Source organism: Hyperoodon ampullatus (assembly GCF_949752795.1).
Source record: "Hyperoodon ampullatus genome assembly, chromosome: 3".
Lineage (NCBI taxonomy): Eukaryota > Metazoa > Chordata > Mammalia > Artiodactyla > Ziphiidae > Hyperoodon > Hyperoodon ampullatus.
The window spans coordinates 48,494,587-48,638,765 of record NC_136916.1 but is presented as its reverse complement, the minus strand read 5'-3'; the positions used below and the strand labels follow the sequence as shown (position 1 = coordinate 48,638,765).

Sequence of the window (144,179 nt, the reverse complement as noted above, 5' to 3'; positions counted from 1 at the left end):
GCTTTTCCTCTTGTCTTATTCTGCTCCAGCCCATCCTCCACATTGCTGCAAGAATGGCTTTCGAAAATGCAGACTGGGTCATATAATTCTCCTATTGTCAGCCTTCCACTGGTTGAATCAGGCTGTGTCTCAGTTGAGGGATCAGGCCAAGTAGGTTGGAATGGAATCTCTGGGTGACTTTTCTAGGAAATGTTTTCCAGCCCTTTCCAGGTGGAATGTATCACTTCCTCCACTATATGTCTTCTCACATATACCCTGTGTATTTTTGTGCCATAGCACCCATAACGCTGGCACATACAGTTTGTTCACATGCCTAGCTCTTCCTACGCAAAGAAACCCTCTTGAAAGCCAGGACTACAGAGCAGATGATGTTAATGCCTTGCTGCATGTCCCCTTTGCTGACTTTGAGCTCCCCTGCAGCTGCAGCTGGCAGCTCTTGTGCATACTCCTACCTTCTTAGCTCACATGTTACGTCGATCTACTTTGCTACCTGAGAGCTTTCTTCTATGCCACAGGAATTTGCTCTGCATGGCTGCAAAGCAGCTCAAAAATGCCAAAGATGTAATGCTTCTGGGGCAAACTTCAACCAGTGAGGGACAGAAATCTGTGGATGAATGACCAAGCTTTGTGGCCCTTGATAGAACAGTTCTGACAAATGTTCTACAGGGTTCCAAAGAGAATCCCCAGAAGGATTGGGCCCCAATTGTCCAGAGTTATGACTCACTCATTAATGCACACTTTACTGGCTTTTATCCCTTCCCTGTCATGCTTTTCCCATTCCTCCCCTTTAATTTCCTGGGATCACCCCCCAAGTTAACCAACTGCACCCTAATCCTTGTCTCAGCATGTACGTTAGGAGAGGATTTCAAACTAAGAATTTCTTATTCATCTTTTGGGCACACTTTAAGTGCTTAACAATTTTAATATATGAACAAAGGAATAAATTAATAAGGGCTGTAATGATTCCAGTGGCCAGGTGGGAAGTTGTCCTAGAGTCAGGGCTGATGAGCAGGGATGGGACAGTGGGAAGTGAGCAAAGTTGTCCCATATGGAATCAGTGATCAATAAAAAGGCTGGGGTCAGAGGGTGTGCAGAAGTCAGGGCAAAATCTGAAAAATGAACCCATAAACAAACTAGTTTGCTAGCCCATGACTGAGAGGGACCACAGGGGCTTATTTATTTAGACCTGGAAGTGGTGGGTAAGAGTCAGGGGTGGGGATCAGAGTTGGAGTGATTTCTCTGAGCAACAAGGCAGAGCTGGGCATGCTATGAAACAATTACACACAGCTTAATCCTCTCCCACAGCTTACAACTTCAGCCTTCATAAACTAGCCCCATTTACTGTTCTAGGCTCAGATCTCATTATTTCCCCTGAGAACCATGCTCTCTATTTCTACACATCTGTAATTTAATATGTGGTACCCAACTATACCGTGTCACCACCAGCTTCCACACCTTTGCATGTACAATTTCCTTGATGTAGAACAGGTTCTCTGACTCCATCATCCTAGTTAACTTCCATTTGTCCTTCAAAGCTCAGTTCTAATGTTACCTCTTCAGAAGATTGTCCTTGATCTACTTCCCACTACTCCACAAAGCTAGGTGATTCTTCTTGCACACATGATACGTGTGCACAGAGCCATTAGCACCACACATACTGGTTGTGTTGGCTCCTTTGTCTACTTCATTGAACTGTGAGCTCTTTGATAGTAGAAGCTGCAACTTACTCCTCTCGATTCCCACCCCTCTCTTGGGACCCTGGCACAAAATCTAGCATATTTAAAGTAGCTCTGGCAGCATAGCTTTTATCTCCCCAATTCACCCCATAAAAACAGAGTGACTAGATAGCAAAACCAAAAATCCATGATCAACGATTATAACAGAAGTGACACAGTCTCACCATGACTTCCAAAACACAAACAGCTGAGAACAAACCACTGACAGCTGTAAAACCTGAGTTTTATAGGCTTCTGCAAAGGGAGAAGCAGAAAGAAGCAAGGAGATGTCTAACAGATCTGAGAACAGGAAAACCCTGAAACAGCCAATAAGTATTCAGTCACTGGAAAGCACGGGACAGGGGGAGGGGTAGGCAATGTGAAAACAGCTGCTAACACTAGGAGAGCTCTGGCTATCTCTAATAGCAAGTGAGTGCAAGGGGGGAGTGGTCCAGCCCAAAGGGACTAGAGGAGTGTAGCCCCTCATAAACTCTCCAAACCGACCCACCAGAGCTCCCTTTCTGTTCAAGGTCAGACTCCCAGGAGTGAAATCAAAATGGAGATGAAGGGAAGAGAAGGTACAGCTAAAAATGGGGGAGGGGGAAAGCAAATCTCCTTATCTTTTAACACCAACTGAAAACAACAGAAGAGGGAGCTCTGTGGAGTTTGAAGAGCTACTTGAACATCTGAATCAAGGTTCCTTCTAAAAATTCAGGAAAACAAAATTGGAAAACTGTATTCTCATATGAGAATTAGTAACAGAAAACTATCAAGGTCAAATTTTACACAAAATTACTATAAGAAAAAGAGATGCCTGTTTATTACAAAAGAGAAGACAGTAGCTCTGCAGTGGAGAAATCAACTTTGAATCAAGTGATTAAAGTTAACATAACCAGTAATAAGACATATCAACAGCACATATTCCCTGATATGCACTAAGAAGGACACAACATCACTTCTCTGATATTCTTACCAAAAATGCATAATCTTAGTTTAAGTTGAGAGAACATCAGGCTAACCCAAACTGAGGGAAAATACAAAATAGCTATCTCTTCAGAAGTGTCAAGGTCATGAAAAACGTGAAAGAGTGAAAGAGGAGACAAAGGAGAGAAGACAACTAAATGCAATGTGGGATCATGAACTGGATCTTGGACCAGAAAAAGGCATTAGAGAGAAAGCTAGCAGAATTTGAATAAGGTCTGTATTACTGGTTAATAATATTGCACTAGTGTCAATTTCCTGGTTTCTATAGTAATACTATGGTTTGTAAGATGTTAGCATCAGAGAAAGCTGAGTGAAGTGTATACGGGAACTCTCTGTACTACTCTTGTAACTTTTCTGCAAGTCTAAAATTGTTTCCCAAAAAAAGTTTTTAAAAATTGTATGTTATACCAGTGGAGAGAGGGAAAGGGGAAGGGGCAACACGGGTAGGGGATTAAAAGGTACAAACTATTATGTGTAAAATAAACTACAAGGATATATTGTACAACAGAGGGAATATAGCCAATATTTTATAATAACTATAAATGGCATATAACCTTTAAAATTGCGAATCACTATATTGTATACCTGTAACTTATATAATATTGTACATCAGCTATCCTTCAATTAAAAAATTGCATGTTACTTATAAGGGAAATAAAATGCAATTATTGCAGACTTTTTCAACAATGATGCTTAATGCCAGGAAGAAATGGAGTAACGTTTAAGATACTGAAGGAAAGCAAATATGAACCAAGGATTTTATATCCTTAGTAAAACTCACCTTAAAATATAAAGAACACATGATAATATGCAAGAACTCAGGAAATATTGTTCCCATGAGCCCTTCTTAAGGAATGTACTCAAGAACAAACTTCAGACAACCAGAGTAATTATGGAGACTTCAGCATAAGGACTGGTGGTAAGCATTAAATATATAGTTCTTATAGAACTAAGATTAAGAGGAAGAGATGATGGTGTATAACAGATATGTATTTCAGTGTACAACATATGTATATATATATAGATATATATAGTTATATAGAACCATAAACATGGGGAAAGAATGGTGATAGCATATGCCCACCATTTTTTTGGTAACTATTTTCAGTAATCATAATTAGTAGTGGTAGTATCGGACTATAGAGTTGTAAATCAGGATAAAGCAAATGAGTGGTTATAGGATATTGTAATTTTAATTCTATCATCGCCTGTGTCCTTGAAAACCAAAATTCTCAGTGTGAAAGAAAGGGGATACAGATTAAATAGAAAGGAGTTAAGTAAAAATTCTGTAGTCCTGAATCTGAATTGGAAACACCAGTATGAATGTGTGTATGTGCATGTGTATATATATGTATACTCTCTACTCACTGAAAAGGCCTAGAAATAATGACCACTTCTTGGAGAAGTGGCTGATTCCAGATCTGGAACAGGAACTGTACCAGAGAAGCGTAGAACATCTTGACACACCAAATAGCAAGGATGCTATCAAAGAGTTCTAGAATTTATCGGAAGGACTTAGGCCTAAACTTGAAAAGGTTCCCACCAGCAAAGATCGGAAAAGTTGAGCCTCAGCGAAGCTAAGAATTGTAATGGATTGAACTCTATCAAATATGTTTAAATCCATGCATGCAAAACAACTTAAAAAAAAACTAATTTACCATCCTCTGAATTTGTTCATTATCTTGAAACCTGGTTAAATAAAAGAAAAAAATTCAAGAATTTATCCTTCTCACCAATATGAACTACACCACAGGGTAGATAATATATGAGGTGAGTGTCTCCCTATAAGTTTAATCCAGTTAGTACATGAAAACAAAGTGATAGAATTAGACTATCACCACTCTGCAACCCCCAGTGAATTAGTGGATCTAGGCATAGAGGAACAATGGCTGCTAACATGAAAAAAAAAAAAAGAAAGAGTAAAAACTAGACATTATGTGCCTCTTAATGAAGGAACACAATGTCACATGTAACTTTGCCAAAGAGATTCAACTTGGATCTGGTCCAGTTTCTGGATCCAGCAATTTGCAGAAAACACAGAGGCAGCAATTTGCAGAAAACACAGAGTACAGAAACAAGCTGAACTGCACTGTGAGGATGAGGTTAGCAAAACCCAGACTTTGCGAAACTGCGGGTTGAATGACCCAGGTTCTTTAAAAGATAAATTATAAGGAAAAGAAAGGCGTTAAGGGAGAAGTTGTAGGTTAAAAGAGACCTAAAGTACATATCAAGTTTTAAAAATGAGCAAGATTACATGGTACTATCTAGGAACACACACTCAAGTCACAAAAGCAACCACAAGGAAGAGATTACTTGTAAAAGTCAAGATAGAGAGAGGGACAGGTTGTCATCAGGATGGGCACCTGGAGGGGCTTCTAGGGTAGCTACAAAGGTTCTCTTTCTTGATCTGGGTAATGGTTTAAGAAGTGTTCCGCACTTTGTGTGGTTTTGTGTTTTGTATCTGTGTGGGTTTTTTTAAATTGTTAAAAAAATAAATGTTTAACGTGTTCATTTCAGTGAGTAAGTGTAAGAATGCCTGCATGAATGAACAGATGAGAAGTCTAACAAGCTATGAGGCCTCAAGAATAGCTTTCATTTCTTTGAGCTTTGGTTCCCAGATTTGTGAAATGAACTGCTTAGACAATAAACTTGAGGCCCTTCCAGTTCTGTCACTCTAATAACTAATGCTTCTAATAGCAGACATCTGTTGATTACTTGCCAAGTGCTAACTGCCTTATATATGTTGTCACTGAATCTTCATAAGAGCCAAGGCTTAGAGAGTATGTAACTTGCCCAAAGACGCACTGCTGGTAATTGGCTTGAATTCAGGGCCAGCAGATCCCCAAACTTACCTTGCTATGCTGAGATGCTGTGATAGTGGTAGTTGTTTCTGTAATAAGGTATTCTTCGTAGCTATCAAAGTGGAATGCTTAAGAGATCAGATTCTAGAGATTGATCTTGTGAGTTCAAATCCCATCTTCACCACTTAGCAATTGCATGACTTTGGGCAAATAATTTATACTTGCTATGCCTCAGTTTCTTTGTCTGTAAAATGGAGGTAATTATGGTATCTACCTCAGAGGGATGTTGTGATGATTAAGTAAAGTGCTTAGCATAATTCCTGGCACATAGTAAGCATTAACTGTTTACTATTTTCATTAAATAATCCATTCTTATTAACTGGGCTCATATGTAATTGCTGTTAAGTATGTCAAATTAGACCAGGGCTAAACTTTTCACTTTTAAAAATATCTAATAATTTTATTCTTTACACAGGTTCACAGATACAAAGATTTGAAGTAAGTTTTGTATTAGACAGGGTGACTTTAATAGCAACAAGATACTACTTTTGGTTCCACTAGCTGTTTCTCTATGGAAAAAGTATTCAGCTGGACAGGTAAAGGCATAAATTGTCCTTTTGCCCCTCTGTTTAATTTTGAACCTTGTATTTTGTAATGCTACTTGGATAGTAAATATTAGCATGATTTACTTAGGCTTTGATCCATTTTACCCAGCACCTAGATAAGACTTCTGATTGCTTTAGGAGTTTTTCAAAATTTTTTTAATTTTTAAATTTTAAATTTAAATTTTTAAACATTTTATTGAAGTATTGTTGATTTACAGTGTTGTGTTAATTTCTTCTATACAGCAAAGTGACTCAGTTATACATATATATATATATATATATATATATATATATTCTTTTTCGTATTCTTTTCCATTATGGTTTATTACAGGATATTGAATATAGTCCCCTGTGCTATACAGTAGGACCTTGTTGTTTATCCATCCTATATATACTAGTTTGCTTCTGCTAATCCCAAACTCCCAATCCTTCCCTCCCCTGCCCCCCTCCCCCTTTGGCAACCACAAGTCTGTTCTCTATATCTGTGAGTCTGTTTTTGTTCTGTACATACGTTGATTTGTATCATATTTTAGATTCCACATATAAGTGGTATCATATGGTATTTGTCTTTCTCTTTCTGACTTACTTAGTATGATAATATCTAGGTCCATCCATGTTGCTGCAAATGACATTATTTCATTCTTTTTGATGGCTGAGTAATATGCCATTGTATATACATACCACATCAAGATTTTTTTTAAATGGAATCTACCGACTTATTAACTGTGGACCACTAATCAGTAAAAAGCAAATGAAACCAGTTTTCTAATTCAAAGAAGGAAATACAAAGCATTTAATTAGCAACACACAAAAAATTGTTCAACTACTAATCAAGAACCTAGTTTTATTAGCTTCTGCTTTATACTGAATATAAAAGACCTGTCTCCTTGCTGCTGCCACTGCTGTCAATATAGACACTTCATGGGGACTCTGCTTCTCTGAGCTAGAGTAGAACTGTCCCCACCAAGCGATTACAACTCTTTTGACCAATTTTAGACTGTCAAACCTTTGAATGACCAGAGAGTTCACTGCTGTTTTACATGAGGAAAGCCAGAGTTTGGCCCCTGCTTAATCCAGTACTATATAAACTATGATCAGGAGAAATTCTTCTACAATAGCTAATATCTGAACATCACCCTTTACAAGTTTCTAGTGCTGAATCCGATTTATTTATTTATTTATTTATTTATTTATTTTTTTTTTTGTGGTACGCGGGCCTCTCACTGCCGTGGCCTCTCCCATTGCAGAGCACAGGCTCTGGACGCGCAGGCCCAGCAGCCATGGCTCAGAGGCCCAGCCACTATGTGGCATGTGGGATCTTCCTGGACTGGGGCACGAACCCATGTCCCCTGCATCGGCAGGTGGACCCTCAACCACTGCGTCACCAGGGAAGCCCCAGATTTATTTTTTAATGTTTATATCCCATTGATGATCCAGTCAGCATCTTACCAGGAGTTCATTTTTCTTATCTTCGTATTACTTTTGCCCAGCATAAAGCCAGGCTCTTAGGCCTATAAATGTTGAATGAATAAATGAATGAGTGAATAAATGAATGAATGATGTCTGTAAGTAAATTTGAGGTGCTAATAGGAAAAGAAGAAATGAAAATTATTGTGGGTACTCACTTTTCATTGTTTCTCATTGCTTCATGCCTGTTTTTGTGGAAATTCCACTCAATCTTAAAGGTGCGGGGAACTTCTAAGTTTCTCAAAAGGATAAATTACTAGATTGAAAATGGCACTTTGATGGAAATCCATAAAATACTCATTCAGCAGTGAGAGCTGTAGGTGAGGGTATATTAGGGATCAGCTTGAGAAACATAAGATAGTCTACCTTCTGCTACAAGGAAACATTGGGGGGGTAGGTGTCAGCACTTTTTCTTAACTTACCCTCCAAACAGAGGCCCTGGCCTGGTTAACTCCTGGCTGCCCTAGCAAAGCTTTCTTCTGCAGTGCATCAGGCACCAGGTCTCTTCCTCTCTTCCTCAGGCTGCTGTATATTTAGAGTAATAAAGAGAAAGTATGAACATTTAAAATTCTTTATTCTTCCTTTATCTGGGCCTTGAACATTTGCTTGGAGGTCCTATACCAATCTCTGCCCAGCATATATCATCTTAATTGTTTGGACCAATATAGGTATCTTTAAAAATAAGTAAATAGAAAGCAATCAAAATAAAATCATCAGGCATATGAAAAGATTTTGCTTTTAAAAAATTAAAGGGCTTCCCTGGTGGTGCAGTGGTTGAGAGTCCGCCTGCCGATGCAGGGGACACGGGTTCATGCCCTGGTCCGGGAGGATCCCACATGCCGTGGAGCGGCTGGGCCCGTGAGCCATGGCCGCTGAACCTGCGCGTCCGGAGCCTGTGCTCCGCAACGGGAGAGGCCGCAACAGTGAGAGGCCCGCGTACCGAAAAAAAAAAAAAAAAAATTAAAAACATTTTGTATAATAGGAACACATTTTTCTTATGAAAAAAAATTCCTTCTTAAAAAGATAATTTTGGATAATTTCTTTTGTTTTTAAGCATCATGCTTTATTACCAATTCAGTTCTGCTTAAGACAGAATTTTTTTTCTCAATCAATATTTTAGAGCATATTTTTCACTGTAATGGAACATTTCCCCCCCCTTATGCCACCATAATAATGGGGATTCTAGTCTTTTTAGAAATTCAGATAAATTGTCTCACCAAAGCTCAAGCACTTTGCACAGACTCATTTACTTATGCTTGGCTTTCATAGATAATGTTTTCTCTTATGTCTGACCTCTCCTTTCTGATGGTGACTGAAAAGCCCTTCTTGTGAGTAGGCAGGTCTTTATTATAGGATTTCAGGGGTATCTAAAAGTTTTTCTATCTCAAATATATAGTTTGCCTGCTCAGTGATGCCAAAATTCTTTTAAACAAAAAGGGGAAAACATCTTCCCACAGTTGTAATTAAGATTGTGGGAGAATATAACACTGACAAGTCACAGTCACTACAGATTTCTTGGAGGAGGAGGTTTACACAAAAGCCTGAGGAGTGGGGGTGAAGAAGAAGGATTATCAGGGGAAAGGAAAGGTACAGACATCCACTCAATACTGCCCTGGTCCTTAGGAGAAGGAGAAGTGAATCACCAGGTGTGACTGAGAAGGAGAAATGGCTACCTGACTGGACCATCTGTGTTTCCATTTCCTATTTTTCCTTCATTTGCAGCTTTCTACCAAAAAAAAAAAAAATCAGGTTTGGGCCTGGAAACCATGTTGTGGAAATTGACCATATTTTGGGATTTGCGCAAAAAAAAGAAATTCTAGGAAAAAAATGTTCTGGACCTGAGACTTTTGTAATTCAACATGATATATATATATATATATACACACACACACACACACACACACACACACACACACACACACACACACACACACACACACACATCAGGTTGGCCAAAAAGTTCGTTCGTCTTTTTGTTTTTTTTTACATTAACTTTTATTGGAGTATGGTTGCTTTACAATGTTGTGTTAGTCTACACTGCACAACAAAGTGAATCAGCCATACACATACAGATATCCCCTCCATTTTGGACTTCCCTCCCAAATTTTAGGTTACCACAGTGCATTAGGTAGAGTTCCCAGTGCTATACAGTATGTTCCCATCAGTTGTGTATTTTATACATAGTATCAATAATGTATATGTGTCAATCCCCATCTCCCAATTCCTCCCACCCCACCCCTTTCCCCTTGGTATCCATACATTTGTTCTCTACATCTGTGTCTATTTCTGCTTTGCAAATAAGATCATTTATACCATTTTTCTAGTTTCCACATATATGCATTATCATAAGATACTTGCTTTTCTCTTTCTGACTTATTTCACTCCGTATGACACTCTCTAGGTCCGTCCATGTCTCTACAAATGACCCAATTTCATTGCCTTTTATGGCTGAGTAATATTCTAGTGTATATATGTACCACATCTTCTTTATCCATTCCTCTGCTGACAGACATTTAGGTTGCTTCCATGTCCTGGCTATTGTAAATAGTGAGGCTATGAACATTGGGGTGCCTGTGTTTTTTTTGAATTATGATTTACTCTGGGTTTACGCCCAGTAGTGGGATTTTTGGGTCATGTGGTAATTCTATTTTCAGTTTTTTAAGGAACGTCCATACTGTTTTCCATAGTGGCAGTATCAATTTACATTCCCACCAACAGTGCAAAAGGATTCCCTTTTCTCCACACCCTCTCCAGCATGTATTATTTGTAGATTTTTTTGATGATGGCCATTCTGACTGGTGTGAGGTGACACTTCGTTGTAGTTTTGATTTGCATTTCTCTAATAATTAGTGATGTTGAGCAGCTTTTCATGTGCCGCTTGGCCATCCGTTATGTCTTCTTTGGAGAAATGTCTATTTAGGTCTTCTGCCCATTTTTTTTTTTTGCATTGTTTATTTTTTGATATTGAGCCACATGAGCTCTTTGTCAATTTTGGAGACTAATCCCTTGTCGATTGCATCATTTGCAAATATTTTCTCCCATTCTGTGGGTTATCTTTTTGTTTTCTTTATTGTTTCCTTTGCTGTGCAAAAGCTTTTGAGTTTAATTAGGTCTCATTTGTTTATTTTTGTTTTTATTTCCATTGCTCTAGGAGGTGGGTCACAAGATATTGCTGCAATTTATGTCAATAAGTGTTCTGCCTACATTTTCCTCTAAGAGTTTTATAGTGTCTGGCCTTACATTCAGGTCTTTAATCCATTTTGAGTTTATTTTTGTGCATGGTGTTAGGGAGTGTTCTAATTTCATTCTTTTACATGTAGCTGTCTAGTTTTCCCAGCACCATTTATTGAAGAGACTGTCTTTTCTCCACTGTATATTTTTGTCTCCTTTGTCATAGATTAGGTGACCATAGGTACATGGGTTTATGTCTGGACTTTCTATCCTGTTCCATTGATCTATATTTCTGTTTTTGTGCCAGTACCATATTGTCTTTTTTTTTTTTTTTTTTTTTTTTTTTTTGCGGTACGCGGGCCTCTCACTGTTGTGGCCTCTCCCGCCGCGGAGCACAGGCTCCGGACGCACAGGCTCAGCAGCCATGGCTCACGGGCCCAGCCGCTCCGCGGCATGTGGGATCTTCCCGGACCGGGGCACGAACCCGCGTCCCCTGCATCGGCAGGCGGACTCTCAACCACTGCGCCACCAGGGAAGCCCCATATTGTCTTGATTACTGTAGCTTTGTAGTATAGTCTGAAGCCAGGGAGCCTGATTCCTCCAGCTCCATTTTTCTTTCTCAAGATTGCTTTGACTATTCGGGGTCTTTTGTGTTTCCATACAAATTTTAAGATTTTTTGCTCTAGTTCTGTGAAAAATGTCAATGGTAATGTGATAGGGATTGCATTGAACCTGTAGATTGCTTTGGGCAGTATAGTCATTTTCATAGTATCGATTCTTCCAATCCAAGAACATGGTATGTCTCTGCATCTGTTTGTGGCATCTTTGATTTCTTTCATCAGTGTCTTGTACTTTTCTGAGTACAGATCTTTTAACTCCTTAGATAGGTTTATTCCTAGGTATTTTATTCTTTTTGTTGCAATGGTGAATGGGATTGTTTCCTTAATTTCTCTTTCTGATCTTTTGTTGTTAGTGTATAGGAATGCAAGAGATTTTGGTGCATTAATTTTGTATCCTGCAAATTTACCAGATTCATTGATTAGCTCTAGTAGTTTCTTGGTGGCATCTTTAGGATTCTCTATGTACAGTGTCATGTCATCTGCAAACAGTGACAGTTTTACTTCTTCTTTTCCAATTTGTATTCCTTTTAGTTCTTTTTCTTTTCTGATTGCTGTGGCTAGGACTTCCAAAACTATGTTGAATAGTAGTGGCGAGAATGGACATCCTTGTCTTGTTCCTGATCTTAGAGGAAATACTTTCAGTTTTTCACCATTGAGTGTGATGTTTGCTGTAGGTCTGTCATATATGGCCTTTATTATTTTGAGGTAGGTTCCCTCTGTGCCCACGTATGATAATTTTTATCATAAATGGATGTTGAATTTTGTCAAAAGTGTTTTCTGCATCTATTGAGATGATCATATAGTTTTTATTCTTCAGCTTGTTAATATGGTGTATTACATTGATTGATTTGCATATATTGAAGAATCCTTGCATTCCCAGGATAAATCCCACTTGATCATGGTGTATGATCTTCTTACTGTGTTGTTGGATTCAGTTTGCTAGTGTTTTGTTGAGGATTTTTGCATCTACAGTTCATATCACTATATTGGCCTGTAATTCTTTTTGTGTGTGGTATCCTTGTCTGGTTTTGGTATGAGGGTGATGGTGGCCTCATAGAATGTGTTTGGGAGTGTTCCTTCCTCTGCAGTTTTTGTAATAGTTTCAGAAGGATAGGTGTTAACTGTTCTCTAAATGTTTGATAGAATTCACCTCTGACACCATCTGGTCTTGCACTTTTGTTTGTTGGAAGATTTAAAATTACAGTTTCAATTTTATTACTTGTGATTGATCTGTTTATATTGTCTAATACTTCCTGGTTCAGTCTTGGAAAGTTGTACCTTTCTAAGAATTTGTCCATTTCTTCCACATTGTCCATTTTATTGGCATATAGCTGCTTGTAGTAGTCTCTCATGATCTTTTGTATTTCTGTGGTGTCCCTTGTAACTTCTCCTTTTTCATTTCTAATTTTATTGATTTGAGTCCTCTCCCTCTTTTTCTTGATGAGTCAGGCTAAAGGTTTATCAATTTTGTTTATCTTCTCGAAGAACCTGCTTTTAGTTTTATTGATCTTTGCTATTGTTTTCTTTGTTTCTATTTCATTTATTTCTGTCCTGATCTTTATGATTTCTTTCCTTCTATTAACTTTAGGTTTTTTTTTTGTTGTTGTTGTTCTTCTTCTTCTTTCACTAATTCCTTTAGGTGTAAGGTTAGATTGTTTATTGGGGATTTTTCTTGTTTCTTGAGGTAGGATTGTATTGCTATAAACTTCCCTTTTAGAACTGCTTTTGCTGCATCCCATAGATTTTGGGTCATCCTGTTTTCATTGTCATTTGTTTCCATGTATTTTTTTATTTCCTGTTTGATTTCTCTGGGTTACTTAGTAGCATATTGTTTAGCCTGCATGTGTTTGTGTTTTTTACATTTTTTTTTACTGTAATTGATTCCTAATCTCATAGTGTCAGAAAAGTTGCTTGATATGATTTCAATTTTCTTGAATTTATTGAGGCTTGATTTGTGACCCAAGATATTATCTATCCTGGAGAATGTTCTGTGTGCACTTGAGAAGAAAGTGTATTCTGCTGCTTTAGGGTGGAATGTCCTATAAATACCAATTAAGTCTATCTGGTCTAATGTGTCATTTAAGGCTTGTGTTTCCTTATTAATTTTCTGTCTGGATGATCTATCCATTGGTTTAAGTGGAGTGTTAAAGTCCCCCACTATTATAGTGTTACTGTCGATTTCCTCTTTTATAGCTGTTAGCATTTGCTTTATGTACTGAGGTACTCCTATGCTGCGTTCATGAATATTTACAATTGTTATATCTTCTTCCTGGATTGATCCTTTGGTCATTATGTAGTGTCCTTCCTTGTCTCTTGTAACAGTCTTTATTTTAAAGTCTATTTTATCTGATATGAGTATTGCTACTCAAGCTTTCTTTTGACTTCCATTTTCATGGAATATCTTTTTCCAACCCCTCACTTTCAGTCTGTATGTGTCCCTAGGTCTGAAGTGGGTCTCTTGTAGACAGCATATATATGGGTCTTGTTTTTGTATCCATTCTACCAGCTTGTGTCTTTTGGTTGGAGCATTTAATCCATATTACCATTTCCTTAATTGTTTTGGGTTTGTTATTGTAGGTCTTCTCCTTCTCTTGTGTTTCCTGCCTAGAGAAGTTCCTTTAGCATTTGTCGTAAAGCTGGTTTGGTGGTGCTGAATTCTGTTAACTTTTGCTTGTCTGTAAAGCTTTTGATTTTGCTATTGAATCTGAATGAGATTCTTGCTGGGTAAGAGTAATCTTGGTTGTAGGTTTTTCCCTTCCATCATTTTAAAGGTATTCTGCCACTCCCTTCTGGCATGCAGAGTTTCTGTTGAAAAATCAAGTGACAACATTATGGAGATTCCCTTGTATGTTATTTGTTGCTTTTCTCTTGCTGCTTTTAATATTTTTTCTTTGTATTTAATTTTAGTTAGTGTGATTAATATGTGTCTCTGTGTGTGTCTACCTCGGTTTATCCGGTATGGGATTCTCTGTGCTTCCTGGACTTGATTGACTATTTCCTTTCCCATGTTAGGGAAGTTTTTGACTATAATCTCTTCAAATATTTTCTCAGACCCTTTCTCTTTCTCTTCTTCTGGGACCCCTACAAACCAGATGTTGGTGCATTTAATGTTGTCCCAGAGGTCTCTGAAACTGTCCTCAATTTTTTTCATTCTTTTTTCTTTATTCTGCTCCATGGCAGTTAGTTCCACCATTCTATCTTCCAGCTCAATTATCCATTCTTCTGCCTCAGTTATTCTGCTGTTGATTTCTTCTAGTATATTTTTAATTTCAGTTATTGTGTTGTTCATCATTCTTTGTTTGTTCTTTAGTTCTTCTAGGTCCTTGTTAAATGTTTCTTGTATAGTCTCCACTCTATTTCCAATATTTTGGATCATCTTTATTATCATTACTCTGAATTCTTTTTCAGGTAGATTGCCTATTTCCTCTTCATTTATTTGGTCTTGTGGGTTTTTACCTTGCTCCTACATCTGCAACATAGTTCTCTGTCTTCTCATTTTGTTTAACTTACTGTGTTTGGGGGTCTCCTTTCGGCAGGCTGCTGTGTCATAGTTCCTCTTGCTTCTGGTGTCTGCCCCCAGTGGGTGAGGTTGGTCCAATGGCTGTGTAACCTTCCTGGTGCGGGGGGACTAGTGCCTGCATTCTGGTGGGTAGAGCTGGATCTTGTCCCTCTGATGGGCAGGGCCACATCAGTTGGTGTGTTTTGGGATGTCTGTGAGCTTAGTATGACTTTAGGCAGCCTGTCTGCTAATGGGTGGAGTTGTGTTACTCTTGCTAGTTGTTTGGCATGAGGTATCCAGCACTGGAGCTTGCTGGCCGTTAGGTGGAGCTGGGTCTTGGTGTTGAGACGGAGACCTCTGGGAGAGCACTTGCTGATTAATATTCCCTGGAGCCAGGAGTTCTCTGCTGGTCCAGCATCCTGGACTTTGCTCTCCCACCTCAGAGTCTCAGGCCTGACCCCTGGTTAGAGAACCAAGACCACGCAAGCTGCATGGCATGGAATTTAAAAAAAAAAAAAAAAGGAAAACGAGCAGACAAACAAAACTCCCAAGACAAATGGTAACAGCAAAATCAAACAGAAAAACCCACAAAGAAACAAACACACACACACACAAACACAAAGAGAGAAAACGAAAGAGAATAGAGCAACCAAACAAATAAATGAATCCAAAAACAAAAACAAACAATAAAAACTAAACTAACAAAAACAAAAAACAAATCGAAAGCGGAAAGCAAACTACAAAAAAAGGCAAAGAAAGCATAAAACACACACACAAAAGTGATCCAAAAAAAGATAAAAACAAAAGAAAGAAAAAAGGAAAAAACACGAAACAGCAAAAAAGTAATGTAAAAATAGAAAAATAGAAAATTTAGTTTAAAAAGCGATAAAAACAAAGAAAAACAAAAGAAAAAACAAAAATAAGGAAGAAACACAACATAACAAAACAGTAAAGTAAAAATAGAAAAAGAATAAAATAAAAAATATATTAAAAATAATAGCATAAAAAAACAAAAAATAACAAAAGAATAATAAAAAAAGAACAACAATGGAACAAAATGAAACAAAAAATTATAGTAGTAATAATATTTTCCTGGGCCCTCAGGTGTCAGTGTCCTTGCCCCCACAGTGAGCCACAGCCAATCCCCGCCTCCCCAGGGAGTCCTCCAGTACCTCTAGGTAGGTCTCTGGACTTGATGTTGGCACTGTGGGCGCAGCTCAGACTCTGACCTGGCCCAGTTGCCTCATGTACTTGCCCCCAATGTCTGCAGTTGTTAAGGCTAGACCAGCCTCAATTGTGGGAACACTCATTGATTCTTCAGATATTCCACAGATGCAGGGTTTACCAAGCCAACTGCCGGGATTTAATTCTCTGCTCCTGCAGCTGCACAGAGAGATTTCCGTTCCTCTTCTTTTGTCACACCACACCTGGGGCTCAGCTTTGGTTTTGACCCCACCTCTGCATGTGGGCCACCCTCAGGCATCTGTTCCCCACCCAGGAGAGAGGGGGCAAAAGCAGTGGCTGATTAGGGCTCACTTGCTCTCTCAGGCTGGGGAGAGGGATGGATATGGCAGCCACAAATGTGATGTGCAGGGAGTGCCTGCGGTGGCAGAGCTCAGCAGGAAGTTGCAACAGCCTGGGGTGCGCCATGCACTCTCCCGGGGTAGTTGGGCCCAGATCGCGGGACCCTCGGCAGTGGCGGGTTGCGCAGACTCCCAGGAATGTGTGGGCAGTTACCTGCACTTGCTCACAGGACCCTTGGTGGTAGTGGCGGCAGTGGTAGCGGTCTGCGCCCGCCTCTGGAGCTCATGTAAACAGTGCCTGGTTGCCTATGAACACACAGAGAAAGAAGCTCTTATAGTGGGCCCGCCCCTCTCCTTGTGCACCCCCCAACAACTCTGTGGTATAAATATCTTCCATTTTGTGGGTTGCCCACCTGGTGTGTATGGGATTTGATTTTATCACAGTTGTGCCCCTCCTACCATCTTGTTGTGGCTTCTTCTTTGTCTTTGGGTGTAGGGTATCTTTTTGGTAGCTTCCAGCATTTTTTTTTGGTCGATGGTTGTTCAGCAATTAGTTATGATTTTAGTGTTTTTGTAAGAAGAAAGGAGTGAGTTCACATCCTTCTACTCTGCCATCCTGCTGGCCAATCTCCTCCCTTCTTTTCTTTCTGTTCAGGTCCTCTATTGACTTCCTGGAAAAGGCCAAGTATAGCTATTTTCAAATTTTAACTTTATTTTCAAGTTTATCAAAAACTTTTGAAGTTAACCCACAGAAAATGTTCTGATCAACATTAGCATTTTTCAGCAGATCCACTTTCTGGGTCCCACAGGGTTCTGTGTTGCAAATATGCATAGCAGCCCCAGGCAGGTTGATGACTGGTTGCACATGGGGCCCTCAGAGGTGGCTTTCGTCTCATGTATTTTTGTTTCGAACTCAGCAATCCAACTGAAAACCCAAGAGGATTTTACAGGCTACCATATTTCAACCACATGTCTATATATGTCTCCTATTACCTGGGACAATATCCTTGGGAAATTGTTGGGATTTACATAACTCTAGTGGGGGACCACAGCTCCTACCCAGTAGGCATGTAAATATAATCTAAATAATCACATTAAGGGCTGAATGGTGTCCCCCACATATTAAAGTTTTAAACCTAACCCACTTCCCTCAGACTGTTGCCAATATTTGGAGATAAGGCCTTTAAAGGAGGTTATTAAGTTAAAACTGACACCTTGATCTTGAACTTCTAGCATCCAAAAGTGTGAGAAAAATAAATTTCTGTGTGTAAGCTTCTCAGTCTGTGATATTTTGCTATAGCAGCTCTAGCAAACTAATACAAGACAGCACTTATTTTGTTAAGTTATCATTATGATCAAAGAGAGAAAGAGATTTTTCAAGTACCAGACAATGGGAACCCTTAAATCTTGGTTGGAGAATTAGAAAAAAAAAGCAGCTATACACATATCCCCACATACATATACACATAAATGTGTGTTGTTAAACTGCCATACTGATTTCATAATTATTTATCGATTGCCTTTAGGTTCCTGGAATTGTGGTAATAATAATAACGATAGTGATAAAAATAATGGCTAATGCTTACATAGCATTTAGCATGTTTCAGGTAATGTTTTAAGTACTCTGTCTATATTCACTCATTTAATCCTAACAACAAACTCACAAGATAGACACTGTTATTATCTGTATTTCAAAGGTGAAGAAACTAAGGCCCAGGGAGGAAGAATAATTGATCAAGATCACAGCACTCACAAGAGACCGAGTTAGGATCTGAATCCAAATAGTTTGCTCCAGAATCTGAGATTTTTAAGCACCATGACTGCCTGCCAGATTCTGACAATGTGATAGAGAATGATGGAGATGCTAGGGAAGATGTTCATACAAGGCTAGTGAAAACTTCTACATATGAAAAGGCTTATTAACAGCTAAGATTGGAGCATCCACCTACCCTTGTGAGTATCACCTGTCAGTTTGTCACTGTGTGGATAAAAAAAAGTTATATGGCTATAACCAACAAATGCAGTTTGCCTTCAGTTACTGCTGTTGTAAAGATATGGCCTGAGTCCTCCATACTTTCTGGCCCACAGTGAAAAGAATTCTGAATTTGAGCATCAGAATACTTAGCTTCAAGGTCCCACTTTATCACTGTGAGCTATTTAACCTTCAGCATGTCAAATCAGAAAAGTTTTCCTAACTGTAGAATAGAGGTAAAATACTACTTTGTGGATTTATATGAGGATTGAGTAAGACAATGAATATAAAAGATCCTGATAGAAACAAATGGCTCAATAAAGTAATTCTGAAAAAGCTGAGTCAAAAATCTTACCAAGGTGAATAAAAGTCCATGACAGTACATGTAAGGTATTATTGCCAACTCCTCCTAGATAAATCTAGAGATGAACCTAATATTTAGCAGGAAGAATGAAGCAGAGATGACGTGAAGGAAGAATTTTAATTCACTTTATTTTTAGCTTACATTGCTTTCCTAAATATCTCTTAGACTTTTACATTCTACTATATATGCTAGACAATGGGTAACAGTTAATGAGTCTTGCTCTAAGTGGTGAATGATATTATGCGCTTAACACTATACAATCAAACCATCTGTATTAATAAACATGTTGTTACTCCTTCAGTATTTACAATCATCTTTGGTGTCAAAATAGCATGAAGTCATATAAATCTCATGATTATTGTTATTTCACTTACGTATGTTAAAAAGGCCAGGATCTTCCTCCCCAACAGTTGAGATCATCTTTCCCTCAAACATCTCCTCCCACGCCCCCTGTAAGACCCTAAATACTGATGAGCTAGAGGCATAAGAAACTCTAGGTTATGAGACTGGCACCATGACCTTCATACTTTGAGAGAAGGCAAGGGGAAGACTCCAACTAGGAATGTACTTTTAGCCAGTGGACATCAATAGGGAAGGATGAGGGCACCATGAAAACTGACTCTAAAAGTCCAGAGTCTGGAGATAAGGGAGCAGAGGAAAAGGTTGTGGTAAGGGAGGGTGGGAAAGAATCAGCTCAAGAATTTTGCTGTTATTACTGCCTCTCTGGTTGAATTTTTATCCTCAACAGACTATCAGCAACTCAAAGAAAAGGACCAAGACTTGTTCTTTTCCTTTTGTTGTTCTTTTTTTTTTTTCACATTTCCCTTGTTCTCTCCTGAAAGCCAAATATTTAACACAGTGCTTAACACAAGGTCCTCGCTCATTAAATGTGACTTGAATGGCAGTACAAAACTTTAAGGCAAACTTTAGAAAATTGCCATTTCAAGGGCAAGGTGGCTCCCTTGAACTTCTATTGCAAATATTTTTTTCCATTTCTACTATTGCCTGAAATAGTTTACTTTTTTTTTTTCTCAATAACAAAATAGTTTATTCATGGGATCTTAAGAATTCCAATTGGGAAGACACAGATTTGGGAAACCCCAAAGGAGTGTTTGGGGGAAGAGAAAGAATTAGGGGCTTATAAGAGAAAAAGTCACAAGGTTGTTAAAAGTTGCCTAGTGATGAAATAGTTTACTTTTTTGAGCTTTACATTTATGAATGAGAGAGAGAGAGAGAGAGGAGGGGGAGAGAGAAAGCTGAGTAGAAAGTAGAGAATGCTGTTCAAGGCAAAACACTGCCTCAGTCAAAGTGTGAATGAAGACAACAAAGCCATTTCTATGCATCTAGGGAAGAAAGAGTTTAGAACAAGAACACACTGGCAGGATGAAGGAGTGAGGACACCAACAAGGAGGGCAAGAAAGCAAAAAAGAAAGGCTGTGAACACAACAGCAAATTCTGCTTCACTCACAATTTTGCCCTCAAGCAAATCTTGCTCTTCTTCAGCTGTTTCTGGAGGACTAGAAGCTTGGGGCAAAAGTACCCCATGTTCTGCCTGGTTCCTCAGCAGGAACATAGCCCAGGACTTCTCACCCTCTCTTGCCCTTCCACTGCCCCCTCCAGCCCTGCTGTTGTGCCCACAGGGCTGACGAGGGTGGGAGGGAGGCCCTCCCTGCATGATCACTTACTCCCAGGAGCCCCCAGGTGGCCCTTATATCTGGCTCTAGCATGAGACTGCCATGAGGTCTGCAGTCCCATTCACAGCTACCTTCCTTTCTGGTCCCTCCATTCTGGTCCTGGCCCTCATTTTCTGGGCTTCTGCAACCAATGTGTCTCTTTGGACTTAAGTTTCTTCATCAGGTCCCCAAACCACCTGAACACGATAATGCTCTGGGGAAGCCCAAGTTTTTAATCACACAGACTCTGGACCCTTCCTTGGGAGACAATCCAGCAAGCCTGGGAGGAAACTAGGAATCTCTTATATTTACAACTGATGAGAAGAGTTTAGGAAAGCCTGGACTAGATGACCGCCAATTCCCTTGTTGGGCTTGAATAAATGGTCTTCATCTAAATTATCTCTTCTGTAACACATGGTTATACGATTAACCCTCCGAAGTCACAGCTCTGATCAAGGAGTTTGGGCTTCATCCTGTAGGCATTGGGAAGTCACTATGAGAAGAGTAGCATGATCAGACTTAAGATGTTGAAAGGCCACTCTATGTAATGTAAAGGGTGTTACAAAAGGAGAAGCAATAAGGACAAAATTATTACAATAGTCCAGAAATCCTCTTTTCCAATTAGTGGCTTGGAGCAATCCTGCTTCCCTTATACCACAGGAACTCACCTGGTATCACTTAATTTTAACTGAAATTCTTTGTTATCATGCACAGCTACATATGCTATTCAAGAGGTGGGGAGGACCAGGACCAAAGCAGCAGCACTAGAGGTGGAGAGAAGGGGCAGGACAGGGGAATGATAGTGAGATAGAAGATATAGAACTTGGTGAAGAAAGGATTAACACAGAGACCAGTCTGTGCCTTGTAAGGTATTGTAGCCAGTGGCGTGAGAATGAGAGCTTACCTCTTTTTTAGTAGCACCTTCAGGCATCTCACCACTCTTTCTTTTTCATCATCTTGTTTCCTCCTGCAATGGCCCTAGGAATTTCTCCCATTCCTGGGAATCCTTTGATTCATGCATAGACCTTTTGGACCTTTTTCTGCTTTTTCCTGGCTATTTACAATGTTGAATAGCAATAACTTACATATCACGTTTCTCTAGGGCTTGCTACCACCTAACCCGTATAATATCCCACAGTAAAAAGGCGAGATAGAAAGCTGGTTTATTCTAGCTCCCCATTCTACTAAATCAATTTCTTAGCTTATCATCTAGGCTATGTCCTAAGCCTTCCTTTACAGGCATGTTACACTTTTCTTTTCCACGATTTATTTCATTCTTCCTGCCACCATGCTAGTCTAGGTACAGCTCAAATGCCGTCCTTCTGATTCCCATGGAGACATAACCACTGTCTCTTCTGATCTCTATAGCTCTGTACACCTGTTAGAGCATAATGCCTCAACTATGCTCCCTGCTGGCCTGAACACAGAGCTCCTTGTTGTGAGACACTGGTTTATGGACTTTTATAGTCCTCAGTTCCTAGGAGTTCTATGCTTGTTTTTGTTGGATTATGAAGGTGTAATGACCACCTTTTACTGAAACCACAGCTTGTTTAGCTCAACTGTGCCCTAGTTCTTTATTCCACAGTTGTGAGAATAGCTTTGTAACATAGATTAAAAATTGGAATTGTTTTCCTTTTGTAGTTAAAAAAATAACAATGCAGATCTCCTAATTCAAAGTTTGGCACTTTCCATGAGGATACAGTCACATTAGCATGGACATTTTCTATTGGAGGAAGTAGGGGACATTTCAGTGGCTCAACACAGTGAATAAGGGAATAATCAGGACTAGAATTTGGGTTTCCTGAATCCGGATCCAGTGCCTTTTCCATATTGAAATAAGGTAACCAAACAAAATTATTACAGGATAGAGAAAACTCCAACAACCTCGACTCAACCTGTTAACAGTACATGAAAACCACTTTACAATGAACAGCCAATTAATGTATTGAGTTCAAATTAGAACAGTGTTTCTGGAAATAATTTGCATGCCTTTTTCAGAGAAAACTTTAAAAATATGCAGGAGGATTATCATAGCACAATGAACAACAAGAGAGTAGTGCAAACCAATCAAGTGTCTCTGGAAAGTCCCATAGAATCAGAACCAAAAGAAACAGTGATCTCATAAGCCCATAGAGAAAAGCAGCTCCCTGTATCTAGACCCACCCCTAACATTTGTGGGGTCCAGATAAAGAAGAGAAATGAAGACCCAACCACCGTATATTTAAATATTTTACAATTTTTAACTAGACTTATAAATACTTAAATATAAGGTTCTCTTCTGCTTTAACCAATAGACCTTCATGATGGCAAAATGTTTAAATATGTAAAGTTATACTTTTTATTTGACTGAAAGTCAGCAAAATATCAAGACTACTGAATTTCATTACTATTGGGTATGTCTTAGTGTTCTGTTGATGTGCCAGCAGTGTTTGGGTAAGTAATACAATAAAGACATACATGACTCATAATTATATATTTATTCCACAAAAATGCACCTTTTGCCTTTATTTCATCAAAATCACTATATTGTTATAACCAAGATTTTCACGTAATTTGGTGATGTTGACAGAAATAATTTAAAAGTTTCTTTTAAAAAATAATTTGAAGTCTACACATTTGAATATATTTCATCAAAAATGTTAATTAAATGAAAGTAGAATCATTAAAGTATTTCTTATATTTTCAAAAAAGTTATTTTTCTAAAATATTTAAAAATTTTAATTAAAATTAAAAGGCAAAATAGAAATTAAAATTAATGAGTATCAAACAGTAAAATTATTGTTTTAAAATATATAATTATATCTCATAAAATATTTTTATAAAAATAAAACTATTAGAAATTCTAGAGTCTAATGTCCGTCTAGTTGCCAAGTTAAAGCAGCACTATCATACTTAATGCATGTTATGTCTAGACCTACATATTATACAAATTTTAGAGTATTATAAATTATTTAACGTTGCACAATATTCCTCAGTTCATAGAACTGTTAAGAATACCTACCGTGTTCATTTGTGACAACCTTAAAAACCATCAATTGGAACACAAAGAGAAGCAAGAAAACGGACACTTGGCACTCTTGGGAAACAATACTTCCACTTTCGAAGAATCTACTGCATTCGTGCTCTCTGAGAGAAAGGATCTGGTAAGTGAATTCATTTGTCTTTCCTCTCATCTCTGTGCTTGCATTGATCAAATCTGCCTGCACTCTAATGATGACAGCCACTTAACACACTAATCTTCCAGCATGCGAATGCTGTCTTTTGTAAGAGATGAGGAAGAACATTTCCTCGGGACCTGAATGGTGTTAGTTGTGATTGTGGGTGTTGAGGTTTATGAACACTGAGAGTCAGATCCTGAATGACAGAGGTGCTTGTGTATTCTTTATTGAATTTGTTTTTTGTGTATTTGTAACTGCGGCCCCTCTACAGCATGAGTACCAGGGCAGACATTCCTCTTACTCAGGTATTGCTAATATGGTCTCCTCTCAGTCCCCCTGAGCACATGAGGTGAACTTTTCCGCCCTTCTGTCTTTTTTTTGTGCTCCTTACATCTACTGAGAATAGCGTAGGGAAGAGTTATTCACATTGGCACTGTTTTTCAGATACTGAAAAGTGTTAACTGCCCTTGAAACACATTAAATCTTGTGGACCTAAGTACATTTGTTGTCAGTTATGAAGATTTTCCTTACAAGGATCAAGTTGTGAATTTCTTGAAGTGTGACCTTATAGTTTTCTTTTTCATACTGCCAGGGAGTCTTGCCAGTGCTAGGTATATAAGAGGCCATCAATATTAGACATGCGAATATTGCAGTGACTCATTTTTAGAATATTTGATTAGTGTGCACTTGATACTCTAACAAGGATATCGAGACTTTGCATTTGTATAATTGAAGGTAAGAAATATGGTCTTTTAATAGTCCAAGTGTCAGCTTGAATATAAGGAATAAAATGGAAGGAAAAAAAAAAGACTTTTAAGGCTCCAGTAGAGTAGCACACACATGTCTTGAAATACTCTTACCTGCAGACATAGGTCCAGAGTCACTTGTTTAATTCTTGCTTTGACATGGAAGATGTCACATGCTTTAGAAGTGATTTCTGATTATTTTCCTCACATTCTTGCTACCTCTAATTCAAGTGACTTCTAGCTCTCACCCACCTTTCCTGAAACTCACGTTTTTTTTCATAATTACTAAAAATGCCTATTCCTGCATAGCCAGAGAAATAAAAACCCAGAATTTTAATAACTGGAAATATTGTGGAAATTCATTTTAGATTTCTGAATTATCTAGAATCCAAATATAACTGACAGGGACTTCCCTTGCGGTCCAGTGGTTAAGACTTCGCTTTCCAATGCGGGGGATGTGAGTTCAATCCCTGGTCAGGGAGCTAAGATCCCACATGCCTTGCAGCAAAAAAACCAAAACATAAAAAAAAAAAAGAAGCAATATCGTAACAAATTCAATAAAGACTTAAAAAAGTCCACATCAAAAGCAACAATTACAACAACAAATATAACTGACTATTGGAACATCTAGTTCCCAAAATACTGTCTGGCCATATCTTTAAATATATGAAATCACATGAATTTGGGATGATCCTAAAGTATAGTAAATTAAAGGCTTTGTTTAATTTGCAATATTAATTTTCTCATTGAGTTCATTATCTTAGGCATTTTTAATGAAAAACTCAGGTTAGAAAAATTTAATAATTTGAGATTACAATCTAGACATGTAATTTTCGTATTGAAAAGTATCTTTGGATATGTATTTCTTTTGCAATTCTGATTTCCATATTTCTCTGGAAAGGCAGCCATCTCTGGACAACATATTGCTTTTGCTATGTTAGCAGGCCCATAAAACTCCTTAAGAGCATTATAGTATGCAGAAATGTTAAAACTGAAAGCTCAAGCTGTTTTAGTTATATAACAGACGCTTTTCTTTTTTCATAGTAGAAAAGTTTGCGTCTTTTCAACTGGCAAGCAGATGTTACCCTGGTGCTGCCTCCATATTCATTAGCCTGTAATGAATCTATTAATTGAATATGTAAGTTTGGCTAATTAGATGTAAGACATTTCTTCAGATTTAAAGGGTAGTAATAAAAAATTTAAACTGCAACACCAAATCAAGCATTTAAGGGTTGATAAATGTGAACTGGAAAGTGCACAGTTCCAATATAAATTAGTTAATTGCCTCTGTTAATTTAGGTGAATTACATTAGCAGAAAGGTCAGTCCATTTGAGGCTTGATGTGTTTTTCAAATAGTAAATTAAAAATAGCAAATCAAAGAGCACTACAAAGTAAGAAGCATGGAGTCCACTTTTCCAATCCAGGGGCTGCAGAGTGGACTCAAGTAACCCCACAGAGTTAACATTCTGTGGGTTAACCAGTGGTTCTCTAGCTGGGCTGTGTCTTATAGACACCAGAAAGCTTTGTTAAAGATATCGATGCCTTGGGCCCCACCTTAGACTAATTGAAATCTCTGGAGATTGGACTGGGCATTCATATTTTTAAAAGCTCCCTAAATTATTATAATTGGAAACTGGGCTGAAAACCATTGGACTATTCCATGAATGTAATAGTGGGAGTAAAGTGGCAGGTCGATGGCAGGTATGTAAGCATTAGTAGTGTCAAACTTAATGCTCTCTTTTGTTCTTAAGTGGGGAAAAAAATAAACTGCCCTTAGTCCCTACTGTGTTTTCTCTTCTGGCTAGGCCTGTGCCAGTCTATTACTTGAGAACATTTAACTAAGATTTGGGAAGTGGGAGGCAATCCAGGTATTTGCTTTTGGGAGTTCCAGTTCTACAAGTAGTTAACTTACTGGATAACATTAGTTATCTTTACACTAAAAAATGTCAAAGGAGTTCTTTGTTGGGCCATGTTTTGGAAAATGTTACCTTTATCACTTGTGTCTTATGTCCCTCATAGCACCTGGAAGAGTATTAGGCCTATGGAAAGCCCCAACAAAAGTATTTGTAATAGGTTGTCTCCTTTCTGATACCACTTTCTTTCACTCTCATTCTGCACTGCATATTCTCACTTCTTTCCTGTCTCATATGGCCCTTGAATTATTTCACATATGCAGTTACTGTCATTCCACACACTTCTTTTTTGTTCTTCACAGACTCTATGTCAGTGCTTGGCTCATAATGTATCATCAATGAATATTTGTTCAGTTGAAGCTATTTGATTGATAGGGGGAGAAAAAAAGTCCCGGTTTAGCAATGTAGTCAAGGAGTCACAGATGCTCTGAAAGGGGGAGTATATATATCTGAAGCAAGAGACCCTTCCTTTGTAGTCTGGGGCTCGAAGTCCAAATTGGATGTCTATATCCTGGCTCTGAATGCCTCCCATTCTTGCCCTGTGCCTTTCACAGATTGAACTGTGGGGTTGAGAAGAAAGATGCTGGCATTCCCCCTCTATTGTCAAGACATCTAAAGTGTTCCTCATTATCTTTTCAATGGCTCATTCCAGCAAGTAAAGGAGAACAATGACTGTTCATTTAGCCTCATTTTCTCATGAACATGAACATGGATCCCTGTCCCAAATATCACCAAAGTTCATATGAGGATTACTTATGCCCAAAGACCCTCTGGGTAAATGACTGTGTAAGGGCAGAAGGAGTTGGGGAAGAAGTTTATATTTAAGAACAGGAGAGTCTTAAATTGAGTAGTAGTAATGGTTAAGAGTTAGTTATGTGTAGACATGAAGAATTTTTAAAGTAAAAAGAAAAATGCAAACTAAGGAACACAAAAGAAAAACAGAAGAGCAAACTTAGTTCCATGCCAACCACTTATCTGGGTGAGGAAAAAAATAAATTCTGGGGCTTGCCTATTAGTAACTCTTCCTCACTCATGATGATAAAAATAGTTGTTTCCAATCTGAGACACACCCATGTGACTTGCTCTGGGATATTACCTTCTCTTAACTATAATGTGAACGGGACTGTAGGGTTCTAAGTACTGCACCTTTTATGGTAAATTTGGCTAATGAGCCCTATCATTCTTTTCTTAGAAGTCACAAAGTCTTTTAATGAAAGTTCCTCTCCTAAACTAACTGCAGTGTAAAATTTGTCTGGATCTTGAAGATTTTTTTTTCCTCTAAAGTAATTCAGACTAAAACTGTAACATCTAACAAAGATTTATCAGTATTAGACATGTACATTGAATCCAAGCTTGTTGCTTTTTAACAGTATTCACTTGCACATACATACCATCAACTGCAGAGGGAGCTAATGCCTTTTTCCTCAGGCTCATAAGAAAAGGCTGCAGAGCTGGGATTTTAATTTCTCCCTATTCCTGTTAAGCGTGATTATTGATAATGTACTGAGCTCATCTCTGCACCCAAAATTAAGCCTCTAAAACATATATGAGGTGGAACTGGGCTTTACAACAAAGAGGAATCTAGTTTCCACTTTTAAAATAGTCTCCTGAGGCTCTCAAAAGGTGGAGGATATATTTTAAAAGGAAAGAATCGTGTTTTGTAATAAAACATGATTTTTGGAGTCATGACCAATTAGGAATCTACTCCCTGCAACCATAAATACTCTTTTTCATAGAATATAGTGACCAGAGGCCACATTGGGCATGGGGACTTAATATGTAGAGAATTTTTATGGTTAATAAATGCCACAATCTCAGCCTCTTTTCTTCTAGATATTGGAAGGAAAAGAATAATTAAGTGAGCATTTAGATCCCAATAAAAAGTTAACATTCACATTAAATTAAAAATATGAGTGAATTTATTTTATAGACGTTTTCATAATAGGTCGAAAATACTTCGTTAAGCATTTCTGGATAAAAATATGTAAAGCTCTTATAAGCTTTTGTTAATATATTAAATACCATTTCTCTATAAATATACCTTACATTAAGCTTTCCTGTTAGAGTTTTCAGGAAACATTTCAAATAAAGTAGCCAGGCGTATCCCATTTGAGATGAATGAGATCATTAGGAAACACTTATATCCGAAATAAGCACTGAGATCATTCTGCATACAACCCAAGGGCCCTAATTTTTAAAATATTTCAAACACCATGCCTCTTTCAAATCATTAGACTTAGAGACATTTAAGGAACTGGTTCAATTAACTCAGAAGAAGGAAATGCTATAATGTGTGATTTATTTTTGCAGATAAATTAAAATGCAAGTGTATCTGTTAGAAAAGGTAGGCTGTCATCGTGGTTAGTGATGGGAACAGGAAGGCAATTAAGCAGGGCCACCTGAGGCTGAAATAGCCCCTAAACACAAAAGATTGAAGTCCAAGCTGGACATTCAGTTATTGTCAAAAACAAAAGTGTTCCTTCGTTGGAAGGAATCTTTGTGCTCTACTTAGTTTCCCTCATTGACTTCTAAAACATGTTTCTCAGTTTAACAAATACTTTTCCCCTTTAACTGTAATCTGAAGAGAAGCTTAAATTGCTATGGTTTCATACCTAAAGTCAAGCTTCACATAAAGCTGATGCCTGAAAATTACAACTTTGCAATTCAACTATTTAGGTGAGGAAATATGAAGCAAGAATTTATTTTTCTCCTTACAACCCCAAGATATTGGCTCCACCAGGCCTAATAAAATGTTTTCACAAGGAAATAAATAGAGCATGCTATAGCTTACGTTCCCTTGTGCAGGGGGTTTTAAACAAATGTATCCTAAAAAATAGATAATTACAAGTGGGGGAGGGTGGGAGAAGGAAACATTATAAGGGTGGGCAAAAAATATGTTTCTTAGCCAAATCAGGGAAAAGACTGAAATTCAAAATGTTAGAAACCTGAAGATAAAGACTGCTACTTCAACCATTGTTGAAATCTATGGAGGAAATGAGAGGACAACAAAACAAGATGATAAAAGAGAGAGAAGAGGAAAGAAGAAGAATGTGAGAAGAGATTTTAAGGCAGCTTTGAAAGTAACAGCAGAATAAATTCTACTAATAGAAACCAAGAAGACTGAAGTAGTTATAATTCACTATTCTTTTCTGCTAAATCTTGTCCTGCATCTTGAATTAGAGTTTGGACAAAAAAAATGGCCACAATCATGAGCTGAAGATAGGAGGAAAAGAGAATGATCATGCAAAGAAAAAAAATCTTAGAAATCTATGAACAGAAATGTTTATAATAAAAGATGGGGAAAAGTGAAACAAAACTTAAGATCAGGAAGAGAAAATGTCCCTCAATCAGAGAGCTTAGGAAAGTTACCTTCATTTACGGTTGAAGTAGTCAGCGGAAATGGAAATGTTTAGAAGAAATGTTTTGGAAATGTTTAGGAGAAGCCAAGAGATCCTCACTTTCTTGCCTGAACAAGAAGGGAATCTCTTATTACTCTTCCTCACTGTGTAAAAAACGCTAATAATTCTATCATCCTATTCCTTCCAGCCATGGTGATGGAACTGGAGTTAGCACACCAGAGGTGGTCAAGGGTGAACACCCCTGTCTTATACTTTGTGGAGAATATAAATCAATGGTTTCTGGTTTGTGATAGTCTTTCTTTATTTTTTTAATTTTTAAAAAAACTTCATAAATTTATTTATGGCTGCATTGGGTCTTCGTTGCTGTGCACAAGCTTTCTCTAGTTGTGGTGAATGGGGGCTACTCTTCGCTGCAGTGCATGGGCTTCTCATTGCGGTGGCTTCTCTTGCTGTGGAGCACGGGCTCTAGGCGCGTGGGCTTCAGTAGTTGTGGCACACAGGCTTAGTAGTTGTGGCACACGGGCTTAGTTGCTCCGCGGCATGTGGGATCTTCCCAGACCAGGGCTCGAACCCGTGTCCCCTGCATTGGCAGGTGGATTCTGAACCACTGCGCCACCAGAGAAGTCCCTGTGATAGTCTCTTGACAATATTCATTTATCAGTTTAATTTATACAGGTTTGCCTTTTCTCTTCCTCAGAATCTTTTGATGACTTGTCCTTCTCAGTGCCTCAAGAATAAATGCCCTTACAACCTTGAGTCAACTGCCTTGCCAGCCTCATCTGCTGCTCCCCCAGCACCACTGATGTCCCATAAAAAGCATTCTCACGTCTCTGCACCTTTGCTCTTGTGGACTCTTCTTCCTATACTGTCCTTCTCTCCCTTGTTGAAGCCTGACCTTTCTTTTAAGGCCTAGCTCAAAGGTCAGCGTCCCCAGAGAGCTGGCCTCTTCCTTGATGGGGCACCCAGATCATGTTGTTGATGCTCTTTTGTAACTTTTCCCCACAGCCTCTCATAGTCAGTGATCTCCCTCTCCATGGGGAAGGGCTTAAGCTCACTAACGTCCAGGGCTGTCCATGTTGTTTGTAAACAAGTCTCTAGCACCTTGCCTTGCATTAGAAGGTGCAAACATGTTTGTAGAATTGTTCCACAAGCATCACTGATTTCCCTTGCTATAGACTTCTCCCTCTCCTCAACTAACCTTACGTTTTATCTCTCAGTTGTATCTCTAACTCTATAAGGTTTTCATCTATTTCATGAACATATACTGTTATTATTAAGGCATAATTTTTGGCCATAGAGATCCCCTGTGAATTGAAATCTTGTAACTGCCTAAGCTAAGGTTCCTAGTTTCTCAAGAAAAACAAAAACAAAAACCCAATTCACTCTGGTAACCTTGTGTAGATACTCTGGGTTCTGAGAGGCTGGAAGTTATTTCTTTAGACTTAATACTAAAATGAAATATTTAGGTCTATTTCTACTGTTGTTTAGTATCAAGCACTGAGCATAGGGCAGTATTAGTTACTGAAAGTATCTAAGGCAGGATCTTTTCTGGCTGACACTTAACATCCAAAGAATCAATAGGCCTCTGCCAGGCTTACATGGAGAGTGAGGAAGGGAAGCGACCTATAAAGGTCTTTTTATCTGGATTCCAGATTTAGCCCATGGAGCCCAAAGCCCATTCTGACATGGGGTGTCTGTGTTCTTGACGTAGACCTATATGCTGACCTCTAGCCTCCCACAAACTAGAGGATCTATTGGAGCTACAGAAACGCTTAAATTGGGCGGGGGGGTGGGGGTGGGTATAGGTATGGGAGCTCAACCCCAAAGGGGCAATTAAGTGAGAAGCCCAGTGTCTGGCGGGATGATAGCTGTTAGCGTGAAGAACAACAGAAAAGCAAAACTGGTGTATCCTTGTGTGTTTGGGGGCGAGGAGAGTACAGGCTGGAAAGAGGCATGCGAGAAAGACCAGAGGGGTCAGTGCAACTTGCAACTCCCCGGAGCATACCAGGACCAAGGCTCCGTCCTCCCAGCGCAGCCCAGACCGCCCGGGGTGGTCCCGGCCAGCAGAGGGCAGCAGCTGGGCGGGAGAGTCCTGGCGAGGGCCGCGCGTCGTCGACAGGCTCGCGGGGATACTCATTTTGAGTGTGGGGCGAGAGACTCGCGCCCATCACTACTCGTCCCCTACCCTGTGGCCACGGCGTGCTTCGGGCCGCGTTTCGGGAAGTGCGTGTGCTCGGGGACTGGGGTCGCTGCGGAGGGCCGGGCGCACATGCCCGGGGAAGGAGAGCGGAGGGTGTCCCGCGGGTCCCCGGGAGAGAAGGGGAGACGGGCTCCCGCAGGCGCCGGGCAGTAGGGGATCTCCGCGTCCGCTGCAGCGTCGCTCGCCCCATCCTCTGCCGGGCACCCTCAGCGCCCCAGGCTTCTCCCGCCGACACCGCGCCCCGCTCTCGGGGCCGCGTCAGCACCGGGCCACTCGGGTCCGCCGCCAGCCCCCGCTCCGCTTCCGGGTCCACGACCCGCGCCCCATATCCGCCAAGGTGTGCCTTCCGCTGACACTGTCCCGGCCGGAGCGAGGCCAGTCCAGCCAGCTGAGCCCCGCGCGGCCGCGGCGCAGGTTTGCGCTCCCGCCGTCGAGGACTGCGGCGGCCGCGTGGGCGTGGGCCGGCCCCCGCGGCCAGGGGGGACAGGGGTACGGCAGGCGCACTTGACCGTGGGCCCGGAGCGTCCGAGCCGCGCTGCGCCGGCGGCGGGCTTTATGTAAATCGGGGCTGAGCCGGGGCGTCCTAGGTAGGATGGACCAGCCCCCCGCGCCTCGGCCCTCACGTCCAATAAGAAGAGCCCCAGCTTGACACCTGCCTATATACAGGCGAGCACGCCCCTGGCTCGCGGACCGAGCGCACAGCCCGCACAGCCCACGCCGCGGGCGAGCGAGACCTCGGCCCGCCTTCATGACTTCCAGTAAGATCGAGATGCCCGGTGAGGTGAAGGCCGACCCCGCCGCCCTCATGGCGTCCCTGCACCTCCTGCCGTCGCCCACGCCCAACCTCGAGATCAAGTACACCAAGGTAAGGCGCCGAGAGGGCCGGCCGTCCACGGAGACTTTCTAGAACCTTCCTTCCTCTCCATGGTCTGTTAGGGGGAGAGGGTGGCGTGACGGGGTCTGGGGCCCGGGTCTCACGGGCCAGCCTGTCGTCCCCGCGCAGCAGAGGGACAACACCCCATCCTCGGTGTTGGGGCTTCTGAATTCCTGCCGGGATCTTGGGACGCGTCGGGGACTCGCCCCAGCCTGCTGCGCGGCCGTCAACGGCTCCTTCCCAAACCGCATTTGCCGCTGCCTTCTGGTCGGATTCTCAGCGTCCGGACTGCTGAGGGGAAGGCGTCGGCACCGCTTCCACTCCTCAAAGGGGTAAGAAGCGTTCCCCGCCAGGTCGGCCACGCAGCCTGGCCGTCTCTTCTCGGCCGTCCACCTTCAGGGGCCGCAGGGCTGCTGGCCGCGCTCGGGTCCTCGGCAGTCCGCACGGTGCGCTGCGAGCGGCTTTCGCGTAGGAGCGTCCGGCACGCCGCGCTCTGGCCGCCTTTGCAGATTTCATGGAAACCTGGCTGCTGAGTACAGTAGATCCGATGTCAGCATTTCATTCGAATTCTGTAGGCAGTGGCAGTTTTCCTGGAAAACTTGAGAAGTCTTTAAATTCGTGCAGATTAACGGGTTCGCTTTTGAACTGAAAAAAAAATTACTTTTTATAATGAACTCTGACATCTCGGGTTCGCCAAGCAGGAATTTTTTTGTTGCACCACAACATAAAAAGGAAATGAGTTCGCTACCTTAATATAAATAGAATTTACTTCCCACAAATTCGACATGGAAAAAAATGCATTGATTATACACACGGTGGGGGGGCGGTTATGTTATGGCATTGGGGTGGGAGAGAGAGAGAAATAGATGCGATTTAAAATAATGTTTCTTGGAGTTCCTTTTACAGTTGTCCTGTTTGATTTTCTATTCCTTTTAGTTGATTTCTACTACAGACATCGCCCAATCAACTTAAACACATACTGCACACACACAATACGGTTAAAGTTGTTTTCCATCATGCTTACTACGAGATAAACTAAATTTTGTCCAGAAGTAAATAGTTTGGTTTTGGCTTAAGGGTTGAAAGTGAAATTTATAAAAAATCCATCAGAATATTGAAATTTTACCTACTAAGTTTTAGGATAAAAATCAGGGTGACTTGTGTTTTGAATGACAACTTAGATGGATTTAATGTACCTGTTAGCTTTTTAGATGGTGTGACAAATTTTTGAAAGCCATTTTAAGGAGAGGTCGTTAATGGTTACAACCATTTAGGCGTTGTTTGCATAACAATGGTGCCAATGTGTGGCAATTCTCTGGGTTTAGGAACAAGCAGGGAAAGCATGCAGCAAAAGAGTTTTGTTTTATGAGGGTCCCTAACCTCTTCAGGCTCTCTTTAAAGGTCTTAGGATGCAAGAGCTATGCTGGAGAGAGGACTTCAGATTTGGGAGGGTTTGATTTTAGTCTTACTTTGGATTGGATTTTCCTCACAGCCCCTGAAAGGAGTTTTAGGTATCTAGGAATTTAATTTTGAAACTCTTCCAGTTCTCTTTTTCTCTGACAACCCTCGCTCTCTTTTTTTCTCTTGTTCTCCCCCAGTAGGAAAGACAACTGATTTATAGCTAATTGAAGCCTTTAATGTGGAGTCTTTTAGCTCAGGGGAGACTTTTATCCAGTATCCACTTTCCCACTTATTACAAAGAAAAACAATCAAAAATGAAATAATGGATTGTAACTTGATTCTTTAATTTGTGGGGAGGAGGCACCTTATTTTAGGCTTGGCAAACAACCCTCATAAACACTGAGTATTACTAATCTAAAGGCAAGCTCTTTTCACAAAACCTTGTAAAATCAGGTATCTGCGAACATTCCCAGCAGCTTTCCTCCTCAGCTCTTTAGTGAGACTTCTGAATTTTCTAAGACAAGCGGCATGGGCAAGCAGCATCTTTAACATGAAGAGCAGAAGCTGCTCTTTTGGTAGCCGAGGGTAATGGGTAATGATTTTTTTTTTACTTAAAAGGAAAGTAAGATTAATGGAGAGTTTTTAAAAATTCACTTAAGATCAGGAAATTATGTTAGTGAGTTTAAGCAGAAGAATGAACAAGGTACAGTACACAGTCCTTTAGAGCAGTGATACCACATTCATTAGGAATTTTTAAAAGGGTAATAGCTAAAATATTATTATGCTAGTGTGATTGTTGAACAACATGTAGGAACGAAATACAATATTTGTGTCAGAAAATGGTACAAGGCAAATATAGATGGATCCTTAATAATTTTTGTCTTGTTAAACAAAAACTCTTTAGTGAAGGCTATATAATGACAGGACTTTAAAATATGACTTGAGGACCAGTATAAAGTCACTACTTTTATGTAAGTGGTGATATTTTGAGTATTTCAAGTAGCATGCATTCAGAAAACTTTGCACTTGTGATGTTGTACTTTTCTGTATTTTTCACCATTTTCTTTCTTCTTCTAAAAGTATTTTACATTTTTTATAAAAGAGGAATAGGGGAGATCATAAGAAATAAAAATTACTGCTATTGTCCGTCCAGTGAAAATGCTCCAAAATTAAAGTTCAATCCCCAAGAGCGCTGAAAGGGCTGAACTCGTGGTTTTGTATTGACTCTCGGGCAATTACATTTAGCTTTTCAAATAAGCCTTCCTCTCTGAAGTTCCAGCACCCATTTTGAACTGATCATCAATAGCAATACCACTTTTTGGAATATATCTATTTTTATTTTCCTAATACAGCAAGCTAGACCCCAAGTTTTAGAAGTGATAAGGAATATGTTTAAACAAAACAAAACAAAAACTGCAGACTGCGTTAGTCAAGAAAGACTGATAACTCCACCAACATCAAGTAGCGAGGGGACCACTTTGGGGCCGGGAGAATGTGCACTCTCTTCCTTGTATCCTAAGGAGACTGCTTAACAGCTAGCATAGGAGTGTTATTGTTTTTAGCTGTGCTTTTATGAATTAAAGATTTTCTGAGTTGTTCCTGTTTTATCAGTCTGGTTTTTAAATTTTTGTATATCTGAATATATTATAGGAGTACACACATTATAAAATCAAGGCTTGCTCTTTGCTGACTGCCCCTAACTGCAGGGGAGATCTCTTCCAGATTCCCAGAAGATCTTTGAAAACTTTCCTACTTTATCCCACCCCTACCTTCTCTATTGTCTCTATCATCTTTTCTGACTCTACTAGTCCCTCCTCCTCCCCCCCCAACTATACACACATGCATTGTGCTGTCTCTCTGTTGATCACTTTTCAGTGAGAGTTTATGCCCATAACTAACACTAACATAAAGGGTTTTGTTTTCCTCGAGCATTTGATACTGTGAGGAGTTAAGACATAGGGAAGAAGGGGGTTATGGAGAGCTGACCCACTAACCTAGAAGAGAAAAAAATAAAAGGCAATTAACTGAAAATTAGAGCTAATGTGCATTGGGTAACTACTATTTATTCTTTTATTTATTCATTTAACAACCTTTTATTGAACACCTACTGTTTCCTGGGATCAATTTCAACTCAGTTCAAAGGATTTTTAAGTGGCATCTTCCTAACAACAGTGCTTTTCGTTAAGCTGGTTGGGCTGAGGAAGCATGGGCCTCCTAGAAGCTTAAGGTCTTTTTAGAAAGATGGAATGCCAAATTTTGGTTACCAGTATGGCAGTAATTCAGTTGATCAATGTAATAATAACAATAATGATAATACTTATAATGCCACTTACATTGTGTATGGGACCTAATGGCTTACCTAGCACTTTCATATGTATCTTATTTGATCCTTGCAAAACCTTTTGAAGGAGACAGAGTAGGAAGAAGTAGGAATAATTGATAAGGAAGACCTTGGCCTTGACTTATAAAAAATTGATAAGAGCTTTCCTCACCATACACTTTGCTTTTCCTAACAGTCACATACTTTTTTTTTGAGAGAAAGAGTTTTAAATCTTTATTTTTGTATATTGCTTCTGTTGCAAACATGGAGAGAATATGAACTGGTCTACTTCTTTTAAGAAGGAGCTACGTTTTGTGACTTCTGATTCCCTGACTTTACATTACTATATTTGCTATTTCTATGAGTTAGTGGGGGGTCGTTTATAGGTCTGAGGCAAGATTCTTGCCTATACCAGGGATTATTTCTTAAAAGATGGTACAGGTTTGGTTACTTCCAAAGCTCTAATCAATATTGTCTGCTTGATCATGAGCTGTTAATCAAATTTCGCGTTTAATGGGGACCTCAGGTTTTCAAAACTATACTTTTTCATAATTAGACAGCTTTTTGATGTTTGTATCATCTCCATTTAACCCAGGAAAGCTAAACAACTTCATTGTAGGACTTGAATTAGATAACTTTTCGGGGGTCCTGCCTGATGCCTTCTACTATACAGGCAGGAATCATATGGAATCCTCATTTGCTGAGGTGCTTTTGTCCTTTATTTCTATAAAATGAGGAATTATAGTTTCTCTATGTAAGGGTAGAAGATTCTCTGAGGAGCGTGTTCTGTGAGGTCTGATTTCCTTGCAGCTTGGCTTAAGAGAAGCCAGGCATGCATAAGTTCTCTGTTGCATTAGACGATGATTAGCGTGATGATCAAACCATGACCAAAATAAAAACATCTCAAATATCAACATAGTTCTGTCTCAAGTCTTTCTCAGTTGGATAATAAAATACAAATACTAATGTCTATTTTTATCTTTTCAGTTATCTTAATGACAGCTTGTAGGGGTCAGCAAACTACAGACTGTTTGATTTTGTAAATAAAGCTTTATTGTAACACAGCCACACCAATTCACTTACATATTGTCTGTAGCTGTTACTACAATGGCAGAGTCAGGTATTTAAAACAGGACTGTATGACCCACATTTCAGAAAAAGTTTATAAGCCCTTGACTTACTTAGAAAAAAGAAAGGCTCTGAATAAAAATAGGCCTTTGTTCAAATCTAGGTCAGATTTGTACTTATTAGCTATGTGCGCAGATAACATTTATTCACCACACAATGCCAAGTATGGTGCCAGATTCTGGAGATGCAATAGTAAGCAAGGTATGGACAGTGTCTCCTCTCAGGGAGTTTCTTCACTGAGTATCAATTTCTACATCTGTCAAAATTAAGGTAATAGTAGTACCTACCTTACATGATGATTATTGTCAGGACTAGGTGAGCAGGTGTGTGAAAGTAAGTGGCATATAATGATAATCAGCTAACGGCTAGATCCATTTCATTTTTGAGAAGTGATGAATACATTTGTTGTTTCAAATTAATGGATGCGCATTTTAAGAAAGATCAGAAATGTATGACCAATAAAGTTTTCTGAAACAGGCCATTGTTTACAATTTTAATTAAGTATAAGAGTTTAATATTCTGGGTAGCTGTGGAATCCTTATATGTTTACACTGGATTTTCATCAAATGGGATCCCTTGGAGATTTCCCTACCAAGGACTCTCTTTACTAAAAAGTTACTAAAATAATTTCCCAGCCAGTATTTTAATAATCAAATTAGATGTCTGACACTTGTGCCAAAATTCTGCATCCATATGCCTCAGTATACCCAATTGGCTGGGCCTAAATGTCAGATGGCAGAGAGTCATTTCTGGTGTTTTAAATAGTTTGAAGAAAGATCTTGCCAAGTCATTGGTGCAAAAATCTGGGAAGTATGGCAGCACAGGAGGACATTCTCAGAAGATACCTTTTGGAAATGGGAAGGTATCTTAGTTTATTAAATTTAAAATTGAAGAGTCTTTCAGTGGTTCTGATTGCCCAATCTGGGGGCACTTCACCCTCCAAAAAGTAAAAGCACCCATGTAGTGACTATTTTGAAAGTCCTCCTAGCATTTCTTTAATTTCTTTGTTTGCTGTGACAGGTAATTTCAAAGCCAGTCATTTCCCCTCAAACACCAAACCAATGCAGAGAAATGATTGCCATAGTGTCACCTTGGTTAATTTTTAATTGCCTTTTCAGACATGTCTTTGAGCTTTATTCCATTTTACCTTTCAGATATATGAGATAACCCAAATTGGGAATTTCTTATCTCAGGCATTTCTCTATTGCTAGTCTGTCTACTTGTAAGATGATGGAGTTATGTGTATATTGTTTCCCTTCAAATCTTAATGAGTTTATTTACAGTAAATCTCTGTTTTGTCACATGATTTGAAAACACTTCCAACCTTTGAAAATTCCAACTGGAATAATAATTGAGTCCTTTCACCATCTAGACTTTTGCTGGGCTCTTAACAAAACTTCCCTGGGGCTAAACCTGGGGGTTTATTGACTTCTGTAGAATGTGGTTAAAAATTAGAATGTCTGTGAGTGAACATTCTAATTTTTATTATAGAAGGAATCTTTCCTTTTACTGCAGTTCAGCTCTGTTACCTCCAGAAGTAGATACCTGCTCTATTTCCTTTCCTTACCACAATCTGACCTTTGGAGAGCCAAAGTAGCAGTTTCTTTATCCCTAGATCTCTGGAAAGATAAAACCTATTGTCCAGTTGAAACTGGAAACACCTTATTTAGACAGAATTTAGGATATCATGGGTACCAAAACACTTTCCAATATTGATTATAAACTATAGGGGAAAAGTTCAAAATAATTAAAGATTATATTTTTATACATGTTCTTATACATAATTTTAATTTGTCTAGCCTGTTTTCAGATTTCAAGTCCAGTGACTCAGGATATTTTGCCCTAGGTCATTTCTAGGGATTTCTAAGAGATAAAGCTGAGTCAGAAAATGGTATAAGATGTATAGCTCTTCCCTCAGTAAGGATGGAGCCTACCTCCAGATAAGTGGATCTACCAAAGTAGTGTGAATTTAGTAAACCCACTAACAGGCAGAAACCACCTATTTCCCTCCTCCTCCAACCCCCACCATTGACACACACCAAATATATGGATTGAGGTGTGTGTAATGATGGAGGGTTTAGGGTGAAGGAAGAGGGGAAATAAGAAGACCTTGCCTGGGAAGACAAAACGATGAAATGTCTCTACAGGTCTGCAGAGGATAACTTCAAGTCTTATTTCCCCAGGTGTGAAAATTGGACTCTCTCACTGAATCCTTTTTGGGAGGAAATCAGGAAATAGTATGAGACTGATCGGTTGAACATGAAACCAGTGAATTCTGCCTTATCTATATTTTAGAGTCTGATAACCAGCATACCAATATAACTTGATTTTCACAGGGAAGGTTATCTAATTGTATTATCTCGGGGTTATTTTTATCTTTAACTGCAGTCAGAGCTACCCTTTTGCTTCCCTGAATTTATTTGCTTGTTTCTTCATCTGATGTTTATTAGAGCCTCTTGTGTACAAACCATTGTTAATCACTGTCTGGCACAAAAAGATACATAGATGTGTACCCTGTCCTGAAGAGGCTGGAGAGGATTCCTATTTGGGTGTGGGATGAGAACATGCACACAGATAACTATGGTGCATGATAGAAGATGCTAAATTCTTGACATGAATGCAGTTAAAGCACCAAGATGATTCAGAAGGTAGAGAGATGTTTCAGCTTCAGCACAGCAACAGCACATTGTATTGTTAGACATACTTAAGAGGAAATCAAATATTTCAATCATACAGCAGAGTATAGACAATATAACAAGCATGCATACATATACCCAGATTTGTTTGTTCTTAACTGTTTGCCCTATTTGCTTCTAATCTTTTTAAAGAAATACACTGACACTTCCCCTATGAACTTCTCCCATTCCCCTCTCTCCTCTCCTTCCTTTCTCAGAGGTATTTGGCATTTATCTTTCCCATTGGTATACATATTCATACATGTATATGCATTCATGGATGATATATGTTATTTATTTTTTTTTACTTAGTAAATATTTATTGAATTAATTCATGCTTTCTTATATTGTCCATGGAAGTTATTCTGCTGGATCCCATTAATAAATAAAATAACCATTTAAACAATTTGTACTTAATAATCACATATTTCCTGGCAAAATAATGAGTCCAGCAGCCAGGCAGTCTGGACTTCAAAACTGACTCTGTCACTTGCCTAACTGTGTAACTGTGGGCAAGCAAAAGTGTGCCTCACTTTTACTTTCTGTAAGATAAGGAAGGTGTTGTGAAGATTAAATGATTTAATACATGTAAAGCACTTAGAAAACTACCAGACGGTAATGCCTCAATAAGTTATTGTTATTATTACTACTAGTAGAACTATCAATATTATTATTCCAGAAATAAAACACTCTTTTAAAACAATACTAAATATGCTATATTACTCAGTTTTTTGTTTTTTGTTTTTTTTAGAGTTTCTCTGTGTTTTATTTTAACATCTTTATTGGAGTATAATTGCTTCACAATAGTGTGTTAGTTTCTGCTTTATAACAAAGTGAATCAGTTATACATATACATTTACATATATCCCCATATCTCTTCCCTCTTGCGTCTCCCACCCTCCCTATCCCACCCCTCTAGGTGGTCACAAAGCACCTAGCTGATCTCCCTGTGCTATGTGGCTGCTGATCTCCCTGTGCTATGCGGCTGCTTCCCACTAGCTATCTATTTTACGTTTGGTAGTGTATATATGTCCATGCCACTCTCTCACTTTGTCACAGCTTACCCTTCCCCCTCCCCATATCCTCAAGTCCATTCTCTAGTAGGTCTGTGTCTTTACTCCCGTCTTAACCCTAGGTTCTTCATGACCTTTTTTTTTTTCTTAGATTCCATGTATATGTATTAGCAATGATATATGTTATTGTCTCGCATGCTAAACCTTTTAATATAAATGGTACCATTTATATCTTGGCTAACTAATTCAGTACTATGCTTCATCCTGTTAGTTTAGAGAATTTAAATTATTCCTTAGCACCAGGCTTGAAAATAGCATTACTTTGTTTTTTGTTAGTATTTGAACTCATTGTGTTTCAAACTCAAAGCTGGTGTTATACATTCACCTTTGTATTTGGATTTCATAAGTTATTTGATATGTGCATGTGTGCCTCTAATTCTAAAGAACCTACCGAAGAATGAAATTCTCCAACCTTAAAACTGAATCTAGCCCTTCTGTGGATGTTACTTATGTAATACCTAACAGATGAACATATTCTCTGAAAGCCCTTGTTACTTGTTTGCACTACTACTAAAATGTGCAATTTTTGCCTTGTATTATATTTTTCTGCGTAATCTTCTACTCCTAAACTATACTAGTTTATAAACTTTCATTCATGTTGGTATTTTGGAAGCATCTAGTTCAGTGTCTTACAGTGTAAATGCTTAGGGCATATTTGTTGAATGAATACTTGTTATATTTTATCATTAATAGCTACTAATAGCAATGAATTATCTTTTTATTAATACTTAATTAATATATTATCCTTTCATTATATAATGCTACGGTTTCCAAAGTACTTTTCACATATGATTGCTTTTAATAATTGTGGCAGTCCTATTATGTGAATATTATATCAATATCCCCATTTTACAAGTGATACAATCAAGCATATTAAAGTTAATTAATTTTTCCAGGATCAATAGCTATAGGTGACAATTCCAAGACTCAAATAATCCTTTTCCTTCCCTCCTCATAACAATAAGAACAAGCACAAAAACCACAACAAAGACAAAAAAATTTGGATTATTAGCCTAAAGCTCTGCTAAATGTTTTACAGGATAATCCCAAACCCAGTTCTCTGACTACAAATCCCAACCTTAAGTCCAGTTGGTATTGTTATAGCTATCATTAGCAACAATTTCAACCTGACATAAAGATGAGAGTGTGTGTTCAAACAAAAAAAAAAAGTTGATATAATCAACACTTTAGGTATGAATCACCTGGGTAGGTGTGATTCTTTAGGCTATGGGAAAGAACTGTATTTTTGGATTCTCACTGGTTGGGTAGTCACACATGGCCCTTAATAACACCTGCTTGTTTGTTTTTTCAGTCAAAAAGTGCTTTTCTTTGGTATGGTTATTCAGATTCACTTGGGAGTGAGGATTAATGAGACTGTTGAAAGCGAATATATTTCATAGGCTTTCAAATCTTCTTCTCTCCCCATAGGCCATCATTTTGTGTTATTTGACTATAAATTGTGTGGAAGAGGCACTTGCCAGAAAGAGTTGGGTGGATATGTTCTATCTTGCCTTTATGAGCAACCGTTTCTCACTAAGGCTTAACTACTGTTAGATCCATCTATTACATGTAACCTCAGCAGGGATGCAGAATAGAGAAACAGTGGTCTGCAGGAATTCATGCAATAACCAAACTTTAACAGAGTTGCAGTGACAGAGGGTGGTGGTGATTGGGATGCACAATTAATGTTTCATTGTAAATGGCTCAAAAATCCTGTCTAAAGAAACTACTGTCAAGTTATTGCCTTTAAGCCAGATTTTATAATCTCCAGATTTCTGTCTTCACTTTTAGAGAGACCACATTTCTCTTTCTCCTCTACTTCCCAGTCAAACATCCCTTCTTCTCACCTTTTCCATCTCCTTTTAAATTTGTACGCACTTGTGCTTCTCTTCTACTTCCCTAAGTATTTCTCTCAGACAGGCCCTTGATGACCCTCATTCCTTGGTTAGACTCATTTACCTGTTTTCATAAAGTGGTTAGCTGTGCCTGGGAACCTTTGTAGTCAGCTCTTCCAGCTGTTGGCCCGAATGGTCCCTAGGGAGACCAGAAGCAATGAACCTGGAATAACCACATTTGACTTCTGTGAGCCCTCTTGAGAATGTAGTAATTACTTAATGGATTGAATTGGTGACATATACTATTCCAGATAACAGCCTAGGTTGCATTAAATTAACCTTCACAAATGGGTATTTATTGGGTACTCTTAAAAGACTACATGTGTTGGCTATAATTGCTCTTCCATGTTTCTCCATGCTGATAGGTATTTGTACCGAGTGAAAAATTTCTCAGATTAAAGCCTGGGTGGTAGTTGTAGCCATTTAGTGATGTGTGTCATTGTGTTCAGCACACTGAGCATAAATCCTGTCTTGTAAACAGCAGGGAGACTAATGAGGTTTGCCCACATTCTGGTGTCATTACCAGGAATTCCAACAGGGAAAAAGAGAAGAAAGAAAGAAAAGAAGTTCTTTTCGGAGTGATTTTGGGAACTCCTGATGATCCAAATTAAGGAGAGAGATGATTGCTCAACATTAAGTATAGTCACGTATGTATAAATATGAGTACGTAAACTACATTTAGCTAAAACAGAAACCAAACATTCTGCTTTTATGAACACTGGCAAAGTCAGTGACTTAGATCTACAGAGAGCTAATGAAGGGCTTATTTATGAGTGTCTTTAATTGTGAGGGTGTAGTGGGACGGCTATTGAAATAACGCAGCTGTTAACATGATAGCACACTTTTTGCTTTCTCAGAACTCCTTATCATTACAGCCAACTAAAATTTCACATTATTTTTTGTCTTACAATTTTTGGAGTGACTCTGCTGTTATTTTTAGAGTTACAAATGACTTCTGAACAAACCAACTGTCTTGTGAGAAATCTTTCAAATGTGTTTTTTTAGGTTTATCTAGTATCTTTATTATTACTGCTAAATAACTTGTGTGTTTGATAATGTCGCATCAAGTGATTCAATTAGTGCTTAATGCCTGGGCTACTTATCTTCCTGGATTCAAATTTTCATGAAAGCTGGTATCATCGCAGCTTTGGCACAAAGTGTGGTACGCACATTTTTGTGTTTGAATAAATGAGTAAGTGGATGAATACTAGAAAATAATATTGTCTGATCCATTTGCAGAGTTACTAATAGACAGAATGCTGGGACTAGAAAGTGAGTTCCAGGGTAAAGTGTTTTGAAATAAATAGCTTTCTCTCTTTAAAGAAAGCGCATGCATATTCTCTCTCTGTCTCTCTCAAGGAAAACTCCCTTCCTCCACTCCTGCTTACCCCTTCCTTTGAAATAGAAGCCCTCAAGGTACATTGTAGAGTAGTGAGCAAGGCAGTGGACTGTGCATTAGAAGACCTGTGTTCTGGTCCCAGCTCTGCCAGGGATGTATGCTCATTTAGCAGTTCCTTGTACATGTAGGCACACGATAAATAGTCACTGAATTAATGAATGAACAAATTGCTCGATCACTTATTTAGTACTTCCTCGTATGCTAGGCTCTCAGGATATGAAAATGCTTTGTGATATTGGGTGACTTACTTAAATTCCTTAGACATCACTTTTATTACTTATAAAGTGATAGGACAGAACTAGTTGCTTATTTACTAACCCACCTAGTACTTATAAAAAGGACTGGATTAGAAGAGTCATAAGATTTCTTTATCCCACCCTGACTCTGCAGAACTCTTTAATTTCCTGGGTCCCAACCTGGGATTATGAGATCAGAAGGACAATACCAAACTTGTTTGTATATCTAGTTACAGTCTTTCTGGGACCCAAAATTTTCACTCAGAACAGTGTTTTGTTTTGTTTTGTTTTTTTTGCAGTATGTGGGCCTCTCACTGTTGTGGCCTCTCCCGTTGCGGAGCACAGGCTCCGGACGCACAGGCCCAGCGGCCATGGCTCACGGGCCCAGCCGCTCTGCGGCACGTGGGATCCTCCCAGACCGGGGCGCGAACCCGCGTCCCCTGCATCGGCAGGCGCACTCTCAACCACTGCGCCACCAGGGAAGCCCCAGAACAGTGTTTTTTAAAAATATTTTCCCAAGGATGTCCTTATAATTACCAAAAAGTAGTCCACAGAAATCTCTGTTAATGATTCTCCTTATGTAAATGAGTGATTAGCAGTGTCATAAAGATCTACTGGAAATAAAAATTTTTGTGTTCACTGAACACTTAGAATACTAGAAATTAGAGCAGTGACTCCCAAGAGAATTCCTCCTTTAAGTCTTAGGGAACATTGATTTTGATACTTGGTGATAGTGGTAGAAAGAAAAGGTTTGTTGGCACTTTTCCTCCAAACCATTTTGGCAGCTTCTTTGTCAACCTAAGCTCACGAAAACCACGGTGGGTCGGGTAAACTCTGTAGAGAGGGAACTTGTCAGAAGCTACAGCTTTTCACTTGAGTCTAATAGAGACTTAGCACTTTGCAGGTCAGTGCCACTGCTATTTGTCTCTGACCCAAGAGATCTGGAGTTCTTCACATCAAAACCACATCTTGCTGAGCAGAGATCAAACGTAGGAAGGTAAGGATTCTGCCAGTGATTTATCATGCCAAGGAGAGTGATCAGGCCATATGGGGCTGCTGCAAATGAAGTTGACATTCCGGCAGTTTCTCTTATAAGTCTCACATGTAGTTATGGCTAGTTTTTCTTGTAGAGGAATTCCGGGTCAAGTGGCAGCTTTCAGTGGCATTTCTTAGCAAGCCTTACCCCCAACATGAGGTTTACTTCAAAATCACATCCTAGCAAGATTTTTTCTTATGGTTTATGTAAATAGCAAAAAAGGATTTCTTAACCAAATATTTGAAGGTTAATTTGAGCTTTTCATTTGATGTCTCCTTTTTCCCCTTTTCTGGGAAGGTAACTATTAAAAAACAAAAGAAAAAAGAAAAAGAAGAAAGAAAGAAAGAAAGGAAAAGAAAAATTAAGGTGATTTGAGGTCTACAAAAAAACACTTTCTTCCTAAATATTAGATGTGACTTTAAGGTAATGAAATTGACTCTATAAGCTATGCTTAATTAGGCTCATTAGTTCATCACATTTTATTAACTTAGGGCTTTAGGAATGAATGACTACGAATATTACAATCCAATTCCTGGGGTAAGGAAGGTATCACATAGACCTTTCTGTATATTTGTAATGGCCAAGAGCAAAGAGGAAGGATTTAATTATTTAAGTACAAAATAGGTATAATTATGTTTGAAAGTATTTGCTAACATTTAAGTCAAGGACAAAAATTTTAATTTTAATTGAAAGAAAAAATTCAATAATCCCTCTGTTCTTTTAACTATTTATATCAACAGATACATGAAAATAGTTGTGCAACATAAAATTCAGCTTGTTGTTTGTTTACTGTCACAAGGAAATGTTTAGTCTCCTGTGGAGAAATCACTCATTTATTGGTTCAAAGGCCTCTTCAACCTTAGGATATGCACTAAGGGGTGTTTCAGCCCCTCTTTGCACAGGATATTTGCTTTGTAACATCAATGAAAGATGATATTGGCCTTTAAATGTAGTAGTTCATGACATTAACTTCTAATTCAACTGAAGATATCAGTTGTCCCTTTTGTGTTTTACTTTTTCTTAATGAGAAAAATTACTATAAATGGAATGCGCTTCGGTAGTTAGAACTGGGTCTCATCCAGTAGTCAAAATTCACTTGATTTCCTGAGGTGTCAGTATATCTGTTTATTAACTGGGAATTATTATTCTGACTGATGAAGTACTTCAAATCCGCAGGAAGCGAGTTTAAATATAGTAATAAAATGGACTTTCTCCCAGTTTTCATCCTTGGCATCCTTGGAGCGTGTACAACATCCACAAAAACCTGGTAGGGTTGCCAGGTAAAATATACGGTGCCTAGTTAAATTTGAATTTTAGGTAAATAATGAATACTTTTTAAATATAAGTATGCCCCATGATTTGCCAGTGATTTAGGACATACTTATTCTGAAATTCAATTAGTTGTTTTTCTGAAATTCATATTTAATTGGGCATCCTATATTCTTACTTGCTAAAACTGGCAACCCTAAACTGTTACACACATGGTTTGTGATTTTTATCTGTGACCAGCAAACAAACATCATTTTAATGGAAAATTAATTGGCAATAAAATCAAAGACCAAAGGAATCCTTGAAAATTATTGCACTTGAATAATGAAAAGGCCTGTCGTAGAAAGATTTTTTTTTAACCCTATCAGTACTAGTAAATAAATAGGGCAACTAGGCCCATTGTAAGACAGCTTAATCTCCTAAATGAATTGCCCCAACCTTTTAATTCAAAATCATACAAACAAAAACATTGAGATAAGCTGGGTGCTTTTTCAAATGGGGACCCCTGTGGCTTTGAAAATAAACACTTCAGTCTCCTCCCCCCCACCAACACCCACACCCACACTCACTAGCCTTTCTGATGTCTTCCATTTGCAAATGAACAGGCTGAATTCTGAGAAAGAAGGCTAATTAAACCTAGGAAAGATAGGCAAAGGAACATTTGTTTCCAAGCAGAAGTCAAAAAGAAATCAAGTCACATTCTGCTTTCTTAGGACTGACAGGAGGGCCTTAAAGTCCTTCCTGAAGTTCCTTCTTCTCCAAGCATATTTCCCACACCACTGCTCAGACCCTCTCAGGGCCAGGCTACAGTAGTGTGTTTGAACTGACCCGCATTAGTCTGTCTTCATGGCCGAATCAGGCAAGGGTCACAATCAGAAATTCTGAGAGACTAGTCAGAGTGTGGGATGACCTTCACCATCTTTACCTTCTTCTCCCATCCTTTTGCCCTGTGTCTCTCGTGGTTTGGCAAAGGGGTCTTACTGGCAATAGAGAGAGTAATAAATGGAACAAATAAACACAGAACAAGGAGTGTCTAGCTTTTTAAGAGCACTAATAAATTGCCTTGAATTGATGGTTTACATTCAGAATCAGAATCAATTAAGAGTTTGAGTGCACACTATACCAGACTTTTCAGTAATCCAATACTTTAATCCTTACAACCACTGGATGAGGTGATTTTCTTATTTTAGAGTTGAGAAAATTGAGCCACAGAAAGATTAAATGACACACCTAAGTCACACCATTTAGTAATCTTTATACATGTAGAAATTTGATCCGTAAAGAAATAGTTTGAGAGCAATGGGGAGGCAGAATTTGATCTTAGGACACCTGAGAAGACCAAAAAGACCTCCATGATATTCAACATAGGTGCTAGTCAAACCTGGTGATATGACTGAGGCTGGGAAAGTCAGACAGTTTAGGTCTGTGGTAGAGATACCTGCCGTAACCCTTGGGATCCTGAATCACTAGGTCTGCTCTAATCTGTGTCACAGGTTCTTGGAATTACCCCCAGAGCCCTTTAATCTGAGTAATCCTAGCTGCCTCATTCTGGGAAAGAAGGCAGCCCCCTACCCCCCATACTTTGCCTCCTAGTTCATTTGGATGGAGCCTCGTCGTCCCCTGAAGGCTGGCCAAACTGAACTGTCCTCTGGGGGACGTGACTAATGATCTTTTGTCTCTGTACTCTCATCAGTGTCCTTTCACTTTCAGAAACAGACCTTGAGGTTAGATGGATATGTGAGAAGCTGGGTGGATCTTGGCTACCTAACTGCTAATATCCTAACTTATTTCTGTTTACAGCGTTAACACAATTTGTGTAATCATGGCATGTTAGTGTAATATGATGGGCATACAGCATTTATTTTAAAATAGTCTGGCACAATCAATTTAGATTAATATTTTAAAGCTATTTTAAAATGTCTCCTCCAGTTTCTCATTTCTTTGACTTTGTGCTATTTACATACTTTCAAAGTCTAGTTTGCAGTCTTTTCTGTTGAAGACTTTTCCTTTCTCCTGCCTTTCAGCCTAAGACTCAGGATTAGTGGGATTCAAGGCATACAATATTGAGTCTATTATTTAAAACTGTTAATTGATTAAAATTAAGATTGATAAACTAGTCCTTGTCAAAGCAGGCTTTGTAAAACCATGCTTTTTGCCAGGAAACAATTACACCTATTGAACAAAGGCCATGTCTCGATAATATCAAAACATTGACTTTAAAGTGAAAAATGCAATCAATCATCTAGGTGTTTTCCTATACAGTGCCATTTGGGTGTTTTTTCACTTTTTAGCCAGATGTTTTGGCGTGAAGCAAAGCGAAGAATGGAAGGCAACAGAACCACTTTTGCTCTCACTACCTAGATATTTCAATAGGAGGCTTCTCCTCTCACCCCATAAGTGATCTGGACATTTGCTTCTTTGTTTTATTTTATATAGGTGGCCTCTTAATTAGAAGTAAAATAAGGTGGGGATTTTTGTTCATTAAAGTTAAAAATGCCTTTATTGCCTTTGATTATAATATTTAAAGGCTACCAGCTTTGCACGGTAGCATACTGAGGTGATCATCAATATAATTTTTATAACAGTAGAAATTTAATTTTATATAGTTAAATGATAGTGCTGTCTGTACTTTGTTGTCTGTAAATCTCTTTAAAGTACATCAGCAGAAACAATGGAACGGTCATGTAAAAGGAGATAACTAACATATGACAAGTCCTCAAACTACTTCTTTCCACTCTTAATTAAAAGTAATTGAACTTTTTCCTATAAATAGATCAGTCTGGTTATTGATTTGCTGTCTGGTACTCCCCTTTGATGAACCAAAAGCAGTTTAGCAGCAAGCAGAGTAAAATTCAACTCTCCAAGGCATAATCTACTGCAGGATTTAATACAAATCATTTGAAGCATTTACTATTAAAAAAACAAAACATTTTATTACAGAAATAAAACATGGCAGCTTTATGTCAAAGATTCATTGAGGATAGGAAGTTATTTACACCTAACTCCTATTAATGCCTGCTGCTTTGAGAACTCCTCAAGGGTTTAGATTCTCCAATTAGAAAATTCATGGCAGCCTCTCTGTATTGTCACAGCCACTTTGCTGTGGGCTGGAAGTGTGGTAAGCCTGATTTGTCCTTGACTGTCTTCCTGCTGCAGAAGTGGCCAAGTGATGTGGCTTGGCTTGCATGGCTAAGCTTCACTGTTTTGAATCTTTATCCAAGTAACTGCTGAGATTTATAAAACAAATTAAAGCAATTTTTAGAAGAATCAAATTCCTGTTGACAGCCAGTCTGAATTCCTTATCCCACCTTTGCTTCTTTCCCCAGTAACATGATTTATTAAATCTTTTGAAAACTGTCTGCATGTTAAGTGCTGTGTTAGAATGTGGGGGGAATCCAAATGATGCCGGGAGACCTTTCTTCAAGGAACTTAGAAAAGGCAGAAACTTCCATTTTAGCCAGCTAAGCCTTACGCACGTTCACATTTTATCTCACCTAATTGTACAGTAGCCCCTCAAGGAACAGGCCTTATTTCTGCTTTTATAGAAAAGGAAACAAAGCTCAAAGAGTTTCAAAATCTATTTTAGATGGCTCAGAGGATTATTACACAAGTGGTAAAAGGCAGACTGATTTTAAATGGAGATCTTTCAACTCTAGTACTTCCATTCTAGTTTGTTCTATAAGGAAGATAAAGAAGTACATGCAAGATTAATCACCTCAGTGCTCAATGAATTTCCTACTTTGTTTTACATACATAGACATGACCCTCATGACATCTTACCATTACTGTTGAATAATTAAGCAACTTCAGTCTCTCTAGTTGTCTCGGGGAGAACAGACTTGCATGTTACTTTGTTATCCTGGTGGTGTGTTTTGAAAAAAATTGTATAAACCAACCTAGTCATCTTGCATTGGCTTTCAAAAAGCCTACCTTTATCATCTTTACTGTTTAATGCCAGGGACACAACCATATATTTCATTCATACTTCAGGCCACCTCTCTTGGATGCTATGAGATGTCCGTTCCTTTCAGGTTCGGGAAGGGACACTTCTGTTTGGCAGAAGGCATGTGGAGTATTGTCCTTGTTAGAGGTCTTAAAAGCATTCCACCAGGAAGGGAATAAAATTTGTGAGATGGGGAAATAGATGACATTCCTGACCAGGTTCTCCGAATTCTAGGATGCTATGAAGTAATTACAGAAGGAAATTGTACTTACGGGTTTTTTTATAAATGCCTGTGTGGTATGTCCCTAATTAAACTGTCATTATGAATTTTAATTTTAATTCCCTTAGCTGGGTGAGGTAACTGAGAGCCAGGTAGCTGTGATCGTTTCATAAAGACTGCATTTGATGCCTGTTTTGATAACTAGATTCTTCAGAGAAAGGAACATATGAAAAAGGAAGCACTTTGATGCAGTGAATTTGTAACCAGCTCCTAAATCAGGCAAGGTTGGCCATTCCCTTTTTCTTCTGCGCATCCAAAACCAACCCTTCAGTGGAAGGTCGTTAGGATAGGGATTGGTTTTGAAGTCCCCTTCCTGGACCCTCAAATATAGCCCTGTGGTTGTAAGAGCACAAAACTTCTTTTTAATAAGCCTAGGAAAATAATTTTCTCCCTGAGGATCACAATATTGTGGCTGCTGTCCTCTGGCAGAAGTTCTTGCTTCTGCATGTGAGGAGAATGCAGAAAATGTCCCAGGACCTCACCTCTGAGTGGAATCCACTAGGAATGTAAATCACCACTGTTTCCATAACACATTTTGCCTTCAAGAAAGAAAATGAAAAAGTATTTTGCTGTCACCCATGTTGATTGTGCTGAAGGAAAAAAGGACTCAAACAAAATTCCTTGTGCTGAATAATTTTAAAGAGACATTGTGAAAGAGGTGCTCGTATTTCCTGGTCGACCATCAAATCTTCTTTCTAAAGAAACATCAACAAAATTTAAATTTAGAAAAAGCCCTGGGATGGCAATCAGGATATTGGGTTGCAGTCCCTATTCAGCCACTAATGGGCTGTATGACCATGGGCAAGTCATTGGACTTCTTTTGACAAGTTTATTTATATAACACTTTCCTTCTGCATAGGTTGTATCTAAAGCCCTTTCCAGCTCTATCTCTTCTTGATTAAAGCAGCCTTTACTATATTTAGACCAAGAAAAAAGATATTCATTCATTAGCGCATTTAAAAATAGGACTTTAATAAGGCTTAGCTGTTAAAGTATGAGCTTGGCATGCTGCATAGTTTCACAATAAGAAACTAAAACCAATTTTGGGGGAGGTGAGCTGTTTCCAGTTGTTCTTGGTGATCACTTTGCCTAAGTTTAAATATGTTTGTTCTAGGACTTTTTTCCACCTAAATTTCACTTTTTTGAAATGGTATATTTCTAGCACATTAGTTGCATGTTCAAGTTTAAGACATAATTGGAAAAGGAGGTGGTAACTTTTGAACCTGGAGGATGGAGTAGGCTATGGGCATGAAGATATATGATTCAAGTAGTTACGAAACATCAACCTGCACTTAGAAAAGGAACAATACAAATCTACAGTGTCACAGAACCTCTGATAAACTCTCTTATTGAGCGCCCACTGGTGGTCACATGTGTTCTATACCCAGTACCTCAGACAGGCAGAGTATTAGAACTAGGAAGTCCTTAGAGATGGCATCTTCCATTCAATTGGTAGTAGCTTTCTAATGTGTCATGTTGAAAAGTATTCAAGAGTTTAACTGGAAAGTGTCATGATCAATTATCAATGTCTGTCAAGGGACTGGACGGAAGATTTGTATCACAGGTGCCATCGATGAGCCTGTCTTCAGTTGCCAAGTCTGGTATTGTCATAGATGAAAGAGGGACGGTGGGAGACTTGCCGAACATTTAGTGTGAAACCAAGACCGGAACACAAGCACTTCACCTCCTCCTCCTCCTTTCGCTGTGGAAGAAAATAGAACTGTTAAAGTGGTATCCTCTTATAAATAAACCCCCAGGCATAATCAGCCTAAATAATGAACTATAAAATGGCCAAACTACATAATTAATAGTGGTCAAAGGAGGACCACTGCCATGCCCCAGTTCCTTTACATAGCTGAGCTTCCACTTCCTCGCCTATGACATGGAAATGATTACGGTGCCTACCTCATGTGGTAATTTTGAGGATTAAATGAGTTAATACATGTAAAGTATCTGGAACAGTGCCTGGAACGTAGTAAGCACTCACATGTTAACTTTCATCATTATTCTCTTGATCCATTTGGTTTTCAATTCTGACTTTATAGTACATTTCTTAATTATGTTCTTTCTACTGCCTTTGGCCTAACTGAACACAGATCTTTAACTTACTGTTATAGTTCAGCAGAGAAAGGGGGGGAACCAGTAATGTTAAGAGGAATGAAAAAGCTCTATACTTAACTTCGGGAGACCTAGGTTCAAATTTTTGCCCTGTAAGTTATTTGCAGTATAAATTTGGACTTGTAACATAAATCTTAGTTTACTCATCTGGAAGGAAAATACCTACATCACAGATTTGTTATATAGATTAAGTGAAATAGTGAAAATGCTCAGTAAATGGTGGGTACCTAATAATGTTAATAATCAGAATTATTTTTTGAGTGTGTATTATCCATATACTTGGGGTTAAAACAAATTTGGTCTTCATGGTATAGTTGGGCCTGTGTAGGTGTGCTCTGTTAGCACAGCTCTTGCAGAAGGACTTATCAAACAATTGTGTTTTTTCAACTGTGGGTTCAGAGATCTGGTGCTTTCTTTGATGAAGCCCAAGTCCTCTCCTCAGAAGGATGTTCTCTTGGCTTCTATCAGGCAGGTGTGGTTCTTTGGTTGGATTTCTCTGAGGCACACAAATTACTTGTCTAGTGTTTTATAAAATTAGAATATAAAATCTATTATCCTTAAAACATATTCATAGTAGGTATTCAGTAATACTGTTGAATGTTGTCACCACATCATACCATTGGAGTTGTTCCTGTGTTGGTCTTCCCCCACTGCAGTGCTGAACAGTTATTTCAAGGGCAGGGGCTGACTCTATTTATTTCTGTATCCCCAGTGCCTAGCATAGTGCCTACCATAGAGTGATTGTGAATAACAGAAAAATTAATAACTTTAAGGGAGACAGGACAAAGACACTCCCCTTCACACATGACTGTCCTTTTTCTTCTTTTCCCTCTCTTTTCAGCTCCTCCCTTCCTCCCAATAACTAGTGTCATGAGTCATTTACTAGCCTTAATTCACCTTTTTAGAAGATAATATTTCTTTCATTTCCCCTTTTCACAAAAATGAAAGGTGACATGTCTTCATATAAAGAAATAGCCTCGGCCAATTCTGGAAAAACTATTGTGGTTAATCAGTTACTTTTAATTTAAATATATATGTTTAATGCTGTATTACATTGTAAACTCCCAGGCTGATTTATGGTCTCAGTCTGCCTTAATTAACATCGATTCTAGGGGAATAGTAAATGGGAATGGCCTTCACAATTGAGACTGAACAATGAACTCTCTGGGTGTTGTCCAATTTGTAACATGATTTACATGGAAGCCAGCCCTTCCTTTCCTGGGGTTATCCCTTTTTCATCTAGTGTTTAGGACGGGTTATATATAATCCATAGATAGGAACATTTGCTGTCAAATACTTTTGCTGATTTAGAGCTAGGCCACAAAATGGTCACTATTAATAAAGAAGGAGAAAAAAACCTAATCTGAGGCTTTGCAGGGATTCCAGGTTCTTGCTATGTGTCATCGCTTGTCCAGTCTGTGGCATTTTTATGAAGTGGCCATAATGAAAGTCAGATTAAACACACAGGATATATATATTTAATCAACAGCCATTGGAGTCTGTGGTGCTGGAACAGTTATAAGAGCCCCATGAATGCAAATTTATTGCAAAAGAATCCAAGGGGTGGGGAATGAATGTCTGCTGAATGGTACTACCTGACACGGGACACCAAAAAACTTTCCAGAGTGAGTGATTTAAGTGTAAGGTTTGGCTTGTAAAGCTGCCAGCTGCTTGGTTTCAAAACTTGAAACATTTCCAAAACATTGGATGAGGCACTTTATATGTGCACTAGAGTAAATACTCTGGTTTTACTGCCAATTTAAATGTGCTCAGTTTACAGTAATGAGCTTGTATAGGCATTACCTTGTTTATAGAAAGTGGAACAGGAAGAAATGAACATTAACCATTACCAGTAGCAATTCCCGTTGCCTTCTGCCATATCACTGATGGCAAGCAAAGTTTCTTCCAATTTGAGAATATGTCACAACTGACATTAGTGTGTACTTGGCTATAATGCCATGTTGCTTCAACATGTAACAGAGTAACAAATGCTGTAATTCACTGTGGCTCTGATAAGGCTGCTCAGACCAGTTGACTGTTGTCTTACTATTTTTCCTAAAACAGATACGAAAAGCATTCCCAGATATGGGAATCATGGGACAGTAGAGTAGGTAGGTACCCTGATTATACACAATTGAGTTTATTTTAAACAGGTCTGTTTTCTACAAGCAAATCAGTAATGTGAATCATTTATTTTCTTCTAAAAAAATTATTTGGATGTGTTTTGGTGCTCTACATGGAAACATTGGCCTTTGTCTTTTGGGATGACTGGCACAGGAACCCCTTTAGCCCTCTCGTACTCTTGAGGTCATATACTGGAGACAGACAGATATATTTAGCCTGAAAGACATAATTTGCCCAGCCTGGAAAAGAAAGAAAATATAGAAATCTAAGGAGATATTAGTGAGCACAATGCCTAGAAGGGAGTAGGCACTCAATACAAATTGTTGAAGGAGATAAGAAAAGAGGGAAGAAGGGAAGAGTGGGTGTTTAATAGGAAGAGACCATGGAAACCCATATTTTAAGAGACATATCCTCATGAGTTCAGCTGTGTTTAGAATCGACTTTTTTTTTTTTTTGCGGTATGCGGGCCTCTCACTGTTGTGGCCTCTCCCATTGTGGAGCACAGGCTCCGGACGTGCAGGCTCAGCGGCCATGGCTCACGGGCCCAGCTGCTCCGCAGCATGTGGGATCCTCCCGGACTGGGGCACGAACCCGTGTCCCCTGCATTGGCAGGCGGACTCTCAACCACTGTGCCACCAGGGAAGCCCCTAGAATTGAGTTTTTAAAACAAAAAAGTCCCTACTGATTGCCAGGGACTCCTTGTCTTTATTTCTGCATTTCTTTGCGTGGCTTCTGAGAACCTTTTGGCCCAAGTACACATACTTATGAATATCTGGATTATGCTACTGAAGGAATACCACACTTCCCCTACAGTATAATTCCTTTTCCATTGCGTGGGATACTGGCAAAATGCAGAAACTGACCAGAACCACTAGCACAGTATATGTCTGCAAATAGTAGGATTCTGATGATGCAAGTATATGGCTATAAAATTGATCTTATGACACAGACTATGCATGTTTTCTAGCTGGTCTTACTTTAAATGCTTTTTCTCACAGTATTTTCATGGTACAAAAAGAAAAGAAAGCTAGTCATTCAGCACTGAATAGTTCAAAATATTGAATACCTGAACTTTCATGACAGATGAGCTCCACCTCTATCTGTTTTCCCTGTCGTACCCTCTCCCTTTCCCTCCATCCCCACCTCCCTTCATCCTTGGTTCCCTTCTCAGTTCATTGTTTCTCAGTATGAAATCAATAAGGCTTATTTTTCTTAGTCTCTTCTATTCAAACAGAACTGTATTTTTAAAAATAAATATGTTTTCTAACACTATTTTTCAATATTCATTTCCTTATCTTTTAAAAGTCTCCTCTTCTTGTCTCCTCTACAGTAGTTTTCACTCCTTTAATTGCTGCTATTAAATGTGATTAGTTTATATTTTAAAAATTCTTCTCTCTTTTCTCGTGTCTTCCTTCTTTATATGACTCTGTTTGACTGGGTTTATGTTTTTCTGACCTATTTACTCTGACTGTGAGTTTTCATGGCTTTTTTGGCCCTGCTTGCCTGAAGGTACCCTGCTCACTCTGAAGACAGTGCTGTGGTAGAGGCCAGTACTGAGAGTGCTGGGACCCTCAGCCACTGGAGTTACTTGTAGCGTCCGGGGACTTTTAGGTGGGAAGGAGAGTAGCTACACTTGTATTTCTTTCTTCTCTGTCACACATCTTCAACCCGGGTATCAGATAATCTTTGAGAGGAGCTGAAGTCAAGGAGGAGGGACTGATGAGGCCAGCTGAATAATTTTATTAGGGATAGAGTTTCTTTCTTCTACCTTATCCGTTCCCTACCCCAGGTCATACTCCCTCATTATTTCTTGTTTCCCTGAAGTGTTCTTCTAACATGTCAGCCCACACCAATATCTCCCTTCTCTGAAGCAAACTCCTGCAGTGCTTATCTCTACCATTCATCTTGGCACTAAATCATAGAGTGTCTTAACATTATTTAACTTTACTGAAAGTAATCTTGTCTTTGAAGCATGATTATAAGCTCCAGGACAGCAGAGTACACATCTTATATAGATTTTCAGTGGTACCTATAAACAGCTCCCTGTTTAGAATAGGCCTTTAATGAACATTTTGCAGTTTTTTTCTGTGAAATCAAATTTCTGCTCAGCTATTCCTTTCCCACTTAATTTGAACTCAGGCTGTTTTTGTTCTATCAAACCTGTTTCACAGAGGAGGATTGAGAGGGTTTAGCAGCTCCCTCAATTTTATGAAGTGGTTGCATTGTAACTTAGAGCCATTAACTCCTTTTTAGACTCTTTTTTAGATTATTATTCTTTAATTTACATCATTTAAAAGATTAATAGTTGCTGCCCAGGATTTCTACTTTGGGCATTAAAGTAAACTATCATACTGTAAAGGATCCTTCAATCACAATGCAACTAGCTCTTGTATGAATTAATGTGTATGAGTAAATACATGTACTTGAATTTCAGTTTCCAATGATTTGTTGATAGTATATTGATCTTGTATCCTGGGACTTTGCTAAATTATACTTCTAGTACTTTTTTGGTAGATTTCTTAGGAATTTCTACACAATCATGTCGTCTGAAAATAAAGAAAATAAAAACTTATTTTCAGCTTTTTGGCCTCATAATATCAGATATTATTACAATATTAAATAGAAATAGTGGGAGCAGCTATCCTTGCGTATATTATTTTTAATGTATTGCTTACTTAAAAGAGCAGTGATCTGAAAACAAATCAAGGGTCTGAAGGAAAATGTAAAAGCTGAGTTTTCTCTAGAAGCAAAATGCCAATACTAGTTCTAGGAATAGTAAACTAAACCTCCATCCAGCAACAGCAGAATACACATTCTTCTCAAGTTCACATGAAGCATCCAACCAAGTTAGATCACATTCTGGGCCATAAAACACACTTTGGCGAAATCGAAAGCATAGAAATCATATAAAAAATATACTCTCAGATTACAGTGAAATTAAGCCATAAATTAACAGAAAGATAACCTGGAAAAATCCCAAAATATCTGGAGATTAAACAACACATTTCTAAATAACACATGGATCAAGGAATAAGTCTCAAGATAAATTAAAAATATTTTGAGCTAAATGAAAATACAACTTATCAAAATTGGTGAGATGCAATGAAAGAATTATTTAGAGGGGAATTTATAGCACTGAGTACATATATTAGAAAATAAATAGTCTAAGCTTCTACCTTAACAAACGAGAAAAAGAAGAGCAATATAAACCTAAGTCAAGCAGAAGAAAAATAATAATAAATTATACCAGAAATCAGTGAAATTGAAAACAGGAAAACAATAGAGAAAATTAATGAAACCATAGGCTGGTTCTTTGAAAAGATGAATAAAATTGATAAACATCTAGCCTGGCTAACAAAGAGAAAAAGAGAGAAGACACAAATACTAATATCAGAAATGAGAGAGAAGTCATCATGGACGTTAAAAGGATAACAGAGGAATATTATGAGCAACTCCATGCTCACAAATTTGATAACTAATGGGCAAATTTTTTAAAAGACATTCTACTAAAACTCACACAAGGAGAAATAGATAATTTGAATACCTCCATATTTATTAAAGAAATTGAGTTTGTTGCTAAAAAACTTTCTCACAAAGAAAACTCCAGGCCCAGATGCCTTTGCTGGTGAATTCTACCAAATATTTAAGGAAAAAATAATGCCACTACTACATAAACTCTTCCAGAAAATTAAAGAGGAGAGAATACTTCCCAGCTTATTCTTTGAGACCAGCATTACCCTGACACCAAAACCAAAGACATTACCAATATATATTTAAAATCCCAACGTCTACCAAATTGGCACCCAGTCCTGAAATAGTCATCACTTCTTGCCTGCCCCTCCATGGTTCTTTTGATCGTAAGTTATCCTGACCCAGGACTTAGAGTTTAAATGGCCTCAAACCGTACTGTATGACTTTCTGCTTTCTGGTTCCAGATGTTTGGACCCAAGGGCAGTCATTTAATTTACATCTGAAGACTGGCTTGAAAAGATGTACTGGAACCCAATCAACTGCCGTTCTCCTGAGATTGGCCTAAGAGACACAAAAGGAAGGAATAGTTGATGGTGAGAGCTGAGGATGGAGACTCATACTGGCTAAGCCTGGATAGACCTATATCTGTTTAAGAAATTGAATCAGTAATTAATAACCTCCCCCATTAAAAATGCATCAGTCCACATGGTTTCAGTGGTGACTTCTACCAAGCATACCAATCCCTATAATCTCTTTTAGAAAATAGAAGCAGAAGGAACACTTCCTAATTCATTTTATAAGGCCGCATTACTCTAATACTAAAACCAGAAAGACATTACAGGAAAGGAAAACGACAAACTGATATCTCTCATTAACATAAATACAAAATCCTCAAAAATATTAGCAAATAAAATCTAACAATGTTTAAAAAGTATTATATATCACAGCCAACTGGAATTTATTCCATGTGTACAAGACTGGTTCAGTAGTGAAAAATCAATTACTGTAATCTGTCACATCAACAGGCTAATGAAGAAAAATCATGTGATAATATCTATACATACAAAAATAGCATTTGACAAAATCCAACAACCATTCATGGTAAAAACTCTCAGTAAACCAGGAATAGAAGGGAACTTCCTTAACTCGATGAAGAACATCTATATGAAACCTATAGCTAATATCATACTTAATGGTGAGGAACTAGATGCTTTCCCTCTATGACTGGGAACAAGGCAAAATATTCTCTCTTCAATGTTGAGTTCCTATTCAACATTGTACTGGAAGTCCTAGCTAATACAGTTAAGATAAGAAAAAGAAATAAAAGGTATACAGATTGGGAAGGAAGAAATAAAACTGTCTTTGCTTATGACATGGTTTCTATGTTGAAAATCCCCAGAATTGACCAAAAAAAAAAAAAACCCAGAAAAACAAAAAAAAGCCTCTGGAATTAATAAGTGATTATAACAAGGTTGCATGACACAAAGTTAATACACAAAAGTCATTTGCTTTCCTATACACCAACAATGAATACTTGGAATTTGAAATAAGAAACACAGTGCCATTTGTATTGCCACAGAAATGAGAAATACTTAGGTACAAACCTAACAAAATATGTACAAGATCTTTATGAGGAAAAATCTAGAACTCTGATGGAATTAATTTAAGGAAATCTAGATAAATGGGGAGATATCCCATGGATAGGAAAACTCAGTATTGTCAAGATGTCAATTCTTTCCGACTTGATCTGTAGATTCAATGCAATCCCAATCACAATCCTGATAAGTTATTTTGTAGATATCAATAAACAGATTCTAAGGTTTATATGGAAAGGCAGAAGAGCCAATAATATTGAAGGAGAAGAAAAAAGTAGAATCGACAGTACCCAACTTCAAGACTTACTGTGAAGCTACAGTAATCAAGACAATGTACTATTGGTAAAAGAATAGACAAATAAGTCAATGGAATAGAATAGAGAGCCCAGAAATAAATCCACACAAATATAGTCAATGATCTTTAACAAAGGAGTAAAGGCAGTAATTGAGAAAGGATAGTCTTTTTGACGTGGTGCTGGAGCTAGACATCCACATGCAAAAATGAATCAAGACACTGACCTTGCACCTTTCACAAAAATTAAAATGGATCATAGATCTAATGTAAAATGCAAAACTATAAAAATCTTAGAAGATAGTATAGGAGAAAATATAGATGACCTTGGGTTTGGCAATGAGTTTTTAGATACAACACTAAAAGCATGATCCATGAAAGGAAAAAATATGTTGGACTTCCTTAAAATGAAAAACTTCTGATCTGCAAAACGTACTGCAAAAGAGAAAGAAAAGACAAGCCACAAGCTGACAGAAAATATTTGCAAATCACATGTTAGATGAAGGACTTGTGTCCGAATTATATCAAGAACTCTAAAATTCAGCACTAAGAAAACAACTCAATTATATAATGGGCAAAAGATCTAAGATTCCTCACCCAAGAAGATACACAGACAGCAAATAAGCATATGAAAAAATTCTTAACACCATATGTCATTGGGGAATTTCAAACTAAAATGAGGTGCCATTGAACATCTATTAAAATGGCTAAGATCCAAACAAAACGAAACAAAACAAACCTGACAACACCAAATGCTGACAAGGATGTGAAGCAACAAGAGCTCTCATTCATTGCTGTTAGGAATGCAAAATGGTACAGTCACTTGGGAAGACAGTTTGGCACTTCTAACAAAGCTAAGAATAGTCTTGCTATGTGATCCAGCACTCTCCTAGGCATTTACCCAAATGGGTTGATAATTTATGTTCACACAAAAACCTGCATATGGCTTTTGACTGGTGCTGGAACTAGACATCCAGTTAAACAACTTTAACATCCAGTTAAAGTTGTTAATAGCAACTTTATTCTTAATTCCTCCAAACTGGAAGCAACCAAGATGTCCTTTAAAAAGTGAATGGGTAAACAGACTGTGGCACATCCATAAATGGAATATTATTCAGCATTAAGAAATAATGAGCTAGTAAGCTGTGAAAAAACATGAGGGATGCAATATTTTTTATGCATTGCATCCTTAATGCAAATTGCTAAGTCAAAGAAACCAGTCTGAAAAGGCTACCTCCTATATGATTCTAGCTATATGATGTTCTGGAAAAGGCAAAATGAAGGAGACAGTAAAAAGATCAGTGTTTGTCAGGGGTTTAGGAGGAACAGGGAGGGATAAATTGGTGGAGCACAGGATATTTAGGGCAGTGAAGAAACTATTCTGTGCTAAGTGATGGTGGATACATGACATTATGCATTTTTCAAAACCCATAGAACTGTATAACACAAAGAGTGAAGCCTGGTATAATCTATGGACTTTATCAATACTGGTCCATCAGTTGTAACAAATGTACAACACTAAAGCAAGATATTAAAAACAGAAGAAACTGAGGAGAGGAATAGCAGGTATATGGGACCTCTCTGTACTGTCTGCTCAGTTTTCTGTAAACCTAAAACTTTTAAAAATTAAAGTATTAATTTTTAATACAAAAACAAAAAGACCATGCAGATTTGAAAAAGAACAAAGCAGAACTTTTAGAAATAAAAATATAAACATTGAAATTAGCAGATTAGAACCTAGTAAAGAGAACTGAATGATAGATCTGAAGAAATTGTTCAACTGCAGCACAGAGGAAAAAGGAGAAGAACAGAAACAACTTAAATGTCTTTCAGTAGAGGGCTGATTGAATACATTAAGCTACACCCATGCACACACATGCATGCGTGCACACACGCACCTATATACATACACACAGAAATACACATTGGAGTCCAAAGAAACCATTAAAAATGTCTATAGCATATTGTTAACTTTTTAAAAAGCAAATTCTAAAGCTCATGTAAAATTGATCTTGTTTCGTAAAATTGTGTGTGTGTGTATATCTGCCTAGAGACATGTCTAGAAGGATGGTCATGAATATGTGAACTTTAGTTATTTCTGGATGATGAAATTTGAGGTGATTTTTTTACCTTCTCTTTGCTTTCCTGTATAGGTTGAATTGTTTAGAAGAACATTTTTTCACACATTTACAAACATAACAAAGCTATGTTTACATAAAATATTTTTAAAAAGAGATGGAAAATATGAATGGTTAAAGACATTGAGGATGGACCAAAAAGGTATAACACTTGGAGTTCCAGAGCAGAGAATAGAAAGAGTGATATTCAAGGAAATGATGATAGTGATTAAGAATATCCAGAAATTATAAGAGACAAAAACTCAGAGATGCTGCAAGCACAATGCTTAACTATCAAAATAAAAAAGAAATTGATACATAGACATATTGTGATGAATCTTAAAACACTGAGACAAAGACAAGATCTGAAAAGCAACCAGACAGAAGAGGCAAATCATCAACAAACAAATGATAACCAGAGACTTACAGCAGAGGTTTCTTGTAAACACCATTGCAAGATAGAAAATATTGGAATAATATTCTCAAAGTATTGTGAGAAAATGATTGTCTTCCTAGAATTGAGTAACCTTCTGGGAGTATCTTTTGAGTATGAGGGTGCAATAAATATATGTTCAGAATTGAGACTTTACCCCCAACAAATATTTACTAAATGAAACTCTAAGAAATCATGAGAATAAAAATTTTTAAATCTTGTTAAATATAAGAAATCCTTCTCTGTATAAAATAATAATTTTATAACATGCCCCTGGAGAAGAGTGATTAGATTTTGTGTTCTAAGGCCCTTGTAATTCTTTGGGAGGAATGTTAAGATATATATTAACTTTATACTTAATTTTCTTAGATATGCATGATAAAATATCATGGATAATCAGTGAAAGAACATGAAAGATGTTCATGTTCTTGAAAGATGTACATGTTCATGTACATGAAGGATCATGTACAACTTCCAAACCAATAAAAGAGGGAAATTATAAAACAAACAACAAACATTAATCAAGTTAAAAAAAGAGGCAAGATGGGAGAAGACAGGAAGTAAAGTAAAGCAAGACAAATAAAAAGCATTAAGTCCAAATATCACACGATACATTATTTAACACAAAATATGATCACAATAAATACAAATGTATTAAACTTGCCAGTTAAAAGACAGAGATTTTCGTATTGAATAAAATAAAACATAGCCATACATCATTTAAAGGGACACATGAAAATAATAAAGATGTAATTGAGAGTAATATGATGGGAAAAGATCTATCAGGAAAATACTAAAGAAAAGCTTATATGGCTTTACTAATATTAAACAAAATAGTCTTTAAGACACAAAGCTTCATTAGTAATAAAGAGGGTCACTTCATATTGATAAATGGTTTTGTTTTATCAGAGAATCTAATAGTTCCACTTAAATTCACTAATAAAATAACCTAAAATTTATAAGTATAAAAATGATAGAGTTAAGGGATATATTGACAAATCTACCACCAAAGTGGGAGATTTCAACACAGCTTTCTAATTATGAGTAGGACAAGCAGATGAAATGTTAAGAAAGATCAATTTGTCGCATTACTGGTGATGTTAACTTTGATCACTTGATTAAGATGCTGTCTGCCAAGTTTCTCCAATGATGTTACTATTTTCTACTTTGTCATTAATAAGAATCTTGAGGGGAGATACTTTGAGACTACATAAACATCCAATTTTTTCGTTATACTTTTACCCACTAATTTTACCATCCATTGATGATATTTGCCTGAAGCAATTACTATTGTGGGGTTTGACACATGGTGATAATCTAATTCCATCATTCTTTGACAGCTATTAGTTTGAATTCTACTGTTAAGAACAGCTTTTCCTTATCCCCCATTTATTTATTCATAAAAAATTTATATCATTTTGGACTCTTGGATGCCTTTTTTATTCTTTGGGTAATAATCCTTTACTATCACTATTTGTTTTGTTGCTTAAATTGTCCCAGTATTGGCCATTGGGAGCCCCTTCATGTTGGCTCCTGTGTCCTTTTGATATGTCTCCATCAGTTTCTGAGCATGTACTTGATTTCTGGCACCAGAGTATTCCAGGATCATCTTGTCCTTTCCCTCTAGAGCCCTGAGATATATTGTTTCTTTAAGGAGCCCTGGTCAGAGAAGGGCACTTTAGACAGCATTCAAAACTTTTGAAATTGCTCAGAGAAGATGAAAACCTTCAAGTATTTTGGAGGAATTTGCTTTCCTTTGTTTTTTTGTCATAAGGCTAGGTCTATAAGAAATAATAGCATAGTAAAACTATCAAATATTTTAATGTTTGGCATACCAGGAAAAATAGTCATCACATTTACCATCTGGGTCCAATGGAGGCTATAAAGTTTTAAAGTTAAGTTATTTTATGAAAAATTTAGAAAAGTGAAAGAGACAGTGAAAACAACAGAACAAGAATTTAAACATAACAAACCCAATTTTTCTTCCATATTTTCCTGGTATTGGAGGTATATGTACCTGAAGTGAGCAATGGCCTTTGAATGCAACTAACTACTCATCAGCCATCATGTTTGAAACTGGAAATATTTATGCCATAAATACTGATTGCAGATTTTAAACACATCTCTTATAGGTTATATCTTACTGTTACTTCTGGTTCTTCTTGAATTTGCATTATCATAATGTAATACTGTTGAAAAGTTTGAAGGCTCATAATCTTGTAGAAAAGAGCATGGCCATTTTTGTTCCATAATTACAAAAGCATTTTCATTTTTAGTTTTATAAATGTAAATTAGATTGATCAATCCCATGAACGTTTTTATTTCTACGTAATATCTGTACTCCAGTCACCTTTGTGTATACACCTACCTTCAGCATTTGTCCATTTTTGAATCATATCAAGTAAATTTTTACCCACAAATATCATGAAAGATAAAAGAATTCTTACATGTTCTCTTATCAAAAACGGATGGTTTTAAATTATTAAGTCCTTCCTATTAATGACTAGTTGGGTTAGACTATCATATTTCCTTTTTGTGTTGATAAGTATCTTGTTTGCTCTCTGATTATTAATTTGGAGAAAATGCATTTATTTATCCTAAAGACTCAATAGTCCAAGATTTTGCTTATACAGTCAATTTCACCCTCATCAGCAGTCTCTAGTGTTTCTGTCTCTTTGCCTTCAGCTTCTGACTCATCTAACAGTTATGAAATGTCTTTTTCTATTAGTTTTCTTCTCTTTCTCATTATGGACAGAAATGAAAAATTCTGAATTCTTAACTGTTCAATGAAAGGTAAAAAGAATATGACAAAGATGGTGTCTCCACACTTCTTTATTTATACCCTTTTGAGACATAATGCATTACTTTGGATAATACAATAATAAAACCAAAGGATGATGAAATAGTAGGGATGTGTTTATTTATTCATTTCTAGACAGTTCCATAATGTTTTTGTTTCCTTTAGGGTTTTTTTAAGCATAGTTGGAAATAATTGAGTGATGAAATAATTCCAAGAATGATGAAATTAGCAATATGTTTCAAGATAAGGAAAAGCTCACTAAGATCCCATAATGTATTTTAGATTGATAAAATGATCAATGTACTTAAATGATAACAGTAACAGAATGAATTTTATTCTATTAAAAAATAAGTAGTTTTTCTCTTTGATCTTTGGAAGACCTCTAAGAAACAATAAAAGCCATGAAATATCAATCCTTACATTTAGAACTGTTCAACAAAGAAGCTTAAAACTATAATTGGATCTGATGATATTCCAAGGGTTAAGAAGTTTCAGTCAAATAGTGAATAAAAGGAATGAGGAATATTGGCAAGACCCGTTCTCCTTTAAACCTGATAATCTCTAGAAGTGAATCTTTAATGAAACTAACCTCTTAATTTTTTTCTTTTGCTACCTTTGAGATCATATTGTATTTCAAAGGAGTGTGCAGATTTGATGAGCTGTGAAATGTTAGGAAATTTGTTAAATGGAGTGAAAAGAGAACTAGATCAGGAGTCCAAGAACTATAGATCTAATTTAGGCTTGGATATAACTAGTTGTGTTTCTTTGGGCTGAGCAGTCCTGGAAACCATGGTGTAGTGGAAAGAGCAGCAGACTTTGAATCAGAGCCACAATGAGAACCTGCTTCTTCGGACTTTTAACCTCTCAATTTTTTCATCTTCAGTTAAGATAATAAAATCCTGCCATTAGGGTTGTTGTGGGTATTTAATGAACTACTAGAGACTGTTGACCCTGGAAGGCTGGAACTCTTAATCATCTTTGCCTCTCCTGTGTCTAGAAATATCTATGCATTTATTGAATACATTATATAAATGAATACAGTATGTTAAGCATGTTTAGACATTCATAGTAAAAACTTTAAAAAATTGTTACTCAATTACAAGGTCACTGTGTTTGTGCTCAATACATTTGTATTAAGTGCTTTTACAGGTTTAAGGTCTTCCTCCTCCTCCCCCACTTTATCTTAAAAAGCTTTCAGGAAAAGAAGACTCCTTCAACACAGACTCATTGTTTTATCAAATCAAGGAAAAAGCAAAGCTTTGGCATAATCTAGAACTTAATTTTTTAAATTGTAGATCTACACTCAGCCTTGTCTGTGATTATTAAAATGCCAGGCAGTAGCAAATCAGTTTATCATTGTGTTTGTCCTAAACTGACTGACTACTGAATGGTTCATAGGTTCAGAAATTTTCACTGTTGTGCCATAATTTTTTTTTTTTTTTTTTTGGCAATACGCAGGCCTCTCACTGTTGTGGCCTCTCCCATTGCGGAGCACAGGCTCTGGACGTGCAGGCTCAGCGGCCATGGCTCACGGGCCTAGCCGCTTTTCGGCATGTGGGATCTTTCCGGACCGGGGCACGAACCCGTGTCCCCTGCATCGGCAGGCGGACTCTCAACCACTGCCCCACCAGGGAAGCCCCATAAATTTTATAGAGTAAAATATCTTTGTGTATTCTTTGGACTTTCATAGTCCAAAAATATTAGTTTGGATTTCTCTCTTAATATCAATAAAAATTTTTTAATGTTTTTCCCTATATTTTCCCTCCTTTGTTAATGCATATCTTACAAATCTTCTGAGAAATTGACTTGAATAATTTCTTAAACCATTTCTTTGCCATTTTAATATAATCTTTATTTCCTATATAAAGAAACCAAGGCTCTTAAGAAATCCTAGAGAGACCCATTTGAAAGTTATAGGCCTTTTCCCTTTGCTGAGCCACATAGCCTACCCAGCAAAAGGAAAGAAATCTAACTTGGATTTATACATGTAAGTTGTTTAACTCACCAGTTGGTTTGGTCAGAGTCATTGCTCAGTTCAGGATCTGACTATAAATTAGGCAAACGCTTATTCCAGCACCCTTCAGATTTCCCTGTGAAGTCACTTATTCCTCTGACAGAGAAACTAGTAGCTAAGGCCGGATGACTGTCAGTTTGATCCACGATCTACCCTTTTGGGATATTGGCCAGAGCTTGGACTATAATGAATACTTTCTCAATCTCAGTGTATGGTTTGTGTGTATGTGAGACTGTCTATCCTTCCTTCCTTGTTTGACTCTCTGAGTAGTTGACAGGTTCACTAAAGGTAAGAATTATATTTAATCTTTGGCTGATGTTGAGTTAAAAATATCACAAAGGAAATTTCTGAATTGGGGGTGAGGCTGGACTGCATAATGATCAAGGGTTTCTTGTAACACTTCAAATTCTATACTTTAATTATATACCAGCAATCATACAGAGCAAGTATTACAACTATGGTACTTCCATATAATACGGCACCATTGACTGACTTCCTGTCACCTGTCTCATGGATCCCATTCTGTTGTCTACTCCCTTAGATTTTTATTAACAACGAGTGGCAGGACTCGGAGAGTGGGAGAGTGTTCCCTGTCTATAATCCAGCCACAGGAGAACAGGTGTGTGAAGTTCAAGAAGCAGACAAGGTATGTTTGTCGTAGAAAAAATTTCATATGAAATAACTACCTTCAGACAACAAAGCAATAAACTTATGCTCTCCAGACATCACCACTGATGTTCATTCATCACCTTTTTTGTGAAAGCAGATGGTTCTTCCTTTATTTGTAGCAATCCCTCTCTTCACTTGTGCCTCTTCCTCTCTAACAGGCAGATATAGACAAAGCAGTGCAGGCAGCACGCCTGGCTTTCTCTCTTGGCTCAGTGTGGAGAAGGATGGATGCTTCAGAAAGAGGACGTCTGTTGGATAAGCTTGCAGACTTGGTGGAACGAGACAGGGCAGTCCTTGCAGTAAGTAACCTAAGAAAGCATCACGTCTTTACCCCAAATTTACCATTCCATTGAAATTTAGATACCTCAGTCTTTCTGAAAGTACGATGTGAAGCAGACCTGGGGAACAAGCTAAGGAGTACATAATACACATGAAAAATGGGAGAGGTTTAGCTTTGGGATCAGGTGGGGAAGTGGAGGACCAGCTGAGTGTCTCTTCTTATTGCACTGTGAAGAACAAAACCATAGCTTCCCATGACTGGTAAGGAGCTTCCTGCTTTCCTCGTCCCCCTTCCTCCCACAGTCAACAAAAAGGACAAAAACCAGTCAAGCAACAGGAGAGTCACCATACTCCTTGCAGGAAACCAATACCAAATTACTGATGGCAATCAAAAGAGTTTTACCTCTCCAGAGTTAGCCCCTCTTGACTAAAGAGAATCCTTCAGAAGCAGAGAGCATGATATGGACCTCTCATATACTTCTGCTCTCTTTGTTCTTTTAGAACTAATAGGAGAGACAGAAGGAGACAGCAACTTTCTTTCACTAAAACAATCATTTTCTCACATAAGGAATGTCCCCTCTCCTAGTGGTTTATTGTTGTTATTGTTGTTGCTATTTTAAAAATAAAAGTCAGTTTCTTAGAGAATACCAACTTTTTTGGAAACTGGAACCATTTAGGAATGCCTGTGCAGTATACCTGTCTTGCAGGGATCTCCACCTGCATGACCCATAGTTGATCATTTAATATTTAGGGCATCCTCGTTGAGTCAGGGCATTAAAGCCATGCATACTATATTCTACCCTCTGCTTGAGAAATCAGATCACTATTGAGTTCGCTTTGGGAGAGGGAAGCATTAGTACCCTTCCTCAGTGTCGTTTCTACCATGGCTCTCCCTCCTACCATCCCTTTCATGGGTCTGTTCATAGTGTGGAAACAAAAATGAATCCTTTATGGAGATGGTTTAGAACTCTTGCTACATATAACATTTATCTATAAAAATATTTTCTAGTTGGGTACTTCAAGGAATACTGTTTCCAATGAGGTGTTTATATATATTGGGAAAAGGTGTTCCATGGAGATTCATAAGACACTTAGCATATTAAAGACTCTGACAAGCCCTACTCAGTGTTTCTCAAACCTGTTGGAGCCTCAACACTATTTTTCTGGCCAACCTGTCAATATCGTACAAAACAGAATTCTTTGGAGTACCTTGGGGGAATGCTGGTCTATATGCTGTCTCTTTACTGGATTATGATTTCTTTGAGAGTGAAAATTATATTTTACTCCATTTTTTGTAATCCTAGCATAGTTTGTGACACATAAACGGTGAATGGGGGCACATTGATGGTCTGTAAGTGTCTGTTTAATTGAGTTAAATCCATACAATATTTATAACATTAGATTGGCAGTACTTACTGGATGATGATATAGTTCATTTCTGCTGTTATATTTTCATGTCATAAAATTCATATGCCATCCTGTTTCTGACATATTTCTCACTGTGGTCAAGTCCTTTTCCCCATCACACTTAAATGTGATTTCTACTTTTAAACACTGCCAAGCCATGAGAGGAGTGAGTTTTGTTAAGAGGTAGCCTCTCGAATATAGGGGGAGCTCCTGACCAGAATACTGAAGTTAATACTGCACCCAGGTAAACACAATTGAAAATAAACCTAGGGCTGGCAACTCTCAGGTAAGTTTAGCTGGTGTCAACAGCTTATAGGGATGGACCATTTAGGTGGCCCAATTCTGGTTATTGACTCTACTTCAGTCTATGCTGTCAAGACCTTGGCTCTATGCCTGCTCCATGGAGAATGTAATGCTCATCTCACAGACATATAAATATTCTAAAAAGAACTGGGAAATAACTTGATTTCCTTTAATAAAGGTGAGCTAATATACAGTGAATAGGTCACATGATATTTTAAAATGAGTTCCATCTTATACACATGGTAAGTGGAAAAATTGCACTGTAAATAATATTTTCATGTCATTGAATGGAGAATATTTCAATTTTAGTTTTGTCAGCACTCAAATAATTTTTGTACCAGTATGTGTTGTAAAATATCCTTGAAGAGAAGGACATGAGATTACAAACATTTTTTAAAATTTTATTTGTTAAGTATGTAACAACTTTACTATTTCTCAAGTTGAAATACTCTTCTCATTTCATTGTGTTCATTTGTAATTCTTTATGTTACAGATTTACCGTATTTAGGAATGTGTCATTAAAATAATATTTATCATCTAAAACTGCTTAATAACTCTAACTCTATTTTTATTAAATGGACCAGATACTTCACTCTTAACAGATAATGGTTATTAACATAAATATTTATGAAAAAACAGCCCTCAAGTTGTTATAGTATGAGCTTCCCTAGAGGAGATCTTGTTTATTTGGTGGTAATAAATAAACTCGCTGTGCACCGTGCCTATTCCATTTCTCAGCAGGGGTCTTGGCAGTGTGGGGAACGTTTTATAGTCTCATCAACTGCATAAAAGCCCATGTCCCTGCCCCTCTTTTTGGATTCAGAATACTGGTGTAGACTCCGAAAAATCCCCACTCAGCTCTGATCATTAATACAACAGAAGCTGGTTTGACAGGCAGAACACTTCTTTATCACCAGTTGTGTTTATATATTGGGATAGTGGTTACTGGAAACACACAGGCACAAGAACACACACATATAAGTTCATTGTGGTTTTTACTGGAAACTAAACTAAACAGACGGTACTAAAAATCTTTTCATTTGGGAAATCAGAGTTGACCAGGTATGCATCATTGTTCAGATTCATTTGTATTCTCTCTATTCCTTTTTTCTTCTGCTGTAGAAGTTACTGAGTGTATCATTGGAAAGTTCTCTCCATTTCTTTTCCTACAGACCATGGAATCCCTAAATGGTGGCAAACCGTTCCTGCAAGCTTTTTACGTCGATTTGCAAGGAGTCATCAAAACCCTTCGGTATTACGCAGGCTGGGCTGATAAAATTCACGGGATGACCATTCCTGTAGGTATGTGTAATCTGAGTACGTTGAAAAGGGAAACATGAGGCTTCACCAGAAACACACTTTCACCACCAAACACAAACAGCAGTCACATGGAGTACAGATCTGAGCACACTTTTACAGCAGCTTGAACCAAACAAAGAACTAAACAGATTATGTCACTAATTCTGACAGTATCCTTATTTCATTATGCAGACAGTCCACACACAGGTGTAGGGGCAAGCCACATCAGTACGTCTCTCAGCTAAGGGACAGGCGTGTGTTTGTCAGCAGCAAAGTGCTTAGCACTGTGGTAGGTTAGGTGCTGGGAGTGTGGAGAGGCGCTAGGTGTGGGGAAGCCAGGGAAAATTCTGAGAAGATTAAGACTTGGCCCTTGCTCTCCTGAAACATAAGATCTTGTTTGGAAGGAAATCCTCTAAAATGTTAACAGTTGTTTTTTCTTAGTGGTGAGATTATTGTTTCTTTTTCATATTTTTCTATATTTTCTGTATTTCCTATAAATTGCTTTCACAGTCTGTAAAAACAACCACCATCCTGACACTTTTTTTTAAGATCCAGGTTTGGAGGCAAAACCAGTAACACAAAACAAAGATCTCTACAGGAGAGTTACAGTTAGGTGCTAAGTCGTGTGGCTTGGCCTGCCAGTGCTGTAGCCCTTTAAAGGAAAGGGAAAGTATCCAAACTAAGTTGGGGGAAAGGTCTCGGTCTGAGCATGAATACTAGCTGTAGCTAATATCAAATGAAATGCTTTCACAGCAGCCCCAAGGGGAAGGCACTGTTATTAACGTCTTTATTGACAGAGGAGAAAACTGAGGCCTAGAAAGGTTAGTTTTCCTGATTCACCCAGCAAATAAATTGTAGAGCTGAAACTTTGACATTAGAGCCTGGTGAATCACTTCACTAGAGGATCCATTTTAGATACTGGGTAGAAGAGATATCACGACAGGAAAGGGACCAACTGGAAGAGATATGACGATATTGGCAGTGGTGAATACACATAAAGAAAGAAAATACATGTTTTTGAGTGGCTTCTGGATGCTGCTAAGTAACATGCCAGGTACTCTTACCTGTGTTCTCTGGAAAACAGCCTGCTTTCCATGTACATACTAGGAAGAGTGGAAAGTGATGCTGGGAACTTTGGAGTGCTCAGTTTGGGCCTTCCTAGGCTGAGGATTGGTTTACCAGAAAAGGAGATGATTGGCTGATACTGTAGCTGGCTTAGAGCAGTGCTTCTCAAACTTGAATGTGCATATGTATCACCTGGAATCTTCTTCAAGTGCAGGTCTAGGATGGGGCCTGAGATTCTGTATTCGTAACAAGCTGCCAGATGATGCCTATGCTGCCGGGTTCTCTGCCTTGCCTAGTGAGGAGACGATACAGAGACCAACACCAACCACGTGGCCATTGCGATGCCTCATTTAGCAAGAAGAGAAGAAGTCACAGTGAGAAGGGAGAAGGGACAGAGATGAGGCTTCAAAGGACTATTTTTAAATTACCTCCGTGAATGATGGTGACATGTGGAATGTTAGTCTTTAGGAAATGCATTTCTGGTTATAGGGACTCTTCCCCACCATCCAGAAGTTTCCCACGTTCAGCAGACTCAGAAGGATGGAGAAGACTGTTCTTAAGGAATGTCAGAATCTTACTTCACTCCTGGCTCTGGGATATTGCAGACCACTGTTCTCTGGCCTCATTTGTAGGATCGAGGAATGGCCTAAGTGAGGCAGAGTCATTGGCATAAGCATACCTGTGGGAGGGCCTGGGAATGAAAACCTTTGTCAAGAGCAGGACATGCGCCAGCCTTTTCAGGTTGACCTCTTCTGTTTCAGTGCAGAAAGGAAATTATCAGGATCAAAGGCCCTGGTGGTTTTGCATCTCACCCCACCTGCCATTTCACTAAGACAACAAATATGTTTCATGTATTTAAACATCTTTTCAAATGATTTAGAGATATCTTAGAAATAAGGTGAAACAGAAGGCTGTACACATTTGACCTGGTATTTGACCTAACGATATCTTGGTTTTTCGCCTCCTTAGGAGAGAAGACCTTGATTGATTAGATAAAGATTTATTGGAGTTCCTGATAATGTTTGATACTTTACTGTAACTTTATCAGGCAGTAGAGGTGGTTGGTCTATAAGTCTCACTGTTTTCATCTGATGCTCTTTGGGGATTCTGAGTTAGAAATACAGGGCTTAGAAAAGTCTTTCACAGTAGTCTCTCCCACCTTTACTCATAAACTGGTGTCCAGCCTGTGAAGGACAAAAAGTGAGGAATTCCCTTAAATGCCAAGTAATTTTTGTTTCTCCAGTTTTTCCTAAAGTGCGTTTAGAAGGATACCAGGATAAGGGACTCTCCAGGGATTCAGGTCATTAAGCAGAGCTCCTAGGAAGCTGGGGGTCTGGGATGTAAGACCCTTTTGCTGTGGTGCCTCAAGCAGTTGGAAGGATGATGGCAAACGTGAACTTGGCCGTTTTCCCTTCTGTTCCAGTTTTAGATACATTTGGACATGCCTGTAGGCTCCTGAGAATTCATCTCACAACCCCTTTGGCTAGTTCAGTGCTTAGGGAATCTAGTTGGCTAAGCCAGAGGGGTGATAGTGGACGATCAGGGAAAGGGAGCGTCATTATTATTTACTTATTTATTCTCAAATTTGTTCAGTCAATCCATTTGTGCCTTATTTGTCATTTGTAACTTTATAATTTAACATCAGCTTGATTTTTGTCTCTGTGTTCTTGCCTTTTTTCAATGAAATCTGGAATATAGGAAAGCCGTTAGCCTTTAACCATGAGGTCTTTATTGTGTTACATACATTTCCCTGTGAAACACCCTAATTTTGTTTGAAATTATAATATAAAGGGATAATATACTTTATGTTTGCAAAGCACTTGAGCATGTAAAAGTTTCTTTCACATACAGGATCTATGTGATTCTGTGTATGATCCTGTGAAACAGGTCAGATTTTAAAAGGTATTGTACCCATTTTGCAGGTGAGAAAATGAGACAGTGAGGGTTTAGTGTCTTGAACAAGGTCACATGTGAGTAAGTGGCAGGCCTGAGATTTAAACCCAAGTCTCTTTCTGCCTAAGCCATTGTAGACCCTCTTGTGGAGACCTGTACAGCAGGGCGGGAAAAGGAAGAGGCCAGTCACCCTCTTCCGATTTTTAGATTAACATCCAGTTGATTCTCATTATTCAAGGTAGTTATTTTCTATAAAGTTGGTGTGGACACTGAGTTAGTAAATACTGAACCATTGCTCCTAGGAGAAATACAAGGATGGAAAGCACAGTTCTGCCTGGTCACCCATAAAAATAAACCTGAAAGTTTTTTTTTAATATAAAGCTGCTTGGTTACATTGAATCATACTCCATGGTTCATCCAGCTTAGTATCCCTGACACTAAAGGATAAGAACCAGAAAGAGTGGGAAGAATTATGCTATTGTCTCTTGGACTCCTTCCCATTTAGGAAGGCTGGGCGTTCTGTCTCGTAATGGGAAGAGCTCTTCCTTCACCTGCTCTACCAGGCTTCAGCCTCGGTCTCTCAGGCATCCTCTCATTCCTTCATACATTCATTCATTCAGCAGATTTTTCTTCTGAGCGCCTGTGTTTAAGCAGTGGAGTTGCAAAGGTGAACAAGTAAGATGTCCATAGTATAGTAAAGAAAACAAACAGGTAGACAGCCAGGTGCAAAACAGAGTGGCTTATTCACATATGGAAGTACAAAGTACAATCGTACTCCATAGAAAAGACATCTCACCCAGTATTAAGGCTTCCTGGAGAAGGAAGTGGGATGTACAAGGTGATGCCTGTACAAGGGCAGGTAAGTGAAGATGGAGATAGGACCATCACCAGCAGTGATAATAACCTGTGTGAAGTATGGAGGGAGGAGAGTACAGTGTGCTAGTGGATCTGAAAGTATAGCCAGATTTAGAAGGCAGAGGGGCTCTGGGCCTGGGGAAACCGTGCTGCAAGTTTTATTCCACAGTAATGGTGAGTCACTGAATTATTTTAAGTAAATGAATGCTTTGATCAGAATTGTGTTTTAGAAAGAGATTTTGATTACATAATGGATAATCAGTTGGAGAGAGCAAGTATGTACTTTTTCCCCTCCCCATGAAGGGTAGCCTCCCTCTAAAATATTTGGGAGGAGAAAAGGGTTATGGCATGACCACTTTTGAGCCATCCACTGGACAGCTGTTTCTCCCTCTGAATTGAAAGATTCTCCCATCCCTTTCTGTCACATCCCCCTCAAGGCCCACAGTTGGATGTTATCACAGAATCATGCAGTATTAGTTTGATTCACAAGGGTCTTGATGTTCTTCCCTTTACAACATTGTCTATTATTTCCTGCCATGGTACTCAATGGAGCCATTCTTTCTGACCATAAATCCTATGCTTTGACCCTTCTGCAATAACATCTGCTAATTATGATGATAAATAATAATCATTATTATGATTTATTGTACACCTTCTTTGTGCCCGTTACAGTATCTCTAATCTCATAGAAGCCCTCCAGGGGAAGTAGTTTTATCCCCATTTTGATTATTTTTAACCTGTATTATTTTTAACCTTTCATGGCCACAAACTCCTTGTCATGGGGGAAGGAACAAAGATTGTTTTTAGTTCACTGAAGGAAAAATAGAGGATAATTGATTTACATTACTTACGATTTTTCTCTTTAACAGTATTGATTTTATTTATTTTGTGGTACGTAAGCAGAGAAAATGTGGTTCAGCTTTAAGCTGAATTCTGACATAAAAATGACCTTATGATACATTAGCATATAGAAAAGTTTAAAAAACTACTCAGGCCATCTGTAATTATTTATCTACTTCACCTCCTTTCAGTTTTACCTGTTGCACTAAGTAGGCTAAAAATGTGCAGAAATTGACTCATATCCTAAGGTTTTGCCTTTAACAGCTCGATCTAATTTAGCGTTGTCAGCAGAGAACCCATATGGTGAGATCTTACTGTTCACTCAGAATGAGAATGAGGAGCTATTTGCTGTGCCCACCTAAGAACCCAGGGTAGGTAGTTACCTGAATTGGTGGTGACAGGAGATCGCAAAGTCTGCTTCACATGTAACCTCTTTGAGAGGTTAAGGCTGAAGAAGAACTCAGGGATCACTAAGGCCAGTCTCCTCATTTTTCAGGCAGAGGAACTGAGGTCTGGAGAAGTAAAGTAACTTTCCAAGATGATGTAATGGAGTAGTAGTAGAGCTAATATATCTTCATAACCGACTCAGGAGCATGTAGTTTAACTTTTGAGATGCTACCAGCAGCCTCTTGGGAGAAATAGTGTTAGCACCACTGTATGCTAATGTCGTCTCCAGTGTCTGTATAAGCATTTATAGAGTTTATCCTTATAGCTGTAAAATGTTCAGTGAGGTCTGTTCAGTCTCAGAATACATAGGAATCTGCTAGAGGACAAAATGAACTAGTTCAATGTAGTTGGTCTAATTGTTTAATACTGGGGTCACCAAAAGGGTTACTAGCTCCTTGAAAGGTAATTCTTATACAAATTAGAGATTAGAAGATGGCCATCCGTTCATTGAATTCTGTTACAGATTTTGATGCTGCTAAGTAAACTCATTTTTAGTGTTACCAGATATGTAAGATTTGTAGCAATTCTTGAAATACTCTTCATATTGTAGTTGGGAGCCATTTCTTCTTCTTTTTTTTTTTTAACATCTTTATTGGAGTATAATTGTTTTACAATGGTGTGTTAGTTTCTGCCGTATAACAAAGTGAATCACCTGTACATATACATATATCCCCATATCCCCTCCCTCTTGCGTCTCCCTCCTACCCTCCCTATCCCACCCCCTAGGTGGACACAAAGCACCGAGCTGATTTCCCTGTGCCATGTGGCTGCTTCCCACTAGCTATCTGTTTTACATTTGGTAGTGTGTATATGTCCATGCCACTTCCTCACTTCGTCCCAGCTTACTTTTCCCCCTCCCCATGTCCTCAAGTCCATTCTCTACACCTGTGTCTTTATTCCTGTCCTGCCCCCAGGTTCTTCAGAACCATTTTTTTTTAGATTCCATATATATGTGTTAGCATACGGTTACTTCACTCTGCATGACAGACTCCAGGTCCATTCACCTCACTACAAATAACTCAATTTCGTTTCTTTTTATGGCTGAGCAATATTCCATTGTATATATGTGCCACATCTTCTTTATCCATCTATCTGTCAATGGACACTTAGGTTGCTTCCATGTCCTGGCTATTGTAAATAGAGCTGCAATGAACATTGTGGTACATGACTCTTTTTGAATTATGGTTTTCTCAGGGTATATGCCCAGTAGTGGGATAACTGGGTCATATAGTAGTTCTATTTTTAGTTTTTTAAGGAACTTCCATACTGTTCTCCATAGTGACTGTATCAGTTTACATTCCCACCAACAGTGCAAGAAGGTTCCCTTTTCTCCACACCCTGTCCAGCATTTATTGTTTGTAGACTTGTTTGTTTGTTTGTTTGTTTTTGCAGTACACGGGCCTCTCACTGTTGTGACCTCTCCCGTTGTGGAGCACAGGCTCCGGACATGCAGGCTCAGTGGCCACGGCTCACGGGCCCAGCCACTCCGCGGCATGTGGGATCTTCCCTGACCGGGGCACGAACCCATGTCCCCTGCATCGGCAGGCGGACTCTCAACCACTGCGTCACCAGGGAAGCCCCTATTGGTTTTTTTTTGTTTTTTGTTTTTGTTTTGTGTAGACTTTTTGATGATGGCCATTCTGACCGGTGTGAGGTGATACCTCATTGTAGTTTTGATTTGCGTTTCTCTAATGATTAGTGATGTTGAGCATCCTTTCATGTGTTTGTTGGCAATCTGTATATCTTCTTTGGAGAAATGTCTATTTAGGTCTTCTGCCCATTTTTGGATTGGGTTGTTTGTTTTTTTGATACTGAGCTGCATGAGCCACTTGTATATTTTGGAGGTTAATCCTTTGTCAGTTGCTTCGTTTGCAAATATTTTCTCCCATCTGAGGCCTGTCTTCTCGTCTTGATTATGGTTTCCTTTGCTGTGCAAAAGCTTTGAAGTTTCATTAAGTCCCATTTGTTTATTTTTATTTCCATTTCTCTAGGAGATGGGTCAAAAAGGATCCTGCTGTGATTGATGTCATAGAGTGTTCTGCCTATGTTTTCCTCTAAGAGTTTTATAGTGTCTGGCCTTACATTTAGATCGTTAATCCATTTTGAGTTTATTTTTGTGTATGGTGTTAGGAAGTGTTCTAACTTCATTCTTTAACATATAGCTGTCCAGTTTTCCCAGCACCACTTATTGAAAAGGCTGTCTTTTCTCCATTGTATATTATTGCCTCCTTAATCAAAGATAAGGTGACTATAAGTGCGTGGACTTATCTCTGCACTTTCTATCCTGTTCCATTCATCTAGATTTCTGTTTTTGTGCCAGTACCATACTGTCTTGATTATTGTAGCTTTGTAGTATAGTCTGAAGTCTGGGAGCCTGATTCCTCCAACTCTGTTTTTCTTTCTCAAGATTGCTTTGGCAATTTGGGGTCTTGTGTGTTTCCATACAAATTGTGAAATTTTTTGTTCTAGTTCTGTGAAAAATGCCATTGGTAGTTTGATAGGGATTGCATTGAATCTGTAGATTGCTTTGGGTAGTTATAGTTATTTTCACAATGTTGATTTCTCCAATCCAAGAACATGGTATATCTCTCCATCTGTTTGTATCATCTTTAATTTCTTTCATCAGTGTCTTATAGTTTTCTGCATACAGGTCTTTTGTCTCCTTAGGTAGGTTTATTCCTAGGTATTTTATTCTTTTTGTTGCAATGGTAAATGGGAGTGTTTCCTTAATTTCTCTTTCAGATTTTCCATCATTAGGCCCACAAATGGCCCTAAGTGTGTTCACTTTAGATGGCCAAAGTTTTACTATATAGATCACAATACATTATCCTTAATGGAAGAACTATTTGGTAGCATTTAATAATTAATATTTACCTTTATCTTGGAGCCATTCATTTAAAAAATGAAAGATTTCACATTTAGATGGCCCAAACAAAGTCCTGAGAGCTTGCATCAGAAATCAAATGGCAATTCAGTGTAAGTGAACCCTAAACTTTGATGAGAACTTTGGCAAAATTTCATCAGTTCTATGAAATACTTCTGCATTGCTGAGTAAATGATATGAGGAAGTAAAATAGGAAGAGGACTAAGTAAGCAGCTCCAAAAGGGGAAAACTTTTTAAAATGGAAAAAAAAAAAAGTCCCTTTCTTTAATTTTTTTCCCCATTACAACCACCCCCTTTCCTTGGCCTAGCTGAAATGCACAGTAACATTGTGTATAGGAATGCAAGATTTCTGTGCATTAATTTTGTATCCTGCTACTTTACCCAATTCATTGATTAGCTCTAGTAGTTTTCTGGTAGCATCTTTAGGATTCTCTATGTATAGTATCATGTCATCTGCAAACAGTGACAGCTTTACTTCTTCTTTTCCGAGTTGGATTCCTTTTATTTCTTTTTCTTCTCTGATTGCTGTGGCTAAAACATCCAAAACTATGTTGAATAATAATGGTGAGAGTGGACAACCTTGTCTTGTTCCTGATCTTAGTGGAAATGGTTTCAGTGTTTCACCACTGCAAATGATGCTGGCTGTGGGTTTGTCATATATGGCCGTTATTATGTTGAGGTAAGTTCCCTCTATGCCTACTTTCTGGAGGGTTTCTAACATAAATGGGTGTTGAATTTTGTTGAAAGCTTTTTCTGCATCTACTGAGATGATCATATGGTATCCTTCAATTTGTTAATATGATGTATCACATTGATTGATTAGCGTATATTGAAGAATCCTTGCATTCCTGGGAGCCATTTCTTGGGGTCCATATTTGATAAATTTCTTCTCAATTTCTGGCACATTTCAGATTCTTCTGATTTCATTGACCCATAGGTATTACCTAATCATACTCTGTCTAGTTTATATGTAGATTATGTCAATGCCAGATATTCTTATGAGAATAATAATTCTGTCAAAAAATTTTTTCAAACAACTATAAAATCTGCTTTAAGAAGTAATGTTTACCCTGAAGGAATAATCCAAATATTTAAACTGTTCTAAATAACGAAGTAATTGCTATATTGCTTGTGTAATTTGATGAGCCCCCATCAAAGAACATAGAAGAGTGCCTCAACATTCACAAATGTGGAAGAGGTTTTTCTATTACTCATCTCTAGAGACAAAGACTCGTCTTAGTTTAATTCTAGAAATGGCTCAATCTATACATACTCAGTAAAATTTGATCCATAGTTCAACCAAATTCATGGTAAAATAGAGTTTTTAATTGTAAGATTTTTATATTCTTCATAAAGGTGTATAACATTCAGGTATGAAAACACGTAAGAGAAGTTGTCTCTGGGTGTGTCTTAAACTCCTTTTAAGAACAGTATTTTTTACTTGAGTGAAATGGAAAAGAGGCTGAGAGATAAAAAGTTCTAAACGTGAATTAGTATCTCTGTTTTGGTGTGTCATCACTTCTTTAGTTTTCTCCACCATAGTTATATGCTAACTTGTTGTCTCAGAATGTGATATTCAAAACATTTATTTAGTATTTACATCACATGCAGTCCTTTTTTGCTGAGTCTGAACTCTCTCTGTAATGCCTCATATTTGGTAAGAAGACCTAAGATCATCATAGCCTAAAATGGAGTATTGGAGTTTAGATGGAGATTTTTTCTGTCAGGCTGATGTGCTTTATAGCATAAAGGTAGAGAAATGATGGGAACAATCTTTTTAATCATCTTGCCATATTGAGAGAGCATTATTATTGTAAAAGATGGGAAAATGGGCTGCAATTTTTCTTCTAGGCAGAGAGCTTTACTCATTATACATCATCTTAGGTGTAGAAGAGAGAGAGGGAGAAGTAATACTCCGCACCCTCTTGGAGTCGACCCACCCCAGATGCAGAGAGGTGCTCAGCCTTGGGCTCCCCAACCTGAGGAGAGGGCTGTTGCCCTGTAGTGTTCCCTTTATAACTTTAGATACAGGAGTCTATGTGAGTTCTCTGTCCACACACCCCATCCTCAAAGAATCATCTTCACCCTTCGTAAAAGGGTTGTCTTTTTCCCCCCATTTACACTCCTTGACGTTACACTGTGATTCTATGGTTTGTGATAGCCACCTAAATCCAACACCTTTTTCACAAAAGAGCCTTTAATATGTTTCTAAGGGAAGTGAATTTGAAGTCTGATGATGCAGATTCAAGTGCAGGAGCCACAACTTAACCAGTGATATCACTTTAGACTTAACTTCTCTGTGCCATATTTTCTCTAATTGTAAATTTTTTTTTTTTTTTGCGGTATGTGGGCCTCTCATTGTTGTGGCCTCTCCCATTGCGAAGCACAGGCTCCGGACGCGCAGGCTCAGCAGCCATGGCTCACGGGCCCAGCCGCTCCGTGGCATGTGGGATCCTCCCAGACCGGGGCACGAACCCGTGTCCCCTGCATCGGCAGGCGGACTCTCAACCACTGCGCCACCAGGGAAGTCCCTAAATTTTTAATAATAATACTTGCCCTAATTTTTCCATAGTGTTGTTTTGAGCATGAAATGAGGCAAGAATGTAAACATGTTTTGTAAGGTTCTGTAGAAGTATATATGTTTTTGTTCTTATCTTCCTATTTTAAAAGTGTTAAAAACATTGTTTAGATTCTCCTACACTTCAGACTCCTTTCAGGCAAATTAGTTATCAGAGAGGCAAAAAGTAAACAGAAATGAAGTCAGCAGCTGTAGGTCATCACAATACACATGGACTACCCTTTACCTGCTTGGTTCCTCTGAACCTCACTACTTGGAGTGTGGTCTGTAGATCAGAAGCATTGGCATAATCTGGGAGTTTATAGAAATGCCGACTCTTAGGTCCCACCCTAGATTTACAGATTCATAATCTGCATTTTCACAAGAACTCTAGGTGCTTTGTGTACACATTTAAATTTGAGAAGCACAATATGGCATACCATGTGGCACTGGTAGCCTGCAAGATGATTCTATAGAAATGCAAATCAGAACCACAATGAGGTATCACCTCACCCTGGTCAGAATGGCCATCATCAAAAAGTCTACAAATAGGGCTTCCCTGGTGGCGCAGTGGTTGAGAGTCCGCCTGCTGATGCGGGGGTCACGGGTTCGTGCCCTGGTCCGGGAGGATCCCACATGCTGTGGAGCGGCTGGGCCCGTGAGCCATGGTCGCTGGGCCTGCGCGTCCGGAGCCTGTGCTCCGCAGCGGGAGAGGCCACAGCAGTGAGAGGCCTGCGTACCGCAAAAAAAACAACAACAACAACAAAAAAAAAACAAAAAAAAAAGTCTACAAATAATAAATGCTGGAGAGGGTGTGGAGAAAAGGGAATCCTCCTACACTGTTGGTGGGAATGTAAATTGGTGCAGCCACTATGGAGAACAGTATGGAGGTTCCTCAAAAAACTAAAAATAGAGCTATCATATGATCCAGCAATCTTACTCCTGGGCATAGGTCCGGAGGAAACTCTAATTCAAAAAGAATCATGCACCCGGTGTTCATAGCAGCACTGTTCACAATAGCCAAGACGTGGAAGCAATCTAAATGTCTATCGACAGATGAATGGATAAAGAAGATGTGATATTGAGATATATATATATATACACACACACACACACATATACACACACATGTGTGTGTGTATATACACGATGGAATATTACTCAGCCATATAGAGAAAGAATGCCATTTGCACCAACGTGGATGGGCCTAGAGATTATCATACTGAGTGAAGTAAATCAGAGAAAGGCAAATATCATATGATATCACTTATATGTAGAATCTTAAAAAAATGATACAAATGAACTTATTTACAAAACAGAAATAGACTCACAGACATAGAAAACATACCAAAGGGGAAAGGTGGGGGAGGGATAAATTTGGAATTTGGGATTAACAGATACAGACTACTATATATAAAATATACAAACAACAAGGATCTACTGTATAGCACAGGGAACTATATTCAATATCTTGTAATAACCTATAATGGGAAAGAATCTCAAAAAGAGTATATATGTATATTTATAACTGAATCACTTTGCTGTATACCTGAAACACAATCAACTATACTTCAATAAAAAATAAAAATTAAAGATGATTCTTGGGGCTTCCCTGGTGGCGCAGTGGTTGAGAGTCCGCCTGCCGAAGCAGGGGACACGGGTTCATGCCCCGGTCCGGGAGGATCCCACATGCCGCGGAGCGGCTGGGCCCATGAGCCATGGACACTGAGCCTGCGCGTCTGGAGCCTGTGCTCCGCAACGGGAAAGGTCACAGCGGTGAGAGGCCCGCGTACCGCAAAAAAATATATATATATATGATTCTTTACAGTAATGCAGTAAGCATGTTTTATTTTAATTAGTAGGTTTGAAGAATATTAGAAGAAAATATAGCTAGCTCATGAAATCTGTTATTTCATAGATTTTCCTTAAGGTGAGGCTAACAAATAGCTGACAAATAGCTTTTAAAAGATGAGTTAATTTAAGAAATTATAAGTAATAGGGTAAGTGATACTTGAACATGGCAAAAATTAAGAAGGTGGCTCTTGAGTGATTGGCCTTTGGGTAACCTTAGCCTAGAAGCTTGGTGAGATCCAGAGCAGGGTCATAGTAGCTGTGTGGGACCTCTGAGGTGCCTCCAGCCCTGGCCAAGGGTACACATAAGAGGTATAGTTCTCGTGTGTTCTGGGCACCCTGTTCAGACTAAGGGTGTTCAGAATCCTCTTCCACTAACCAGATGAGAATACAGACTGAGCACAAGGTCTGGGACCCTTTCTTTATCTCTTTCACTCAGCAGTGTTTTGGGAAGAGCACCAAAATACCCTTTATTTATCTACTGCTTAGAGGAACTTAGATGGAAGATTCTTTTATTTCTTTCACTGCGCCAGCCATTGTCAAATCTGTGAACAGTTTATCCAAGAAAGTTTTCATTCCCCATAACTCGTTTCTCTTGGGATCAATTGAGTCGAGTTCAATTCCTTATGAGGTCAGCTTTTTAAGATTTTCATACTTTTTTTTTTTTTTGCGGTACACGGGCCTCTCACTGTTGTGGCCTCTCCCTTTGCGGAGCACAGGCTCCGGACGCACAGGCTCAGCGTCCATGGCTCACGGGCCCAGCCGCTCCGCGGCACGTGGGATCTTCCCGTACTGGGGCACAAACCCGTGTCCCCTGCATCGACAGGCGGACTCTCAACCACTGCGCCACCAGGGAAGCCCAAGGTTTTCCTACACTTTTTCTTCTCTTTCATTTCTTCAGTAACTTTCAAAATTATATAAGTAATACAACTAAATTCTTCAGCATTTAGAATGTAGAGGGGAGAAACGCTTTATGAATTACAATGCTGTGCTTGTGCAAGTGCCCTGTGAATTCTCTCTGAACCATTCTAGTGCTGCTAAAATAAACACCTGTGTGGTTCTTCAGTTCATATTCCCATTTTTTTCTCAGGCCATTTGTACTCTATCTTGACATTACACTTTCTTTCTATGGTCTTTGATTAATACCCGAATCCATCACCTTAGCCAGATTACAGAGTTTACTTGAGAAGGACTTCCTTGCAAATGAAACTCTCTAGCCTATTGATCAGTGTTTTTGCTCCCTGTGAAAAACCTTCCCAGGAAGAGGAGCCTAATATTGCATTTATATCTTATGGGAAAAAAATGTGAAACATTAAAATGTATTAATAGAAAAAAACTTTTTCAGAGATTTATAAATTGAAGAAGGGTGGTAACTTGCACTATTGTAAAAAAAAAGATATCTATGAAAGTTCTTGAATTGTCTGCATACAAAGCTGAGATAGTTAAACTTGATTTTTAAAATATTACTCAGACTTCTTATTGTCATCCTGTGGACAGTTTCCACATTTTGGCTATTTTTTTTGTTGTAGTGGAGATACATTCTAAAATAATTTCCTTCCTACAGTTGCTGAGCTTAACTACTTCCTAAATTCTTCCATTTAAAGTAATATACATGAAACAAAATTATGAGACAAGTAGCAGACTAGGGTAAAACTTTGCATATACACATGACAAAGGCCTAATTTTCTTAATATACACAGAGTTCTCTAAATGATTAAAAAAGAATAACCTAGTAGAAAAATGAGAAAGGATATAAACCTGAAGAAAAAAAATTTAAATGACCATTAAACATGAAAAAATATTCAATCCATATATCATCAAACACAAATCAAAACAGGTTGTCATTTTCTTACCTATCAGGTTGACCAAAATTAAAATGTTTGAAAAACCCCAGTGTTAAAGGGTAGGGAAAAAAACATGTTGTTTTGGAATTATAAATTGTGTAATTTTTCTGAAGAGTGATTTGGCAATTTGATCAAAATGTGAAATGCATGTATACTCTGACCATGAAATTTCACAGATACACAGAGATATATAAAATGATAGTGTTACAGCATTATTTATAATAGCTTGAACTGAAAGCAATCTCTGTTGTCCTTCAGGACAGTTTACAGTGGTACCATTATTTATTGAGCCAGTGGAATAACATTCAGCAGCTTAAAAAATGTGTTAGATTTATATGAAAAAAGTGGGAAAAACCAAAGTATAGAAGACTGTGAATAACATGACCCCATTTGTATTTTTTTTTAAAAAAGAGAGGGGATAAAAGGATGCTAATGTATGTGGGAAGAAAAAGTTCTTTGAAAAGATGTACCAGCAACAGATAGCTGTTAATTCTAGGAAGAATTAGCATCTCCTCCTGTCCCCACTTTCATTCCCATCCCTAATAGTAATGCTCTTCCTGAGTATTAACTGAGGGTCTTCACTTTCCCTAGTGAATGGCTTTTGAGAGAGAAAACAAGTATCAGTGAAGCAGCCAAAGGGTTGGCAGCTGAGGGAGAAACAAAGACCCAATACCAGAAATGAAAAGCTTTATGCTAAGAAAAACAAGCCATTCTTTGGTTATCTCAATTAGCCACTTAAAATAATTCAGATAAACATAATGGTACTTTCCTAAAGAAGAATTTGGTTTGGATTTCCTGGGTATTTATTCCAACTTCCCATTGCTCCTATAGGGAAAACAAGGTTATTAAATTGTCCTCATTTCCATGGCTGGTTTGAGGGTGGAGGCTTTGGGTTATTGATGTAATCTTCTTTGAAGTGAACTTTTGCCTTCTTGAAATAGGCCTAGACATGCCTGGGTTCCCCCAGTGCCTGGAAGTGCATTTGGACACCAGGATTGAGTTATGAAATAGATCTTACTTTTACACCTCACCTTTTCCAGTTGCCTAGCATTTTAAATTTACCCAGTAGCGTTTTACTTAGTTTCTTTTTTTTAGTACTTTCAGAAAACTTTTTATAATTTTGAGGTACCTCAGTTTTTAACTCAACTGTTCTATATATAAATATCATTTTAATATTTAATATAATATTTAATATTTTCCAATTCCCTGGCCCGCCTGCCCCCGTCCCTGCCCCACCCTTCACCCCCAGCACTGCATCTAGTGTCATAAACTTGTCTTTTATTTTGCCTTTGAGGGCCTCTTACCAGTACTCTGTTTGGGTGTCTGGGGACCATATCTGGAGAAACCCTTTGCCAAGTGACAGCTCTTCTACCAGCTTTCATACACAGTTGAGTAGGAACCATGGAAAAAAAGTTTTCTCAACTTTATTTCTGCTTTTTGCTGCCACCCAAGTTCTCCCTCTGCAGTTTTTCTTCTAGTCTGAACTCTGTGGTAGTGACGGTGCTCGTTTCTTTCAGATGGAGACTATTTTACCTTTACAAGACACGAACCTATTGGAGTGTGTGGACAGATCATCCCAGTGAGTGTATCTCCTCACGCCTCATATTTATTTTCATTTGAACCAGTTCTCTTAAAGATACATAAAACATGGACCTCAGCAATGTGTGTTTTCCATTACTGGGGGAAAAAAAAACTGAGTTCATGTTGTTGACATATCTTTAACAGCCTCCCTGCAAATGCTTATTTGAACAGGTTAATAGGGTTTCAGCTTTGTTACCAGGAGTTGAGTTCTCAAGTCATGGAATTCTCATGATTAAAATAAGCAAAGCAAAGTCTAGTGTATTAATAACCTGCCCTTGGTTATGGATGTCTATTCTGCTTATGGAAAATTAATACTTTGTTATATTTGCTTGTTTATTTTTTAGAACTGTGACTCACCATTTTTCCAGGCATATTGTTTTATATGGTCTTTTAATCCCATTCTTTCCCACTATTTCTTTTCACAAGAATCTAGATAGAAGACTCTACAGAAGACACAGCAGTACAATTAACGTCACAGTCATAATTGAAACCATGCCGGGCTGTTGTGTGTCTTGTACAGGGAAATATATGTAGTGCTTAGTGTTTGGATTGAAACATTAAACATTTTTTTTTCTCTCTGTCTCATACACAGCCTTGGCACTATACAAAACATCATCGAATCTGCCAACAGAAGATTCTAGCTAATCGTTCTGGCAAGGATTTCAGGGAAGGCTCAATTTAAATTCTTACAGTATAGACAAGAAGTTTTCTCTTCTCAAAATATAGGAGAACAATTCAAGATAATCTTTGGCTTTGGAAACCAAAGATTTTTGAGAAGTATTAATATATTATTTTAGTGGTCCATAAGCTCTAGGTTACTGTGAGATTTATTAGAGAATGAAAAGGGAAGATGAGAGATTTGGTTTAAGTTCTTCTGCTCCTAAACCACCCAGGGAAATCCTACTCAGCTCAGAGCAGGGTTGAGGTCTGTCACCTTAATTGCAGGAACTCAAACCTGCTTTTCCTGCCCTTCCCCAGACTCTTGGAGCTGCAGCTTTCACTGACAGGACAAGAGCCGCTTGTCAGCCAGCTCGGCTCAATTACTGCACTCCAAGATTTATATACTGTAGATGGAATTAAAACATCACTGTGTACTCCCAAGTTTATAAACAACTAAGGGGAAAAGAAATTGGGTGTTTGGTGAAGGCAAGACACTTGTATATTTTTGCAAGCTTGCCAGGGCCAGTGAGAATCTTTCAAGGATGGCAGCTGAGATGCTTCAGGCAGAAACACATTGTGGTCAGGGGCTGAAGCCAGGGGACCAGGATTTTTGTTTTCTTTCTTAATGAAATTATCAACGACACCTGATAGTACTGAGGCTCATGCCTGCACTTACAACAATACAAGCTTAATATCCTTTTAAAATCAGTTTAAACTATTTTAGGCTGCAGACTCAGATACTCCCCTATATTTTTTAGTCTCCATTAGCTTTTTTTACAGTGTCAAGGAGACAAACTAAAACTTTTGCATACTCATCAGTAGATGCACTTTATTTTTTGTAATCATTTGTTTTGTGACAATACATGTAGGTAAAGAAAAAGGTGCTGCCTGGAAACATACACTGACTTCTAGTTCTTCCACACTGAAGAGCTTTCATACCAGTCTGAAATCCTGGTGTAAAAATCACAAATGCAAGAAAAAGTTTTCATACATAAGAACTTACTGGAACCAAAGGCTAATCTTAAAAACATACAAAGTAACACCAATGAAAAACCGAAACAAAACAAAGAAAAAACAAAGACTCCCTTTTTACCATGAGATTTCTTTTTGTGGGTAGCTGGAAATAGTAATTTGCTGACCAGAGAAAAGGAGAGATTTTCACAGTCAATCCTATTCTGTTCTTAATGAAGTAATTTAAAAATCCAAACATCTATACTCTGGTGGGACAAGATTTATGTTGAGGACTAGTCTGAGACATCTGAGAAGTCACAGCTTGAAAACAAAGTAATGGAGGAATATTTTTCATCTATCAACCTTGAGTTTTTGCCTTTCAGTGGAACTTCCCCCTGCTGATGTTTGCCTGGAAAATTGCTCCAGCTCTGTGCTGTGGCAATACAGTAGTTATTAAACCAGCAGAACAAACACCACTCAGCGCGCTCTACATGGGAGCCCTCATCAAGGAGGTAAGAGAAACTGACTTCAGGAGTGGCTCCCACTCTCCTTACAGTTGGGGCCTACTGGAGTATATCCGATTTAACATGCTTCATCAGCTTTCACAAGCCACGTTTCCTCTAATTCTGTTTTGTTAGGCTGGCTTTCCACCGGGAGTCATCAATATTTTGCCAGGATACGGGCCAACGGCCGGGGCAGCAATAGCTTCTCACGTTGGCATAGACAAGATTGCGTTCACAGGGTCTACTGAGGTAGGTGCCTGAGAAACCATAGCTTGAAGAACAGTTCTGCAAATGAGTAGAGGGGTTCAGAGAAAATTGAAACTGTTACCCATAGGCTGAACACCTAAAGAGCAGTGAATACCCAAGGTCTCAACGAGCAGCACTGGTATCATAGCTAGAAGACTGATGAATGTCAAAGTAAAGGTGTACATTGACTATTTGATGCCACAGATCTCTGAGGTTTTTTTGTATGCCATTTGTGTGAGACCAGTCCCAGAAAAACAAACAAAACCCGATTATATTTGGAAATAAAAGGAACACATATCAGAGGCAAAACCAAACTAACAAACTGTCCCACAAAAGTGTCCCAGAAGCTGGGATTCTCAACACTTTCTTAAATCAAGATCATAAGGTAAGAACTGGAGATCTAGGGACTTTCCTGACGGTCCAGTGGTTAAGACTTCGCCTTCCAATGCAGGGGGGTGCGGGTTTGATCCCTGGTTGGGGAGCTGAGATCCCACATGCCTCGCGGACATAAAATAGAAGCGGAATTGTAACAAATTCAATAAAGACTTTAAAAATGGTCCACATCAAAAAAATCTTAAAAAAAAATAAAAAGAACTGGAGATCTAAATTAATCTCTGGTCTTATTATATCACCAAATCCTGTAGATGCAGTTTGCAGCTTACTATGGCCATGAGCCATAAGGGGTGATATAGGGTAGAGGTCAGCAAACTGTTTCTGTAAAAGGCCAGATGGCAAATATTGTAGACTTTGCCGGCAATATGGTCTCTGCTGCAGCTATTTAACTCTGCCCCTGTAGCACGAAGTAGCCATAGGTAATGTATAAGCTGAACAAGGCTACAGGCCAACACTCCATGTCCTGTACTGGCTTTGCTCTGGGGGCAATCAGCTCTGCTTGCCTGCCTCTTGGCTCAAGCACTACCGAGCCACACAACTTTCAGGAGTTATCAGCCCTTCTAGTCACATGGGGCCGGAAGACACTCTACAGTGGGTGGTGCAGTGATTCAGCTCCTTGTCTGGGCAGGGCAAACTGGGCTCTAGGGCTAGCAAAAGTCCTTATTTGAGTAGCTGAATCAGGCAGATCTACAACTCTCTGTGTTCCCTGATCAGAGTGTGCCCCCAATTTGGTTCTGCAGATGAGCAAAGCCACTGGTTGGGATTACTGCTTGGTCACCGCAGGTAGGAATTCAGTCTGCCAAGATTTGTGTGCTGCAAGCCCCTACCCCCTTCACTGTCACAGTCATGTTCCCAGTGCTTGAGCTCTGCAGAGTCCCCTGCAATCCCTGTGGTACGAGATCAGAGTAGTGGCTCCCACAAATTAACTCACAATTCTGGCTTCTCTTTTACCACTGGAGGAACCAGAGGGTCAGGAGAGATCTCTCCACATGGTGCTGCAATGGCCTGGGCGAGAGGCAATGCGGCCACAGTCTAGGCCGCTTTTCATAACCCTTCTAATGGAGTCTGTCTGGGTCTCTATGGTGCAGGGGAGTGCTTCAGGCTTAACCTTGTGTTCTAGGATTCTCTCAGTGATGTCTTGGTTTTTTTTAATAGTTGTTTGTTATGCTTCTCGTGAAGGGAAGCAAAGTCTGGAACAACCTATGTTGCCATCTCTGTAACATCAGTCCTCAGTATTTTCACTAGTACCAGGTTGCTTTAATTATTAGGTTTTAAAAGATGTGTTGTAATATGGTAGGCAAGATGCCCTCTTATTTGGTTTTTCAGAACCTTTTGGCTATTCTTTCCCATTCTTTCAGATAAAATATCAAATTAGTTTTCCAAGTATCTTACCTTCCTCTACAAAACTCATTGGAATTTTGATTGGTGTCATATTCCCTGTCTATATTAAATTGAGGGATAAGTGCTCTCTCCAGAAGATTGACTTCTCATCTAGGAACATAATATAAATCTCTTCATTTATTTGTCCTATAATGTTCATCACTGATATCATCATTTACGTGTTAGGCTTTTCTTGATAAAGTAATTTCTGGGGATTTAACTTTTTGTTCCAAGGATATTTCAGTTTAAAAACTGAGCACTTCTTTTTTTTAAGTCACAGTACCGTGTATTGGAAAGTTATATTGAAATGATGACTTAATCTTTCAGGCCAGACAAGAAGTGACATAGTGAATCAATAAGAACATAAGTGCTTGTTTCCAGGTTGCCTGGGTTTAATCTCTGTTTTACCATTTAAAACGTTTTTTAAACTTTTAAAAAGACTTTATTGAAGTATAATTTACACACAGTAAAATGCACCCATTTAAGTACCAAATGTACACAGTCTTGTAACCATCACCCAAATTTAGATATAGAATATTTCCATACCCTAAAAAGATTTGTCATACCCTTGGCCCCAGGCAACCACTGACCCTTTTTATTAATTTTTCTTATTCTATTAGTTCATATAAATGGACTGATATAATATGTACTCTCCTGTGCCTGATTTTTTTTTTTGGTGAGGGGGTTGTTGTTCAGTATTTAACGAATTATTGATATGATTGGGTTTGAATCTCCCATTTTGATTTTATTTTCTACTTGTCCCATTTGCTTTTTGTTCTTTTTCTCCTCTTTTTCTGCCTTATTTGGATGAATTTAGTACTCCATTTTATCTTTTATTTTGGATTATTAGCTAAGCCTCTTTTTTTATATAAATTTATTTATTTTTATTTTTGTGTGTGTTGTGTCTTCATTGCTGTGTGCAGGCTTTTCTCTAGTTGCGGTGAGCGGGTGCCACTCTTTGTTGCGGTGCGCAGGCTTCTCATTGCAGTGGCTTCTCTTGTTGTGGAGCACAGGCTCTAGGCGTGTGGGCCTCAGTAGTTGTGGCATGCGGGCTCAGTAGTTGTGGCTCACGGGCTCCAGAGCACAGGCTCAGTAGTTGTGGTGCATGGGCTCAGTAGTTATGGCTCATGGGCTCTAGAGCGCAGGCTCAGTAGTTGTGGCTCACAGGCTTAGTTGTTCCGCGGCATGTGGGATCTCCCCGGACCAGGGCTCGAACCCGTGTCCCCTGCATTGGCAGGCAGATTCCCAACTGCTGCGCCACCAGGGGTGCCCCAGCTAAGCCTCTTTTTAAAGTGCTTGCTTTAGTAATTACAACATGCATCTTAATCACAGTCTATTATTTAAAAGTATTATGTTACTTCATATATAATGTAATAACAGTACAACAGAATTCTTCTATTTCTCATCCCATCCTTCATGCTACTGTTGTTCTATAATTCACTATTGATGTATGTTATATAGCCCATAGTACATTGCTACACTTTTTGTTTTAAAAATTCAACTATCTTTTCAAAAATTTTTTTAAATGAGAAAACAAAATTATTTTATATTTAGTCACATACTTGCCTTTTCTGACCCTCTTCTTTTTTTTCTGTTTTTTGGTTTTTTTTGGTCCATGTTTCTTTCTGATATCATTTTCCTTCTATATAAAGATCTTTCTTTAACGTTTCTTATAGTGCCAGTCTGTTAGTGAAAAATTCTCTCAGCTTCTGTTTGTCTGAAAATGTCTTTATTTTGTTTTCATTTTTTATGACTTTTTCCTGAATATAAAATTCTGATTCAACAGTTTTTATTTTATTTTATTTTACTTTCAACACTTGAAAGATGTCATTCTGGTTTTTTATGACTTGCTCTGTTTCTGATAAGAAGTTAGCAGTCATTCTTTGTTTTACTGTATATAATTTTTTTTTCTCTTGGAGCTTTAGAAATGTTTTCTTTTTACTGATTTTCAACAATTTGATTATGATGTGCTTCTGTGTAGTTTTCTTTGTTTTTCTTCCCATTTGAGGTTCATTTGAAATTCTTGGATCTGTGAGTTTATATTTTCATCAAATTTGGAAAACTTTGGCAGTTATTTTTCAAATATATATGCTTTTTTCATGTCTGTTAATTTTTGAAAGGATGCTGAACATTGTGACCATTACCTTATTGAACATGTGGATTTTGTTTTCTTTCTTTAAAGAGTGCTGGACTTTCTTCTGTAAAGTGGTTAAGTCACTTGAAGTACAGCTTGACCCTTTTGACACTTAATTTTAAGCTTTGTTAAGTACTAGCTTATCTTTTACTAAGATACTAAACTTTATTAAGATTACTAAGTTGGGATCCTTCTGGAGTTTCTACTGAATGTTCTCAGTGTTCAACTAGGTCTTTCCACTCTGGCTAGTCAAAACTCAAATGTCCCCAACTCTCTGTGAGCTCTGGGGATTATTCAGCATACAAATTACCTGGTCTTTGTTCTTTATCCAGTCTTGTGGAGTTTCACCATATGCATACCCAGTTTAGCCTTCAGCCAAAGACTTGATGGGACCCCCATAAGGTTTCTTGACTGTGTTGTCTCCCTCTGGTACTAAGCCCCTCACATTTTAACCACCTTATTCTCTCTAAACTCTGATCTATTTCATCAATTCAGTGAGACCACCGTGTTCTACTTTGGTCTCCCCATCCCATGCTGCAATCTAGAAAGTCTTTTGGCAGAAAGGCCTTCCCTTGTTTGTTTCTTTTATCTCTAGAATCACAGTCCCATACTGCCTGATATCTCATTTAAAGAAAGCAATTTCATGTACCTTTCTAATTTACCATGAGAGGGCAAGTCCAGTGACAGTTTTTGACAAATAGACTGCCAGTTATTCCTACAGCCAAAATGGGTTTATTCAGAATCAGCAAAGAATTGCAGTTTGGGGTCTGCAACCATGGCAAACCACATGCAAGTCCTTCCACAGCAAGGAGAGGACTCTTAAAGAAGGGAAAAGGAAATTTGAGGGCTATAGTAAACAGAGTCCTTTGGAGAATTTGACAGTTTGAAGTATAGTGGCTTTTCATTGGTTGAGATTGTGACAGTCTCCTCTAATTGGATGAGCTCTTGCCAGGCAAGAAGAGGAAGTCTTTCTTTTTCCTGTTAGGCTCTGCTCTTGTCATAGGTGTTAGAGCTCCCCTTTCTGGTCTCCCAACTCTATCTTAATTGAGGTTTCTGTTATTCATTTTTACACTTCCCCCTTTTGATCAAGAGCTTTCTCTGAAAGCATTGCTGATCAAGAGTCCAGTTTTCTGGTTTCAGCAGCTTTTTGTCTCTCAATGCCCGGAAGGACCTTGGGTGTAGTTTCCCATGTCAGAGGAAAGTACACAGATTGAAAACCTATTGAGGTCACATTCTAGTAACAAGGAGGGATAGGAGGGAGAACTCTCAGGCACTTTCTGTGTAAAATCCATGTGTTGTCAAGATCGTAGACATAGGAGATCTTCTGAAGTGTTATGTCACCATTAAAGGTCTGGCAGGCAAGCTTCCAACAGGACTGGTCCAGATTATCTTGAGAAAGCTATCTCATCAGGTGTTGTCTGCTTCAATTCTAGAAAATTTTTACTTTCAGGTCCCCAGATGATGTGCAGGTCCAGTCAGGGTTTGGTGCTTTCTTTTAGTGTATCACGTGAATCCAAAAGTCTATTCCCTGGAGTTCAGTGGCACAAGGGTTGGTTAGCAGTACCAGATAGGGGATCTTTCCAGCAAGGTTGTAGAAAGTCTTTCTGGAGGTCTTTTCCAATAGATAAAATCTCCAGGGTGTAAGGTGTGATGCTGAAAGTCTTTGTCTCCCAAGAGCACACTGTAAAAAAGATTGCTCTAACAAAACATGGTTATTTTTAATAGAAGCAATTAGGCCTTTGTAATATTGCATTATCTCTCTTATCAGTGAGTCAAAAGGGGCAGGAGCCAAGTTCATTGGGTATTCTATGACTGTTTCAAAGTATGAGAGTTTATGAGTTCCAAAAGGGATGGATCTAAGATTTAGAAGGACCTATGACAATACTTTTGGCCAAGGTGTTTTTAGGGACTCTACAAATTTTCCATTTGAGTCTTAATAATATCATTAGTGCATTTGACTAAACTAGAGGGTTAACAGTGGTACACACGGTGAAAGCATTGTAAAAGTGGCCAAACAGTGCACAGTTGTCAAAGTACTGACTAGTAAGATGAGTTCCTTGATCACTATGAAGTTCAAGAGGAGTTACCCAGGTAGGGATAATCTTTTTCAAAGGGACTTTAGCCACAGAAGAAGCAGTAGCCTGTCTGCAAGAGATGCCTTCAGCCCAGTGTGAAAACAGACAGACCAGGACTAAAACATATTTATATTCATGAGACAGAGGAAGTTGTATGAAATGCTTTTTCCAGACCTCAAATGGTTATTAGGCAGTTTGAAATGTCCGGGAGCAGTGCAAACAGGCTTCTCTGGGTTATATTTCAGATGAGTGGGATAAGTGAGGTAGGAACTTCTTGCAGTCTTAATGTTTCTTCACCAATATTGATTCATGAATGCTATCATTATGTCAGTAGACCAATGGTTTAATATATGTACAGTGGTTAGGATTGGGAATTCTAGAATCACTGCTAGGACTGAGTTGTTATTTGGTCCAAACCAGAGCTTTCTCTTTTTGTCAAACCAAGAATTGTTGAACTTCCAGTCTTGTTTTTCCTTCTCTGAGGCCAATTGTGTTCGGCTTCTCTAACCAGTTTTTCTAAGTTATAATTTGGGGAAATAGCTCTTTGGACCATGCCAGAGTTTGGCTGTTGTTGGTTCCTTTAAGGACAGCATTCCTTGTGGAAATGTCAACAAGGTGATTTCTTTTAGCTTCCAGAAAGTCAACTTTAGAATCTTAATAATAGCTAAAGCAGCAGATAAAAGTATTGCATCTAACAATTACTGAATATAAGGGCCATTTTATTTTATTTTAATTTTTTGAGTTTTTATAACAGCTTTATTCTTTTTTTTTTACAACTTTATTGGAGTATAATTGCTTCACAATGGTGTGTTAGTTTCTGCTTTATAACAAAGTGAATCAGTTATACATATACATCTGTTCTAAGGGCCATTTTAAATTTTATTTCCACTACAAGTAAGGAAGCCATATTGCTTCCACAACATTCCAAAAGTATGAGCTACTCTGAAAGCACATCTACTATCAGTGGCACTTTTGTCCTTGGCTGAAGTACAAGCCTGTGTAAGAGCACATAATTCAGCCTGTTACACCAAAGTAGCTATAAGTAAAGATGCTGCTTCAACAACATTAAAAGGAGTTGTAATAGCATGTCCAGCACAATATTTGTCATTGTCACTTTTTAAATAGAAACCATCAGTGAACCATGAGAAATCAGTGTTACCCAAAGCGTTTTCCTGCAGATCATCTCAAGGAGTCGCGAGGTGATCTATCAGTGTTAAGCAGTCATGAGGGACTTCATCAGTGACAGAGGGGAGAAGTAGCAGGGTTACCGTCACTCTGTAAAAGAGTGATGTGAGAAGCAGTTAACAAAAAGACTTCGGAGGAGGTGAGGCAGCTGACTGAGAATTGTTGAATATGATGAGAATTCATGTGAGCTTTTACTGCATGAGGTACAAAAATGGTTAAAGGGGATCCCATAATAGTTTTCTTGGTGGCCTTCACTGAAAGGGCAGTGGCAGTAATGAATTTTTCTCCTGTTTTGGGAGAAAGAAATTCTGGCATGATACTTCCCTAAGAAGTCTTAGCTAAGATGGATAGGGGTGGAGGAGCTAAGGAGAAAAGAGTATGTATTTCTCAAAGGGTCTAAACAAAAGGGTATAGGTTCAAAGACAGGAACCTCTTGTGGTTCGCTAGAGATCCCTGATGCTTGAACTGTTTAGTACTCCGAGGCAGGGGCTGCTTTATAGTAGCAGAGTTGAGCACCGGGTGTGTTGGCTTTGGTGTCAGTTAGGACTGGAGGAGATTCAGCCCCAATCTGGAGAAACATTTCCCTAAGATGATTAAGAGGGAGGATTGGAAAGATCCCCTGTAGTTCCTCAGAGCCACTTCCTTGAGGACTGGGAGAGCAATGGAAAAACTGGTTAGAGGCCTGAAGGTGCTGCCGGAAGTGCTTGAATTTATAACAATCTCTTTTCCAGTGTCCTGGCTGTTTTGTTTTTGTTTTGTTTTTTTTGAGGTACGCGAGCCTCTCACTGTTGTGGCCTCTCCCGCCGCGGAGCACAGGCTCCGGACGTGCAGGCTCAGTGGCCATGGCTCACGGGCCCAGCCGCTCCCGTCCCCTGCATCGGCAGGTGGACTCTCAACCACTGTGCCACCAGGGAAGCCCTGTCCTGGCTGTTTTGCAAAGATAGCAGAAACTAGGAGGGTTTTGGTCTCATTTAGGGACCTTCATTTGCTGGAGTTGAAGATTAAGAATTTTGTTGGTCTTCCTTTTAGGTGACTGCTCTAGAGTGTGAGAGAGCTGGTTTACCAGATTACCTAAATCTGAAGTGGACATAGTTTCCCATTCCATCCTGGTCCTTTTTACCAGAAGGGAAAGGTCCCAGTTCAGCCTATTGATAAACATAAAATTAAAGGCTCCCCAGGTGGGATCAACATTTGAAGGAAGACCAGAATTTTCCTTAACAGTCTGAAGTTAATTATAATAGTCATGAACAGATTCATCAGATTTGCATGCAAGCTTGAATTTTGTCCCAGTCAACAGGCTTTGGAAAAGTCCTAGGAATTGCTTGATGAAGTTGTCTAGCAGTTGCCTGAACCTGATCATATAACTTAGCGGGCTGGTCTCCAGCTTTAATTCTAGAGACCTTTCAGGATTTTCCCAATTAGCAGCTTTCATCCAATGCTGGGCCTAGCCTTCACCAGCAAGCATATGAACTAGCAGATATGAATCAGAGAAACGAGGTTGATAAGTTTTGTTTTGTGTATCCCTTAACTACTTACTGTGGATATAGATGATTTTACTACTTTTGTCTTTTTATTTTCCTACTAGCTTTATAAGTGGTTGATCTGCTCTCTTTATCGTATATTTGCCTTTACCAATGAGGTTTTTCCCTCTCATAATTTTCATATTTCTAATTGTGGCCTTTTCTTTTCTGCTTAGCGAAGTCCCTTTAACATTTCTTATAAAGCCTGTTTTGTGCCACTGAACACTTTTAGCTTTTACTTGTCGGTAAGACTCTTGATCTCCCCTTCAACTATGAATGATAGTCTTGCTGGGTATTCTTGGTTTTTTCCTTTCATCATTTTAAACATATCATGCCACTCCCTTCTGGCCTGCAGAGTTTGTGCTGAAAAGTCAGCTCATAGTCTTATGGGAATTCCCTTGTATATAACTAGTTGTTTTTCCTTTGCTGTTTTTAATATTCTCTCTTTATCTTCAATTTTTGTCATTTTAATTACAATGTGCCTTGGTATGTTCCTCTTTGCATTAATCCTGTATGGGACTCTCTGTGCTTCCTTTCCCAGGTTAGGGAAGTTTTCAGCTATTATGTCTTCAAATATGTTCTCTGCCCCTTTCTCTCTTTATTTTTCTGGGACCACCAGCACATTTGATGTTGTCCCAGAGGTTTCTTAAACTGTCCTTATTTTTAAAAAGTCTTTTTTCTTTTTTCTTTTTTGCTTGGGTGATATCCCCTCCTCTGTCTTCTAGTTCACTGATCTGTTCCTCTGTATCATACAATCTACTATTGATGGCTTCCAGTGTATTTTTTATTTCAGTTATTGTATTCTTCAGCTCTGTTTGGTTCTTCTTTATATTTTCCAACTCTTTGTCAAAATTCTCATTGTGTTCATCTATTCTTCTTCTAAGTCCTTTGAGCACCTTTATGATTATTACCTTGAACTCTTTAATGGGTAGATTGCTTACCTCCAGTTCACTTAGTTCTTCTGGTGTTTTATCTTGTTCTTTCATTTGGAACATATTCCTTTGTCACCTCATTTTGCCTAATTTCCTATTTTTATTTCTATGTATTTGGTATGTTGGTTATGTTTCCTGATCTTGACAAAGTGGCCTTATATAGGAGACATCCTATGGGACCCAGCAGCACATTCCCCTCTGTTCAGCAGAGCTACCTGATCTAGGGGGCCCTCTGTGTGGGCTTTGTGGGCCCTTCTGTTGTGGCGAGCTGACTACTGCTAGCCTACTTGTAGGCATGGCTGGCCCCTGGCCTGGTTGGTTGATAGACTCTGCCTAATGTGGAGGCTGCTGGCTGCTGGTGGGCAGGGTCAGGTCCTGGCACAACTGGCTACACGGGGCCTGGGAGTTCTGGTCCTGGTGCTGGCCCATTGGTGGGCAGGACTGAGTCACAGGGCACCTTGCTGCAGACCTTCAGAGGTTCTGGGGCTAATGCTGGACCACTGGTGGGCAGAGCTGGGTCCCAGGGGAGGGGATGGCAGGTTGCAGGGGCAGGAGTCTCAGAGCTAGTGTCAGCCTGCTGGTGAGTGGTCTGGGTCCTGACCAGTGCTGGGTATAGCTGGGCCCAAGGGATCCCAGGGCTGGTACCCGCCCACTGGTGAGTGAGGCTGGGTCCTGGGGCTAGTGCCAGCCCACTGGTGGATTGGGCCAGTCCCGACAGCTGGCTGCAAGGTCCTGGGGGCCTGGGGCTAGTGCTGGCCCACTGGTGGGTATAGCAGGGTCCTGGGCCCTCTGGTGGCTGGGGCCAGTTCCAGGGCATCTTGGGGCTCAGGGTGTCCTATGGCAGCAGCCCTGCTAGTAGGTGGGACTGTGTCCCTGCACCACTATGTGCTAGGACTGGGGTGTCCCAGGACTGGTGGTTACTGGTTGGTGGGCAGGGCCAGGTCTTGGTGCTAATAAGAATTTGGTGAATTCCAAAATGGCACTTGTTAATAGCAGTGCCCTCGTGGTAGAATGAGCTCCCCAAAATGGTTGCTGCCAGCCTTGGCGTCCCCAGGGTGAGCCCCAGTTGCCCCCTTCCTCTCTGGTAGGCTCTCTAAGATCAGCAGGTGGGTATGACCCAGGCTGCTTTCAAATTACTGCTGCTGCCTTTGGTCTCAGAACATATGTTGTGTGTGCCCTTTAAGAGTGGAGTCTCTATTTCCCACAGCTCTTTGGGTCTCCTGAAAGTAAGCTCTGTTAATGTTTGGAAGCATCAAATTACCAATTGAAATAGGTGTTCCATTCAGTTTGGGAAATTTTAGAGCTGTGTAAGTTTGAGGATTTCAAAAGTTTCCTATAATCACGATTGATATTCTCAATTGCCTTTGGTTAGGTAGGTTTCAGGCAGGTCACCAATTCTCATAGTTTATCATTGTCTCAAATTGAATATATTATACTCAATGAGGTTACAAATTTATATACTTCTGTTGATACAACTAAAGTCTTAAGAATACAACCCTAACGATGTTTGAATTTAAAAGTCGTAGGTTTCTTCAGTGTAGAATATTTTTAAAGTATTTTAATCCCATAAATGACTAATTTCTAATCTTTTTTAAAAATTATTTTAATTTTATTTATTATACAAATGATAACATTTCTATGCAAGATTTGCCTATAAAACACTAATTTCTAATCTTTTGCGGTGAGATAATTTGCTTATCAGTTTAGTGGTGATTTTTTAGCTTTAATTTTTGAAGATTACAGTTTCTGGTCAAACATACCGATTTTGGGGTGTTGGTGGTTTGCATTCTCTTTGGAGTCTATCCTTTAGTCATTCTTCTCACTACCCCGCGTAGCATCTGATGTGTAGTTAGCATGAATTATAAGTATTTGTTAGGTACACGAAGGAGGAAAGACTGAATTTGAGAAATAAAAGCTTAATCTCAGAGCTAGAAGGTGATATATCAGTGGAACACTTTCTTCAAAATGTCACTAATAGCTTAGGGTTTAATATTTTTTACTTTGTAGCTATATAATTATGGACCACTTAATTCTGTACAAAATTTGCTTAATAGTAAGCACACATTTCTCAGGGTTGTGAGAATTAAATGCACAATGAGTTTTATAAGTTGTAAGCAAAAAGCAAATGTTAGTTTGTAATATGTCATTAGCATTCTAAAAAATGAGAGAGCTCTGTGAGTTGGATGATCTGTCAAGGCTTCAAGAGAAAGAGGGATTTGATACAGGTTTTGTAAGATATGGGTATGTAGAATGAACGGAGAAGAAGTAGAATTATTAGTCAACAACTAGAGGCTGGAGTGTACAGAAAGTCTTAGTGGAGTAGAATAGGGATAGGGAAAGGGTTGGGCAGAAAGGTTGGGAGGCAGATGAACGAGAAAGTAATATTCTGCAAATCAAGCCATTGAAAATAATTCTCAGTTTAAAAATTGAGGCCAGAGAGTAGAAGGCCTTTCAGACAAAGACATCACATGGAAACTATACACCAGTATCCTTTATGAATATAGATGCAAGAATCCTCAACAAAATACTAGCAAACAGAAATCAGCAACTTAAAGGATTATATACCATGACCAAGTGGGATTTATCCCAGGAATGGAAGGTTAGTTTAATATCCAAAAAATCCGTCAATGTAATATTCCATATGGATAGAATAAAGGACAAAACCACACCATCATCTCCATAGACATGGAAAAAAGCATTTGACAAAATCAAACACCACACAGAAACATACAGAAATATTATTCCTAATTCCCAAAAAGTGGAAACAATCAAAATAGCCATCAAATGATGAGTTGATAAGCAAAATGTGGGTATATCCATATCCATACAGTGGAATATTACAGTCACAGAAAAGAAGGAAGTACCAATATAGGCTGACATGGGTGAACCTTAAAAACATGCTAAATGAAAGAAGCCAGTCACAAAAGGCCACATGTCATGTGATCCTATTTCTATGAAGTCTCAATAATAGGCAGATCTATAGACAGAAAGTAGATTAGTAGTTTCCAGGGGCAGCAAAAAGGGGAGAATGGGGAATGACTACTAATAGATATGAAATGTTCTGGAATTAGATACTAGTAATCACGGAGATGATTGTACAATTGTCTGAATATACTAAAATTGAATTTTAAAGTTCAAAAGGTAGATTTTATGGTATATGAATTATATCTCAATAAAGCTGTTAAAAATGGATGATTTTTAAGAAGTATTTAAGGCTTAAAATTGTGGATATTAATAGCCAACATCGAATGAGCACTTACTGTATGCCAGGTACCTGCTAAGTGCTTTGCATATATCATCTCACTACATCTTTACAGTAGCTCTAGGAGATACACAGATGAGCAAGTGTGGCTAGGAGAGGTTAAATTACCTGCCCGTAGTCACGTGCTAATAAGTTGCGGGTCTGAGAATCATACCCAGAGCTTATACTTCAAATGACAGTGCTATGCTGCTAAGGGGCTGTACTCGGTACCATAGAAGGGGGGAGCCACTAAAATCAGGAATGACATATCAAAAGGGATACTTAGGAAGGATAATATCAGTGGAACATATTCTGTTCAAAGCATGGTCAAACGTATGTAATTCTGAAAGGTCATAGACACTATTCTAACTCAACTTTTTTCCTTTTTTCTAAAATTTACTTTAAAATCGCATCTTTAGCCTCTTTAAATCTTATTCGATACATTATAGGGCTTCCAGTGGACGATCTCTGGCATAGAACTTACAGTTTTAAACCTAAGCTGTCTTGTCCGCTCCGCAAATATTTATTGAGCACTTACTAAATATCAGGTACAATGTTAGACCTTAGAGGAATTGTGCAATTCAGTCTAACCCAGTGATAGTCTGTGAATATGTAACTAGTATAGTGTGGTGTGTATGGGAGCATGGAGAAAGAGAAGAATAATTCTGCACCATTTCTCTTAATACTTCCTTATTGAAGATGCCTTCTAAGACCAAGGCTAGAATTAAAATTCTTTTGCTCAACATGGTTTTCAAATGTATCTATATCTGTGCATTAAGGAGAAATATAATTTGTTCAAGATGCTTAAATTCCAACGAAAAGCTATTTCATTCAAAGGTAACACCATTTAAGAAAAAGATAATTCTACATCTTAATTCCACAGTTGTTAATACTCACAACTGTGGAAAATATAGGTCTATCTTCCTTTTCTCTTTGGAGAAAATGAAATTATGGTGGTATGGTATGGGAGCCAAAGTACGAAAAGGACTTGTGGGAAAGGAACCCCAGCTGTGGGGACCCTTGTGAGTAATGTGTTGCTTGATATTGGCGAATAATCATCAAACACTGGTATCATTCAATTCTCAGAATCATTTCCCATGCCTGATAGTCCAGCACTTTCAAAAGGCTTGATACATGTTTTGCTGGAATGTAAAATGGGACGTTAGGTTTCACTGTTGCCTCTCAATAGCAAATGCAGTTTTTGTTTTTTGAATTTTAGTCAGCTCTTCTTTTAACAGGCATTTTAACTCCAGAGCTGTAGATTTTATACTAATTCAGTATATCCTTAAAACCTCTTCTAAAGTGAAAAGCCTAATAGAGATGGGGGGGAAAATAGCCCTATGAATCTAAATCACAACAGATGGGACTTGTTGAGGAGTTAGTGGGTGTCTGATTTCCTCGTGCCCCGAACACTTGGTAGAGTGATCTAGTGCTGGACACCAGATGTTCAGTCAGTGACTGCTAAACACATAATTCCAGTGTTCTAGTTGAAGTATTTTTATATTTAAGGGACACAAAAGTGTGCAAAAGCTAGGAAAAATATTAGGTTTTCCTGTATACCCATTTTCCATAAATCATTTTTCTAATGCTCAGATTATATTACTCTCACCTACATTCAGGCCAAGTTAATTTCCATCTACAAAACTATCCAGTGGTTTATGATAAGCAAAGGTATTAACTGAGCTGAAGGGTTAATAATCAATCTGATCAATCTCACGATCGACAAAGACCTCCTCACAGAATTTTATATTAGGGAGTTTAGAGCTTTAATGTAGTTCACCTTGAGTTTATTTCTTTCAGTCCCTTATTTAGAGTCTCTTAAAGAAAAATAAAGTACTCCTTATGGCTTTGCTAAAATGAAAGCTTGAAAGAATGCTGCATCACACTACCTCTAAAAAAACTAGAGGAAAGTATTTTTTCAGTAAGAAATGCCAAACATAGTCTTCAAATCATACTAAAAGCAATCAAGATTAAATATCAGATCTATATGAGAAAACTAGACATAATTTAAACCTCTATCATGGTAGTGTGCATTTGTTCACAGTACATGTTAATATGTAATCTTTCCCACCCTCAGATTCCATCTGTAGATAAGGGATGACTGTACTTGACTCATCCAGTGTGAGGAGGAAGTAAGCTAGTGTATCTGAAGTATTCAGCACAGGGCCTGGCCCTTAGCAAAGTGTCAATAAATAGTAGCTGTTACTGTTTTCTATTTATTGTTAAATGAATCCGTATAACAATGTAGTCTTGGGAAAATGTGGTGTAATATAGAAGGGGGCTGGGTTCAACCAAGCTTGGATCAAATCCCAGCTCTCTTTGGCATATTATTTAGTCTTTCTGATCTCTCATTTCTTCATCTATTAAGAGGGGTTATGAAGAACTGTGTACATGTTTACTTGTGGATTAATGTAGATAGTGTATTTGAAAGTTCCAGTCCTATTGCTGTCACATTGTAAGAATTCAGTGAATATTAGTTGAATCTGATTGATTCTAGTTGAATCTATTTGCAAAGGATATGTCTGTCGGAAACTTAATTCCTGCTTTTCTCTAGAAATTTTACTTTCCTTTTGTTTGTTTTATGACTTTTATAAATATTTTACAAATATTTTTGTCTTCTAATAAATGTTTATTTTTGTTTCGTTTTGCTGTTGTATTTCACTTTTTTGGAAGATTGCCTGGGTGCTTGCTTGAATAAACTGATTTTTAATTTTTTTTTTTTGGCTGCATTGGGTCTTCATTGCTGTGCATGGGCTTTCTCTAGTCGTGGCGAGTGGGGCTACTCTTCCTTGCGGTGCATGGGCTTCTCGTTGTGGTGGCCTCTCGTTGCGGAGCATGGGCTCTAGACACATGGGCTTCAGTAGTTGCGGCACGTGGGCTCAGTATTTGCGGCATGTGGGCCCTAGGGCACATGGGCTTCAGTAGTTGCGGCACACAAGCTCAGTAGTTGTGGCTTGCGGGCTCTAGAGCACAGGCTCAGTAGTTGTGGCTCATGGGCTGAGTTGCTCCGTGGCATGTGGGATCTTCCCAGACCAGGGATCGAACCCGTGTCCCCTGCATTGGCAGGTGGATTCTTAACCACTGCAATGCCAGGGATGTCCCCACAGTTCTGTGACTTTGCACATGTCATTTCTTCTGACATAAATGACCACCCTTCCCTTGTCTACCCAATGAGATCTTAGCTCAACGATTTTGTTCTACTATCTGTGCAGATAAATGAGAACTGGTCAATTTCTATAATGAGTATGATGCTTTATTCTTACTTAGATTCGTAATCTCAAAATTTACCACCCTTTTACTTCCAATAATTTCTTTTATCGGCTTCTAATCTGTTCTTTGTTTTCACCACCTTTTGCTTTCCCTTAAGTTTAGTTTTTTTCCTCTTCACTTGTTCTCTTTCCCTTTCAGGCTTTAATTATTTTAAAATTTAATTAACTTATTCTAATGCATTTAACTTTAATTAAAACCGTTAAATCATATTTTAACTAGTCATATGGATTCAATATCATTTCCCCAGCAATATTCAGAAAGGACTACAAAAAGAAGTGTGGCATAATTACTCTAATAAAGTACCATTTTTATTGCTCAGTATATCTTTATTAACAGCTTTATTGAGGTATAATTGATATACAATAAATTTCACATAAAGTGTACAGTTTGGTAAGTTTTGACATATGTATCCACCTGTGAAACCATCACCACAGTTCACGTAGTACATACATCCATCAGCCTCAACCGTTTCCTACTGCCTCTTTGTAATCTCTCTTGCATCTTTTGCTCTGCTCCTCCCCCCATTCGCATTCCCAGGCACTGAACTGCTTTATGCCACTGTAGGTCATTTGCATTTTCTAGAATTTTATGTAAATAGAAACATACAGTATGTACTCTTTTGTCTGACTATTTTTACTCAGCACAGTTATTTTCAGATCCATGCACATTTTTGCATATATATCAAAAATTAATTCCTTTTTATTGCTGAGTAGTGTTCGATTTTATGGGTACATCACAATTTGTTCATTTGCCTGTTGATGGACATTTAGGACATTTAGGTTGTTTCCAGTTTGGAACTACTATACATAAAAGCTCCTGTGAACATTTTATGTGCCAGTCCTTGTGTGTGTGTGTGTGTGTGTGTGTGTGTGTGTGTGTGCATGTAGGTGGATAGTTAGATAGATTGATTGATTCTTTTTTTCTCTTGGGTAAATGCCTAGCAATGGAATGGCTGGATCTTACTAGGTTCAGAAACTACTAAATTGTTTTCCAAGGTGGGTGTATCATCTTACCAGCAATGTATTAGGCTTCTAGCTCCTTCACATCCTCAGCAGCATTTGGTATGGTCAGTCTTTATAATTTTAGTCATTCTAATAGGGGTATAGTGCTGTCCCACTGTTGCTTTATATAACACAGGAAATTCTTTATCTTCACAGGAAGAATATTAACAACTAAATATGTTATCTTCAACAATGCAGATATCCAATGGGGGAGCTGAGAGAGAAGGGAGAGTTGGGGAAAGAGAATAAGACGGAAGGTGGCCTCATGAAGTATTTTGCTGTTAGGAATATTCACACAGTGAGATAGCTTATAGCAGTGTGCATAGAGCAAGTTTTGCCTAAAGTTTTCTGGTGGAGTCTATTGATATTTCTCTCTCTAGAGGGGTTTACATTCACTAGGAGGGAAACAAATCCTGTGGCATCTGGAGTATCTCCAAGTTTCTTCTCTAGGATGATATCATTGACAGATTAATAGAGGACCAGAGGGAGAAGTATTTGACTAGACTACAAAAGCCACCTTATAATTATATTAATGGTGGAAGGTGGAGAACTTTCACAGGCAAATCTAATGATCATGTAATCACCAAACCACTTTACAGCTTGTAGTTTTTTTACTTCTTTATTTATCTACCCTCTCAATTTTGTAGGCTACTTGGGAAACCGTATAGATTCTTTCAGAGGGTACATGTCACTTAAATATGGATTTGAATGTGGCTCCAGTAATGATTATCCTAGTAGAGGGGACCTGTTTATACATCACAAAATGTCTGGAACAGTCAGCAACAAGAAGCTTATTTGAGGTGGCTGCTTTCCATTTTACTTTAGCAAAAGGCCTTTAAAAAGAAAACAAAGTTACTCGAAGATAGGATTAATTTCTCCTTATGCAGCTAAATATATAAGCAATGAATGTAAATATTTGATAAGTGAATATAAAAGGGCTCTTATAAGCACAGAGTAAATAAACAACCTCAGTAAAGTACAGGAAAACAGTTTGCATTTTGCTTGGTATGATGTTTTCTTTATTCAGTTAAATTAACAAACCATGATTTCATCATTAGTCAACAAGATAGTAGAGAGACCATCAAAGCAAACTACAGGAGAGTCCAGATTGATCTGTGCCAAACAAATGTTTGTAGCTAACAGCTGTATTATCACTGATTCTAATTTACGCAGCCAGGGTTCTCCTTTCATTTCCTAAGTGAGATGAATGTCATCTTGCATGATACAGACACCCTCTCTGCTGCTTGAGTAATGAATCAGGTCAGCTCTCCCCTCTGGGTAGCCTCACCCCTCTTTGTAGGTGGGGAGAAGTGGCCTGCTAGAGTTTTTTTGTTATTTTTTTAAAAACAACTTATAAGCCTCTTTCTAAGGTTGTATGGGTCCATTAGTAAACTAGCCAGCATTTGAATGAAAAATACCAGTTTGTTGTGTCAAAACCTTGGATGTACAGGTTTTAAATTATGAGCTTTCTTCCTTTTCTTGTTTCATACTTAAATAAAACCTTGAGTACTGAAGAATAGGAAACAGTATGCTGTAGTCTTTGCCTGCTAGCTGAGATTCTTTGATTCATTCTGCAGTAGATTTATCTCCTCAGAGCTCAGGCTGAGAATGGACCGATCCTAAGAAGCCCATTTGTTTAGTCCACCTGGTTAGTGGGACATGTAGTACCTTTGACTTGAGGATTCCAGGCTTCTTCCTGTCAAAGCAGAGCCCTCCCCCAAAATCAAAATCTTGATTTTTTAAATTTATTTGAGATTAAAAGGGAGAGTCTTATGTAACAGAAGGAGGGCTAAGTGTACAGGGCAGTTGCTCTGGAATATCTGTTAGCTGTGGATGGTGTGTTTAGCCATCAGAATTCTGCTCATAGCAGAGGGTATATAACCCCAGGAGAACATCTGGAGAAGAGAAGCAGTCCTGGCTCTGCCACTCAGTGGGTGCCTGTCAGCAAGTCATTTCTTGACCTGAGTCATGCTTTTTTTTCAACTCTAAAATGGGGTAATAATTCTTACCTCACAGGATCACCATGAGGATTAAATAATGTTTGTGAGAACAAGCAGCACAAAATAGGTGCTCAATAAATGATAATGTTCAACAATTGGAAAACAGAACCAACAATGAAAGGTTAGAGACAGTATGAGAGAAACGCCCTTAAGGATTCTTTAATTCCATGGTTCTTAACCCTAGCAGCACATTAAACTACCCATGCCCATGGGCTCCACTGCAGACGAAGATGATCAGAATCTCTGAGGGCAGAGCCCAGACAAAGAAAACGATTTTAAGTGCTCCGGGAGCTCCAACGTGCAGTCATGTCAGAATCATGAAGCCATCCCCTTCATTAAAGATGTGGAAATTTCAGCCAAAGATAAGTAGGAAGAGGAAAGCTCAAGATCATTCTGCCAGTGGTGTCAAGGCAAAAGCCTTGGACATAGGCATTCCGTGTTCTAATCGCTCACCTCTGTTTCCTTGAAGACTTCATAGTCTCCGATTTCCAGAGACTTCAAGAGCAGCTGTCATGTTCTGGCCCATTGGCCAGATGTTGCTGACAATCTGTGTGTGTGTGCGCGCGTGCATGTGCGTGCACAGGAGTCCCTCTGCTGATGGTCAGTCTGGTAAGGAAGACAGCTATTAAGCAAGAGCAGTATGAGAGTTATGTGGGATCAGAAAAGTGGGAAAACCAAACCCTATAGCAAGGGTGGATCTAGAAAGCTAGCTTCTCAGAGGAAGTGGCAAAGGTAGGGATGGAAAAATGAGTAAGCAAGGAGAGGAAAGACGTTTCAGGCAGAGGAAACAGCTGATGCAGAGACACGGTCATATTCCAGGAAGGGCAAGTGGTTTCATGTGCTGTAGTGATGAGTGTGTGGTGGTGAGAATGGTGGTGGAGGAGAGGGGCTGGAAGCATAGTCAGAGGCTGCATTGGTTTTCACAATCTGAATTTCACAAAGTTTTGAAATTTCTATTATCCCTTAAATTAAAGGAACTGCTTAGATGCCTTGGTCCTGTGACTTTCTGGTGCAGATCTGAACAGACTGATTTGGTCTGTTATTTCTGGATATTTCAGAAAGACAAGAAATGTCCAATTACACATATTTTGGGCATTTCTATTTCTATCATAGAACCAGTAGCACAATGAAAATCAAGAAAGGAGAGGAGGAAAGAAGCACAGTCAATCTGTTTGGGGTTTAAGAAAGGAAAATATATTGGAAAAAGCAGTCATCTTCAACCTGTTTACTGAGATCTCTACTAGAGAGTTTTCCATCTTTTAAAAAAGGTGGCATATCTCTGAGAAGGAATCCACCCCAATATGTATACTTAACTCATCAAGAGAAAGAAACATCTTTGAGAAGAAACCCATCCTAGAAATATGGGTAATTAACTAATGAATAAAAAGAAAAATTTTACTGACTTTAGAAACTCTGTTCAGGGAGCAACAGCCTTGAATAAAGAGGGCACGGAAAGCCTTCCATGGCCTTTTTGTCCTGTATAACAAATTATTTTCCATGCAAAGCTCCAAATTGCATTTCCTACCCTGCTGCATTGCTGTGAGCATGATTCTGGTACATTGTGGCTCTTCCAGGGATACTCCTGATATCAATCGTGAAGACTATTCAGAATGAGGATGGGAGTCAGAGTTGATTTGTGCCAACATTCCTGCTGAGAATCAGCCCAGTTCCATTATGTGTGGGCGAGCCCCTGGTTCCTCGCCCTTGCCTGTTTGAGGTACACAGATATAGCTGAGAGACTCTGCAGGGAGTGCCAAGTTAAGACACCCCATGATAGGAACATTATCACTTACTCTTTCATAATGAGCTCTTTGTGGGAAACCGAAAAAGATCAGGTTTATCTACCATTCAGTGCAGCTGTGGTGCCTCTATGAAAAGCGAGGTCTGCTTAGTAAGACAAGAAGAATCCAGAAGAATTGGATTCTTCTGGACGGACTCTCAGAATGAGCAGGGGCCCTGAGTCTTTTTTAACTCTTCCAACTAACTGGGGTACTAAGGGCCAGAGTAACTGCTTGGTTTGTGTCTTCATTCATCAGTTGAAGAAACTGAGGCCCAAGGAGGTGAAGTGGCTTCCCCAAATCAAAGGTTAGTTAGAGGCCAAGCCAGAGCTTATAGTAACTAGGTCTTCTCACTCCTGTGGGCCAAACTGTTGTCCATAAACCTGGTTATGATTATAATTAGCTAGGCGGTCAGAGATAGGACAGGATGTATAATAAGAGTATATTGTGAAATCTTCTCTGATTTGAAAAAAAAGATAATGATGAACTTGGTCAAAATTTGTTCTCTGTGCCTTTACTCTATTTAATCTGTGTTCACATACAAGATTTAATTTCTCAAACTGTGTATTTCTCTGTTTTATCTCACAGGTTGCCTATTTATCAGAATAGGGCTTGGTGTTATGAAGTCCACCCCTGTTGACTTGACTTGAACCACTCAGAAGACCTGTGCATCCTGGCAGCCTCATTTATCTCACCTCATGCTCCCACCTTGTAGTCGTGTATAAATATGACTGGCATAGCACATACATATCCCCGCGGAACTTACTACTTTTCTATCTAAGATGGGTCACTTAATCCCAGGCCTTTGTTTGATGTCTGTACTTCATTCTTTCCTGGACTTTCCTACCCCATAGATTTTAACTTTGGAAACCTTTGCATGGGATTTGTACAAGTAATATTTTAGGTTGGTTTGCACAGGACCTGTCATATTTTGTAAGAGTTGGCTCTCACATGAACTCTTTATTTTTAAACATTACTCTTTCCTGTTAAGAATTCCTTGCTTTGGAGTTGCATCTATTCTTCCTATTGTCTCTTTCCCCCTTATGGTAATGACAGTGAGGAGTGCCTCCCTTCAGGGTCACATAACCTCATTCCACTCACAGGGAGAATTCATGAGTAGTAATATGTTCTCCAAAGAGAGTCTGACCTGCAAACTGAGAGTATTATGGGAAGGCAGATGTACCCAATCACGTAATTAATGAAGATTTTTACACCTAGCCCACTTCTGTGGGTGCGGCCCAGAGGAGCCTGACTCTGGGTTATAACAAAATGCTGCACAACCATAATTTCACTGCTCAGATCTAATATTAAATCAGGCCCAGATTTTTCTGTACTTATTGAACACCTGTTAGGTTTACATGGGAACCCTCTTAGCTGTGAGCTCCTTGTGGATAAGGAACTGTGCCTAGCATTGCACTTGGCACATAGTAGGAGAACCAGGAGTAAGTGTTGAATGAAGGGGATTGGTGAACAACTGGGGTTTTTCAGAGTATCCTGTCCTGAGGCCACTCCAGATGGAAGTGGTTCTCCTGTAGCGTAACACATCCAGTTCTTTCTTGAGGTTGGGCTGCAACTTGACCTTCTTCCAAAGATGAAAAGGAAAATCATTATTCATCTGAGATTTGCCTTTTGGTGTTTAGCACGAATTTGGTTTCTAAGGAAAAAATGGCAAAGCATTGACGCAGGAAAAATTATTCTTTAGGTATTCTTCTCTGATGACCATAGACTGAGCAAGATTTTTGTATAGTTACTGTAGCCATGAAAATACTAATCATTGGACAACATTCCTAGTGCAACAAATATCAACCCATAGAGCACTTTGATGAACGTCAGGGAGCAGAGCTAACAGAAATGTAATGCTAGTGAGTCGGCACTCTCTTTACCAACTGCACACATTTATGCAGCATTTTCCTATGTGTAAAATCGGTGATTTCTCCTTGCTTTTGTTTGTTTTTCAAATGTCAGGCTGAAGGCAGAATATACCTTTTGTAACTGATGAACTGTGATCATTATTTGTGTCTATAAAAAGTGATATTCCTCCTCACTTTTAAATTAATTTGGAGTTCAGGGATAAGGTTTTGGTGGTATGTGGCATGCATCAGGTGCTCAGTAAATATAGAAGGGAAGGCAGAGTGCTGGGAGGAGGTTACGGGAAGGAGAGGAAGTGATCCACACTTGGGCCCTGGAGTCAACCTGCACAGAGTCCAACAGACTCTGCGAGTAACTGCCGGGTAACCTGGTAACATCCATTGACTTCTAACCTGAGTTTAATATTCTTTAAAATGAGACAATACCTACTTTGTAGGGTTTTTTTTTTTTTTTTTTTTTTTTTTTTTTGCGGTATGTGGGCCTCTCACTGCTGTGGCCTCTCCCCTTGTGGAGCACAGGCTCCGGACGCGCAGGCTCAGCGGCCATGGCTCACGGGCCCAGCCGCTCCGCGGCATGTGGGATCTTCCCAGACCGGGGCATGAACCCGTGTCCCCTGCATCGGCAGGCGGACTCTCAACCACTGCGCCACCAGGGAAGCCCTGTAGGGTTTTTTTTTTTTTTTTTTTTTTTTTTTTTTTTGTGGTACGCGGGCCTCTCACTGTTGTGGCCTCTCCCGTTGCGGAGCACAGGCTCCGGATGCGCAGGCTCAGCAGCCATGGCTCACGGGCCCAGCCGCTCCGCGGCATATGGGATCCTCCCAGACCGGGGCACGAACCCGTATCCCCTGCATCGGCAGGCGGACTCTCAACCACTGCGCCACCAGGGAGGCCCCCCTGTAGGGTTTTTGAGAGGCTTAAATGCATGAATACATGTAAATGTCTGATATAACCCAACTCAATAAATGCTAGTTTTTAAAATATAATTAATAATAATGTCCATGATGTCCAGTGATTATCTTCTTTGAGAAAGCACTTGTCTCTTTATCTTCCTGGACTTTGAAATGAGTCCCCTTCAGTTGATATGGATTCCTCAGGGCAGAGAGAGACAAGCACAGTAGAATTGCTCAGAACAGGCAGTTGCAGGCGACAGCCTCCTCAGGGACGCCCCATGGTGCTACTGCCCTGCTGCCCTCGTGTGGGTTCCCCTCTGCTAGGGTCTCAGGCTTCAGTCCTAATCTCACCTGACTGCTGTTCTCTTGCCAGGATGGAGGGCCAGATTCTCCCTTCCTTTGTGCATCCATACTTTCCTCTTGCAGGAGAGCATGTTTGCCTGAGAACGGGGCCTTTATTAGCCCATCTTCCTAGGGGGTTTACCTTGAGGTCGAAGAGAGACAAGCCGGCCCGGTGGGGAAGGGCCGTCTGGCTGTGGACTGATGTCTGCCCATTAATCCTTAGGGCCAGATGGTGGTGTTTCTTAAACCTTTGATGAGTAACAGTGTTCTGCATCTAAGAGACTCTAATTTTACCTCTTTCAGAGATATCACTATTTTTTCACCAAAGTTAGATTTCCTCAGAATGAGAGTATATTTTCTAAAAATGTTTTGGCACAAGGTAGAGTAACAATAAAAACATGTAAAGCATTTAGCCCAGCTAATGAGCAATACTGGAGACTGGTGGCAAGTCAGAGGGCTTCCTCGGGGTTTTCCTGAGGTAATTGACACGCACAGAGAGTGGAGGGGCCCTGGGAGGAGACCTGCTTTGGAAGGTTCTGCCCCCTACAACCACCTCCATTTCTCTGCGCCCAGCTGGAAGAAGGGGCCCTGGCCCCTCATACCTGCACGCGGCTAACTTGTGCAGGCGCTTACTGCGTGCCAGTCTGGGTTCTGAGGGCCATCGACCCTAAATCACTTCATCCTCAGGACACCTAAGTTCTGAGGTGGATACTGTTTTTAGCTCCATTTACAGAGGAGGGGATGGAGGCTCAGAGAAGATAAAAAATTTCCCAAGGTCAAACAGTCGTTAAGTGATATAATCAGTAAAAAAAAAATCCAGGCTCCAGAGCCTTTTCTCTTAACCACTGCTCTACTACACTGCTTGAGGAGTTACCCGTCCTTCCTGAGGATCGCAGGCAGGGACCAGAGGGGTCCAGCATATATTTAGCATTTTTCTTCCCCAGCCTTTTAAAATACTTTATTTTTAGTAGGATTCCAGGCACAAGTAGCAGTCTTCATCTCAACAAGGGCAAACTGCCTATAAGAGCTATAGGGTGGCCCAGCACTTTCCGTAGAGTGACCTCTGCCCTCCAATAGGGCAGCACCCTGTCACAGGCCAGGTGCCCTGGAAGGGGTTTCTGAGATGGAGTTTGCCATGCAGGTTATATATTAGGAATCCCAGCCGAAGGGCAGTTGACACAACGGGAAGTCGAGCTGCAGTGCAGGCCTGATGGCCTCAGCCAAGCACCTGGCTGTGGTGGAGCAGACGTGGTCTCTCAGAGCTGCCTGGTGGTACCACGGCCACCATCAGGTGGTGGATGTGGGACACCTGAAGGAGGGCATCCCCTTGGGCAAGGAAGCTCTTTTCAGCTGAGGTGACTCTGAAGGAGCTGACAGCATTCCTTGTCACTGAGGCAGTGCGTTCTACCTTGAAAGGGGGCTCTAGGTGCTGCATCCGTGTTTCCATCTTGACGCTTTCAATTTTATTAGCATTGTGAGTCTACACAATGGGAAATGCTTTCTTCAAACTCAGCCTCTACTTGCTTGGATTCTAGATAAATAGGCATTGCACAAATAAAGACAGATCCTCAGCTTTCTGGAATCCTTTTACTATAGCCCTAGGCAGAAGCAAAGGTATCACATCAGTATATATATTTGGACCATGTGATTAAAGTCATACCTGGCATTTTTGGAGGCACTTAAAGAGTTTGTTTTACGCTCATCATGTCTTTCAAGTGGAGCCAGTTGGCTTTTTTCTGGAGGCCAGAGTCCAAAGCTAAAAGCCACAATGCAGTGATGGAAAATCTCTAGTTACATTTTGCTTGCCAGTTGTCTTTTAGAGAAATCTTTCAGTGATTAAGATTCCAGGTTTAACTCCCTTTTCCTTGCTCCTTCCATCATGATACTAAAGCAGTCTTCCAACTCACTTCAGAACAGACATTAAACTGCATCCCAACTGACTTATATCTTGTGCACACAAGTTGACCACAGATTCGTTCCTGTGTATCCGGTGGGTGCTTTGCCCTGCAGGATCCATTACTGCTGTGTCCCACTGTTGCCCACAGCTGGCTCTGGCCACTGACGGTCTCAACTGCAAGGTGCACAAAACCTTTCTCCATTTCCCTTCTTTCAGGTTGGAAAGCTTATCCAAGAAGCAGCTGGAAGAAGTAATTTGAAACGAGTAACTCTGGAACTTGGAGGGAAAAGTCCCAATATTATTTTTGCAGATGCTGATTGTAAGTCAACCACAGATCTCTTACATGCCCTGGCACACTGGCCTGCGGTGCTCACTTTTATTATCTCCACTTTCAACAGGACACTAAGAAAAAGGTCTTTGAAGCTAAGTGGCATTCAAGGAGAAAAATCTAGACCCTTCCTTTTAAGGAGAAAATAATATTGGTAAAGACCACTTATCAGTTGACAATCAGATAGAGTTTGTTTTCTAGACATAATAAGCCATTTTGACTCTGTGTTGTTGTAAAATAGGGTAGAGGAGGTGAAGGCCTGGTTGGTATTGTATAGTGGAAAGAGCAGTGGTCTAAGCCTCTGAACACTGGAAATGTAACCTCTGCCTAGATTCAAGAAACCTGAAACGTCTCATATATGCCTGGTGGCTTTGTAGATCATTAAAAATTTTTAGTTCACTAGCTCTGCCAACGTTGTCCCAAACCCACACCCCCTTCTCTGTGTAGCCATCCCCACCCCTTTCTGTCGCCCCCATGGCTTTTAGTCAGGCTGACAACACACTATGGTCAGTTCGGTATGAATAGACCTAAATTGGAGGTGATTACACCTTGGCAGTAGGACTATACAGAGGCCTAGAGTTATAACCTAGAAACCTCATGTCTCCAGGCAAGATGCTCTCTAGTCCACTCTGCACGGGTGTGCTCCTCATGTTTGGAAAAACTTTCCAGGGAATGAAATTACAAAACCTCTTTCAGGCATCCTTTTTCTTCTTCACATCCTGCCAGACAGCACTGCTTCCTCAATTTCACTACTAGAGAGATCAGAGAACAGAAAGCAGATTGCCTGAATTTCAGCCCCAGCTTGGAATTTGCAAGGAGTTCAGCTTCAGCTTTATACTAGTTGTCAAGAGGATCAGAATTCTGTACCTAAATTCCTATTAAGGTGTAGGCACTCCACTGACAGTACATTGATTCCTTCAGTCAGTGAGTCATTTAGCAACTAGCAGACACCAGATTTATTAATACTATATTGAGTATTATTTAGTGTCTCTTATTTTCACATGAGATGAAAACAAGTTACCATATGCTACTATACAATTCCATGTAAATATAGAGGAAATTTAGCGTCTTCAAAGACGATCATTGCTGTTACAGTTTAATTTGCCAAAATACTAATTAAAAGTATAGCTGCAAGGTCCTATAGATTAGGGATTGCAAATTGGCAGTCTATAGGCCAAGTGCAAGGTATGGCTATGTTTACTTCTAAGTATTACACAAAATACTGATTTCCCTTTTTTCTTAAAACTGGAAATCTGGCAACCCTGGGCTATGTTTATGCATAGCAACAGCCAAATTTAGTACTTTCCTTCTGAGTCTCTGTCACATTGCTTTACTATTAACTGCCCAGCCCCTTTGGTTATTGGGGTTTGAGACTCCTGTTACAGATAACGTGGTCTAATCCCTCTTATTACAGAAGAAAGGGATTCCAAGAAGTGATGACGTCCAAGTTAACACAGCCAATAACATCAGGGTCTGGTTAGAACTAGAACCAAGTTGTGTTCTCAATCCAGTGCTTTTCACTGGGCTGCTCACGGTTCTGCTCTGTGGTGAGCATGACATTACACCTGGGACTTTGGGGAGGGAAGAGGGTTGGTCCCTTAGGCCCCTCCACAGGCAAAGCAGTGTTGAGAGCATGGCTGTTTCCTCTTGTAGTGGACTATGCCGTGGAGCAGGCTCACCAGGGTGTGTTCTTCAACCAAGGCCAGTGCTGCACTGCAGGATCTCGCATCTTTGTGGAGGAGTCCATCTATGAAGAGTTTGTGAGAAGAAGCGTGGAGCGGGCTAAGAGGCGCATAGTGGGCAGCCCCTTTGACCCCACCACCGAGCAGGGACCCCAGGTAGAGAAATCATAGACATGCCCGTTCTTTTCTTTTTTTTTAACATCTTTATTGGAGTATAATTGCTTTACAATGGTGTGTTAGTTTCTGCTGTATAACAAAGTGAATCAGCTATACATATACATATATCCCCATATCCCCTCCCTCTTGTGTCTCCCTCCCACCCTTCCTATCCCACCCCTCTAGGTGGTCACAAAGCACCGAGCTGATCTCCCTATGCTATGTGGCTGCTTCCCACTAGCTATCTGTTTTACATTTGGTAGTGTATATAAGTCCATGCCACTCTCTCACTTCGTCCCAGATTACCCTTCCCCCTCCCCGTGTCCCCAAGTCCATTCTCTACGTCTGCGTCTTTATTCCTGTCCTGCCCCTGGGTTCTTCAGAACCTTTTTTTTTTTTTAGATTCCATATATATGTGTTAGCATACCGTATTTGTTTTTCTCTTTCTGACTTACTTCACTCTGTATTACAGACTCTAGGTCCATCCACCTCACTACAAATAACTCAATTTCGTTTCTTTTTATGTCTGAGTAATATTCCATTGTATATATGTGCCACATCTTCTTTATCCATTCATCTGTCGATGGACACTTAGGTTGCTTCCATGTCCTGGACATGCCCTTTCTTTACTTAATCTCTGATGAACACAGAAACCAGACACTCTGGGGCTTCCCTGGTGGCGCAGTGGTTGAGAGTCCGCCTGCCGATGCAGGGGACACGGGTTCGTGCCCTGGTCCAGGAGGATCCCGCATGCCGCAGAGCGGCTGGGCCCGTGAGCCATGGCCGCTGAGCCTGCACGTCCGGAGCCTGTGCTCCACAGCGGGAGAGGCCACAGCAGTGAGAGGCCCGCGTACCGCAACAAAAAAAGAAAAAAAAAAAAAAGAAACCAGACACTCTGGTGGAACCCGACAAAGCATCATCGTCCTTTTTCTGCTGACTCCTTACTCTTCTTCCTCATCTGTCTTCATGGCTGGAAATGTAGCCAGTGAGGCATTGCTTGCTTACGTCTTGTGCTTCTCTTTCTGTTTCTAAATTTTATCCTTGAAAAACCAAGAGATTAGGATTGCCTTAAGGACATCTTGAACTTTGGGGGTAGGTTGGAGTCTCTCAGCTCCAAAAAAGGACCCAGGCATGGCAAGATGGATCTTGACTAGAACCCAGTCCCAGTCCTTAACTGCTGGATTCAAGACATCCCCACAGGTGCCACAGTCAAGGAGGGCAGTTATCTCTCATTCCCAGAAACCCATTTATACTTTTACCAGCTGCCAAGGATTCTCTCCACCAACCTGACCTACTCTGGGATGACCACTTGCAGTTTGTAATTGTGTAGGGAATGGAGAGCTGTCTGCTCTCTTCTGCCATATGGTTCTCTCTTACTCTGAATGCTTCATGCACTGTGGTGGATGAGGAAGGCCACAAAGGTCCCTGCCGGCTGCACTCTTGAGCTCTGCAGGTTCTCCATGGTCATCAAGGTATATTTCCAGTTGGAACTCTGGTTTTGAACTGAGAATTTTTAAAGGAATATGTAGACCATATCTCATCTGGATCACTAGAGCATGGGTTTTCCTGATAAGAAGCAACATCTCCTTAGTTTTGGGGCCATTTGAGAGAAGATTGAAGTTGTAACAGCAATTCAAACTCAGGTGAATGTAGGGTTTTTTTAATTTACCATAATAATTGAGGGATAAGTCTATAACTTGGGGGCTTGCGGGGGGCGAGAATGACCTTATTTTATGGACTAGGACGCTAGCTCTCACTCTTTAAACTTAATCCTTTCCTCTGATGGTGTAACAGTAGTTCCATAAAAATATACCCCAATATTCATTTGTTTATAAGGTTAATTTTTACTTATGTAAACAGTGAATAATCAATTAGCCAGTATCTCCATCATTTAGAAATATTGCTTAAATCTTGAACTGGTACTTATGATTTGGCAGTATCATCAGAGCAGTGCATTCACTGGAATTCTTGTTGTATTAGGTTGAACCATACAAAATTACCCTTTTTCATAGGTCAAAAATGGTTAATTAACAGCAGTTCCATATGATTTGACTAGGTATAATGAAGCTTTGGCCAAAAATCACAAATCAGAGAGATTCTTGAGCACATGCTTATTTCCATTTTCATAGAAGATTTTACTTGGAGTCATCAGGCACTTTCTTCTGTAGATTGATAAGAAACAGTACAACAGGATCCTGGAACTCATCCAGAGTGGTGTGGCCGAAGGCGCCAAGCTGGAGTGTGGAGGCAAAGGGCTGGGCCGAAAGGGGTTTTTCATCGAGCCCACGGTGTTTTCCAACGTCACTGACGACATGCGGATTGCCAAGGAGGAGGTATCACATAGATTTTAACAGCTGCCACATCTTCCTTGGGATGGTTTCCAGGGCATTTCTAGTAGACAATATTAGAGGTTTAGTTCTTTGTATTTTATATACATTGTACAATAGCAATAAACATGGCTATGAAAATCCCCAGTTTCAAGAAAGAAGTTAGACAAAGAGGCAAGCAAGCTAGATGGAGGCCAGGTGATGTGCTTTATGATCTCAATTGTTACTAGCCAACAGAACCATCGTAAAAGCCAATCACTGGTCTCAGTGATACACTGTCAACAGTTCAGTTCCCCCAAATATGGGTCATTAGGCTGTTAATCAGGAAATAGAAAGCACCCAAGCATCCTTACGCTTCTGCAGGAGAGGACCAGTTGCAGATCAGCCAACTCTTCAGAGCGGTAGTTCTCAGTTCTGGAGCAGTGCCTGGGGGATCATGGAGAACACAGCTTTAGAACACACTGTGGAATCAAGTGTTGCCAGGCAGGGTTGGGGGGCAGAGGAGTTAAACTCTAAGGGTAGACTTATGTAATCTTATTCTGGGAAAGTTTGGGATATTTTTACAGTTATGTTCTGCTAAACTTAAACATCATTTAAATGATGAAGGCAGAATAAACTTGCCTTGAAACATAGAAAACAGGTGAAAGGATGGCGAAGCAACCATATTGGGTCAACCTATTTTATTGCAGATCTTTGGCCCCGTTCAGGAAATTTTGAGGTTTAAGACCATGGATGAAGTTATTGAAAGAGCCAATAACTCAGACTTTGGACTTGTAGCAGCTGTCTTTACTAATGACATCAACAAGGCCCTCACGGTGTCTTCTGCAATGCAAGCTGGGACTGTTTGGTAAGACCAGAGTCAGTCTCGTTCTGGCCATAACACATTCCATGAGGGTGGGAGGGGGCTTGTAATTCTCCAGAGCCTGCGTGAAATAAAAGCATATGCTCTGGAAGGATGGGGGAGACTGAAGACTTCACCCTGAGAAGGAATACTTCCTATTGGCTAGATCAGGAAATCAAAGTAAATCTTAAATTATAAAATTTTCATGTGGGGAAAAAGGAATTAAAAAATAGAACTTACAAAAGAAATATCATGCCAGTGGGATTGTTTCTGTGTAAGCAGAATACACACTAACAGTACCATGTTTTCTTCTTTCAGGATCAATTGTTACAATGCCTTAAATGCCCAGAGTCCCTTTGGGGGATTCAAGATGTCTGGAAATGGGAGAGAAATGTAAGTGTCCAAAGTTGCTGGTGCCTGAAGAGAAACAGGGTTGCGAATAGCAGCATAGAGGGGCACTCACAGCATCAGTGAATTCTCTTACTCTCATCCATTCACTAAACAAACACTTGGTTGAAAACATAAATGTATAAGCAAAGCACACATTACAAAGATGAATAAAACACAATAATACCCTTACCTTAAGTGGGAATGGAGAAAAATTCATGTACCAATAATTCCATGTAATAGGTGCTATTATGCAAGTATGTCAAATATCTTGTTAAGTACAGAGGAAAAATCAATTAATTTTGCCTGATGAGGTCACAGAAGACTTCACAGAGGAAATAACATTTCAGTTTCTTAGGAGCAGGCATTCCAGGTAGAGGGAATAGCAAGAACAAAGGCATGAAGGCATAGCAAATACAGAATAGTCCGGACACAAAACAGAGTTCGGCATGTTTAAAACAGAGGTCACCAACTGCCCACCCAGGGACAAATCTGGCTTAGAGAAATGTTTTGGGTTTTTTTCCCTTATAACATTTAAAAACCTTTTTACCTGACATTCAAAATGAGGAGACTTTCCATAAAAATCTAGATTTCTTGCTTATTTTCATTCCCCCAAAGCAAAATTGCTGCAGCTGTGAGCTCTGCAGTTTTCCCTATTCCCCATCATGCCTGCTTCTGGGAACTGAATATTGGTTGTGTTAGTTTTACACATACCCGATTCACTCACTGTCACCTGCTCAGTGCCTATAGGATCTTTGAGTCTGGGGCTGCAGAGCCTAGGGCACAGGATGCATGGAGGAGACTTGCTGAAGATACAAGTGGAGAGGTTGCTTTAAACCCAATCTCAAAGGGTTTTTAAAGGGCATACTGTGAGAGCTGAGGGGATACCAGAGTTCTTACGGCCAACATCCTTGGTGTATAGAGGATGTTTTGGCAGAGATTACAGGAAGATGACCCATTACAAGGATTTTGCAATAACAATAATAGGTATTAATTAAATGCCTGCTCTGCATATGGCTTTATTCTGCCTTTTTACCTAACATTGTCTCATTTGCTTTTCACAGTGATTCTATGGGATAGATACATTTATCTTTATCTTACAGATGGTTCAGATGAAGAACTAAGTGTTGGAGTGGTTAAGTAGCTTGCCCAAGTCTCACAGCCAGTAAGTGGCAGATCTGAGCTTTGAACTTAAATTTTAGTGGCTTAGTTTCCGTGACCTCTGGCCAAGGAAGCATGGGAACCAGGTATAAGGACTCTTCCGGGTCAGAATCAGAGCTGGGCTGCCCTCTTGTGATGCTGAGGACCTGAAAAATGGGACTGTGGCAGAGGAAAACTAGAGGGATTGCATTTGCAACTTCATACATGAATGGATTTTTAGAATTGCTTTCAGAGAATGAATGGTAGCTAGGGTCTTTCTAAGCTGACATCTCCCCTCATCCCAAAAAACTTTCATTTTCCCTCATTTCGAAAGGAGCTAGATCCATGTTTTCTAAATCCTGTGACTCATAAGAGGAAACATCTTCCATGCCTGTTCCCTCTGGCATTACTGAATGCATACTTTTTTGAACAAATGCTTAGTTCACAATCAATCTGCTAAAAAGTATTGAGCACATACATACTTTGTGCAAAGCATGATGCTTGGTCTGTAGGGGAAGGTGCAGCTCATTAAATTACTTAAAATTTTGTTGGATAAATGAAATATGCAACATTGAAAGAATCAAAAGAATTCCAGAAAAGCCTGTGGAGTGGTAGAGGAATTCAGGGGTGATAGAGATCGTTGTGAGCTGGAGAAGTCCAGGGAACCTTTATATGTGATCTTTTATAGGGATTTGAATTGGCCTTTAAAGGAGAGGAACATTTGAGTAGATGAGGAGAGAGGAATAGTTTTTCATGGTTGGTGGGCAAAACAGGATAGCACTGGGGGAAGAGTTAGCAAAGGCATTGTGGGAGAAATAAGTGTGGTGTTTGGGGGGGAAGTGCAGTGAACCCATGACTAGCACAGGGGATTTACATCTTCAGATACTGTAGCTGCTAATCTCTAGTCCCGAGCCATTAAACCATGAAGTAGATATAGCTTTGAGGCTAAGAGCAGAGTTTCTAGCATCACACTGCACAGATATGTACACTGGCTCTACTGCTTAATACCTGTGCAGCCTTGGACAAACTATTTAATCTCACTGAGCCTCAGTTTCCTCATCTATAAAATGGGAATAATTATAGATAGTACTTACCCTACAGAGTTGCTGTTAGGATTAAATGTTAGAATCATGTATGCCAAACATCCATCCAGGTATCTGGCAAACCTTCAGAAAATGTGAGCTACTATCATCATTATAGATCAAGTAGATGACTGTTATGTAGGCAGTCCTTCTTTTTCTTAATAAATATATTAAGAAAGGGAGAAACTGCTCTTGCTTGAACCTTTGCTTCTGGCCTTCAGTACCTCCCACTTGCTTTATAGCCAGAACCCATACCCAGTCTGGATCCTATTTGCTAAGTTATTAGTATTCCTTCAGCTTTTATAAAGTCTTCATGTACTCTAAGTATCTCTTCTTAACTTGCACATGGCCTTAACTTTCTGCTTCCACTTTTGAAGATGCATTCAACTTCTTTCATTTCCTGCCCCTGTGTTTGTGCTCTCCCAGTCAATGAAATGTTGGGGCCATCGCCGGCTCTGGGAACGCTGCTCACATTGACTATTACAGATCATTAACAGGGTGTATCATGGGCATAAAATACACTTGAAATAAATAATTGCTGGTTGATGGTTTCTTATCTCAGGCTAGCCCTGGACTCTCATCACAGGCAAGCCTCCTACCAGGATAGGGGCTTGGGACATTGTTCAGGCGAAGTCTCTTCCTATCAGAAACATCGCCCTCGCCTAGAAAGAAGGTCCAAGAGACAGTTTGGCTGTGTCAGAACCACACAGAACAGTGGCCTTTCTCGACTCATCTCATGGGCACAGTAGTGATTTGGCCTTCCCAGTGCAGTTAAAAAATAATTAGGAAACAGTGCTCTTTGATGAGACTCACTTTGTCTTATCTAAATTATATGAGTCTTTGTTCCTGTTTGCCCCCAAAACATGTTTTCTCTTCCTTAAATGACCTGGAGTGGTAGGAAATGCTTCAGATAAAAAAACCTGCCCTGTCCTGGTTCCCCATTCTTCTTCTCATTTAATACAGTCCTGGAAACTCTGCTTAGCCTTCCACCTGGACAGAACTGTTTATCTCATGGCCTGCAGGCTCCATGCAGCTTTGGTCCCTGACATCTCCTTGCCCACCTCTAAGAGGAACAGAGAAGGGAAGTAGCACTTTCTGGAAACGAGCTCCAAGGAAGGCTGTTGGAGCCCCTGAGTGCTACCCCACAGAGAGCTGTGGAGAGGGCTGCCCTCTACAGGTTATCTGATGGGCTGGCCTCTAATTCCCAGAGTCAGAGACTTGGGCTGAGTTTCTCTCAGTTCTGGCTTGTCCAGCTAATTCCATCTATTTCAGCCTTCCCATCCTTTTCCGTCTCATTTAAGCTCTCCTGAGACAAGGGGTCATAGAGCCTAAGCTATAAAATATGTATCACAAACCTAGGGGATGGAAAGAAAGCTGTGAACCTCAGCATTTAAAAAACTAAGGACACACGCTTTGAAGATGAGAAGTATAGTTCGGATGCTCTGAGTCGGTGTGTGTGTGTGCACAGCATGTGTATGCACAGAAAGTCACCTGCAGGCTGGGAGAGGGGCTTTCTAACCCTGCCTATCTGGCGATCCACTCTCAGAGATTCTGATTTAGTAGATCTGGGCTAGGGCCCAGGACCTGCATTTTTAACAAGCTTCTGGAATGATTCTCGTGCAGGTGGTCTGGGGATGCTGCTCTGAGAAATGCTGCTGTAAGTCAAAGAAAAGGGCAGGGAAATATACACCCTAAGCAGAAATCTCTATTTGTTTTATGCGTGAGTCTGAGTGACTTCCTAAAATGGCTGGCTGAGAGACACCAAAATCTAACATCTTACCTTATCTTTACGTATGCCGAGTTTGGTTCATCTTTGGGAATATAACCTAGTCTGGCCAAGAAGCAGGAATACAGGCTTCTAAACGTGCTGTGCCCTGACACATGGCCCACCTGGAAAGGTGACTGTACAAAGAGATTGGGGCATGTCAATAACAATACGTCTGCCTTTTGTGCAGTAGTGGACTTCTTCCTTAACTATGGAACTATGTGCCACAGACTTTAACTGGATTGAGAAAAATTTAAGTAGATTTGAGAGGAAAACCCTGGAATGAGATGGCGAAATAGTTAAAGAATCTAAATGTCAGGGATTGGATTCAGAGACCTTACAGCAGTGTTGCTCAAAGAGTGGGTCCAATAGCCACCCATCTCGTGGTCTCCTGGGCTCCTCCCCAGACCTACTGGAGCAGAATCTTTGGTGGGGGATGGTCAGGAACCTACAGTTTAAGCAAGCTTCATGGGTCATATGTGTATATTAAGGTTCAGGAACTGATGTCAGAGAGACGACCGGGTGCCAAGAGGAGGGAGAGAGTCAGCTGGAGTCACACAGCCAGTTACTGCAGAGCCGAGTTGGCACTCCTGTCTGCCGGCCCCCACCCTCAGTGTTCCGCTCCACGCGCTGCCCTGAGACCTCTCATTGGCTTTCCTTGAGGCCTGGGCCCATGGGCAGTATTTCCTTTCATGGCAGATGTGAGTCCACTCCTCTATCTCGGAGCAGGCTGTGTGCCGGCCATGCAGCACATGGCCGCCTGGGACCCGAGAGAGGAGCACCTCCAGTCCAGCAGAATTTTCCGTTGCTTTGAGCACCCAGAGATGTGGGATCCGGCAGTCACACTTGAAAGCAAGGTTTCTAGCTCTGTAGACTTTCTTACATCTCTCACAACCTAGTTAGAGATCTGAGTGGGAGGAAAGTGGTTCAGGGTCTGCCCCAAGTGCGTGCACAAGCGAGGGAACAAGAAGGGAGTAGCCACACTTCAGACAGGAGGCAGATGATGTCCGTGATGAAGAGACACATGCACAGTTGCCCAAGGGCAGGAGAAAGTCCAGCGAGACCCAGAGCTGAGCTGGTAATAAAGAGACAGCCTGGACAGAGCCGGTGAGGGAGCCACGTACTGAGTGGGGCAATCCCAAGTTTATCCTTCCCATTCCTGCAAGCAGAATGGCCAGTGCAGACGAGAGAGCAGCATGCTGCCTGAGTCGCTGATGTTCTGGGGGCTGTGGGGGAGGAGGGGGGCGCGACCACTCAGGTGCCCTGGCGCTCAGAGGAGCTGCTGGCACAGCAAGGGCAGCTCTGTGTCGGGCCAGGGAAGCAGAATGAACCCTTTACAGCGGGTCTTCACTGTAAAGCCCAGTTGCAGTAACTTTGTACCTTTTATATAAGACTTTTTAAAAACGGCCTGTCTTAATCCTTTCTTATTCAAATATATCTCTAAGCGTTCTTTCATGTTTTCTTCTGGCAGAGATGGTCAGTCAGCAGGGTGGAACTGGGGAAGAGGGGCTAGGAAGAAGCCTGCCCCCCTTCCTCCCTCCCCCAGTTATCAGGTGCCTTCTTTCAGCCTGATGCTGTGGGCTGCACGCTAGGTTTGGGGGAGGACAGAAAGCAAGATCAGGAAGATGCAGGTTGGTGGGGGAGACAGAGACACTGGAGCAGCCCCCGCCCTCCCTCCTGGTATGACAGGACTGTGGTAGAGGTGGGTACAAGGTGCTCTAAACACAGAGGAGGAGGGGCACTCCTTCTGCTGAGAACTTGAGGAGAAGCTTCACAGAAGAGTGACTTTGAAAAGAAAAGAAGAAGAAAATGTCAAGTATTTTGCAGAAAAAAATTAAGAGAACATGCTTGATGTGACAATGAAATCGAGAAAAGAAAGAAAGGCAATTAAAGAGAGGTAGGAATAAGAAGGAACTAGAGAAGAGAAGTGAAGGAAAGGAGCACCGTAGCAGTGAGGCTTTTCCACGCGCCAGTGCCCTTCGAGCAGTGGTCGGAGGGGCTGTTTCTCCTGGGGCCGCCGAGGCAGGTGACCTGGCTCCCGCTCCCCCCTCTCAGGCCCGGCCACCTACAGGCCCTTCAGAGGCCGGGGCCGATTATCTGGTTTCTCCTGCACCCGGCCCAGCACGGTGCTGCCCCATAGTAACAGTGCAATAAACATTCGTTTGCCAGATGACAGAAATCCTTGGTCCCTGATCAAGGCCCCAGAGGGTGCCACAAGCCAGGAGGAGAAGTGGCCGAGGGCAAGTCTTGGGAGACAGCTGACTCACACTTCCCAATTCCTTTCCCGTCAGTTGTTTTGATTTCCTCTTTCCCCTGACTCTGTGGAGGCCGCAGATGGTATTTGTTCAGGGTTCTGTCTTTAAGGCATTGCGTGTGATCTGTACTCTTCCGTGGTGGGCCTTTGGGTATTGTTGCTGCTTACTAAACCAAAGGACCAGTGAGAAGGAATGTAGAACATCAAGCCGAGAGGACCCTCGTGGTTTTCTTTCAGGTAAAGTGGACTGGGTCTCTAGGAGAGCCATTAGAGCACAGGCACATCCTGGGTGGCCAGTGGTTGGAACAGGGTTTTTGAAGAGGAAAGCCCATGTTGGGCTGCCTGGGCCTCTGGTACCTGATACAGCCCGTTTCTGTTTTTCAGGGGAGAACTTGGTTTGCGAGAGTACTCCGAAGTTAAGACTGTGACAGTAAAGATCCCTCAGAAGAACTCTTAAGATGGCCAAGAAGGAAGGTGAAGGCCAGCCTGCACGACTCTCCCCCTCTGCTTTCCCTGTGGGGCCCAGCTCTCAGGAATCCAAACTTGATACTCAGTCCTTACTTAACGATTTGAATGACAGCAGGTAGGCCAGGCCATTCGCTGCGTAAAGAAAGCAAACCACTTGGGCGTGGTTTCTTGGCACCCTGTGAGGGATCACCTTAACAATACCAAATATTGGGGAAAGTGGGATAAAGGCACGAGGAGTAGCTGTGGGGCATACCCAGTATTTCTTTCTGGGGTGAGGGGCTGAATGAGGGAGCTGTATTATTTGATGCCTTCTGTCACAAAGGACTTTGCTTCTGAGCAAAGGTAGCCTTTCCATTGTCTTCATTTCCTCCTTCCAGGCTCTCCCTGCTCAGGCACCCCTCCCGCTCCTCCAAGGAGATCTCAGCTGAGCTCATCTGGGGCAGATGTTTGGGCCGGGAACAATTTTCCAAGGTTTTGCAGCCAAATTACCGTTTCATGTCATCCATTTCTTCAAAGCAAAACATGAAATGGTTTTAGTTAGAGCCAGACCAGACTGAAAATGCCAGGAGCTGGTACTCTGCAGATGTACTAAGGAGAAAGAACTTGGGATATTCCTGACCCAGTCTGGCTTTCTTACATCTATATATAATATGAGTGAAAGATCAGGAGATGGAGCTCCAGAGATCACTATGTGTAGTTCACAGCCTCGGAGCTCATCACTGCACGGTTTGAGGGGGTAAGAGAGAGGGACGTGTGTGTGTGCGCGTGCGCGCGCGCATCTGTGCATTTATTCCTTCTTGAGTATTCTGGAATAAGTCAGGGGATGGATTGTTTTTCATGGATTGATCTTTCCCAAAGCTTGTCTTTAAAATCAACCAAAAATTGATCTGAGCAGGCTTCAGAGTTTGGAAAAAGGTAATGCTGGGTGCCTTGTAGAAACAATTCCATTTCCAATACTGCTGACAATTCATACTAAATGAATTATCTCTGCAGTTGGAATCTATAGCTTCTTCCGCCCTGCCCCCCCCCGCCCCCGTCCCCGTCCCCAGTGCACGCCACCTCCCAGTCCCAGTGCTGTGGGTGTTACTTCAGCTTCCCATGCCCTAGATCAACTGGCAGTAACCTTGGAAAATCTGGCCAGGCTCAGAGGTTTCCTTCTCCATTTGTAGAGTTCCAGTGTGCCACGATTGCCACACTGCACCAGATCTCCACTTGTCACGCCCGTGGCTCGTCCACACACCACTCTTGCTCTTGGCCTCCCAAGGGGGAAGCACGAAGCAGGCTGGCTCCCTTTCCTCCAGCCACGCGTTCCTCTTCTGCTTTCCACTGAAGGCTTCATCTCTGACATGGGCAGTGTCAGCTTCCTTTCCTTTTTCCCTCTTTCTAGCTGCCAAATCCAATTCATTCTCTAACCTAGATGAAGATCATTTATTTAAAAGTACCGAACATAACCTAGAATATATGAAATATGGGTAACACATATATAGCCTTCTGTATTTAATGGTTTTCTGCTTTCTAACCATACCGGTTTTCTATTTATAACCCTTGACTATTCATGATGTTTTAAAGAAACCTCTCCTTGCTGTTATTGACAAAGGACAGCAGCCAGATGCCTTGAGAGATGCCACATTTCTGAGTTCTTTTGTGTGAATGTCGTGCTCTCCTCTTATAGCCTGTGTCCCAGTGAACATATCCATTAACCAGCTAGTTACCTTTGAACTGCAATATAGAATGTGAAAATGAAGATTTATTTCTTTTAATTTACTTAAAAAGAAACCTCTGTGCTAGCAATAAAGCATTTATATTGTGTACTCCTCGGGATCATTTGGCTGTGTTTATCAGTGTCTTTGTGTCATACTGAGTCCATCTAGGTCCTTCTCTCAGCTGCTGGGCTTTTCAGGTGTGTTGCTGCCTCTGGCTACTGAGCAGAATTTGGAGGGTATTCTTGCCATAAGGTAAACAAGACCCTTATTTCTGACACTGTTTAAAATCCAGGCATACATACAGCTCTGTATGGCAAACAAGTATAACCATGTATGAAACATATGAAATGACAATTTTCATCCAAAGGAGCCTCTGTGAAAGCTAACATGTAGAGGAGTCTTCAGGCCTGTTCTCACAAACATGGACCACGTGATGAGAGCTCACATTTGCTAATGGCATTTATCGGTAGCTTTATTTTTATTTACCGAAGTGGAACAAAGTCAAAAACTGACAACCTGATGTAATATTTTTGCAGCTGTAGAAAGGAAGCTGTAAATGGTGACTATAGGACCAGCCAGAGCTTGTTTGCTTTCTGTGTGTTCTCAGGGTTGTGCTTTTGGAGAGCGGTTTCCACCCTTTAGACCTGCACATCCCCTCCTTCCAACCGTGCTTCCCCACCCAAGTCCTGGTCAAGTGAAGCAAAAACAAAAACTGATGACTTAGACACAAAGGAAGTGAGACCCGGGGAGAGACATGTTGCTCTGGACTGGGATTCCTTGCTCTGACTGCTGGTATCTTGTTCCTCAGAGGAACAAACTGGGCGTCGGAGAATGCCGTCCCTGGGGCATGGGGTGAGCTCTGAAACGAAGGCTGTAGGCTTTCTGCAAATTTACCTCGTGTTCAATATTTCGGGCATCGGAGAGAAAATGAGAACAAGATGGACACAGAGTAATCATGTAAAAGTCCTTTGTTAGGTGCCAAGTAGATGTTATAGATAGCAGGAATCCGGAATAAGGTAAGGCATAATTTGATAGTTCTTCAAAGCATAAAGTCCCTCAGACCTCATCCATTTATGATGCTGACATAAAGGAAAATGAAGAGAGATGGCATTTTAGGTGTCATTAATGAAACCAACACAGAGACACCAATTGGTGATTTGTCATCAGCACTACATAATTACAGTCTTTTTGTTAACCCCTGAGATTTTCATTGTACCTTTTTCTCCGAAACACCCTCAGTGCATTCATATTGACAGTGTCGTTCTTTTTAATGACATTTTAGATAATAAAAGACAAAAATATTGCAATGTAGGGAGTAAAGAACAGAAAGGAACAGTGACTCTACTGGAGTGTGTCGTTAAAACAGGAAGGCACCCAAGAAAAGAGGACAGTCAGAGACAAGTTAATGGAAGAGGTGGGTTTTGAACAAGGCTTGAGGAAGGAATGTAATTTCAATAGGTAAGGGAGCAAGAAGAAGGCATTCCTGCTCAAAGGAGTAACCTGCAGAGGCACAGAGGTGAGGGAGGCCAAGGCATGCTTTTGTGATAGGGGATGGACCAGCAGGAGCAGGTACCACATGCCGTTAACTTGGTCAGATGGGGGTCGGCCAGAGAGTTCCATGGCACTGCCCTGCCCCATGCTCCTGCCAGCCTCAGAGCTCCTCAGAGCTCACAAGTAGCACATGCTACATTCAGTTAGAAGAAACTAGAGCTGTATTTAGCTAGCTGAGGTCAGGGAGGAGGAAACTGTCCATGTAATAGATGTTAAAGAGTGAGGAGAATTTGGAAAGGTGTGAAGAGGAGGGATAGCAAGACTGCTGGGAAAAAAAATCTCCCCACAGAATTTGTTAATGTCACATGGGCTGCATTCTTGGCAGGGGGAGGGGCACAAATAGAACAGAAATGCCCATTGTTACTTACATGTGTTTATATAGCTATTCACTTTTCTAGGGTTTTTTTGTTTGTTTTTTGTTTGTTTGTTTTTGGTTGACTAATGTCCCAGAAATATTTAGTCAGCAACAACAATGCTTAAAGTATAACAGAAAAAATGAAAACGACAAAATGACATGAATTAAAAGCAAGAGTAAAGGAAAAAACAAAACAACGGTGAGAAACGAATGCAGCCAAAATGAGACCAGAAAATACACATTCTACAAAGTCCTATCATCACTCATCTTAGGGGAATCTGATAATCTAGTGAGAGAAGAGCCAACACCGCAGGCCAGTGATCCTAAGAAATTAACCTTCCTTCCTCCCTCCCATCCTCTCCCCTTCCCTACCTCCACAAATGTTTACTATGCCAGATGCTGGCCCAGGTGCTGGGATACAGAGCGGGCCAGGTATGGCTACTGCCCTCGTGAAGCTCATGGTCTCATATGGCAACTCAGAGCCAAGAGCTGGTAGTTTTCTTTGCTATCTCGCTGTAACTCCTTGCCAGGCACATACATTCAATTTATGGAAGGATAATGTAGAACCTTTTCTAGGTCCTCTTGGTAATCCAGAGTGACAACTTTGCACACAGAAATAGCCGATTAGCAACATCGCAGAGTGAAAAGCATCAGAGGGTCAAGGAAGTGATCAGAAGTCCTCACCTGAAGTCCCTTATTGGCCATTTGCAAGTTGTGTGTCTCTGTGTAAGTTACTTAACTTCCATGGGCCTCCACTTCCTCCTCTGTAGGATCCAGATGATCATTCCTGCCCTGCCTACCTCACAACGTTGTGTGAAGATTAAACAACATCATGGATGATGTATCTCTTCCGTTGGTCTGAGATGTCATGCTGCACACATACAACTCTAAACAACTACAAAAAGTATGAACAAAATGACTGTTGCTTTGCTGCTCAGTCCATAGGACATCAGAATCCATCATTTCTCATCCAGTGTTGAGGCCATCATGTAGAACCTGACTCTTTAGGATGGGTTTCCTGTGGTTTCCAGGAGGCCTCCTTTCCCAAAGGTGGACCTCATCTGAACTCCTCAAGCCAGCTGGGAGTAAGGCAGTGAACGCAGCTCCAGCTGTTCCCCAGGTTTTGGTTGTGTATATTCAGTACATTGTTCCGACATTCTATAGGGTGATTACAAGACCTCCAAGCTCTGGCCTGACTGTCTGTGCCACCCTGAATGTTTTACACAACAACCACTCCTCAGTGGGGACCAGCTGGGAATGAGAATGCAGGGAAGTCCAGTCTGGAAAGGCATGAAGTCCTCTTCCTAAACATGTACATTGTCTAATCCTCATTTGGTTATTGGACAGATTAAAGGGAAAATCAGCCTGCCATTTAGCCTTTGATGTGGAACTCTTGGATAATATTTCCTTTGGCCATTTATGTAGCAAGGAGGAACTTGAAACCAGCATGGCCCAGGCGCCATTACTGCTGGAGCAGGAACGCCTCTGAATGGTTTCAAGGTCTTTTAGCCCTGCTTTTTTGGTTTGTTTCTCAAGAGCAGGTCCCTGTCCTCCTTCTCGTGAAATGAAATATATGTTATTTACCAAGTTGGCTCGAGTTGACTAATTTCGTTTACTACATGGTTTTGTTACCGACCCTCCCAAGTCAGCCCCCAACAAGGATCTTACTGCCCCGTGTCCTCTGAACCAACAGAATGAGGCTGAGGTCGATTTAGAAGCAAAGGGAACTCTGTTCTTTGAACAGAGAAGGGAAAGGTGCGGACTCCGGCTCCAGAGTCCAAGCGCTCCCCCGACGCGCCGTGGGCGGGCTGGGGCTGCTTTATAGGGATCCTATCAGCTGGGAGGGGGTGGGGTTCTAGGGTGGGGTGGGGCACAGGCACAGGCGCAGGCGCAGTTCAGGGCTCCAGATCTCAGCGCCTGGGGCAGCGTCTCTGCGCACAGCCGGCTGCCGCCGCCGCCGCCATCTTGAATAGCAGTGCTGCGCGTCACGCCCCGGAGCTGAGGTGCTGGGCGCAGCCGTTTTGCACCAGGAGCTCTGGTGTGAAGGGCCAGGTGAGAGGCCTCTGCACGCGGCCCCCTCAAGCAACAGCAACCAGACTAAGCACCAAGAAAAAGAAAAAAGGTTAGGCTTTATTTTATTACCCAAACTCTATTTTTATTTCCTGGGAATGGTTAATGGGCTTTAGCCGGTGACAGGTCCCTCCTCTGTCTTTTGTCCTACTCCTCATTCTTTTTTTTTTTTGCGGTACGCGGGCCTCTCACTGTTGTGGCCTCCCCCGTTGCGGAGCACAGGCTCCGGACGCGCAGGCTCAGCGTCCATGGCTCACGGGCCCAGCCACTCCACGGCATGTGGGATCTTCCCGGACCGGGGCACGAGCCCGTGTCGCGTGCATCGGCAGGCGGACTCTCAACCACTGCGCCACCAGGGAAGCCCTGCTTCTCATTCTTGAGGGCACAGGTCCATTGTCTTTAACTGCTTTCTGCTGATGTGGGGCGGCGTCCTAACCCCGGGCGGAAGAGCAGGACTTCTCCCCAGCTGCTTTTAGGCGTGCTTGATTGTCCCAGGCGTCCACCCTGACTTTTCGCATCCCTGAGTGAACAGTCTAACCTCTTGGAAACAGAGGACACCAGACAATTTCAGATAGCAAGAGACTAATGGTAGACTTTATCTTATCACCCTAGATTCCATCTTATTTATCCCGGGGACCCCAGTGGGCTTTGCCGGTGACCATTTCCCCAGCCTGTTTTGCAGAAATGTGCAGCTGGTTTCATAGTTTATATTCTGAGCAGGTTAAAAAGTATACCAACCCAGGCACCCCTGAGCTGCAAAGAATAGAGACCCCTCCAATCCCTACCCCTTCTGGAGCCAAACACGGGGATTCCAGGACCCTGGGAAGACCTCTCTCTTTCCGACTCCAGGCAGATGCATCCAGTTTAATGGAAGGATAATGTAGGACCTCTACCCAAGTCCTCCTGGATGATAACCTAGAATAAGAACTCTCAAGACTCCCATGGGGTAGCTGATGGATAGCAGTGAACATGAACCCAAGTGCCTTGTTAGTTTGCCAGAGCTTGGCAAACCCAAGGGAAGGGTCTGTTAAACAGTTGGGATCCTAGTCTCCATTTCCCAAGTTAGGTTCATTCATAAACAACACAGCGTTCATGTAAAATTGAATAAATTTCAGATGCCACTTGTTCATACAATTAGTTCATGCTCCCTTGTGGCCCTGAGGGAGGTGTAATGCCCCAAATACTCTCAGAGCCTGGAGCCATGTCCACTCCCAGCCCCTGATTGTGTGTGCTAAAAGAAATGCCAGCGGCAGGTGGGGACAGGAGCTCGGCAGGCAAAGGCTGGGGACCGGGGGCGTGTGTGTGTGTGTGTGTGTGTGTGTGTGTGTGTGTAAAGTTGTCCATCCATCATGTGTCTAGTCTTTTTTTGTGTGTGTGGTATGCGGGCCTCTCACTGCTGTGGCCTCTCCCGTTGCAGAGCACAGGCTCTGGACACGCAGGCTCGGCGGCCATGGCTCACGGGCCCAGCCGCGCCGCGGCACGTGGGATCCTCCCGGATCGGGGCACGAACCCGCGTCCCCCGCATCGGCAGGCGGACTCTCAACCACTGCGCCACCAGGGAAGCCCTTGTGTTTAGTCTTTTAAATTCAGATCTGACATACTAATTACGGAAAGGGAAGCCTGTTAGTAACATAAAGAGTTTCTCCAATGGCCAAAGGAGCAGAATCCTAAAGTGTTCCACGGCTCACCAGCTGTGTGCCCTTGGAAAATCAGTTAGCCATCCCAACCCTCAGTTTCCTGACATGGAAAATGGGGTGATAAAATTAATCTACCTCACACAGTTGTTGTAAGAGCGGAACAAGAAAGTACATGTAAAGTGCTGAATAGTTCCCATTGTAAGAGCGCAAAAAAAAAATTAGCAACTATTAAAAATGAATAAATATGTAAGTATTCACTAGCGCTATAGTCCCAAAGAAGGTGTAAATCTCACTTTCCCTTGGCCTTGGTCTAGCACAATGGGGCTTTGGGTTCTTGTGCAGAAGCCAGGCAGGAGGACACCTGTGTTAGATGGTGGGATTGGAACTAGGAATCTTGGTGAATGCTGGGAGGCTGGAAGGATAATCACCATTTAAAATCACATCGGGGCTTCCCTGGTGGCGCAGTGGTTGAGAGTCCGCCTGCCGATGCGGGGGACGCGGGTTCGTGCCCCGGTCCGGGAGGATCCCATGTGCCGCGGTGCGGCTGGGCCCGTGAGCCATGGCCGCTGAGCCTGCGCGTCCGGAGCCTGTGCTCCGCAGCGAGAGAGGCCACAGCAGTGAGAGGCCCGCGTACCGCAAAAAAAAAAAAAAAAAACACACATTGGTGCCCAGTCAGTTTTGCTGAGTCACCGAGATCTAAGGATTTCTTAACACAGAGGATATCATGGCTCCCATTTGTTTAAAAGCACAGGTAGCACGAAGAGGCACAGGGTTGAGAGAGGCCGGTGTTAACCTAGAAAAGGGTTTTACCACCTTGTGCTGAATAAATGTCAGCTGTATTGACGTTATTGTTTTATTATATATAGTAACAGAAAATAATAGAATATTACTAAATTATTATTGTTGTTGTCATTGTTCTCTAATTCAAGGAACATGCTGGCTTTTCTGCCTGGGAGGGGAATCACTTGTCTGGTTTGAATATTTAAATTGAAGCCCAGCAGTGATTCTCAGGAAGGGGATGGTAACCCCTATGGAAGAGTGACAATCTGAAATATCTCCTCTTCCCTGAAGCTACAAAGTATGACTCTCTGCAAGTTCTTGGCCCTTTCAGAGGAGCTCAGGCCCAGATGTTAGAAACAGGAACCCTGTCCCAAGCAGGGACCTAGATCAAATCAGCTAAGCCTAAAGGGCCACAGAGAGCAAACCTGAAAAATGCCCAGAACACATTCTTCTGCTGCCTGTTTGTCTGTTTCATTCCCACAAGAAACTGTTATTCTTACAAACTGGTTACAAGGCTTACCCACAAGAAGAATCGATAACCTTAAAAAACCTAGGGAAAATAAAACTACCCTGGAAACTCAATCCCGAGGGCTCGGCTTGGGGCATGATGACCCAGGATTCTGATTTGGCTTTTTTTTTTCTTTTCCTTCTCAAAGATAACAAATAAATTAATGCACAAAGCCACATCCATATTGGAAACACTTGCCTTTTTTTTTTTTTTTTTCCACTTACGCTCAGAGACATCAAGGGCTTTGTAATAAATAAGCTTGTCAGGAATTCTTTTCAGGAAACTCAACCACAATTTTAGTCTTGTCTATTTAACACATTGTTCAGAAATGTTTTGGTAACCTTTAAAGTCCTACTCTAGGAGAGAGGTTCCCATACCCTTCAATTAAATTTTTTCCTATTTTGAAGGTCATTAAGACTTTGGAAGATATTCTTATACGTGAGTTTGAGTCACGAATCCGTGTCCTCAGCTGAAGAGGCAGGAAGGTCCACGCTTGTGAGGAAAACGTTCCACAGAGCCACCAAGTTGTGCTGTTCCAGGCCCTTCCGGGTTGGGAAGGAGAGCCAGGGGGTGTTGGACACAGCTGCCAACTAGCGAGGGCTCACTGGTGTGTGGGGCTCCATCTGCTGTGATAGATGCTGGGGTGTGAACAGACCTAAAGCAATGAGGGTGGGGGACCTGTGCCATGGGAAGGCTATGAGAAACTGAGAAACCCTGAAGTAGGGAGTTGGTTCTCCCACTCCGCCAAAACCTGGTCGTAACAGGGACTCAAACAGATATTTGGATACCCACGTTCACAGTAGTGTTATTTACAGTAAAGACAGAAGCAGTCCAAGTGTCCTTGAATGGGTAAACAAAACGTGCTACATACATACAATGGAATATTATTCAGCCTTAAAAAGGAAGGACATTCTGACACGTTACAATATGGATGAACTTTAAAGACATTGTACTAAGTGAAATCAGCCAGCCACAAAAGGACAAAGATTGCGTGATTCCACTTATACGAGGTACCAGAATAGTCAAATCCATAGAGATGGAAAGTAGAATAACAGTTGCTGGCAGTGGGGGAGGAGGAAATGTAGAGTTATTATTTAATGGGTTCAGAGTTTCAGCTGGAAAGGATGAAAAAGTTCTGGAGATGGGGCCTCCCTGGTGGCGCAGTGGTTGAGAGTCCACCTGCCGATGCAGGGGATACGGGTTTGTGCCCCGGTCTGGGAGGATCCCATATGCCGCGGAGCGGCTGGGCCCGTGAGCCATGGCTGCTGAGCCTGTGCATCCGGAGCCTGTGCTCCGCAACGGGAGAGGCCACAACAGTGAGAGGCCCGCGTACCACAAAAAAAAAAAAAAAAAAGTTCTGGAGATGGATGGTGGTATTGATTGCACAATTATGAATGTATTTATTGCCACTAAACAATACACTTTAAGATGGTTAAAATGGTACATTTTATGTATATTTTACCACAATTTAAAAAACCCTACTCATAAAAAGATTTGATAAATTCATACGCACTTGGGGTGAGTATATGGCTGATAAAACTTAGAGTATTGGCTCTCAGGATACTTGCATTTTAGCAGGAGAGAAGCCTTAGATCAAGGCTCCTTATCCCAGCTGGTACAGGGAGACCTAAGGTAATGAAAAATAGAGCATCTCTTTTTGAGCATTCTTTCTCAGACGTATACCTGGCTTTCCTCCCTCAGCAGGAGCGGAAATCACTAGAGATCAGGCGTGTCCATACTGACCTTCAGCTTCCCCTGCTGGGTCTTTTCCTATTCTAATAGGCTGTTTTCCATGTTTAACTTTTGTTTGGTTTCAGTTTCTTTTAGCGAATCCCAAGCCATTCCTCTTTCTCGTGATCAAGACTGAATTTGCACTGAATGGTCCCCTTTGCCACCCACCTAATCCTGAAATGGCTAAAACCATGCTACTCGTGCTCAGAGCTACAAAGTATTTAGTTACTGAGAACTCTTTTCCAAAAGGACAATTATATCTTCTCGTGCCTATGGTTGAAAATATAGATTTAAACAGAAAAGACAGATTTAGGCAGGGATTATATAATAGAATTTTAAGCATTAAAGGGGACCTTTGAATTATTCAGTCTAATGCCCTCATTTTACAGATGTAGAAAATGAGCCAAAAAGAGAGATGACTTCCACACGGTAAACCTTTCAACCCAGGTCTTGGAACTTAAGTCTGTTGCTTTTTCTCGCCTGCCTCCTGGGATAGAATTTTAGAAAAATTGTTATACTGAATCCCCCATATTACTTTACAGAAGTGAAACGCAGTCATTGATTGCAAATGTTTCCAGAAGGGTTCATGAGTGTCTTTTAATAGAGCGCCTTTGCCCATTATTACCCACTAAACACATCACCACTCAGTTTACCAGATTAGCTTGAAGGAAGGGTTTGAAGGGCAAGGGGTCTGAGACAAGAAAAGTCTTTCTTGTGTAGAGAAGTAGAATTGAGAGAAGATGCTGGGGGCCCTAGTGGGATTGAGGGTTAAGGGATAGCATGTTTGAAGATCTGGGCACTGGAAACCTAGATTTTACTTACTGTTCTGTTTCTAAGCAACAGTGTGACTTGGCCTCATCCTTACCCTTCCCAGAACTCAGTTTTATCTGTAAAACAGGGTCCTTCGTCAGGACGGAAGAGTCATCCTCGAGGATAGGAGTCCTTGAATCTGGCATCAGAGTCATTTTGGAGAATTGGTTAAAAACACTGCCCCATTTCCTCTGGACTCAGGTAGGACCTGGAAATCTATATTTGTGGTTCATCTTATTTTAAATGTGAGTTATTTTAATTATTTTTGGATAATTACATGCGGTACATTCAAAACTCAAAAGACAAAAAAAACCCCAAAAGTATTTGTATACTGGAAAGCTTCCTTCCAGTGCCCTGCTCTCATCCCCCATCCCTCTTTCCAGAAGTAGACCTGATATCAGTTTCTTGGTATCTTTCCAAAGATGTCATCAGTGCTTTTAACATGTAGCCCAAGTGATTGTGGTACAGCTGGCTTGAAGATAGGCATTTGGGGTGTCTCCTCTAGAGCTTCCCTACTGCAGATGGGGGCACTAAAGCTCACAGACATTAAAACATCTCTCCTCATGGAGTGTTTGGGAACTGACAGCAGTGCTGATGTATGGTGCCCTTGAATCTGTGCTTGGCATGTCTTAAGGCCTGTGCTTGCTGTTGTCATTGCCTTGCTGAAGGCCACTGCTGTATGGGACTGAAGGGCTATGGTGTGTCCAGCCCCAGATTCTCTCTCCTCTCCTGAAGCCAGGAGAGCTGACTTGTGCCCCTAGCATGGAACCTTGCCAGGAAGGGTCTCCCGCGCTCAGAGCTAGACACCTGGCTGGGCTTCTGAATTGCTAGATGAATGACCAGGACCCCCAGGTGCTGCCTCAGAAGGAAGCCTGGCAAGGTGAAAAAAATGCATCTCCCCAGGCCCCTGGGAAGATAAGAGCTCGACCATGGGCACTGCCTCCTTCCCTCCTCTCTCTGTCTTTGGTGGCATCAAAAACTTAAATGCAGGAATTTTTTCCCAAAGTTGACTGATTTCATATCTGAAAAATCTTCCCAGAAAAGGAGGTGGAAATCCTGGAGAGTAAAGAGCCTTCGTTCCTGATATTTGAGTTAGTAATGGCCTTAAGGTTCTTCTAGCAGTGGTCCCAGCAACCCTCCATTTCCACATACTCCTGCCCTTAGCTAATAAATAACACAGTGAAGCTTCACCAGGGGTCTGTTTTTGGACAAATTATCTTTTCAACACTTGGATCAGTTTACTTCATAGCTTGGTTGTTTCCTGTTTCTCAGCATCCAATTGGCTCGCCTTGGAGCTGGCCATGAGTATGGGCTTTGTGTGTGAGCATATGAAGAATTCCTTCGCATTACTTAAAATCCAACGTTCCTCACTCTAGAGCTCCCATGGGGGCAGCCCTCTGCAGTGGGAGGGACCCCTGACTAACAGTCCAGGCACCTGGGTTCTGGTCCCAGCTGTGTACTGATGCCACACCCTTGGAGCCAGCTTCCTCCTCTGCACGTGCTGGCGCCTCTCCTCTGCGCAGTTTCTTCACATTGCGTTGTTCCACTTCAGTCTCACCACTGCCCTGAGAGGGAGGTACATGAGTCCCGTTTCGTTGATGGCAATGAGATTTGAGAGGAACTCAGGAGCAGCAGTATATGAACTAGAGTTCCAGGCATTGGGATGGAGTATCAGAAGTGATGGGACCCTAACCCCCAGCCTCTGCCCAGCCACACATCTCCATCACCACATCCCCCGACTCATCTCCTCCTCCAACCCCAGCTCACCCGTTTGTTGTTGTTCCCATTCTGCTCACTGACACTTACTCCCCGCCGCCACCCACCCAGAACCCATCCCCACTTCCCTTGACTTCCCCTTTCTTTCTGTCATTTATTTATACTTTCAGCAGGATGATTGCCCTGTGCTCGGTTTCAGGCGTATACTAGGTGCTGGGAATACCTAGCCAGTGAGAAGTGTTGGTCATCTGGAGCTCACAGTCTAATGTGCGAGACAGAGAAATAAATAAATCACTGTAATATCATAAGTGCTGTACTAGGAAGAAGAAAATTTGAAATGGGAAGGCGGAGAAAGAAAGTGATAAACTTTGATTTGAGCAGGAGCTAGGGTGGGTTTGGGGGGACGTTTTATGCAGAAGGTGACATTTGAGTTTTTTTAATAACTCCCTGCTTCCAAAAGTATTTTAGAAGGATGAATACTGGGTAGGGATCAGAGAGTGAGAACATTATGATTTACCATGTAGCCTATTACATAGCAGGCATTTTTTACTTGCCCAGTGGCACATAGCTAGGAGATTCAGAGGCATATCTAAAGCCCAGAATCTTACTTAACCTCATACTGACTCTGGGACAGTAACTTCTAGGGGAAAAAAAAGTGTGGATATAAGCCACAAAAGAAAACCCAAAGTACATGGAATCAACCTCAAGGGGAAAATATCTGTCTGCCAAGCAGGGATAGATTCTAAGTGTGCATAAGCAGAACAGTGAGGTGCTGGCAGAGCCTTGAAGGCTGATTCAGAAAGGGAGGGGAAAGCGACCAAGAACTGAAGGCAACAAATGGAAGGGATGACTGCACACTCTTCTCTGAAATTCTAAATGGACCTTGCAGGAGGTGGATGGGGCACGTTCTGGAAGAGGGGCTCTTGAAGATAAATGCAGTTTCAAGGTCCACTTCTCCTTTGCTCTGTGATCTTTAGCCCCTGGTTTCTAGTGTACCAGGCTGGCAAGTGGACTGAAAGCTGCTCTGCTGGAATCCAGGAGGAGCAGTGAATGGTCAGGAAGAGGGAACCTCCTACAGGGCAAGATCTAGTCACACAGCTCTTAACCCAGGCTTCAGGATAGGGATGCATTGGTGGAAAGACATCCCCATGGACACCGAAGAACACAAATCCTTCCATGGGTGGCAACACCAGGCAAGTAGAACTCTGCCTGCTAGAGATAGAAACTTTCACCTCATGGATTCCCAGCACCTCCGCATACCAGGCACTGCAGTGGGCTCTGGTGTAGCACCTTGAGCAAGATTTGGCTCTGGCCTTAAGAGGCTTGTGGTTTGATTTTTACTTCTTGGACCTGCTTGCACATTGTCACACCAAATGACATTAATGGAAAATGGATGAGAACTTACTAGTTGAATTAAAGAGTTTATATTCATTGTCTATTATAAGAATCCTTGCATTTGGCCAAGTGGAACTGTTAGAATAGACAAGTCAAGAGTGATAGTAAGACTGAGTCTGGAATAAGACAGGTAGGCTTCAAATTCTGACTCTGTTGTCTGTGTGTGACTTGAGGCAAGATGCTTATCCTCTGCATCTCATGTTCCTTTCCTATAAAACTGAAGAGAGAGTAATATATAGTTTGCAGTGCTATGAGGATTTAAAGCATGCACCCAACAAACTAGGAGAAAATATTTGCACTATATGTAACAGACAAATTATCAGTATTTAGAATATATAAAGAGCTCCTAGAAATCAATAAGAAAAAGAAAAGCTAATAGAAAACTATTGAAGAATAAGATATTCTTCAAGAGAAAAATAATGGAAGAATAAACATAAAGGCCTGTTCAGTTAGCATATGAAAAGATCCTCATTCTTACTAGTAATCCTGGCAGTGCAGATTCACAGTGAGATGCCATCAATATTGGTTGAGTATACTTTACGTAGCTCTACCATGAAATAAATTACACTTACTGACTCCTTTGCACATGCTGGGAAGAGGGAAAACAATGTGTTTTTAAATATAATTTTAAGTGAAGAAAGCTTATTGTAGAATAATACATAAAGCATGATACCATGTAGGTTGAAACACACACACAAACATACTATATATGTCCATAGTGCGCTTGTATTTTTGTAAATGTCTAGAAAAAGACTGAAAAAGATTCACACCAAATGTTTATCAGTGGCTACCTCAAGGGAGGGGCCTGCCATGGGTTGGTAGGGGAGAGTTGTCAAAGGGCACTTTAGCTCTATCAGGAAAGTTTCGATTTCTTATAAGAATGTGTTTGTAGATTAGTTTAAATGAGTATGTTAAGTGAATAAAATATATATATATATATATATATATATATATATATGTATAAAAGAATTTATCTCAACATGGTGTATGGTTAACATTTCCAGCTCTGAACCTAGACTGTCTTGTGCATACCTTGACTCCACCACTTATTCTGTCTGAGCTTAGCCAAGTCATCTAACTTCTCCTGCCTTAGTTTCCTCATTCTTGATATAAGCGTAATAGTAGTACTTGCCAAGGGCAGTTGTTGTGCAGATAGATGAAACAATACATGTGGCTGGCATGGAGAAAG

At 40.2% G+C, this 144,179-nt stretch overlaps 1 protein-coding gene across 2 annotated transcripts; it reads left to right on the top strand.

Moving 5' to 3' along the window:
* Positions 1 to 32,519: 32,519 nt before the first annotated feature.
* Positions 32,520 to 128,723, top strand: ALDH1A2 (aldehyde dehydrogenase 1 family member A2; the record flags this gene model as incomplete). Of its 2 annotated transcripts, XM_079699279.1 has the most annotated exons (13): positions 32,520 to 32,636; positions 68,806 to 68,910; positions 69,092 to 69,232; positions 72,095 to 72,224; positions 87,975 to 88,036; positions 90,033 to 90,161; positions 90,288 to 90,401; positions 116,521 to 116,623; positions 118,286 to 118,470; positions 120,639 to 120,803; positions 121,487 to 121,644; positions 121,957 to 122,031; positions 128,651 to 128,723. In XM_079699279.1, the coding sequence occupies 13 exons, from the start codon at positions 32,520 to 32,522 to the stop codon at positions 128,721 to 128,723; spliced, it is 1,557 nt and encodes a 518-aa protein (XP_079555405.1). The 2 variants fall into 2 exon arrangements, with proteins under 2 accessions (XP_079555405.1, XP_079555406.1); XM_079699280.1 differs by lacking the exon at positions 90,288 to 90,401.
* Positions 128,724 to 144,179: the final 15,456 nt, after the last annotated feature.